Source organism: Jatropha curcas, chromosome 2 (assembly GCF_041381405.1).
Source record: "Jatropha curcas cultivar XTBG-Jc1 chromosome 2, XTBG_Jcur_1.0, whole genome shotgun sequence".
NCBI classification, from domain to species: Eukaryota; Viridiplantae; Streptophyta; class Magnoliopsida; order Malpighiales; family Euphorbiaceae; genus Jatropha; species Jatropha curcas.
In genome coordinates this window covers 5069856-5183940 of record NC_143152.1, presented here as the reverse complement: position 1 = coordinate 5183940, position 114085 = coordinate 5069856, and the positions used below count along the sequence as shown (strand labels likewise).

The following is a 114085-nucleotide window of genomic DNA, read 5'->3' as shown; positions in this document are numbered from 1 at the left end:
ATTAATTCAAATTACTTGGTTAATTCACGAATTTAATTCTAGTAATAAATAAATTGTTAGGAAATTATGGTTTATGGAATTAAAGAAAAATTTATGAATTAATGTTGATATGGATTATAGGATGTTAAGAATCTAAGTTTTGATGGGAAATGAGTGAAATTTGTGTGTATATATATAAGTCTAAGTTATGGAGAACCTATTGCATTTGGTAGGGAGTAGCTATTGCAGGTAATCGTTACCATTTTTATATGAACTAACGAAGGAATGGATATATTGTTAATATTTTTGTGATGTATACCATTGGTTAATGCTCAATAGCTTCAATCTTGTTAGGTAACGATCGATGGTAAACATAATTTACTATAATCTAGAAATTGTATTTTCGTGGCAAGATGAAGGAAATTTAGGAAGCTTTAGTTATATGTTCAAGTTGTGAGTTGGGTTACCTAGTAGAAGTATTTATGAAATTGTAATTTAATTGAAGCATTGATTCTTAGTAGCTAGTTTAGAATTTTAGTAAATGTTTAAAGATGTTGTTTATACCTTAAGCAAGGATGATGAAATAAAGGTTTAATAAGGAGTTTTATAATAGTTAGAAGCTAATTAACTTCTGTTTATATGTATATGTATAAACGATTTCATTTATTTGTCAATTAGCTAAAAAAAAGCTGATTATATTTACGTAAAGCAATGAATGTTCAATAATATTATTGGAACATGTTTGGAGGTTATTATAAGTTGTGAATTAATAATTGAATGTTGACAATATTATTTAGATGGAGGAAGGGAAATTTAACTGTCTGATCGCCCGACGGATGGGCTGTGTGCATTAGTTGATAAATATATATAATATTGTGATATTTGAGCAGGTAGATAGTCCAATTTTCAGGGGAGGTGCTGCCGAAATTTCTATAGAACTTAGACTTGTTTTAATTAACAATATAATTAATAAGTTTATTTAGATTAATTCTATAACTTGTTATGATTATTTTACTATTATTATGATTGTTCATTTAATTATTCAATTATTTATTTATTTCATCATTGTTGTTTATTGTCAATATTATTTATTTATTTATTTATTTGTTTGTTTGCATTTGAGTATGAATGTCTAATCGTGCATTACATTTCGATATGTAGTTGATCAATATGTCTGCATTTAATTGCAATGTTTGATTAACTGTGTTGTGATAATGCTATGCTTTGTTTGTGTGGAGTTGGGATGAAGTGGGTCACCATGGGTTTGTGAGACCGTTACCGTTATATGGATCCATTACCGTTAGCCGGGTAAATGGGAGATCGGCGCCCCCGTGTGCACCTACTGTTACCGTTACCGTTAACCACAGGTTGGCTTCTCGTCGTTGCGCACCGGACAGTCTAGATTTGATCGCAGCCCGCAGGGTGGCCTCCTGTTGTGAGCGCTTGATGATCTAGATTGGATGGAGACCACCGGGTTGCCTCCTGTTGGTATGAAAAAGAAAAGAGAGGATAGAAAAACAATGAGAGGGCTGGTCAAGTGAGGATTAGACCGGTCGGCCAGTATGGGGGATCGGCTCCCTGGTGCACATGTGAGAGGATGAGCCATGTGGGAGGACGGCTCATCGGGGGTTCGGTGACTCCACTGACTAATTTCCACGTGATGTGATTATATGAAGATGTTAATGATTGTGAGTGCTGGTGATTTGCCATTTGTGTGACCGGCTGCGTGAGCATATAGCTAGTCGGATGACTAGATCGATATATTTACACATTTGTGTGACTGCATGTGTTGTGTGATAATTATTTCTGCTTAGAAAACTCACAAGTCTTGCTTGATTTTTTTTCAGGAAGTAAGTTTTTCTTTAATCCGATTTAGGCTATGTTTCTTCGGCGCAGGGCAATAGAGAAATTTTCCTAATCCCATAATTATTTCACTATGTAATTATGTGTATAAAAAGCTATGTATACCAAAGAGTTAGTGACTCCGCAGTTGTAGGATTTACATATATTTAATCGTGAATTAACATAGACAAAATAATTCTGTAAGCCATATTAGAATGTGATGTATTGTAAACTAGGCCCGAACTATAGAATGCTGTAGAAGATAAACTTGGGCCGAGAAATAATAGAATATTGAAATTCATACCGAGATAATAGATTCTAGTGTCTCAGGCTTACTACGGGCCTCGGGGGCCTTAAGCTTACCTGGGCCCTAGTGCCGGTCCGGCCCATGGAGTCGGGTCGTGACAACGCGATACGATAATTTTTTGAAAAATAGGGCATCCACACGCTTAGGATACATTACAGTAAATAAGTATAATACATTAATATTACAAATAAATAAACAATCATTTATAATAAATCATAAACATAAAATAAAAAACACTTAATTTCTTATTTCAATATAATTAGTTAAATTCTCAAAATTATTATCACTATTGAAAAATACATTAATAGTGTATACATTTTTTGATGTAGGTCATATTAGGGGTGTCAAAATAGGTCATAGCACGCGAAATACAAGAGTTAGGGTTGAGATTAAATGAGTTCGTGTCATAAACAAGTTACTTATTTATGACACGCGAACACGAGTTGCCTAATACAGAAAATAAATGGATTAAAGTTGAGGTTAAACGAGTTCATGTTATAAATGAGTCACTCATTTATGACACAAATATAAAAGTGTCATGTCACGAGTTGACATGTAGGTTAAGCGAGTGACTCATTTATTTAAGAGTAAATAGGTAATTTTAGTGTTAGATATAAATACTCCAACTAAAATCTATTTAAATTTTATTGTTATATTACTTTTTTTATATTAGTTATCAATTTTGAAGAATTTATGCATTTTATATGTGAAATTTTATTTTTAAATATGATTGGAGTTAAATAGGTTAAGATTTAAAAATATTATAAACAGATTAAGTGGGTCGTATATAAATCAACATGATCCACTTAATCTGTTTATAATATTAAGCGGGTTACACGGGTTGTATATGGTTCCACAACCCACTTAACCTTTTTATGATATTAGGTGGGTTAAACGTGTCGTGTTCGTATCACCTGCCTAATTAATTTTCATGTCGTATTCGTGTTGATAAATTTAACACTATTTTAACACTAATTTTCATGTCGCATGTTAGGCGAATCCGTATCGAACTTAACATGCCAACTTATTTTGACAGCCCTAGGTCATACCATGTATGGCTTTTGCTATTGCATATTCTGGTAAAAGGCTTCGCAAGATACTTTAGAAGACAAATCTTAGCATTGCAACTTTTTATTTAGCATATGTTGATAAGATACAATTTTGTAATATATTTCACAATCATTTTATTATACAATTTTATTATTTTTGAATGGTGTTATAAAATATTATTTCATCGTTCTAACACTAGTAATATATAAAAGCAGAGAAGTCTATCTTAAATGACAATCAAGTTTGAGTCTCTCAAATTGCCAAGTGTAAGAATAGCAATTATTTATCATTATTGTAAGAAGATAAGTTGTTTTATATTTTCAGATAATCATATAGGAGGAAAAAAAGAAAAGAAAACTAAACTAATATTAACAAACAAAAACTATTTTAATTTGAAAATAAAAAGGAATATAAGGGAAAAGAATTCCGGTAATTTTCTCTTCAAATTAGAAGGAAAATGTAACATAAGTTTTTTCTGAAAAAAAAATTTAGTTCATTCTTATTTTTTTCTTAAATTTGGTTTCGAAAAATGTTAATATTCAACGAATTTGCCAAACCTAATTTTTTTTTCTCTGGTCATGAGTTTTTTAATCCAATAAATTCTCTCTCTGTTTAGAGTTACGCTCTTGACGAAAATTAATCATTGAAAGAATTGATTTATAATCCCAACTCTTTACTCTCTACGTTTTTCTTTCTCTATTAATTTTATTTTTCTTTTACCTCCAAACAAAATAAGTAACATAAGTGTTTTCCGAAAAAAATTTAGTTCCTTCTTATTTTTTCTAATCATTCATTAATAAAAAAAAGACATAAAAACAAATAAAAAACACTTTATTTTTTCTTGGTAATAAAAAAAATCTTAGTTGATTAGCTTGGTATATGGAGTAGTCTCATATACTATGAGTTAGGTTGTACGGACATGGGGCATGAGATATAGGAATTATGCGATATGACAATTTTTTAAAAAGTGGAACATCCACACACTTTAAATAAATATAATACATTAATATTTCAAATAAATAAACAATTATTTATAATAAATCATAAACATAAAATAAGGAAAATACATAATTTCTTACTTCAATATAATTAGTTCAAAATTATTATCACTATGCATTTTTTTATGCAGGTCATACTAGGGGTGTCAAAAGGTCATGACACGCAAATACTATTTGCCTAACAAGCAAAATAAATGGATTAGGATTGAGATTAAACGAGTTCGTACCGTAAACGAGTCACCCATTTATGACATGAATATAAACATGTTGTGTAGCGGATTGACACATAAGTTAAAAAAGTGACCCGTTTATTTAAGAGTAAAGAACTAATTTTAGTGTTAAATATAAAAACTCAACTAAAACTTGTTTAAATTTTATTAGTGTATTACTTTTTTATTTTAATTATGAATCTTGAAGAATTTATGTATTTTATGTATGAAAATTTATTTTTAAATATGATTAGAGTTAAATAGGTTAAAATTTAAAAATATTATAAACAGGATAAATGCGTCGTATACAGGTCAACACGACCCACTTAACCTAAACGTGTTACATGTGTTGTATACGGGTCAACACGACCTACTTAAATTGTTTATGATATTAGACAGAATAAATGTGTCTGTCGTGCTCGTATGATCTGCCTAATTTTTGTGTCGTGTTTGTGTTGACCCTAATCGTATCACGTGTTAGGCGAATCCGTGTCGACCCTAACACGCCAACCCATTTTGATACCCCTAGGCATAGGCCATACGATATCCCTAGGCATCGGTCATACAATGTATGACTTTTGCTATTGTATATTTTGATAAGACTTCACATGATACTTAAGAAAACACATATTAGCATTGCAAATTTTTTAGCATATCTCAACAAAATATAATTTTGCAATTTTATTATGTTTAAAAATATTATAAAAAATTATTTCATCGTTTAACATTACTCACGGGCTTTAACACTACTCACGGTTTTAACACGGATATAACCAAATATCCAACTATTTATAATTTAAAAAAAAAAATTTATTTATTTGTTCAATATAGCTGTGGCATATTATACTCCATTGCATCATCTTTCAAAAAAAAAAAAAAAAAAAAAACTGAACATAATTTTTTTTTACTCTAGTATCGATTTAAAAAAAAAAAAAAAAAAGACTATTCGCGTATTAAAACTATACTGAATTGAAAATTAAAAGTAGCATCTTCTTTTATATCTACTCGCTTATGGACAACGCCAGTGGAAGCATTTTCACGTAAGCAAACAAAAAATGCACGAGCCTGCAAAAAGCTGGCGTGTCCGTCTTAGTTTCTTCAATTTCACCTACCACTGTAAGTTAACTGTAAGTCTGAAACTTCAATTTTATTTATAGAAACAAAATAATGAATAATCCATGGAAGTATATAATTATAAAATGAGGTTAGATTTTTTTTGTTTTGCTGTTTCCATTTTCCAACAAGGCGGTGGACCACTTACAGACTTGTCTAAAGATCGGTATAACAACCAACAAACCAACGTAAACTTCAGTTATTATTCAACCGAATTCTTTTCTTAAGAAAAACTTGGTTATTTTAGGAAAAGGTTTGATTTCTTGAAGTGATTCTTTTCTCTACATATCTATGTTCGTCAAGAATTCGTCAATTTCAAGAAGACTCCATGTTCTTTACCCGTCTGGGCGGTCACGCATCAGGTGCCTTTGTCTGTAGTATAAGTATGGTTTCATCTTGAGATCTGCATTCAAGGTGTTGTGAAAATTTTTAGCGATTTTAATTTAGGTGGTGATGTTTAGAATTCAGAAAAGGCAACTGGGTTCCTGCTGAAGGAGCTTGAATTGAGGTAGGATTTTGACTAATTTCACTGTTTCTGCATCTTGGTACTTGCTATTTTTAGTTTTCTGCTTGTATCTTTAGTTTGGAATTCATTTTTATGTTGCATATGGGAGATGGTGCTGCTTATTTTTTTATGGATTTTGTGTTTGTGGAGAGATCTTATGTTGTTGTTAGGTTGAGTCGCTGCTGAGATTTGTTGTTTGATTGGTAAGGCAGGGTTGGTTAATCTTCATAGGAGCTTTTGATGAAAGAGCTTTGATTATACTTGTATTGGATTTTAAAATAACATTACATCTTTTAGAATTTGTAACTGCTGAATTAGTTTCTTTCCTAATTTAATTGGATAACTTTCTAAAGTTTATCGTTCTCTTAAAATTAAGGGGAGCAACCATTTTGGCTAATAAAACAAAAATCATTATCTTATTATGATTCTATTTCTTTTTATGGCATTTGATGAAACATGATTTTAGTGGATGCATATATTATCCTCACAAGGAATCAAAAGAAACCTAAGGTTTAGTTGGTTAGGCATGATGATGAAGAAAAACAAAATTTTTCCAATTCTAGTTTGCTTATTGATGCTAATGATTTTTTACAGATGGTTTTAGTCCTGCATATTTCTTTTTGAAATTAGTCCTGCATATTTAATTAATGTGTCTTAACATTTTTTTTTTTTTAAATATTGAATTCAGAACATGATTCAAGTCATTATTAACTATTAGGTGAGTTGATTTTTCAACCCTACAATTCTGAAATAGATCTTTTTACTTGCTGGAGATGCAAATATGGGGAAGATCTCTGAATACAGAGAAAGGTTGGACAGGACACTGGCATCCCCTGAACTGACAAATGATGATGCCCTTAAAACCCTTATCAGGAACCAACTCCAATCTTCTGCTAGTGAGAACGAAGGCTAGTATTTCATTGAACTTTATTTTTTGCTGCTTCAAACTTCTCGGATACGCTTATTTTAGAACTCATGTAAGCTACTAATTATGAAGAATAGTTGCATTTATCAAGTACTCTGATTTCTTACCTCTGTGTTGCAGGATGTAGTGAAAATGTAATAGAAAAAAAGACTGCTGAAGTATCTTATTTTCTTGACATGTTAAGGAGTGCTTCTGTTGGTGAGCATGGTGAATGGAAAGTAAGTACTGTTAACAAATTATTCTCTTCCCCCTCTCTCCCCTCTCTTTTTTTCCTTTTCAAATTATATTTCTGTTACTCTCTTTCTAGTGTACCTCTTCTCCCATAGAAAAGTGAGCAAATCACAATTGTTGAGAATAAGCTGATTTCGTCATTTTTTTTTCAAGCATTTTAAACTCTTGAAATTCATTCAAGTACTTCTCATTTGAAGTTTCAGTATCTCTCATACTTTCTGTGCTTAAAAGCTCTCATATTAACAGAAACTAATACACCTTCTTTATTTCCTCTTGTTCTTTTTTCTCTCTCTGTCATGTCTAAATTGATATCTTAAAGCTTTCTTCCATCAGTTAAAAGATGATAATGAAGAGTACCGTGTCATGTATCGCCAAGGACCTCATGGTAGTCCTCTTCACACGTTACTTGTTGAAGGCTATGTAGATGGACCTGTTGATGTTTGTAAGTTTAACTAAAATATACAAAAATTTAAGGCAGTATGATGCTATACATATCAGAAACTTATTTAATAACATATTTTATTCCAGGTTTATGTATCTCTTGGGAGTCATCCCTCTACAGGAAATGGTAAGAACCATATGCATCTTCAAGTATGTTTTAATTTTGTAAAGTTTCATGTCCATGGAGATGATTATTATGAGTTTATGAGATAATAAAATATATATGTTGCTATTTTTTTTTCTGTGGTGAAAATTTTATCACACCATCCGCAAGTTGTTTGAAATAGCATTTTGTTTTTCCTTTTTCTTACTTATTTATTTTGTTGCACAAAACATAGGTTTCCAACCCTGTACTGTGTATATGTTACTCTGATTATTATATTTGGAGTCCGATTCTGCATCTGCGAACAGTAAGAAAATAATACTGCTTGAGAGTTGAGACTATTGTACTAACCATAAGCTGCTATATTTGCATATCTATAGTTGCATGTTGTACTTTTGAGAGGTTTTAGAAATAGTTCTAAAAATGCCTTTGAGATTGGGTGATTATAGAATTATAGCATTTTTTTTTTTTTTTTTTTTTTGCTTAATTCGTTTCATGGTTCAATCCTAAATCCTACAACATTAAAGCAATACATAAGGATACCCACAGCTATATTGGAGCATGAGAGTTGCTGACATGGCATGTTACGTCCATTGATTATCAGTAAGTGCATCAATTAGGAGGCTAAGGACTAGGAGAACAAGAATCTTAATGTTTAATCCCACTCTTAATATAGAAGGCAGTAGAGTGCATGCATACTCAAATCTTTGCTTGATTTCCTTTGTTTCTCTGCCTTTATTGCTTTCTTCCCCTTTAGGGGGGATCATCTACATCACAGACACAAATGTCTAGCATTACGTGCTTGAAATGAAAATTAATGTTTGCAAAAAATTTTTCTTGGCATATTCGTTTTAGTTTGGTGATATCTTGTTGTTTAAGTCTTTCCAGGTGGCCGCAGATCAGTTTTCCACCTTTTAAAATTACTATCTGCAAATGTTTGCAAAAAGTACGGATTGGTGAACAAATATCTTTAGTGAGGTTTGTCCAGCTTAAACTTTAGCATTGTTTTTCAAATCACTTCTTGTATTCTTTCACTTGAATCCCACAGCTTCAAATGTTGATTTTCCCTTAAATTTTGGAAGAAAGGGTGAAGATAACGTGGCCGCTATCAGCTAGGGAGGTTGTTGCACACTATTTCTTATTTGAATACCTCAAAGATGGTTTGGTTGTTGCTCTTGTAAATTCGGTTAGTCCCTTAAAATGGTGAAATTCATTGTTATTTCAGTTCCAATTTCTTTTCTAACTATTTTATTTTGGTATATCCATCTAGTGATAGATCAAAACTAAATTCTGATACTTGATTACAATATTGCTTTCAGATCTCAGATTTGGAGAGCATTGACAAAAATACTCATGGATTTACCAGGGATGGGATCCCTGACATGATGGACGTGGTAAGGATTGGCTTGGTAGGAGGTTTTGCGATACAAAAAGTCACCTCAGAAAGAAGTTACTTCCGGTGAGTGGTAGCTATTGGTCCTTTTGTGTGAGTCCTTTTGATTTTAATGGAAATTCCTCTGAGTTCACTAAATCTTAATCCTAGTGTAGTCATGTCATCAATTGCTATTATCCTTTCTCTTCTTGTTTAGTGCCATATTCTCAGTGAAGTTGTTTTAAACAAAATCTTGTTTTAATTTCTAACTAAGTTATTCATGTATTTACGTTTTCACCCCCTGAATATATAGAAGTTTGTCACTTTTCTTACTGACATATAACTGTTCATGGGCACATGGCAACCATCTGAAGCAACTTTTCCTCAATTTTCTGATGCATGGCTTCCCATCAATGTATTTGTTCCCTTCTCTGTTATTTCATGCATCGTTGATCCCTTCAAAACAAGTACTTGTATTCCTGTACTAATTGAGGACGAAGAATTCCTCAACAAAACAAAGTGCAGCCTTTCTGTGCCTACTACTGGATGAAAATGAACTCTAAATAGTTCAGTTAATTACTTTATATTAGAGAGAGATGCTAGAAAGGGGCTAAGAGGAGCTGCAAAACCTCTTTTCCTTCTAGCTCCAGAAGCATCCCTGCCTTGAGAAACTTATTCTCATTTGATCCAAGAGTTGTTGCTCTCTTTGTAGACAAACCTGAGTAGGACAAAATAACAGGCCAATACTCCTCAGAAGGAGCGGTCGCACAAGCAGTTGATCATAATTGGAAATATCTACCATACCAATTGTTTTCATGTATTGCAAATCTAAATCCAAAAGAAAGTTTGAATTTTGTAATAAAATCTGAGTTGGTTTTCGGATGATGCATAGTTGAATCTAAAGTCTGTCCAATAATGGTTCCATGGTTAATCTAATTGCTTGGATGTGCACAGATTAAGAAAATATTTAATTAGGAATATTTAGATATCCTGCAGGAATCGATGTATATTGTTGTTTTATGTGGAGTGAAAGGTTTTTATTTCATCTTATGTAAAAAATGGTTAACATCTATTTATGCATAGGAAGTATATGGAAATACCTATGCTACCCTTTACACATAAGATTCAATAAATAGCACATAAAACTCTACAAGACAACATACATATATGTCCATCTTAATAGAATATGAATAGCCTGTAGAGTTGTTATCTTGTGGAATGATTATTTACTTGAGCTTCTTTGCATTAAAACTAGCCTACATTATTTCCTATTTGTTAGTTTGGTTTTAAAGTTTCAGCGAAAGCAAGGACGTTAGATGAAGAAAATTAACTAATCAGAAAGAGCATGTAAAAAAGTTGAAAGAAGAAATTCGTCAATTTTTAACTTATGCTATTTCATTTTTTTATAACTTTTGTATAACTATGAATGCTCTCAAATTTTCTAGGACTATTGCAACTATGGATATGAAACTGGACTTTGTCCCTCCATCCCTTATAAACTTTGTCTCCAGGCAGCTTATTGGCAGTGGTTTCAGACTCTATCAAAAGGTTGTATATTTCTCCCTCTCTCTTCCTTTATTAATTACTATTTTTTTTTCAGTGACGTGCATTGCATGTTGCCATTGCTCATTAATAACTCGTTGGTTATATTCTTTTAATAAACACTCAATCAAATTGTAGAAAAATAAAAAATTCAAAAAATATATTTATTATTAATTTTATGGTGGTTTAGGATATCTCTAATATTACTAAGGATATTTTTGAAAATCCATTTATTCCCCTCATTCCCACATTCATATATGTTATAGATATAGATTTGGTTTGAGATAATTTTTGTGTGCAAGATACTATGCAACTAAATGAGTCCAACTCATTTAGTTGTTTAAAGGTTTAAGGCTCTTCTTGGTATCAATAAAATAGCTCCTCTAGAAGCAGTCTTATGTTCAAGCTGCAATGTCAGAAGTGTTACCTTTGATTTCTATATTTTCCCTACATAGATACGACAGGTATGAAACTAAATGAAGTTTAACTCACTAGGTAGATTAGGTTCTGCATCTGATGGTTCATGCATGACGACTCATGATCCTTCCTTGCATTCTCATACATGTGTGATTCCAGTTCATTGTTCAACGTTTTTCACTGACTTCCAATATCTAAACTACTACAGGCCGTGGCTTCTGTGTCCAGCTATGATGAAGATTACAAAAAAGCTTTGGAGGATCCAATGTATGCTCGAATTCGTGAGGCTCTTTATTCTGTTGATGATCCTAATGAGACTATGAAAGGGAAAGAACTCAGGAATGGTGTTTGCCTTCTGCCACAAGATCATTCTACAAAAGATGTGCAGAAAAGCTTGGGCGATATGGAACGGAATATTCACGTAGGTGACTCTGCAAGTGATTCTTTGCTAGATAATGAACAAGTTACAGACAAGGAAGGTTCTTGTGAGATTGAAGAAGAGGAGAGGGAAGAAAATAGACACTTGAGGGATGAAATCAAGGATACAGAACAGGCTGTAGATTGTAATGACCATGTAATTGAAATTTTGCAAAATACTGCAGATTCTAGGGATAGGAAAACATTTGGTGAAATTGTGGAAGAAGAGAGTGATGATAGTGTAGAATTAGAGAATGGAGACAAAAGTATAGATCAACCCTTAACCTATAAAGCTGCACATGATAGTCCTGTGAACTATAAAACAAATGTTCTTCTTAGTCCTCAGGTGGAACGAGCTTTAGCAACTCTTGAGAAGGCTATTTCGTTGGTTCGGGAAAGTGGACTTAATAGTCTAGCTGGGAATTCCTCTGGCTTAACCGGAGTTGATGCTCCAAATCTACAAAAGGGTGCAGAAAAGGATTTGACTTCTGCAGAACATAGTGCATCATCTTCAGATACTGAGTTCTCTGTTGACATAACCGAAAAAGGAAAAATAGTGGAGAGGACTTCACATGAATCCAGGAATAGCTCCAACAATTATGGTGTCAGGTACCTTACGTTAATACATTCCTCTCGTAATCATATTAGTGATGATGACTCTGATTATATGAATTCCGTGTTCTCAAATATTTTAGATCTGAATCATTACAGTTTTCTCCACTTGTATTTTGTTCTCCACTTCAATATGGTTTAACAAAGGTTTCATTCTCGTAACAAATTGTATGTCATCTGTTTTCCAATTAGAAATGAAAAAGGAAAGAAGAGAACTCTTACTCTCCTCTTTCCACTTCCTATATTCGAGTAGTTGCTTCATCTCTCTCTTTCTCTCTCTTTTCATTTCATTTTTTTGGAACATAGGAAATCCCTAAAGGGGATTGGTGCTGCTAGCGTTTGATCCTTTGGCTTCGCACACAATAAGGTAGACTTTCAAGCACTGAGCTATAGGTCCATTGGCAGCACATCGCTTCTTAATTTTCTTTTCCTTTTAGTGGAAAATGGTTGAATTGCTTTTCTGTTGACTGCGCTTGAGAATGTGACCTTGAAGCAGTTACTTTCTTTCACTTTCTGCTTCCTGGAAAGCGAGGGTGGAAGAATGTGTAATTTTTTTCACCATATCTGTTTTGACGTCCTTAGTTGCAAACAGTTTAATTTGATTACTGGTTTGATCTTATTTAGCAGGCGCGAAGGATCAGATTCTTGCAACAGGGAAGTGAACCATAACAAGATAGCACCAGCATCATCAGAACAATATTTTTCAATTCCTAGTGAAAGCAACCAAGTCTTGGGTTCTTCCGAAGATGGGATCGCAGACCTACCAAATATAGACGTAATGTCGCAGGAGAATAAGCAAATGAACATTGAGGTAAATGGCATCCATGAAAATAGATTGCAAGAAAAGAAACAATCGAGTCGGAAGAAAAACAATAAGTTGTGTTGCTTTGGTCTCCAATGCCGGTAAGTGATACCTTGAGAAGGAAGAAATTAAGAATAGCAAAGAGAACTTCAAAACATAATTTGGAGCCTCCATATATAACTCCAGAAGTGGATTTGCGGTATGCTTAAACAGAGATTACTTTGCATATAGATTACTGTTGTGTGTTGTAATATTATATTATATTCTGTATATCTGTGCTTTTAATTAAATCTTAAATTTTGTATTTTTTTCACAAAGATTTCACAGTTGGTTGTATACCTGAGGCTGATATTTTGCCATGTAAAATTTTGAGTCTAACAAAGAACTGTAAATTTTATTTGGCACTGTTTTCTTTCCTCCTTGTATCTCAGGGATTTTGTCTGGTGCTTACTGGTTTGAACTAGTAAGGACTTATAACAATATTCAAATGAACTATAAAACCGTTGAAAAAATTAAGGATGAAGTTACTGTAAGCTCCACCTCATATGACATCAACCATTAGATTTTAAGATTAATATTTCGGGTATCAAGATTTCGGATTTTATGTTAAAGAAATGTCTAAGCTATTATTTTCTTATCAAAGAGTAATTTGACTGGTCTTCTATTCTTTATTCTCGGTAGCGTTTTCTCTTCAATTTAGATTAAATTACTAGAAAATTAATAATTTTGAATAAACTAACGGAGGAAACTGGCTTTATAGTGAAAATGAGAAAAAATGGGCAATTTTCCAAATTCAAATTAAGTTACTCCCACCAGGCCAAACACAATTCTCTTTCCTTCCCTTGACAGTTGCCACTCGCTTTGCGAAAACGCAGCAACAAAATGTTGAAAGCAAAGGAGCTCTGGACACCTCTGTCGACAATTCTTCGACGCAGAGCTCTGCTTTTGACGGCACGTTGTTTCCTATCCGATCATTCTATCTCTACTCCACGAATCTACTCTTCGTACTCCAACGCTAGAAATTCTAGGTGTTTCTTTAGCTCAAGTAAAAACCACTTTCTAGGGAATTCTCTCAAATTTTCCGGGAAAAACTTCTGCTCAGAATCTTCTAAGAAAGTTAATGCTACTTGCTGGAACTGCAATGCCCATCCACAACAGTCTCCGTTTCTGGTTTGCGAGTCGTGTAGAGCTATCCAGCCAGTTGATCAGTCTATCGATTACTTCCAGATTTTTTGGCTGTAAAGATTTTACCCTTTTTTCGTTTTTAATTTCTGGTCAATTAAAAAAAAAAAAAGAGCTTGAAAAGCTTGACGTTGTGAACAGGGAGAAGAAATATGAAATAAAGGATGAGAATTTGGAGGGTAAGTACAAAGATTGGCAGAAAAAATTGCATCCTGATTTAGTTCATTCAAAATCTCAGGTCCAATCCTAATCTGTCTTCGTAAAAAACGAATTTCTTTTACTTTATTTCTTTTCTAAATTTAATTATTTTCTTATATGGTTTCTCTCCAGAAAGAGAGAGAGTTTGCAGCGGAACAGTCTGCTCGGATTATAGATGCGTACAGAACTCTTAGCAATCCCCGGTTACGGGCGATATACATTGTAAAGCATATCTTCTTGCTTCTGTCTATTGATTTTTACAGAAATTATGTTAGTAGGATGCTTCTTGATTTCAAATATTGTTATTTACACTTGACATCTTGACCTTTGTGTGCGCGCAGCGTGTGTGTTTTGTTTTCCCATTTCATTTCCATTTTCTGGTTTTTTGAACAAAATCTTTTCCCAAGCAATTATTCATTCCTAGTCGTGCTAAAGATTCATAATCCTTTAATTTGTTTATTATTATTTTTTTGAATTCTGATTTTTGGACCTTTTTCAATAATGGGGATGCTTTTTCTAGTTTTTCAGTGAACAATTGGATTATCATGGAATGGGCTCAACACCACCTTATGTAATTGCATTTAGTTTATTGAATGATTGCCAAGGGTTATGACCTTCCTAGGTATGTACTTAATTTGGTATAAAATTTAGATGGATGGCAGAAGCCATCAGGCCTAGTAGATGCAGATGGTAAAGAAATGCTATAATGCACAAGACAATGAAATGGACCTCTGTGTTGATAGTTGATGTAGATAGTGATTCACTTTGCTTTATGGAGTATGGACCCTGTCATTCTGTGAATTTCTTGATAGACTTTCTTAATTATGCAATCCGTCAATGCCTACTCTTTTTTTTTGTTCATTCTTTTTTTCTCAGTTACCTTGTTGTATTAGTTATCCTATTTTATAATATTTATACGATTGAGTTTTTTTCTCCCTTTCAGCTAAAGCTTGAAGGGGTCGATGTCAATGAAGAAGAAACCATTACAGAGCCACAGTTGTTAGCTGAGGTATGTTCTAAGAGTTTGGTTAGGCTTACTTCCAAATAAAATATATGCGTCAGAAATTTAGTTTTTATGTAAATCAAAACTTCATTCAATTTCTTGTTTCCATAAATCACTTGAACTATGATGGCGGTTTTATTTCTTGTTTTACATTATTTTTTTTGTGAATACACATTGATAAATTTTGGAATACAGGTGCGTCTTCCAGACTATCAAAATTATCATATGTAATCAAAAATAGTTAAGAAATATTTTGAGGGTTGTGGCTATTGTGGCAGTGGAGATTGCACTTGTAGACTGTAGTGGTATAGTGGTGTGTTTGCTGTGGAGATCAAAGTAGTATAGTAAGATGGCCGATTCTTTGGTGTGATTTCTTTTTCTTCCTTCAAATAGTGCTTCTTATTGTTATGATGCTATAATAAGCATGACCTGTTTTCAGAAACCAAATTGATCTTTTTATAGTCATTTTTTACATTGCAACTTGTTTTTCATTGTGAATTGACTTCCATTGATTTCTAGCATATGCTGTAATATTTTTCCATGATTACCCATTGTTTTTCAAGGAGTTCATAAAGGTTTGTAGATTTTTCTCCCAGTACCTTTTCCTGATCTCAGAAGAAGGAACTGTAATACTTTATATATGCAGATTATGGAAATCAGGGAAGCGGTTGAAGAGGCTCCCAACACTGAGGCTTTAACTGATATTCAATCTCAGGTATGGCTCTTTCTTGGAGCATGTGCTGCGAGAAAATGAATTGGTGAAATTGTGTGTCAGAGGATTGAAAGTTAAAATTATGCAAATTGAAAGAAGAATTTGAGTGGGGTTCTGCAGGATTGTTTCTTGTATATGGTTCACATGCTAGAATGTGGTCTGACTGCTGATTGTTGCTATAATTTCCTGGTGGATAACACAGACCCTTGTTGAGCTTTTATAAACCATCCTCCTCCTCCTCCTCTTCTTTATTATTTTCTAAAGACTGGTATGATTAATGGGTAATCATGGCTATTTTAAAGATTTTAAGACAGTTAAAAATCATCAGGGCCCCAGTTTCTTTGAAATTTGCAAGTGTGCCATGCAGCAATTAAAACATTTTAGTTTAATTTTTGGTTTTGTTTATGCAGATGAGAGAAAAATTGCAATATTGGTCTGATTCCTTTGCAAATGCTTTTCAAAGCCACAAATTTGAAGAGGCTATAACTTGCATTCGGAGAATGACTTACTATGATCGTGTAAATGAAGAAATTGTGAAGAGGCTTTAGGAAGGTAGTCTCCAAGTTGTTTTTTTTTTTTTTTTTCAAGTATTAATAATAGGAAAAATGAGTTATGTTGGAAAATCATTGCAGCACGTATATTCAAGGAAGAACTCTTCTTTTCTTCGAAATGTTGCCACCTTCAATTAAAATGGGTTTTTGTCCTTGGGTTAGGTTATGTCAAGGGGATGGATAAGTCAATTTTCTGGCAGTAACAGCATACTTGAACACTGAACATCTTCACTACAGAATGTATTTTGAATATCTGAAGTTGTACCTCCTCTAATTTCAGAGAATAAGTTGAGAGCTTGAGATAGACTCTATATGTTTATGCTTTCTGTGACATTGAATTCTTTTCTCAAATGAGCTCTGCATTAAATAATGATAAGAAAATTGAACAAAAGAACAAAGGTGAAAATAAGTTTCGTTCTTTCTTTCAGTAGCATAATACACTTCTGCAAGCCAAATTCATCATCTTGAAAAACCAATATCTTTATCAATCTTTACTAACATTTTCAGGCTCACGATGTGCTAGAACTCATTTTGGCAGTTAGCCAAGTTATCACATAGAGGATTCATGGTCAATGAATTACAGGTATTTATACTCCATTTGCAGGCAAAAATTTGTAATTTTTAGTGGACATTTATAAACTAGCTTACCTAGTTACTTGAGATTGTCTTTCATTTCAGCCTTCCAAAATGTATGATTACATTTAAATTAGTGATCTTCCATTTGAACTTTGTGTTGCAATTCTCAGTTTGAGGAATGGCCTTAAATGGGATTGGTGTCAAGAATTTGAAATGTGATTTATTTCCTGTGGGAATATATAGGACTCTGCTTAATCAAAGTCCCTACCCCTTTGTTCTGAAACTCAAAATTTGTAAGAATTGAACTGAATGGCATGAGTTTTGATAGTTGACAATGCCTGAATTCTTTTAAGTTTAAAAAATAAGTCATTTTGAAAATGAAGAAGTCATGCCATTTGAAACTGGTGTTTTGATCATTGACTGCTTGCTTCCTATTTATCTTTTTCAGGTAGAAGGTGGTGTAAAACCCGGTTTGAGACTGCCTGCCACAGTATAGTATTAAACCAGAAATATTTGGAGAAAATACAAGCCAATACTTGAGAGGTGTTTTGCCATCATGTTTGGCTTGCATCACCTGCAGTTCTCAACTTGAAATTTTCAGCTTCAGATTTGTTTTCATTAAATAAAGTAGGATGACACAATACCGGACAATATTGTCCTAACTGAAGCTATATTTGTTAAGTGCTTCGTTGAGTCATTAGAAAATTGTCTTTTTTCCAGTTTATCGCAATTTTTTAAACCCTTTATGAGAATTTTTAGCTTATATTTATATTATGGTTGTGTTAAAGGTAAAATTGCTTTTTAGAGCAAACATGTGATGTTTAATTTGGAGAAAAATATTTTGTATATTCAAGTAATTCAGATGACCTTTTAAAAATGAAATTAACCAAGAGACACTGTCACTTGTTATGATTATGAAAGGAGTGGCATACAAAGGACAAGCATTTACAAGTTCAAATCTGTGAGCAGTTTGATTTGTCCAAAGAGTAGCATACTGTGGTCTGTTGAATAACATCTTTTGTAAAAAAAAAAAAAAAAGGGAATATACGTATATAATAATAATAATAATAATAATAATAATAGTCATATAATTTAATAAAGAAACAAATTACGAGCTTTTTGAATTTTTTCTTTTCATGATTTCAATCAGGAAGTGTTGGTTTTGGTTTTATTCTAGTTTAGAAAAAAAAAAATGAAACACTGGAGCTTTTAATGCCTAGTATCGGTTAAAGTTTGGAACCAGAAGCTCTCATTTATAAACTACTTTGTTAAAACAAAAAATACAATGACAATATGTAATAGTGGTACAGGTTTCTGTTGGTGCTAGTTAAAATCTCTGAAGTTCCTGAGGTGATGAGGCACATAATCAGACTCCCATTTTTGTGTTCAAACTCAAGCTATAAGCTTGTTGGATCTCAATTTTCCACGCAAAAAATTTCCCGCTGTTCAAGCGTCGCTAAATCGTCTAAAGTCTCTCGTTCAAAGAAAACCCAGTTGCAGTCTCAAGCAGAAAATGGTAATGTCAATTCCCTCTTCAAGGAGATTACCGAAATTTTTGGAGCTGGCGATATAATTCCTAATAGAACCCCATCTGGAATCTTAATGTCGAAAGAATGCCATAGGAGGAGTAATGAATTGAATGAAGAATTAAAGTCTTGCACAAAAGGTGTTTGTGGAAATGTCGAGCTGAACAATGTGTTGCAAGGCAAGGAGAGTTTATTGGCTTTGGACGATAACCAGATTAGAAATTCGGATGATATTGATGTTAGTCCTCTAGTTCATGAAATTACCGGGATTGTACGAGAAGAAAATGGCACAGTTTCCATGGAGGAGAGGTTAGAGAGTCTAAAGTTTCGGTTTGAACCAGATATTGTTGAGAAAGTATTGACACGATGCTTTAAAGTGCCACATTTAGCTTTTAGATTTTTCAATTGGGTTAAAATGAAAGATGGTTTTTGTCACACTACTAAGATTTATAATTCCTTGCTGTATATAGCTGGGGAAGCGAAAGAATTTAAGGTAGTGGATGATTTGGTGGAGGAAATGGAGAACTTATGCAAGATGGATATTAGAACTTGGACTATTCTTATCTCACAGTTACGGAAGGTGAAACTTATTGGCAAAGCTTTGTTGTTCTTTGAGAAGATGAAGAAATCTGGGTTTGAACCTGATGAAAAAATTTACAAAATTATGGTTCATCTGCTTTGTGAGGGCGGGAAAGGTGAGATTGCCTTGGAACTCTATAAGGAGATGATTCAAAGGGATATGAAACTTGATTTAAGTTCGTATAAGGTGTTATTAAATAGCATGGCAAAGTTAGGAGATGTTGGTGCTGTTAACTTGATTGCAGATGACATGATTAGGGTTTCCCAAATCTCAGAGCCTGATGTTCTTGTTTGTATGCTGAAGAGCTTTTGTGTGGCTGGGAGAATTAGAGAAGCTTTAGCATTGATTCGTGACCTCAAGAGTAAAGAGATATCAATTGACTATGAATATTTTGAGATCTTAGTGAAAGGACTCTGCAGGGCTGGTAGGATTGCAGATGCTATGGAAATTATTGAAATTATGAAGAAAAGAAATTTTGTTGATGCAAAGGTTTATGGGATTATCATCAATGGGTACCTGAGGAGAAAAGAACTTTCGAAGGCACTTGAGCTATTTCAATGCATGAAAGAATCTGGATGCCAACCAACTACTTCCACCTATACAGAGTTAATGCAACACCTGTTCAACTTGAATCAGTATAAAAAAGGATTGGAGCTGTATAATGAGATGCTGGAAAGAGGAATTAAGACAGATAGTGTAGCAATCATGGCAGTTGTTGCTGGTCATGTTCGTCAAAACCATATATCAGAAGCGTGGGAAGCATTCAATACCATGGAGGCTGAGGGAATCAATCCCACTTGGAAATCTTATTCCATATTTATCAAGGAGCTTTGCAAAGTTTCAAGAACAGATGACATTTTGAAGGTTTTGTACAAAATGCAGGCTTCCAAGATATTCATTAATGATGAAATTTTCAAGTGGGTTATAGCTTGTTTGGAGAAGAAGGGAGAGATGGACAATGTTCAAATAGTGAAGCAGATGCAAAGAATCCATACACTTGACTCTATAGAAGACAAGGTTTCCAGGGAACAGAAGCTGCAGGTGGAACAAAACCATAACCAATCAGAGCCCTTGATAGATCATCAATTGTTGAAGCCACTTCCAAAGGGTTACAATGGGCAAGATTTGCAAGAAATTTGTCGGATATTATCATCCTCAGATGATTGGTGCATGAAGCGAGAAGCTTTGGAGAAATGCACTGTTCAATTCACACCAGAACTAGTTTTGGGGGTGTTGCGTAATTGCAGCATGCACGGCAATGCAGCATTACATTTATTTTCATGGGTAGGAATGCAAACTGGATATCACCACACAACAGAAACATACAACATGGCTATGAAAATTGCGGGACGTGGGAAAGATTTCAAACACATGAGAAGCCTTTTTTATGAAATGAGAAGAAAGGGCTGCCTAATAACACCAGATACATGGTCAATCATGATAATGCAATATGGTCGAACTGGTCTAACAGAAATTGCTCTAAAGATTTTCCATGAGATGAAAAATGATGGTTGCAAACCAACTGGTAGTACCTACAAATATTTGATCATCTGCCTTTGTGGGAGAAAAGGTAGGAAAGTTGATGAAGCCATTAAAATATTCGAGGAGATGATTCGTGCAGAATATATCCCTGACAGGGAAGTGGTGGAAACATATCTGTGTTGTTTATGTGAATCTGGTAAACTGTTAGAAGCAAGAAGGAGCATAGATTCTCTGTGTAAAGTTGGTTTCACAGTTCCCCTTAGTTATTCCTTGCACATTAGGGCTCTTTGTCGAGCAGGAAGGTTGGAAGAAGCTTTATCATTGCTCGATGAGGTTGGGGGAGAACGAGCTACATTGGATCAATATGCCTATGGAACCCTTGTCCATGGACTACTTCGAGAGGGACGACAAGAACAGGCATTGGCCAAGGTGAATTCCATGAAACAGGCAGGCATTCAACCGACCGTCCATGTATACACATCTTTAATAGTTCATTTCTTTAAGGAGAAGCAAATTGAAAAAGCTATGGAAATTTTTCAGGAAATGCAACAGGAGGGCTGTGAACCGACGATTGTTACACATTCGGCATTGATTCGCGGTTATATGAACATGGGGAGAGTTGATGATGCTTGGAATGTCTTTAATTGTCTTAAACTGAAAGGACCTCTACCTGATTTCAAGACCTACTCAATGTTCATTTCATGTCTTTGTAAAGCAGGTAAATCTGAAGAAGCCTTGCGGCTTATATCGGAAATGCTGGATGCTGGGATTATTCCTAGTACTATTAATTTCAGAACTGTCTTTTATGGCTTAAACAGAGAAGGTAAATATGATTTAGCTCGGACTGTATTACAGCAGAAATTGACTTTAAGAAGTAAACGCAAGTTCTTAACATAATTTCTATTTCTTGTTTCTTAATTGCTTGTATGTTCTACTTATTGCAATGAAATAGATGAAATTAAAGAAAATCTACCTTATTTTTTCTTGAGAATTAATCTGAACTAAAAGCCCTTCTAAAATACGTAAGGATTAATATCCTCTCAAGGATTAATACCAAAATTTACTGACCAATCAGTAATCTTAAATCGACTAGTTAGAGTTTATATTTGTCAAATGCTTGCTGTTACTGTCTTAAGTTTAGAGTATTTATATACACCATTTACAAAATAAAATAGATAATTTTACATTATTGAAAAAGAGAAATTTGAATGCTGCATTTAATTTTTATTGGTTGATGGGTCTAAAGTGGAAGATTTATGGTTTGGTGAAATGAAAAGTCTACTTCTATACATTTCTCATTGCTTATTCTATTAAGTATTATCAATTCAAACAAAGGCCATAGTAATGGCTTCTTTAGCATCCATTTTTGACCAAAATATAATGATTTTAAATAGTTAAATTAATGTATTAGAGTTGTATGAACAGATGGATCCATTTATAACATAAATTCATATCACTGTAGGACCATGTAATTTTACAATGAGTATAATTTTCAAAAAAAAAAAAAAAAAAAAATTAAAATAATTGAATTTGGAGGTATTTATATTTTAAAAAGTAATTAAAAACTAAACGTTAAATTTTAAAATGTTTAACATTTCATAAAAGTTCCTTAACCTTTAAACCTATAAAAGATATTATAAAAACTATGTTATCGAACACTAGGGTAAGTTAGCTAAAAAATTATTACCAAATTATGATCTTAATATTTATATTAACCCAATCTTATAATTGTATCGTATCAACCCAACCCAATACAGTCATAACCCACAAACACGTTTTTGACATCTCTGATTTTATGCTCACAGTATGTTTGCATTTTATTTATTTATTTTATTCACTTTTAGTTAATAAAAAGTAAATTCTTACTTGCTTGAATAAGAACATTTATTTATGGGGAAGCCTTCTATTTTTTATGAGAGAATTAGTGGCTAACACTATCAAATATATAATTGAATTTAAATTAAATAATTATAAATAGATTCATGAGTGATATCAAATAACATATTTTGATACAACAATAAACATGATCGTCTATTCACACTTAATTATTTTGATACAACAATAATAATTATAAACTCTTAAAAATATTAACCTATTCATAAAATATTTACCTATTCACACTTTTTTATATATATTTTTTTAAAAATTGTCTTTCGAGAAAAATATTTACATTTATCTACAATCACACAGTTTCTTATCACAACAAAATCTCTATTTTTTATCCATTTAATCTCAAATGAATACCTAATTTTCATTTATATATATTATCCATTTTTAAAAGATAAAAGATTTTCGAATTTCAAATTCTAATCTCATTAGTAATTATTTTGATTATCTCCCAAGTAGTTTTTTTTTTTTCTAAATAATATATTATAAATAAGTTAAGTTTTTTGGTATTAATTTGGTTACGTCCATTTTGCAATTGCACGTAGAGTTAACAGAGCAAAGCTGGCCAATTCGGCAACGACGGCCGAAGTAAATTTGAATTATTTTAATATTTTTTAATAACAATGCGTATTAAAAATAACAAATAAATAAATAAAACGCGTTTTGAAACTTTCCAACGGAAAAACCGGTCTCATCTTCTTCCCACCACCCTCTTTCTTTTTCATATCTCGCTTTCCCTCATTTTCTTTCCATTTCCCTTTCGTTTTCCTTTTCTAATGCCAGGAAAATGAGGGAAAATCTTTTTCTACATTATTAATTTCCTTATACGTCAAAAAACCCAGTTAAACCCGAAAGCAAATCCGAATCTTTATCAACTTTGTTTTCCTATATGGAAAATTCCTGGTAAAGATAAAACAACAATTCTGGATTAACATCTTGACGTTGACTCTGTCTCCTCTTCTTGATTTCTTCTTCTCCGTCTCTTTTCAATTTTTCTTTTTGTTTTTCATTATTCCAAGCTATCACCCTATTTTTTATATACATATCTTTCGTATTAGTTGTTGAATTTTTCAATTTTAAAGATTGTTTATAATACAGGAGTTTCATTGAGTTTTCTTGTAATAAAAATTGATTGAAAAAAAAAATTGTGGTTTTTGGCGAGAGAGAGTTATAAGGCTTTTTATTGATTTTATTATTTTAATCTTTTTGTTTGATATATAGTTAAAGCTGTATTTATTAGATTGGAGGAGTTTGTGATTGGAGATATAGTTAAAAGGGTTTGAATTCGATGTGTTCACTTCAAAATCAACTACCCTTTACCAAGAAAACAAATGGGATTTTCTCAAACCTTTGACAGAGAAAAGAAGCAGAAGAAAAGATTGTAGTTTTAATTCAAATGGGAAATATTTGTGTTGGAGGAACAGCAACAACAAAAGCTTCACCACATCCAGTTTGGTGGCTAAGGCCATCAACAGATTGCACAAATTGCTTCTTCTTTACTAAATATTCCAAGAAAGAAGGAGAAGCGATTAAAGAAGAAGAAGCAATTAAAGAATTGCACCTTACAGATTCAAAAGACCAAGAATCTCCTTTACAAGTTCAAACCAAGCCGCCAGAGCAAGTCAAGATAATTGAAAAAGATGTTATCATTAGCCAACCACCAAAACATGAAGAACAGTCACCATTGCCACCGGAACCGATAGCAAACCCCAAACAAACGACAACGCCAACACAAACACAAGAACCAAAACCTGCAGTTCCTTCAAAACCAAGAAAGCCTCATAATGTAACAAGACTATGCAGCGCAGGGCTAAAAGCAGAATCGGTGTTGAAAACAAAAACAGGCCATTTAAAAGAGTACTATAACTTAGGAAGAAAGCTTGGAAATGGACAATTTGGTACCACATTTCTTTGCATAGAGAAAGGGACAGGAAAAGAGTATGCATGTAAGTCTATTGCAAAAAGAAAATTAGCCACACCAGAAGATGTAGAGGATGTGCGAAGAGAAATTGAAATAATGCACCATTTGTCGGGGCATTCGAATGTTGTTACGATTAAGGGAGCTTATGAAGATGCTGTTGCAGTTCACGTTGTAATGGAATTGTGCGCTGGAGGTGAACTTTTCGAGAGGATAGTCAAGAGAGGACATTATTCTGAAAGACAAGCCGCCCAACTTACAAGGACTATATTTGGAGTTGTAGAAGCTTGTCATTCTTTAGGAGTTATGCATAGAGACCTTAAGCCTGAGAATTTTCTTTTTATTAATGATGAAGAAGATTCGCCTCTCAAAGCAATTGATTTTGGATTATCAGTTTTCTTCAGGCCTGGTAGATTCTTTTGTTGGTGAATTATAATTCTGATAGCATGGGTTTTGAATTCTGGAATTTTTAACTCAAAATAAGTTGTGATTTGCAGGAGAAAGTTTCAGTGACGTTGTTGGAAGCCCATACTATGTTGCGCCTGAAGTTCTAAAAAAGCGTTATGGTCCTGAAGCAGACGTTTGGAGTGCAGGAGTCGTGGTTTACATTCTCTTAAGTGGGGTTCCCCCATTTTGGGCTGGTAAGAGCTTTTGGAAATCCATGGCTCTAAACACTTCTGATTCTATCTATAAATTTCAAGAACTCTTAATCAGAAAATTGCCTAATTAGTCTAGTCCATACATTGTTTCAGAATCTGAGCAGGGCATATTCGATCAAGTACTGAAGGGTGATTTGGATTTCACATCAGAGCCATGGCCTAAAATCTCTGAAAGTGCCAAGGATTTAGTTAGAAGAATGCTTGTGAGAGACCCAAAAAAGCGAATTACAGCCCATGAAGTTCTCTGTAAGTTATTATAATTTACTAAGTCTCAGCTTGGCATTGACCTTTTAAAACTGTGTTAATTAGCAACAATTATTATTAATGTAGGTCACCCTTGGGTTCGAGAAGATGGGGTGGCTCCAGATAAGCCTCTTGATCCTGCAATCTTAAGCAGGTTAAAACATTTTTCTGCAATGTACAAGCTAAAGAAAATGGCCCTTAGGGTAATTTTTCATCTCTTATATTTGAATTTCTATTCACTTATAAAAATAAATAATTCTTCGTCTTAACTTTAGCTCTACTGCTTTTAGATTATTGCAGAGAACCTTTCTGAAGAAGAAATTGCAGGATTAACAGAAATGTTTAAAACGATAGACACAGATGGTAGTGGTCAAATTACTTTTGAAGAACTCAAAGTTGGCCTCAAAAGATTTGGTGCTAATCTCAATGAGTCTGAAATTTATGATCTAATGCAAGCGGTAAGAACCATTTCAACCATCAAATTCATCCTAAAAAATTCCTCAAAACATCTCCATTAATGCTAAAAAAAAAAGTTTCAACTTCTGTTATTTTAGTACATGGGATCTTTTCAGTAAAATTAGCTGTTTTAGTAGCTGTTAACTGTTTTAGTAGCGTTTAAACGTTACAAAAATTAACCTTTAATAAAATGTTACCTTTAGGTCAAAACGGTAAAAGCTACATAAAAAGCTGTTGCCGAATATTATCATAAGATATTTCGAGACGATTAAATAGTTTTGATGCTGATCTTCTTTGTTTTGTTATGAAATTGTAGGCTGATATTGATAATAGTGGAACAATAGACTATGGGGAGTTCTTAGCAGCCACATTGCATCTAAACAAAGCTGAAAGGGAAGATCATTTATTTGCAGCCTTTTCATATTTCGACAAAGATGGAAGTGGTTATATCACTCTTGATGAGCTCCAACAAGCTTGTTTTGAATTTGGCATGGAAAATGTTCACTTAGAAGAAATGATTCGAGAAGTTGATCAAGATAATGTAAGTACTTATTTTCCTTTCTATTTCTTTTTACCATATAAAAAATATACTTAAAAGGGAATGAAACTATCAAGTTTTGAACTTTTAACCGCCAGAATCACTAAACTAGAAGGGGACGAAAATTAGGGACAATAAATATTATTTGTCTCCAAAAATCATAACCTCTTGGAGTTAGGAGACAATCTTCAAAATTGTCCCTTCTTAAGATAATAAGACACGGAGAATAATTTGAGTTTATAAGATTTAGAAGCAGCTATTACAATGGCGAGGACATGTCTTTTTTAATGATTGTGGTTGGTGTTTGTGTTTTGTTTTACAGGATGGTCGGATAGATTACAATGAGTTTGTGAACATGATGCAAAAAGGGAATCCAGAAATGGGTAAAAATGGTGTGGAAGGTAGAAATTATAGCATTGGTTTTAGGGAGGCACTTCAAGTTTGTTGACATAAAATACTAACAGTGAGGGTTTTGTTTTTTGTTATCTTTTTCTTTTTAACTTGATAGACAATTTCATTTAAGGATTATCAAGTTCTTGTAAATTAATAATTATTATAGATATGCATATTAATTTCGTTTAATGTCCAAATTTGTTTTCATAAATTTTTCAGTCGTCAACATTTTATGTATGTCAATTCTCATATCAAAGATGGGATTATCATTAGATGCCGTATAGACAGAATTTTTTATGTAATCGACACTGCTCTGATCAGTTTAATAAATGTTTAAGCCGATACAAATGATCTAGAACGTATATAAATAGTAAAACTAATGTGAAATGTATATATATAAATAGTAAAATTACTAATGAGTTTGGAAAAAACCGTTAATAAATTTGATTGCAAATATGCTATTCATTACTAATAAAAAAATAGTACTATATATTGGAATAATTATCCTAATTTTATCATAACTATTTAAAAGGTATTTTAAATGAGTTTGGAATAAATACAATGATTAAAATTTTTTTAAATGGATCAGATATGAGTATTTAAATCGGTAATAATTCAAAATTCTTCGGACTTACACTGCTTTCGTCCCTATTAATAAAAGAAAATTTTAATAGAAGTTATATAGTAATTAATGGGAAGATGAACAATAGTGGTGGTAGGTGCAGACTTTGTGTTCTCAAGGTTTCCGGTTCATTCGAATCGAGAAATGTTAAAGGAAGAGAAAATAATGGAGATCAAGATGGCTAGAAATTAAAGAACAAAAAGCTTTCATGAAAGGTTGAGCTGCAATTAATAGAAGTGAAGATCGCAATGATGAGCTTAGGTGACGAAAATGATAGAGATTTAAGTTTGAAAGAAGGATTGTAAGTGTATTTCTATCTTTTTCCAAGGTAGTTAACACAATAACGTAAAACTATAGAAAAATATAAAAATCAAGTGGTCTAGTTTTCAAGATTGGTTTCTCCTGAGGTATGGAATGTGGCAATCAGCTGGTGATCTGGCTCTTCTTCTTGTTTATGTGAGAAGTGAGAGGTCTTGAATTTGAGTCCTTTTGACCACAGTTGTTTTCACCAATTTGGTGAGTCAAGAAAAAAGTTATATCTATTGTGTAGCACATAGTGTTATTTTGACCCAAGGAGAGAAACTCCCTATAAATCAAAGTAATTTTGAAAATCATGTGAATTTATAAATACCATTCGCACCAAAAATTAAAAAGTATTTTAAAGAAAAATAAGCCAAAAGAAAATAAATGGTTGAGTTTTTTTTTGTAATTTCATATATTTTCACTAAATAAATTGAATTATAATAAAATTATTACATATGAACATTTTCACCTTTAGCAATTCTCTGTTCCATTTTTTTTTATTCTTGTAACTAAATAAAAGAGTAGAATTAGAATTCGCGTTTTTATGTTGCATTTCATTTTTTATTTTATTCTTTATTCTATTTTATTTTCTATACTAAATATAGCATAGAGAATTCACACCTAAAAGAAATATTTTCATCAACAATTATAAGTATAAAAGATCATTTAATTTAATTATGTTAAATTGCTTAGAAGCGTTGTTATAGCTAGCATAAGGGTGAATTACAACTTCATTCATCAATGAAATTTAGTCTAATTTATAATTTTCTTTTCCCTTAAGTTTGAGAATAAAAATATGAAAATGATAAATTATGGTAGTGGCTGTGGTTGATAGTGGTCATCAAGAATGATCAACGATAGGTGAAGATTAGATTACTAATGATAAGTGGACTAAAAATGTATGTTTATAAATTTGCAATAAGTTTATTAGTGTTAAAAAGTATTTTTCTCTTTTAAAAAGAGAAAATATTTGTTTGGTTCAGATGTTCGTACCAGCTGATAACGTACCAGCTGATAACGGTTAGCTTATAAATGTTCGTCTTTCATAAAATTTTGACAATAATTGTTGTTAAAATATAAAATGACTATTAAAAATATAATTATTTTTTTATATTATGACATATAATGTATATATATTAATTTAAGATGAATATATTATTTTTTATTTTAAATAATTATAAATAAAATGATCATAAAAATATTTATTTAAAAAGAAAAATAATTTTATTAGCAATTAATACGGGGTTAATGAAGTCCAAATATAATATAAATATAAATAAATAAAACTTCAAAACGTAGCTAATGGAACTAGCAGCTGATTGAGACTTAGATCAGCTATCAACGACTAACCCTATAGTGTCCATAGAACTCATTTCTTATGGAGACATCATCTCCTCTTACTAGAATATGATGTTCCCAACCTAACTCACTTAATGCTCGATCCTGCATAGCAACCCTGGAGTGGCAGAGAGCATTATGCTGAGTATCCGCTTAGCATGTCCTTCAACCGTCTTCCATCCAGCATATTAATCACACATTTATTGTCCTTAGACTTACCGCGGTATAGCTCTACAAGTATGGTGCATGTCTCACCACTACACATATATATTAATTAGTGTAAATCCATATGTGCCATAAGGAAACGTTATTTTATCTCCCCCATCACACCCCTTATATCTCCCTTATATGATCATACTAATCCATATCACTTCATACACATCCTTTTTATATTATAATAATATATTTCAATCACTCACATCTTGACATTCTCCTCCCGACAAATCGATATTCTCATCGACATGTGTTGTATTTACTCTGAGCATCCCACTTGCAAATACTTTCGTTTCCAGCTTTTTAGTGAAGAAAGTTCTACGCATATACTTGTTTTACTATCGTGAAAAAAAAGAATGCTCCTCAAGTGAAAAAAATAATTTTTCGTATTTTTGCATTGTTTCTCTTATTCTTTATTGCTCTTTTGGGAGCAACATTTTTTCACTTATCTACTATGTATCGTCATCCATCCAATCACTCGTCTTTCTGCATAAAAGATTATATTTTATACTATTAAGATTCTTTATATTAACATCATTCCTCCCCTTTTAATAATTAGGTTTCCCATATGTACTCTTCCTACTCGGACAATTGACGACCTTGTTGATTAGAGTTGTGTGCTTGGAGTATCATCTGCATTCCTCTTTTGCAATATAGTTATTCCTTCACTAATTGATTTGCTTTTGGGTTACATCCATTATTGTTTTAATCAATTATCATCTACATGAATTAGGTGAATAAAATTCTCTCAAAATAATTTAATTTTCTATTGAATTTTTCTGGGCATTTCAAATATAAAAAAGGAATTTTTTAAATTATTTTTGGAAAACAAAAACAACTTCGAAATGAGATAAGCTGATAAGGATATATTTAATGTATGGCTAAATGGGGGCAACCACAAATAATGAGTAGGAATGTGATAGAGATGCCTCATCTTATGTTTCTTTCTTTCTCTTTCGTCTTTCATTTTTCCTTTTCCATGGATATGTCAAGGATTTTGACAAATAAATCACGCTATACAATTTATGGAATCATAATTTTTTTCGAAGAAAGGTTAAATTACTTTAAACTCCTTAAAATTTAATTCGAATTATTATTTCATTTTTATTATTTATAAAAATTATTATAAACTCCCTGAAATTTATTCCGTTCAATTATTTGAATTGGAAGGGTAAAATTTAATGTGATATTTTTATTCAAATTTGGGTTTAGTTGATCTAAATTAAAAATTGTGATATGAAATTTATCCTTAAGAAATCTTTTGAACTCAATTGCATCTAGGGCCAGCCACGATTCGAGCCAACCAACCAAATAGATTGAACATAATTGATTTGGTTGATTTTTGAATTAATAGGTTCGGTTTCAAATTCAATTTGATTCGGTTCTTAAAAATCTTCAAAAGTGAGGAAAAATCGGAAAAACTAGATTGAATCAATTTAGTCCAATCCAATTCAATTTTACACATTTGCAATTCGTTTTGGTCTATTTTGAAAAAAATTCAATTTATTCGGTTCTGGCCGATTAGGTTTGATTTAAACTTTGAACTGAGGTATGTTTGCTTTAACTATTTGTGCTAGATCACAGTTGATACCTATATAATGAATGTTGATTGTTTAGTATTTAGCGGCAATTACTGTTAAAATATACTCACTCCGTCCCATTTTGTTTGCTTGTTATTCATTTTTTAGATGATCCAAAATATTTACCAGGTTTCTAAATTTAGACTTGTAATAATTGTCCCATAATAACTTTTATAATTGTTGATTGAATGAAAGATTTTTAGCATCTTAATGAGTTATTAAAGGTAAATAAGGGCAAAATAACTTTTGTTGACTAAATTTTTAATATGACTAAATTTTTAATATGCATATTTTGTCAAACCATATAAATAAAATGAGACGGAGGAAATGTAATTAATGGTAAAATTATTTCTTCCACATATATATGAATATATTATTTTTTTATTTTGATATGTTATATGATAAAATATTAATTAAATTTTTATAGTAATATTTCAATAATTATTTATTTATAAAAAATAATCATATAAAATATTAATTTAAAAAATAATTTCTGTAAGTTAATATAATACATCTAACATATAAATACGAATTAGCCGTCACCTAATTAAAAAAAAAACTTCAAAATATACCTAATTGATCAATTGTCAATTGAGAATTAAGGAGGAAAACATTAGAGGAAGTGATAATTTACTTACATCCGGACCCATATGTTTTAAATCTGTCAAATTTGGAGTGAAGATAGTGAAAATTTAACTTTTTTTTTCGGTCTTAACCACGGGTTTACCCAATTTCGGTTCATGAAAGGGTAAAGTGGTTTCAGCAAGTATTTGCCCATGAGAATCGAACCTATAAAATGGTAAAATGCTCCTAATGAGTATTAGCTCTATTTATAAGGATAGAACCCATGAAGGGGTAAAATGCTTAATGAGTATTAACTCCGTCTATGAGGATCGAACTCATAAAGAGGTAAAATATTTTTAATGAGTACTAACTCCATCTATAAGGATCAAATTCTCGATTTCACTTAAAAGAAAAAAGTGTTGTGTCATTCATCCGAACACTCATTAGTTAAATTTCACTTATTTTTATTAAATTACTAAACATCCGAAAAAACAATTTTTAGAATCACATTTTATTTGCTTCACTGTTGACAATTTGCAATAATAATATTTTATCCTTTTCAAATTTTAGTTTATCCAAATACAAAGTAAAGAATCAAAAAAATTTTCTCTTAAAAAAAATAATAATCTCTCATTATTTTCAAAACATCATTATTTTTTCCATTATTATTTTCCTTTCTAAATAAAGTGTAAATGGGGATTGAGGAGTGCCCACCCCTAACTGCGCGACTTTAAAATCAGAAGTTCAGAACTCTCAGTCTCACAAGATCCTGAAATAAGCAAAAACAACAAAATCCAAAAAGATGGGTCCCACAACGTGGAAAATGATTGGGCTTGTAAATCCAACGGCTCGGATTCTCCTTCTAACCACGGAGCGGCCATATCTTCAACGCACGTTCTGACAGCTCAGACCTCGTTGTTGGTACGTGGGTGGTGGTTGGGGCCCTCTAAGGTGAGACCAATCATGTTGCTTGGTTTGTACACGTCAGCAAAGAAGAAACACACCCACTTGTGACTTGTAACATGTCGGGACCCACAAATAGATGATAGTTTCTCACCCCACGTTGTCGAACAGTGCCTCCTGTTGTCTTCAATCATTGGTTAGATTCGTAGTTACCATAATGCCCTTGCTTGTAAAAATTGCCACTAACAAAGGATTATTATAAAAGTTGTCATTAACTAAGGATTATTAATGTTTATTTACTGTATTAACTATTTTTTTAATTTAAATTTGAATTTATTATCAAGCCGTATATATGCATTTACCATTAAGTTATATTTAACGTGCTTACAGTATTAACTATTATTATCTTAGATTCTTGGTTCATGAATTTTATATATATATATTTTTTAAAAGTTTATGAATTTTATATTTAAGAGTTAAAATTCTTTGGAGAAGAAATATTTTTTATTTCTCTCAAAAAAATAAATATATAAATAAATGAGAGAAAGCAAATATTGCTTGATGGGCCTTGGGTGCCCACCTCTAAAACAAAATGGAAGAATCAAGAAAAAAATATATAAAAATGGTGATGTAAGTGAGAAAATTGAATTGTAAAATAATTTTTGAAAAGATGGAATTTTTCTTATATATTTTCATATCTTGGAAGAATTTCTATGAAAAGTTTATACTTTATTTTATGAATGATGATGAAAACAAATGCATTTGATTAACTTATATTACATTTTATTAAATAAAGTTTTATAATCTATAGTAGTGGCAAATAGAAAAATAAAAATTCCATCTTTGAACTTTTTACCCAATAAAAAATAATGATAGAGGATTAACCTAATTAGAAGAATTAAGATTTTTTTTTTTCAAATATAGGAAAATTCCCTTTAGAGCTTAATTTAGTCATATTAGGGAAAATTTTAATTAGGTTTGAATTCATAATTTTAATCTCAAAATTTGAAACCAAATAGCCAATTTAGCAAAAGCAATTAATTGCAAATTTTCTCTCTCTCTCTCTCTCCCTCTCTCTATAGCTAGTGTGAATGGCGAGTGGAATAATTCAATATACAAAAATCTTTTTAGTAATTTATTATTATGAAAATAAATTATTAATATTTGAAGAAAATAGTATTATTTTTTTAAAAAAAGAGAAATAATCTCATATCAGTTATAAATTTTTAAATTTATTTAGAAATCTTAATTTTTTTTATAAAATAAAAAGTAATATCCTTAAACGTTTATTATTATGAAGATTTTAACTCAATTGATAATATTTGAACTAAATTAGGAATCTTTTATTTAAGAATCCTAATTTTCAAAAAGGATAAATAAATATATTAACTCAATTAAAATCTTAATACTTTATGAAATAAAATAATAGAATAATTTTAACTCAACTAGAAATATTGTATTCAATTAGAAATTTTAGTATTAAAATAAATTCAATCATAATAAAGAGTAATTCATATTTAAACTCAATTAGAAATATCAAAATTTTTAATAAAAAGAAAAGAGGTAGTGAAAAATCAAATCATTATGTTTAATTAAGAGGTGGTAATTTTTAAAAATTTAATTAAGAGGTAGCGAAAAGATTTTTTTGCGTTATTTTTTAATTTCATTTTTAATTTAGATATCAAATTGAGTTAATATTAATATCAATATTATATTTTTCAACTTTTTTTCAATAATCAAAGTGTTGAGTAGGCACGAAAAATTATTTTTAAATTTATTTTTTATTCAGACATTAATTGAGTTAACATTAACATTAATAGTATTAATTTTTTTCAATTTTCTAATAATTAGTTAAAAAGTTAATAATATTATTACTTACTATTTCAAATAATAAAACCTTTTAGTTTCTTTTTTCTAATTGAGTAATGTTCTTCAGTTTCTTTCAATAATTAACTAAATATAATTAATATTGTGATTAAATATTATTTCAAATAGTAAAACTTTTCGGCTTATTTTTTAATAATTAATAATATTATTATTTATAATTTTAAAATTATTTTCCTATACTATTAAAAATTTGTAAAGTGAATATGAACAGAACCGAGTTTGCAAGGAAAATTATTTTTTTATTTTTTAAAAATTTTCATCATTCAATTTAGATATTAATTGAGTTAGCATTAATATTAATATCATTGATAATATTTTATATTTTCAAATTTTTGAATAATTAACAAAATAACTAATATTATTCAAATAATAAAACATTTCAGTTCCTTTTTCTAATAATTAATGAAATTAATAATATTATATAGTAATTCATCAATAAAAATTTCAAAGTTTTTTTTTTTTGTATAGTTTTATAAAGTTGTAATGTGGATATGAATATAAAAAAAAGTATTGAAAAATTATATATATACTAAAATGCAACCAAACCTTTCTTTATTTTTTAATTTTACATGTTTAGCCTTGTATAACTGATGCGTTGAACAATCACAACAAGTAGAGCCACGCCACAATTTGTAGCACGATCCATTAGGCAGCTGTCCATTGCTAAGCTCAAACGAGGAGTGTATTTTTTTTTTTTTTTTCAATTTCAAACTTTTCTATTTTATTACAAATTTTCTTTATAAATTTCTATGAAATAAAATTATTATGTAAAATTACTTTTTATAGACTAATTATTGATATAATCTTCATCACCCGTTCTTTATAATTTGATTATTGGCATAATTTATATATTTAAAAGCTTTCCTTTCATGTACAAATAATTTTTTTTTGAAATTCAAATAAAATTAAGGATAATATTTTTTATTTTAACCATTGAAATATTTAATATTTTTGAATTTATTTAAAACTCATCTAAGAAAATATTTTAAAAAATATTCTTGAATATTTTTTTTTAAATGGAATGGAAAGCATATATTCTTAAATATTTTTAATTAGTTCATTCAAAATTACAATCATATTTAGCTCTCCATTTAAGATTTATAGTTTCTCAATTTTATTTCTAGATTAAAGGAAAATACGTTATACGATTTGGATTGGGCCTATTGAAATTAAAATAATTTTATAGGAATTTTTACTTAAAGTTTCATGTTTCTTTATATATATCGATTCAAATTATAAATTATAAATTGAAACAGAGTTTAAAATTAATTTTTATTACATAATTTATCTTTTTTATTAAAAATATTATGTATTTAATATGGTTGCAATAAATGACTTTTCATTGAAACATAGAATATACTTTTAATATGTCTGTAAATATCTTAAGTTATCTATATGAAAAAAAAAAATCTAATTAATGATTGAATGATTATAAAATAAAAATTTAAAAATAAGTTCGCTTGTTTAAAACTAAAATTTATAGGAAACTATTAATTATAAAAATTTTGAAGTCTCTCTCATGATTAATGCATTTCTTTTCTTCTTTGAGTTTTTCAAAATAATTAAGGATATTCTAGTAAATTTATTGCTAGGTTTCTCAAAATTTAATAACAAGGTAATTGAATTTTCTAGAATTGATCGAGTAAGTAATTATTGTGAAACGCTGAAATATATTAAAATTAATACTCTCTCTATTATATTTTATTTGTTTGTTTTTTTTTAAAATTTTCCAAAATATTTATAAGATTTTTAAAAATTTATATAAATAAAATTTTTTTCTCATGATAACATTTGAAGCTGTAAAACATAAATAGGAAATAAAATAAGTATTTTCATGAAATAACAATTTCTAGTTTTGGTTCAAATTTAAAGGAGGAAAAAATTCAATGAATATTAAAATTTATAAATTTTCATTAAATTCTAAAATATTTTTAAAATTGAAAAAAAGATGAATTTTAGTCATTTTATAATTTAGGCAATTATTTTAATTTTGATAATTATCGCAATAAATTTATTTTTCGTTGCAATTATAGCTTTCTTCCTGTGTCCGTTGAGAAATTGTTGATATTACTGTTAGTAGGATCCATATTTTATTGATTTTGCCAAATTTGGCAGGTAGCTAAAATTGCTAATAATTTTTAGTTTTGGTTCAAATTTGAAGGTGAAAAACTATTACATGAATGTTAAAATTTGTGAATTTTCATTGAATTCTAAAATATTTTTAAATTAAGAGTTAAGAGATACAAATTTATAAAGAGTAGAGAATAATAAAATACATTTAAATTCCAGTAGTGGCATTCAAGTAATTGTGAACACATTCCTCAATCTTATGATCCACTTCATCGAAATGCCTGTTCAACTTCATCCCCGTCTCCTCACTGCCATCTTCTCTCTCTCTCTCGTATTTCTCGAACCAGAAACAGTGACAACCTGTCACTGACTTAGCTCACATATATCAATCTTTATGCCTTTATAGACTCAGATTTTGTCACTTCTTCATTACTCTTATTTATATAAATTTCAGTGTATTATCCCATTTGCTCTGTGGTCTCTTTCAACAGTTTAAACCTCACTCCTCTGTTACTCTCCAAGGTATGCTTTTCTTTTCTGATACTAAATCTTGCATTGTATTTATCCAAAGTTGTGTAATCTTGGATTCATGAATCTTTGATTCCTTTTGGTAAGTCTTCTTTACTTGTTTTTGTGTTTTGGTTGGTGGGTTTCTTTGCTGGATTGTATTGGATCTTTCCTTGTTTGAAATTTTGGGGTAGTATTGTTTGGTTGATGAGAAATTGAGGAAAAGTTAAGGAATTTTAGTGCTGTAATCATTTTTAGTTTTGAATTTGATACCTTTTTGCTTGTTTTGTTTCTGTGTCAATTTGGTTTGCCTTCAGTTATGATTTTTTTCAGTTGATTATTTGATCTATTCTCTGTTTGGTTGTTGAGGAAGTCTGGGGAAGTCTTATCTGAATTTCGAAATTTGAAAATACGTTACTTTTCTACTTTGAATTCTGAAGTTTTCAGTTGGGATATTTTGTCATTGCTTTGTGTATCTTCACCTCTCAAATTGGCCTCTTTCCACCCTTTGTTTCTGCGTTCTAGTATGTTAGGCCTTGATTTCTTGATTTACAATAATCTTGACTGAAAATGTTTTGTTTCATTAGTTGAATATTCAATTATACTGGATCTGTATCTCTATTAGTTTGAATTAGTCTTTGATTTTTTTTGTTTTATTCTTTAAAGATTATTTCATGAGATCTCTGTTACAGGTTTAGAATACATTTTGATCTCTGCTTATTTTAGTAGCTAAAAAATTTAAAATATTGCTTGGTAAAAAAGATAGTGTACTATAATTAAGTTTTTGATGAACATTCTCCAACTCATGGCATGTATCGTTTCAAGGAATTCTTTTTAACCTAATCTTTAAACTTTTGGGCTTTTATATGGCTGCATTTGAAAATTTTGCAGTTATTTGTTGTGAGATCTTGCAAAAGGAAAAAACATATGGAGTCTGATAATGCATTTGAAGTGAAAGATGAGAGTGTCACTGAGGAAAGGCATCTTGAAGCATTAGCCATGGAACCAACGAAAGAAGAAAACAATTCACCTAATGGTCAAGGACCTAAAATTGCCAATGAAATTTCTGAAATCGTTGCAAAAGTTGAAGGTCACAATTCTTCTGATGCGGGAATTAATGTCAAAGCCAATTCGTCCACGGTATAATTTACTATGCAATGATGTTGAACCTTTATGTTGAACTAATAATATCTTGGCACTAAACATAAGCCTATTTTTCTATCCTTCTTAAGTATTGGTCTGGCTTTCTGTATGTTCAGGAATCGGCTACTCCTGCTTCAAAAAATAACAGATTGTCTAAGGATAAACCCAATGTGAAAAGCCCTGGTCCATTTTCTCTTAACCAGAAGCCATCACTTTCTCAAAGTCTTTCATTCCCAGCAAAAGGAGTTCGTCCTGATAATATGAGGAAGAGCATTGATGGACACCCAACAAAAACTATGGTCAAACATGCCCAAGAGAATGGTCAAAAAAGTAAAATCACTTCGAATGGATCAATCACTTCAGCTTTTCGCTCAACTCAAACCACTAAACGTGCATCCATTGGAGTGATCTCAAAGGAAACAAATGTTAACGGTGGTAAAGCTTTTCCTAGGAGGACTTCTTTAGATACCATGCCAAACAAACAACAGGCTACAGTAAGATGTTATGCATTTTAATTTTTTTCGCCTTAGCTTTTGCCTTTTTTTTTTTTTTTTTTTGCTGAGGATTTCCTTTATCGGTCTTTGTTTTTTGTCTCCAGCCTGTAAAATCAAGTTCTTTGAGTGAATCCACCAATGGACTTCCCTCTGGAGTTCCTGAGTAAGTCATAGCCTCCATCTACTTTTTCTCTTTCATTGGTAGATCAAACAGTTGTATAATCTTTCAGCAGATATGATCTCTAAGTAACTCATACATTGTGTTTTGAATCAAATTAATATTTATTTGCAAATGAAATTCAATTTCTTTTTGGTAATTGCATTTTAGTACATAGAATTTCCGAACTCTATTCTGAAGAATAAAAAATATAAAATTCCAAATGAATTTTTTGTGGATCCAAACATATTAAGTATGAATTTCTGAACAAGCTCATACCGTTCGTCTAGTTCATGGGTTTTTCTCTCATCTGAAATCAAAAAGATATTTATGCTGCATGGATAAAATGTATCAACTCTTATGCAACTGCAGATTGTTAGCTGATCAAAATTCAGAACCTGTAACAACAACACTGCTGGGCAAAGACGATGATGACCTTCATTCAACTACTTCGTACTACTCTTATCTTAGCGTATCATTTGCTTTATAGATAATTCGTTTTGTCTGCTAATTGCTTATGGTACTAATATTATGTGCTGTTACCAGAAGTGCTACTCATTCGCGGAGAGCTAGTGGTTCTGGGTTTTCCTTCAGGTTGGAGGAACGTGCAGAAAAGCGGAAGGAGGTTATTAATGGATATTTAAATATTTTTTCAGCTATTTAATATTTTTATTCATGTGTAAAAATATCATTGTATTATGGCCTTTGTTCACCAGTTTTTTTCGAAGCTAGAAGAGAAGATCCATGCTAAGGAAATAGAAAAAAGTAACTTGCAGGCAAAGTCAAAGGTATCATTTTCTTTTTTCAACTGAAAGATTTTTCCTTTTAATCCTTCTGTTCTCTACATGAAGGATTTGAAGCTGTATTTTGCATTGTGATTTGTGGTGACATGCAGGAAAATCAGGAAGCGGAAATAAGGCAACTAAGGAAAAGTTTGAAATTTAAAGCTACACCTATGCCAAATTTCTACAAAGAACCTCCTCCAAAGGTTGAACTGAAAAAGGTAACACATCAATGAGTTTTCTGATATTCATGAACACATATGTAGGACTTTCTATTCCACCTTATAAGATTTCAGCATCTTTCTAGTTGCTAAAATATCTTCTACCCTAAAATTTCTTATAAATGCTCATTGATTTTGGGATAAATATCCTCAGTGGACGAAGAAATGGTTAAAATGAAGCTTATTTTCCCTCATAATGAACCACCATTTTTTTCTGCCACCGCTGACATTTTAAGATTTTTGAGTCTATCTGGTGATTCAGGACTTTTAAGGCCATTTAAAATGTTTCTTTTCCTTCTTGGAATTTCTGGCCAGAAAAACATGTAAGGTGTGTGCTATAATGCTGATTTCCTATAACCATATTGTCAAAAAGATTTATACTAGGTGATCATGGCAGTTGTGTCCTCAGTTTCTAGAATGTGCATATGGAATTGAGTTTTCAAATTCAGGCCTCAACTATTAGTGCCTTAGAAGCGGATTTTTCTATAATCTGGTGACAATGCATTCTTATGTTAAATGATTGGTGCATTTCGTAGCTTATTTGGCCTCTACAATTTTCTTTCTTTAGAAAGACTGAAGTAAGGGAAATGTTATTGATAGGAGGGCTGCCACTGACGCAGTAGTTTATAATGATCTGATATCATTCAAACTTGGATGGAAGAAATTGCATTTTTGGTGAAGCTTAAATTCTGAATTCAAAATGTCATAAAGTGCAAGGTTTATAGCAATTTTCCAAACTTGATATTTTGGATTATGACAAATGAACAGAATCCTAGTGCCCTTTGTTGTCTCTGAACTTCTTTCTTTTCACATAAAACACAATGGTTTTGATTATACCTTTGCAGTACCAATTGAGGCCATTGATTTTCAACATTTTATGGACATTGATTATTGTTTGCTTATTGTTGCAGATACCAACCACCCGGCCAATATCACCAAAGCTTGGAAGGAACAAGAGCTCAAATACTTCAATTAACAGTCCTGCAGAGGGTGGTGGATCTTCTCTAAGTCCACGATCTTCACAGGTTCCTCATCCTTTAAACAAAGACTTGAGCAATCCGATCAAGGGAATTCAAAGAAATGGTAACAACGACATTGTTGCTTCAAAAACACCAATCAAGAAATCACAACCTAAGCTTCAGACAAAAAGTGCTACCACAGGAGCTGAAGGAAAGACTATGAAGTCAAAAGGAAAGCCTGTAGAATCTGAGAGCCGAAACCCACAAGCATGTGCCGAAAAGGCTGAAGAGAACCATACGAGTTCTGTGAATGTTCTTACATGTGAGAACGGAAGCGATACAAATACAATGCCTGAAAACAATTCTGCTCAGGATGGTGGACTGATATTAAGTCCACCCAACCCTGAGATTATACTAGCAGAAGTCACAGTTGGAGGGTGAGAAAATGATTCTTGCATCTTAATTGTATCTATAGATTTTGATATTTGATGTTGATGTGAATAGTCTTGTTATATTTTTGAGTATGTAATTTTTTGGGGGGTGCTTGTGAAAGTAATATAAATGAATAGGTTATATCATGTAAGCGTTTATTCTTTTTTGTTAAATTCTATTGTAGTATTTAACAAAACTTGATAGTTTTATCATTCATTTTTGCTTCCATGGATTAGCGTTCAACTTTGGCTTGCACAAGTATAAGATATTAGTTGAATATGAATCTGGCGCTAAGCAAGCATGGTAGCTCATAAACTTGCTTGGATTGCTACTAATTTTGTTGCTACTATAACTTGGAGAGAGCTTCCTAATTTTCTTGATCATTCTTGTTATCTGATCCTTGTCAGAGTTGGATATATGATGTTAATTTTTTTTCTGGAGTTTATAAATGGAAAAGAAAAAAAAAGGAAAACAAGAATATCTCTATGTTGGTATTTTGATGATCCCTACTTTATTGACCGCAATTTCTGTATTTATTATCGCTTTTATTGCTGTATCTCTAGTAGATATTGATGGTATTCGTGAACTTGTTTTTGAATCTGTACTTTATAGAAACAATATTATTTCTCACCTAGGATTTTTAAAATGCATTAATTTTTTTTTCAATTTTACCCATATTTATCAGCTGTTTTGTAGCCAAATTAAAATGGGAAACTTTTAATTTTAAGAAGATAATTTTTACATTCTGCCATATATTTTTAAAAAATTAATATATTCTAATCGTTCTCTTAATTGTTGTGAAAGAATCAAGAATCGTGTTCGGCAGTAGTGTTTTGACCGGAGTCAAAATACTATATCTATCAATTAGACTGTTTGGTAATTAGTATTTATAACAGTTGTTAGAGATTAGGGACCGTTTAATGAAACCTTAAATAGCGTTTTGAATTTTATTTTTGACATTCTTATCCATTTGTTTTTTTTCCCTATACTTAAAGCTTACAATTCTACTTGCTATAACACTCCTTTAAATTTGGTATCTTGTTATTTATTTAATTTTTCTGTCTCAAATGAATATATGTCATTTTAATTATTTAATTATTTAATTTCTACTGTCTTAAAACAAGGATAAGGGCATGTTGTAAAAATTAAATAAATATGGCTCTAGGTGAGGTAAAAAATTTTCTTATCTTTTCATTTTAATTTTATAAAAAATAATCTTTTGTTATAAAAAAATTGAAATAAAAAATATGATAATAATTTAGAAAAGAAAAAAAAACACTTTATATATATATATATATATATATATATATATATATATATATATATATATATATATATATATATATATATATATATATATATATCTAATTAATTAGACCATTTCATCCTATGACCATAATTTAAAATTTTAAATCGACATTCTAATATCCTTTTTTGTCACTTTAGTTTTAACAGCTAATCAAGCATTTATTTTTATCAAACACTTTTGCTTTAAATCACTATCTAAACAGCTAACATCTAACAGTTAATATAACAATTAGTATCGCCGGACAAACTCAAAATGTTACTATTAAAGTGGATAAAAGGGAGTATAATATTTTAATCAAGTCAAAATACTAAATACTATTTATTATCGAAGAAGACCAATGAATGAAACTAACAATGAGTGAACCACAAAGAAGAAAATAAAAGTTTTTACGTTTAGGATGACCAACCAATTAGATTAAATTGGAACTAAACTAAAATTGGCTATTTTTTTTTTCTAGTGTCAAAATTAGCTTGGAATTATTGACTTTGGAATTGGTTCCAAAGGGAAAAAGCCTTTGCCAAGTTTTAAAACTAAATTAAAATTAAAAATTATTTTATTTTATATTATCTTTAATTTAATTGAAGCCCAAATTTTCAAAAATGATTTATTTATAAAGTTATTTTAAATTATTTCCTTTCAAATGCATTCTAAAATTTAGTATTATGTTACTAATAAAATATTAATTGAGGTGGTTAGTAACCTCAATTCCTGTAAGAGTAAAAATATAAATTCGACGGAAGAAGTCCAAACTGGTGCCTCCACGAGCTGATCTAAGGATCGGAATCAGCAGTTGCAAGCCATGGCCTTAGCTAGGATTACATATAAATTTGCACAATGAAATGAATAAATAGAATCATTTAAAAATATCTATTTTATATACTTAATAAATTATTACATAATTATAAATTCGGCCAAACTTTGAGAGTGTAAATTTGTTAGTATTCTGTATGGAAATTTGAACCAAAACCAGAATTAATATCCCTCTTTACAATATGCTGTCTAATGAACCAAACGAAAGCTAGTGGTATTTATTTTGTGGTTTAAGCCTAACCACACGTACGGTCCAAATATGCAAAGTTAATAATACAGACAACCTAGTAAAGTTTCTATTAAATGTAATTTAGTCTGAAAAATATTTTTATTTCTTAAAAATGGAAATTAAAAACATGGAAAAAGCTAAAGTTTTAACTGAAAATCTGTTTGAAATAGCAAGAGCAAAATGATAAGAAAGAGTTTGGCCCTCCAATCCAACAATCCAAGCTCACATGACTCTTACCATATTGTTCTAGTTTATTCATGGGAAAATGTAACCTTAAAGAAACTATGAGCAACCGTTACTCGCAAAAGGTGAAGTTGATGTAATGAGTAGGTAAAAAATTAGCGTACCACAACTAAAACAATTAACAAGTTTCGTTTGCTTTGAAAGCAAGTGAAATGTTGCAAAGCAAAACCTTCTTGAAGCCTAACCTATTGCCATTTTGAGCATATGATTTGGACATCTGAATTACTAATTTATAGTTACATTTCATCCTCTTGGAATGAGATATATGACTACGCATAACATGTAATCCATAGTTGTTGACGTATAAAATGTTAATTACCCTAAATCAGATAACTTAGAGTTGTGTGCGTACACAAATAATCATTTGCATAAATTGATTTTGTAAGTGTTGAAGCAAAATAAACTATCCAAGTTAAAATAAATAAAATCTCATATTAAATTTCGCTGCAGCTGAAGATAAGTCTTATATCTGTAATTTTATTTTATTTGTTTTGTTTTTAGAAAATATTTCTATTACTTAATATTTAACATGTGTATTGCAAGTAAATCATCTGAAAATGGAATAGGAGAATGAAGTCTCAATTCCACATTCCATCATTCACTAGCATAATTAAGAAGGGAGATAGAAAAATTAATTTGCAGAGATTGTAGTTAGAGGATACCAAATTATTTAATATTTATGCTAATATGATTTTGGAAAAATATAGTAATTACAAAAAGTGCACTATTGCCCGAAAGAGAAATAATTACTTTTCTATCTAGGAATCAATAGAATAGATGGATGGACGTGGAATAATCTCCCACCCTAACCTAATCACTTGTTAGCTGTACGCAGCATGTAATTTGGTATCACGGAACCCACCTCTTTGTTTTTTTTTTTTTTTTTTTTTGTCTCTTGTGTTCTTCGTTATTGAAGTTTGTAATTTTATAAATGGTAATTAGAACTTTATAAATTGTAATTAACTCATTATTGCTTCTTATAAACTTGATTATTACAAAGAAAAATAAAGTGATTAATAATGTGCAGTCCAATAGTTGACAATGATAGGTTCTATTTCTCAATCTCCACACTTTCTATTTTACTTTTAATTTATTTTATTACATGGCAACAAAAGCATCAACATGAACGAAAAAAAATTTTTAATCTAATTTTGCTGTCTCAATCTCCAGAATTTTAATTTTATTTTATTATTGAAAAGACAGATACTTAATATGTGTCACAATTCACAAGAAAAAAAAAAAAAAAAAGAAAATCTTTATACGTTCAGATTCACAAGCAAAGGATGCATATGGACAGGCCAAAAAGAACACAACCCGTGACTAGAAAGATCTTAAAAAAATAAAAAAAAAAATTGACAAAGTTTTCCCTGCATACAGTGACAGTGAATCATACATTTAAGGGAAAAAAAAAAAAAAAAGAAAGAAAGAAAGAAAAAAAATTAATTAAAAAATTGATATTTAATTACAGTAATTATAACAAAATAACAACAAACTCTCTCTTTTACTGCAGGGATTCTGATAAAATCATAAAACGCCAATTGATCCCTTCTGTTTGTGATTTTATTACACATATTCTTCCTGCAATCACATTCCATAACAAAATTATTACCTTATGACAGACCAGGTAAAAATTACAAATAAAACTGTAAAAAAAAAGAGTAGAAGAAGAACACTAACCATTTTCTCTATTTTTTTCATGGTTCCATTTTTACTATTATTAAAATTTTTAGCTGTGCAGGTTCATTGACATGTACTGAAATGTGAATCCTGTCCAAAAGCTCCAGCAATTCTACAAGCTACTTCCATTAATTTCCCTGCACATGCAATTACAATTATAATTAACATTATAATATAAGTCAACTAATCACCGTCAATTTAATAAATTTCCCAAGTTAATAAAAAAGTCATTCGCTAACCACACTCTTAATATAAAATTAAGGGTCAGCTAAATAAATAAATAAATAGAAAAGACAGAGCAAATCTCATATAATAATAATAATAATAATAATAATAATAATAATAAAAGCAATTCAGTATGCAATAAGGTGTGGAATTTAATTATTGACCATATCTGTTGGCGTCCTAGTTGTGGTGGGGTAGAAGAATGTGCATCACAGCTAGCAAATTCTTGGATGCTTTTACGTTTTTCATTAAGCTTACAAATCACATGCATAGACGACTTGTCGTTCTTGTTGTCGGCGGAAAAAAGGCCATTGAATTTCTTACAAGTAATTGTGCTGTGAATTTCCTATGCCCTACATTGTTTCCTAACCCTCTTTTCATTCATGTAAAACCTATGTTGCATTTGCACCAATTCACTATTACCCACGCATCAAATTTTGAAATATTACTCCTTAAATGTTTGATGAAAGGCTGATAAAGTTAATAACTACTAAGACAACTAGGGATACGAATATAAATGAGTTGAGCCAAACTCAAAGCTCAACTCAACAGAATTTAGCTCGATTTGAGGCTCAAGTTAAACTCAATAAATTTTGAGACTAGACGAGCCTTTCGAGCCGAATATTAATAGGGTCGAGTCGAACTTTTTGGAACTATTTTTTGAGCCTAGCTGTAATTTATGCCCCTAAAGGCAGTTATTTTACTCAAACAGCTAATTTTACCCGAATAAGTCATTAGTCTATCGATCAGTGCATATATGGAACCTCCCAGTCAATAAATTCACTCTGTTAATTATATTGCCTTCCACTAAGGCTCACCAAATGAAGCCATTAACTTTAGAATTAAGAGATGATTTGCTTTCAATCCTTGATCAAAACCTAACTAATCAAAAGAAGTTCTACATTTTTCATATAACCCTCTCCACTAATTTAGTCAATGATCACATAATCCATCATTTTAATTAGAAATTAGGATCCTCCAATGCTTGACGGGCACGCTAGTTGCAGGGTTCTTGAAGATGCTTAGAGTGAGTGGTAGACAAGCTTATTATCAAAAGCTAAAAAGACTAGAATAACAAAGTGGGCATTTCTCTCTGTCCCACGACCAACACTAAATCATCACCACATAAACTAATCTATTCCTTATCAACAATTAAACTAATGTTAATCCATTATTAACCTAACCTAATCTGCACCGACACATTAAATTACCAACCCCTAATTATTAATTTCATTCTAATTAGTGCAAATTTTATATAATTAATTAATTAACTCAATGGAAGTTAATTTTACCTCTCCTTGGCTTGGCAGAAACGACCTTGACGGCGGCCGTTGGCTTTGTGACTGTCTCTTTCTCCTCTTCCGGGAACAAAACGCCGTCAACTCCCTGGACTGATATCCTTCCATCTGTATAAATGTCTGGATCGAACAAATAGGCAGACGCATCACCGGATCCGAATTTAACCGACCCATCCGCCTCCTGCGCAACCACTTTATGCGGCAATCGCAGCGTGTCGTACTTTATTTTTCCAAATCTCCTCACTGCATTGTACATACTCTCTTCCGTTTGGTATTCCGGTATGATATGGTAATAAATGATTTGCTCCGGTGCGCCGGGTTCGCTCAATTGGTCCGTCGTTAGCTTAGCCATGGCTTCGTCATTCGGTGCTAACACTGTTAGAACATATCCTTCTGAAACTAACCGTCCCATTTCAGTGGCTAGCGACGTTAAGTTCACTAAGATATCTGCCATTTCATTGTAACCGCCGTAATGTAACAGTGTTTGGATGAAGTCCTTCACCTGGCTTTCACCGTCAAATTTATGGTGAGGTCCACCAGGCCCCGGAGCTGGTGCCGGAGCCAAGGAAGGACCAGGTGCCAACGCATCATAAATAGGTAAAACCGGTGGTGCTCCAGCTGGTACCGGTGCTGCCGGTTTCTTTAAACGGTGAGTTCTTGGATCCACCTCCGGTGCGCCTTCAGGTAGAACTGCAGATATAGATCTGAGATTTCTCCTCCGGTTAAAGTCTTCTTGTACTGATTGCGGGATTAGAAGCCTCTCGATTCCATGGATAACGCCGTCGGGTCGGATGACATCATCGGGTCGGATAATTTCAGCAGAGTCAACAGCCTTTTTGCCGGAGCTTTTGCTAATTAAGCGAAGATGATCATTGCAGAGAGTAGAATGCTTGAGTGGCTTAGATTTTTCACTCGGCCATTGACTAGATCCGACCCGTTTAGGAATAATGTGGAACATTAGAAGAGTTTGAAGAGACTTGAGATTCCCGGGTTCAAGCAAGAAGCGCTTGAATTCGGGGTCAAGCTGGCGTTCCAGGGCTTCATTTCTAGGAGCAAAAATGGTAATATTGTGTTTGCCAACAGCTTCTTCAAGAGTTTGAAGAAGAAGAGCCTTCTCAACGAGTTCAGCCAACTCAGTATAATGCGAGTCGAGAAGCGCAACCAGAACGGAGTTAGAGTTGATTCCTGTATTATTAGAAGACGAAGAAGAAGAGAATTTAGAAGACGGGGTATGAGGCAATGCAGAAACAGTAATTAAAGAGAAGAGAAACAGAGAAGAAATGAAGCATAATTTGGAGACACCATAGATGTGAGGATCCATGGTGCTCGAGAAAATGTGAAAAAGATCAGAAGTTGAGAGTGTTGGTTGTGAGTTGTGTGAAGAAGAGAAAGAGAGTGAGTTAATGTGGACAAAAGGGGTGGTGGTGAGTTATGTGCTGGTTTGTGTTTTGGGTTTTGCTTAGAGAAGAGAAAAGTAGGACACAAGGAGGAAGACTTGGGAAGTAATGCAGATTGGAGACACCTATTTAGAACTATTTTTTAATAAAAATAAAAATAAAAATTAAAAAAAAGGGAGAGAGAGTAAAGACTTTGGTTTAATAGTGAGGTTAGGACAGGCTGGAAGTGGGGTTCACACGGAAGACTGAGACATGTAATCTGTTTGCCCGCTGTCATGAGCCGCATGGCTCTTTTAACCTCTTCCTAAAGACCTAAAAACTAAACTCACTGTCTCCTGTTAGTTACTTAGTTCAAGCCAACCCATAACTTTTTGTTTTTCTTACTTTTTCCTCTTTTCTTTTCTTTTCTTTTCTTTTCTTTTCTTTTTTTTTTAATGTGTCTGAAGTTGAAACTACTACATGAATTACTGACTAACATACTGTATGAAAAATTTATTACAATTTTAATAAATAGCGTGTCAGATGTCTGTCTCTCTTATTTAATCAGTTTAACATTTTGATGTATTAAATAGACTATTGGATCATTAATTTTGTGTTAAGTGTTAGAAAGTAAATGTATAATGTTTTTAAGAACTTTTTTAAGGTGAACAATGCATAAACAAAATTATGAATCATTTTTTACTTTCAAAATTCTTATCAAAATAGTTATATATATATATATATATATATACAGAAAGTTTGGATTCTCTCTGTAATGAGCTTTTTATTTTTCAACTTCTCACTTTTTTCCACGAGACTTTCTAACACAATCGTATGTGTATAATTCGTTTGTTTTATATATTTTTATCATATTTCAAGTTAGAAACTAACTTTTTTTATCATAAATTCAATATTTATGATACATAATTTTGAAAAGTAAATAATTTGATTTGTTGTATATAATATATTAAGATATCATTTAAAACGGAGAAAGGACATGACTTATTTCTTGAAGGCTAGATATAAAATAAAACTATTATAATTAATATATATGATTATCTTTTGTTAATAATAAAAATTGAAATGTGAATTTAAAAAAATATAGATCTTCAAAGTGGTTGACTAAATAAATTCGCTGGATATCAAGTAACGAACATAAATAATTTTAATAGAGAAATATGTCGCACTATCAAACATTAAAAAATAAATATCATCATCTATTTAAAAAATTCTCTACAAATTACACACATCTAAATAAAACAAAACAAATACTCCATATAAAATGAAAAAAATCACAAACTTCACACAAAATGGAGATAAATCACCAAAAAATAACCTAGATTTATGCTAAACAGACATAGCATAGGTCTGTAATTATTTAACAAAAAATATAAAAATTTGTAAAAAAAAAAAAAAAAAGAAAAATAGGAGGGATGGACTACCACAATAACAAGCATGCTTGATTTTTGTATTTTGATGGACAAAAGGACATAAAATTTGTTTACTCGTGATTTAAGAAAATTTGGCTACCAAGATTACATAAACAGTTTTTCTTTTTTGTCAGGACAAAGTAAAAAAGATGAATATAATTGAAATAAAAATTTTAAATAAATTTATTTATTATCCAAAAATATTTTTAAAAATAAAATGGAATTTAATTATTTTAATTTAGTTTAGCTTAATTTTGTACCTAAAATATTTTAATTTAGTTTAGAAACTCCCTAAACCGTAGTTTATAGTTTGACTTCAAGTTTTGTGTAAATCAAACCGTGTGCACTGCTATTTATTATACCTATATAATATTCCGATGTAAAAAATAGAAGTATTAAAATATTAATAAAATTATTATCTCCGTTCTATAATATTTGTAATATTTGAGAAAAATAACGTTTTTCAAAATATTTGTCACATTTGTGGTTTTAAAGAGTAATGAATATATTTTTTTCATATTTATTCTTTATATACGATCAATAATTATTACTTCAATGTAATGGTTTTTTTTAGAGAATTAATATTAAATTAGAGAGTTATATAGTTAATTTACTTGATAATTTATTGCAATTTAGACAAATTTAATGATTTTTTTAAAAAATATGAAATTTCAAATGTGACAAGTATTATGGAACAGATGTAATATAAGTTAGGAACTTTATAATTAATTTTAAAAATATGGGTTATTCATGTGTTAATTTGACTATTACAGACTTATTTAAAGTTTTTCTATTTTAAACCTTTTTGTATAAAATCATATTTCATTTTTTCTTAGACAGTGAAAAAAAATACTATTTTAAACGAAATCACCAAAATATTAACAGAATAAAAAATTAAATATTATATAATTAATTTTTAAAAATAGAGGTTGTCATTTATTAATTTAACTATAATTTATTATGAATTTATATTTTTTTTTTCCCAAATAGTAATAATAACAGAAGAAGGTGAATGGCGGGGCACGAAGCAGAAGCTGGAAGGAAGAATCACGTGCGTACTGTGGGCGTGGGTTTAAGTTAAAGAGGTAAGGTGGTGCGTGTCGGTGTCCCTGACAATGAATAAATGCCATTGTTTCTACGCTAAGGATTTCCTTTTTATTTTCACTAATTTCCTTTTTCTACTGACCTTTCCTTCTACGCGCGCGTTTTGGTCCGTGAGTGAGTCGCGTAGTTTTTGGTCATTTTCACCCAAAATAATATTCAAACGGCGACGTCTTGCCTGCCGGTAGATTGTTGGTCGCTATCAGCTGACTTCACCCCATGGCTAGAGTATTATTCTTTTTCCTTTTTAAATAAAAAATTAATTTTGTTTTGAAGAGTTGTTGCTAAATTAAATTAATTAAAAGTCAATTTGTTTTGTTTCGTTTTGCTGATTCTCTTTTCCTTTGAGAGGTCTACTTCATCAATATGAAATTTGTTACCGTAATTTTGCAAACGTCTAGGGTAATCATTTCTTCAATTTTAATCAAAAATTTTTATTTTAATTTATTTGAAAATTTATTTGGTTTTTATTTGTAAATTTTTTTCAATTTTCAATTATTTATAAATATAATTTGTATTTTTCTCCAATTCAAAAAATGAGACCTCTTATTTTTAAAATAATTTCATTATTATTAAATTCGATTTATTCATGTAAAACTTATATTTCATTCACAATCATTTTTTGCGTATTTAAATTTCAGATTAAAGTTAAAAATATATATTTAAAAAATGAATTACTTATTATATTCTCATCATATTTTATATTATTGTATAAATTGATTTGATTTATTTTATGTAATTATGTACTGCGGTTTATGAGTTTTATATTACGGTTTTGATGATGCTAAATGGAAAAGAGATAGAATTGAAATCGTATATTATAGAGAAGTTATCACAAAATATCTATTGCTTTTAAATATTATTATGAATTTAGCTATGAACAGAACATAGAATAAATATTTATATAACAATAAAATTAGTTTCAAATTAAGATATAATTATTGCTGTATTTATTATTAGAGATGTAATTTAGTTAATCTAAAGGCAATTATCAAATCAAAATTCTTTAATTTCAAGTCCCTTTTTATTTTAATACAATCCCAAGATTTAACTCCCTTTAACACAAGATATCATTTGCATTAAATTACAAGTCACATATCATAAATTGCTTGGAAAAAAAAAATTCCCAAAAATGAAAATTACATGAAGATGAAATTTCATCTAATGAGTATTATTCTTGGAAAAAGTTGGAATTACATGAACATCAATCAATATCATATAATAAAAGAAGGAAAATATTACTTTTTTTTTTTTTTTTCTTTCTTTTAAGAAGAAGAACCAAACATTACTCAACAAATAGGAAATAGCTCAAAGGGGCCCTTCTTCTCATCGGATTCTATTTCTATGTGCTAAACAAACACAACCACATGTTGTTTCCAAAGTCATAAAATAGATTGATATTAAATGGTTTGGAGCATCTTTTGCCTATAATCATAATAATAAAGGTCACCAAATAAAAAATTGCCATTGGATTAACTAAATCAACGGTCAATGTAATTCAATGAAGTTTGATTTATTTGTAATTACTCTGACTTAAGAAAAGTGATTAGAAAATTATACAAGATTGATCCTATTAAACTTTTGAGTTTGAAAAGTACTTACTTTATATTTATCTAATAAATAATATTTATTATGAAATGTAATTTTATTATTTCAACTATATACAACATTAAATGATAAAACTCTTGCTTATTAGCCTAAAATATTGAGATAATACAATTGTATACGAAAAACAAAAAGGATTGCTTTTAATTAATTAATTAATTAATTTTTAAACTTTTATTAAAAAAAGATATTAGTTAGCAATTAGAACAATTATTGATTAGCATTATATTGACCAAAATATTAGTCCACCGACAGCTTTGTTTACCACGTTTCACACGCTTGTTCTAAACTGTTTTTTGTAGGGCGCATGGATTCTGACCATTAAGGCTTTGTTTGGATGAAAGGGAAAAAGAAAATTAAAAATAGTTAAAAATTAATTAAAATTTTTCAATCACATTAAAATTAAAATATTTTTTAAAAAGAAAATATAAAGATCACAATTTAGAGTTTTAAAAAAATAGTTATTGGCAATATGAAAAATAAAAATTTTTAATCTTTTCCATTCATCTAATTTTATGGGTTGAGGCTTTTTAAACCTCTCAAATAACTATAAAAATAGGTTCTCTTTCCCTAAAATATCTTACCAAATAACTCAATAATCTAATATTACTTTATTTTTGTCCTTAAAACCCTTCCAAAACTCTCCATCCAAACAAACCCTAAAGAAGGAACTTTTTTTAAAAAAAAAGAATTATTGGAATTGAAATTATTACATCAAGTGTGAGTGTGAAAATTTAAATTAATATAAGAAAAAAGAGTCCCTTCTAAAAAATATATATATATCAAATTAATTGTTTAATGGAGAAAATTTCTAAATGAATGCAAAAATTTCTTCTATATTGAAATCTTAGTTAGAGTAAATTGTTTGTGATTCCTAATTAATATCATAAGGAAAGAAATACTATTTTATAGACATAAATGGTTATGAAATATATTAAAATTTTAATTTAATTAAATATAAAAAATATAAGTGAATTTAAAATTAATATCATTTAAAATATAAAAAATGCATGTATCATATCTGCCAACACATATTTAAAGAATATGAGATTGGAAGATATGAGATTTGTTGACAGACAGTATCTTTAGCCATTAAATTGTTAGTGAATCAATTATTAAAGTATATATTTTCAAATAGAAACATTTTTCGTTTGTTGCCGAAATTATTATTATTATTATTATTATTATATATATGTAGAAAGAAATGAAAAGGATAAAAAAAGTGGGGAATATGAATTATTGTCCTCTTTAGTTTTAAAGGGTCCATGCTTGAAAGGCTTAAAACCAAACTCAGGTCCAAGAAAAAATTCATCCAAATACTGGGTTTAAGGGTTGATGATGGTGGGCTTTATAATCGCTCCACTTGAAGCTTGCAGCTCCAAAAGAAATCCTCCAAGAAAATACTTACTCCGTCCATTTTGTTTATATTGTTTGACAAAACATGCATATTAAGAATTTAGTCAACAAAAGTTATTTTATGTTTTTTACCCTTAACTCATTCAAAATATAAAAGTCCATCCTTTAATAAAGGATCATAAATGTTATCGTTGAAAAATAATTTTTTGTATATCTAAATTTAGAAATCTTGTAAATATTTTAAGACATTTAAACAAGGAATAAAAAGCAAACAAAATGAGTATATTTTTTATCTTTTTTAGAAGCTAGATACGATCCCCATTGCTGTTTCTCAGAAGCTAAAGTAGGCTCATCAACCAAGATATGGATGCTGTGCCGTCTGCATTTTAACAACGTCAATGGGTTCAAAGAATGGTTAAAGCAGAAAACGATGGAGCTGAAGTCACCTAAAGTTGAGATTAATCGATGATAGCTTCGTTATTATAGCATGCAAGAAACGCTTGCTTTTTCCAAAATAAACAATTGTTAGTTCCTCAAATTGTTCATCAAGTTTTAAGCTTGCCTGATTTCCAGAATAACAATATCATCTATAAGGGCGCCATTAAGGATGAACTCAAGAGAACAGCGTTCGTCTCTGAGGGCGCCATTAATGATGAACTCGAGAACAGCATTGGACTCCACCTGCAGAAGGTATTCTCAATATCAACACAGACCAAAGTTGGGGCTGGGTTAGACATGGTTATTCGTAATTCAAATGGAAAGGTGATGGCTGCAGGTGTGCGGAAAGTTCTGCTCATGGTTACTCTACAGGAAGCAAAAAACTTGCATCTTATAAAAATTCCAGTTGCATGTTCATTATTTTACAAGAAGAACTGTCTGCTGAGTATTCAAAGAGCAACGCCTACAGAAACCAGCTTTGAACCTGACATGCACGAAGTGTTGGCAGCCATTACTGTATTCTTGAAGCTCTTGCCAAAAGCAACTAGGTGCATTTCTCATCCCACCTATTTTTAATTTCTAATTTAAATATTTGGTTTCAAAAGTGGTTTTGAAACCAAAACTCAGGACTAAACCGTCTGTTTTTTATGTGCAAGTTTTTCAAAATATCCCTGTGACTCGACTTGACTCTTTCAACCGATTCAGCCATTTCAATGTTGTTTCTCAACCGATTTGACACTACTTTACCAGTACCCTCAATCCTAAACAAGTTAATAATTGTAAGAGAGAAATATATAGATATATTACAATACATAGCATTTCAAGATCAGATATATTGCTACTCATATCGTGCCACAACCAAGCCATCCAGACATAGTTCAAATACATGTTCTGTGCAGATGCCCCTTTTTCTTCTTCTTGTTTAAATGATTTTTTTTTTTTCAAGGAAAGAAATTTTTGTGTGAAACAAATTTACATACAAATATCGATTCATAAATCTGTCCAGATGGAAGCTCTTTCTCAAGATTCATCTTCCCTCTTTTATTCAGGTTCAAGCAAAAGCTCACCTCCTGGCTTGTAATACAAAGCATCTTCTCCTCATCATGTCATATTTGGAGAAATGGAGTTTACAACCTGAAAATACAAACCTAAATTTATATTAGATGTTAATGTCCTTTAAAGCATCAGTGAAAACATAGTCTAACGTTAATGTTGCATCCCAAAACATCATGCAACCAGATATATTAGCACATAATTAAAAAAATGAAAAGCAGTCTTAGAAATGTAGAAAACATCAAAATTGCTATTCATTTTGGGCACTCAGGTGTTTGTATCCATGTCCTCAATAAGACATCACTATAGTGGCATTGTCTATATGCATTCAATTATAAAATTGCAGCTATGAAAAAAAAAAATAAAAGAAAGATAAAAGCTCGAAGTAATGTTTTCAGTGGTGAAATATGGTAGCACCAATATTCCATTTGTGACTAACTGTTCAAAAAAACAAGATCTTCACCTACATCATTACGCACCTTCAAAGATGAAATGCTGAGGATAGACACCATGAAAGTCTTTAAAACTTAAGTAGAAGCTGAGCTTGTAGCACAAGAAGCCGATGTACTGCTTCCATGTAAAGGGCTCTCTCTGCGACTGTTGGCATTGCTCTGGTTGCTCCTCTCAGCAACTGAATAATCAGTTGAATAATTTGATACAGGATCTTGATTATCTCTACTATTATCTCTGGTTTCCAGGCGCTCCATCATTCGAGATACAGTTGCAAAACCAGCATTAACTTCTCTTCGGACTTCAGAACGAAGATCAGACATTGAACTGTTACGGGAGAACAGCCTCTCCTTCAACCCTCTTGTACTCCTAGAAAATGATTCTCTATATCTGGATACAATTGTTAAAGAAGAAACTAAAAATAATGAAAAAGAAAATTATACAGCGCAGCAAATACAGGAAAAAAGAGGTTGTTTTTGGAAACTGTACCTCATTGACACTGCATTAAGTCTAGATTTTAGAGACTCTGAAAATGACTGAAATTCTGATGGTCCCGCTCTGTCTTGATTTGGCAATGAAGAAGCATTACTTCTATAAACAACAAATAATAAAATATTAATGTATGTATATAAGCATGCTATGCACCAAAGTAAAAAGAGCAAATCTTACTAACAATAAAGGAAACCACAAATACCGATCATTAAAGGAAATTCCTCGATGATTGGCAGGCATGACAGTAGATCCAGATGCAGAGGAACTTTCAGCCGTTAAAACAGAAGGAAATTGTAGAGTTTGTTGTCCAATTTCATCCCCAGGAAATGTAAGTGGAGCTGATGAACTAGCTACATCAACTGTACCTGGTTCACTTCCCACTCCTACCTGAGACAGGGAGGAGGAAACATGGCCAGAAGAAGGCGCATTAGGATGAGCAGAAAATACCAAAAACTGCGGCCGACTGTTGGAAGATTGCCTATTTCTATGGCCTGCCCTCCTACCAAAGTGGTGGGACCTTCCCATGGCAGCAGCAGCAGCCAAGTGCTGGATTATACGCTCTTCAAGATCAGAATCACTTGCACCAACTGGTAACTGCATTACAATGCAAAACATTACGTCGCCCTAAGTTAGTGACTGCTGCTTGAAATGTTCAATAGCCAACTAGCAATACACAGAAAGCATACATGTTGCAGTTCAAAATCCCCAAGCATAGGATGACGGAATATAGTGGCATTTCTTGATGGAGCAGCTCTGAAGTTTCTCTCCCGCTCAACAGCCTCAAGCAATTCTTGACTGCACAGCTTGTGAATTAGATTATTCAGAAATGTAAAAGAAATAAGATTAAAAATTTAACAAGCAACATTAACAAGCAAAAGACCAACCTTGTGGGATCCTTCAGACCAATGGCCTGCAAACACATGGGACATTTAGAGCTTCTCTGGCACCTGCAAATCCAAATCTAGTGTAAAATGTGAAGGTTTTTATTTCTATTCCCATTTCATGTCACCGCTAAATCTCAACGATCCACATCAAACATTGATAACTAATAACTTAAGCAAGTTTAGAATAATTACTGTTATCATGGTTTCAAGATTCATTGACCAGGATAATTACAAAATACAACGCATTTTTAGCAAAGGATAAAGAGGATAAAAATCCTTATAAATTTACAAACTACAGTCATTATCTATTGAGCAAAACAGATATACTGATTCAGACACGGGCATCAAAAAGATTAGTGTAACTAAGACCATCCAGTTTGAGATTAAGGGTTACTTCAATTAAGTCCCAGGAAAACAATCTCCACAGTGCCAATAATGCTAAAAAAACAGGTCTATCACAGACAAGACTTGAGATTTTTATTGTTTATAGATGACAGACAAGAGAGCATTATTAACGAAGGAATCTTCAGAAAGAAGCTTAGGTTACAACTGTTGGGGTTCAATTATTAATACAAAATTTTCACAAAATAGATATGGCACTGATCGAAGGGGAAAAAAAATAGGAAACAATGCATACAAAACCAATAGAAGAGAATGAAAGAATAGCAGCATGACCAGAAAAACTGTTATTGCAGAAAACACACAAAAAACCATGCACCATCAATTATATTGCACCAGGAGCAAATTATACCACGTGGAGATAATAGATATCAAAAATAACTCATTATTATTCAGGTTAAATAATTTTTCTTTATTGTTTCAATTATCAAATTTCTTTCCCAAATCAAGAATGGTTCCTGTGTCCTCTCTCTTAATAAAAACCCACAGACTTACATGTACTCAATCCTAAGTTCCTAGAATGATATCCATTTCCTAAAGACGCATGAAAACAAAAGCACAAAATCATTTTTTACGTTCAATTTAATCTCAATGTACGTGCAGTTAACACATCAACCACAGAATGAAACTAAAAAAGAAAATACAACAAGCAAGCACACAAACAACATTAACAAACATAACAGAGGCCAAGAATGAACCATTCAATGATAATTGTCAAAAAGGATAAAGGAAGAGAATTGATACTATAATATGTCATACCATTCAAGGATGCATTGGAGATGAAACTCATGCTTGCAATTAGTAAGCTGTGGAGCAAGAGAGAGAGAGAGAGAGAGAGAGAAAAAAATCAACCATGAAACACATACCAAATATCTAGTTGTATATAAGGATGAGAAAAGGAAAGGACTATAACAGAGGGATAGAATAAACCATTACCGTTGAAGGATCGCTCTCGCAAAATTCCTCGAGGCAAATGCTGCATGCATCATCGAAAGACTCCTGAATTCCTCCTTCCACAAAAGCAGCGGCAGATGTCATATGAGTTTCAGTTTTCTTGGCCTCCTCCATCTCCGGAACCTTTGAAACACCAAAAATCCATATAAAATTCAAAATGAACTAACCTCTAATAAAACGTATCGCTCAACTGAAGGAACTAACATTTTTGGCTTATAATGCTCACAAAACGCAGCATTTTCAAGCCAAAGAATAAAAACATGCAGCAGGAAATTTTATTCTTAAATTGATAAGAAAATTGAAGATATGTTACATATCCAATGACAAGGAAAACTAGCAAAATTAATTAAATCCGTAAATGATTAAATTCTCTCCAAAATTACTAAAGCCAAGCTCCAATGAATAAAGAAATCTAAACCTCAACTGTTATCCAATATTCAGCTCCACCTAGAGCTAAAAGCATAATTACACCTTTTCAAACTCCAATAAGCATCAATGAACAAAACATCAACATTAAAAATTCAGGTAATAAAGGCAAATTACTTCCTTTACAAAGTCGTAAGAGAACCGCATACGAAATAGTTGGATTCCATTAGAAAAGCAAACCAAAAAACATGCACTTTGCTTCACATACAGGCATAAAATGTTTTGCTGGAAAAAAAAAATATTTTTAGCTGGAATTATGGAAAAACAAATTACATCCAGATCAGAAATTTATCAATATGATTAAAAATGCATATGTCCATCAAAGACATAAAATTTGCAGTATATGAAAAGAGAGAGATAGAACAAATTAATTGGGTTTACCTCCGTTGAGAAATTGGAAAAGCTCCAGATAATGGAGTCAAGAAAGAAAGAAACTCAAGCACTGCCCATCAAATGTTGGAAAGATCAAATCTGTAACCCTTTGAAGGGAAAATGGTACTAGAGATCCATGGAAACCCTAGAATTCAGGGAAGCTTAAAATGATGATAAAGAGAAATGAGAGAGGGAGATAGAGAGAGACAAGACGTGGCAACCTTTCCCTTTAATTATGGTTTTATTTATGGGTGGGCTTTGTTTGTTTGTTTGTTTGCTGGTTGCTTCCCTTTTTTTTATTTTTTTTTATTTTATTATTTCCTGATAGGTTTTGGGTAGTACAATAATCCACCACCGCTACAGTGGCATCAACCATCAGCCATCAGTTGTTTGCCGTTCTTTTACCCACTTTAAATAATTGTATTGTTTATGGATCTTATCTTATCTCATTTCTTTTTGAAGAATATTCTGTTATCAATTAGACCCCACAATTTCTTTTGTTTATGTTTTAATCAACAAGGAATCAGACTGCATTCTGTTTGGTATTCTCCCTTATGTAACGAATAGATTTTTAATTTATTAAATTTCTTAATAAATTAAAAAGAAAATATAAAATTACAATTAGACTCTATTTTTAGACCAATTTTATATATACAATAATCTCATTATTCAAAAAGTTTTATTTGAATATTACTCTCACTTCAATATTTTTAATACATTTTTAAGTGAGGATGCCAGGAATTAAAATTAAAGGGGGCTAAAAAAATTTTAAAGAGTTAAGGGGGATGAAATTGAAAAATTTTATTATTTTAGAGGATAGATAAAAAATTTTAATATTTTATAGGTGATTTTTAAAAAAAAATTTAGGGAGGCTCTAGACCCCCTAGTTCCATCAATGCTTTTAAAATAGTATTTAGTATTTTGATAATAAAAAAAAAAAAAAAACTACATTTGCTAACGTTTCAACATGTTTTCACTTTTTTCCTTGCATTCTATAATCTTGTGAGGGTGAGCTAACTCTAAGAACTCGTCCTCAGTTCAAATTATAACTACCAACTCGTCTGCATGAGGTTGAAATCACTAGTAATTGTCTGTCAGCCATACGACGGTGAATTCATTCCTAAGTCTTGTACACATCGCTCATCACAATATGGGAGCTTTCGTGTCCGAAGTTGTTACCTTAACCGCAACGAGAGAGATGCTGAAGGCAATATTAGTGACTAGAGTGAAGTCGGAACAAGATAGCCATACCGAAAGGTGCAACTGGATCACCTTCTTTTCAGAGAAAAACAATGCTTATTGAATTTTTCGGTTTAACACTGCTTCACACCTAAAAATAAAGAAAAGAGCAATATATGAGTTAAATTTATTGATGAAAAAATCTTCTTTCTGGATGCTAAAGTTAAACAAAGCTTATGATCTTATTATCCTAAATCGGAACAAAGTGATAGGATCAGCTTTTTACGTCCCATGTCAAATTTTCCCCTTAAATTCTAACATTACCCAGCTATGTCCCTTCAGATTAAATCACAATCTCAAAAGTAAGTCCAACCAATCCTTCATGGAGTACCAACTACCAAGTATTAAAAGCATAATTTTTTAATAAATCAATAACCAATAATATATAGATAAAAAATAGATAGTTTTATTTTCTATTTATAATGTGGAACACACAATTAACATATTGATCTCTATATAAGAAGATAATTTTTTTATTTTTCATTTAGCAGTGAAATTAATATGTAGCATGAGCCAGTTATTTAATATTTTTATTATTTTTTTAATTAGTTAAATATAAACCACTCATGCTAAACTAGAAGATTTGCAAATATTTATAATCTTTTCTTAAGAGGCAATATGGGGCGCAAATGCTAATTAATTAATTAATTAATCTTATCAATATCTTATTCAATTATTGGTACAAGTTGTCTATTATGCATTTTCAATTAGATTTTTTTTAAAAAAAAAATGCAATTCATTAATAATAATATCAAGAATCACAAATAAATATATAAACCAGACATATAACTTTACTAGCTAGTAAAATTTGATGATCTTCTAACTAAACAAAAGAATTTATATTCTTTTGAATAATAAAACTAAAATTAAAAAAAAATATAATATTAGATCTTTCCACTTTGAGTTGATTTTAACAAAAGGTATAAATCTCCATAGCAGCAACTAGTCTGTTAATTGATTTGGACATCAAAATAATAACTCTTCTGGATCTTCTATAACTCGATTGTTTTGCCAATAATTTACAATATATGACGAATATAGATGAGTTCTCATCGCTATGCATAAATAGTATCATTGGAGAAACATGCCGCACTATCAGGCTCCATCGATCAAAGATCTATATCTGTAAATCAAAATCTAAAGTCTCCAACTAAATAAAATCAAATATCATAGTCTTGTTTTGTAATAAACCCTCACAAGAAGGACTACCATCACAAAGAAGGAACAAAAAAATTCAAAATATGGAGACAATCAATCATAACAAAACAAAAAGACAGATTTGTTATTGAAAATAAATTTGAGTTTATTAAAGAAAAAAAATTAAAATGAAATTTGAAATTTCAGCGGCAGCTCCAAACTAAAATTAAATTTAAAAGTAGGAGGTAGGGCTACTGCTAATAACAGTGGCAGTTTCAAACTAAAATTATAATTAAAAAACTATTTTCAATTAAAATATTAATTTGGACATTAAAATCATTTTTAATCTAACCACAAGAAAAGTGTAAGATTACTAATTAATATTCTTCTGGTAGTGGAAGGTATATCTTTTTCCATATTTGCCAAAAGTATATAATATACAAACAAATAATTGATTTTCTAGAAGATTTTATAAGATTGTTAACCAGCTATCTGGTGTGTATATATATACCCATTTTTTTATAATTTTTAAGAAATACGTATACTTCTTAAACATGATTAAAAATAAGTCTCATTAGTATAATAATTAAAGTTTAGACATTTGTCGTAAAAAAAATATAAGTATTTTTTAAGAATAATATGCAGGTAAAAATCCCTTAAGAATGGTGATTTTAAATTTTAAAATGCTAATTTAAAAAGTAAATTTATTTGAAATGTAGTTCAATTTCACTGATTTAATTGTTTGTGGATATTATTTTTATTATTATGGTTAATTAAATTAGAAAAAAAAAATATACGGTTAGTCAACAAAAATTGGAGATTGATGAGACGGGTCCACTGCCCTTTTCTAGATAATTGCCACGAATGACATGAGTACATGAGATGTCCGAGCGAACTTAGCAGTCCCTTAAAACTTGGAATTCTTATCGTATTTGTTTGATCTCAAGAGGACCATTGGCAGCCGAAGGATTACAATGACATGACAATATTTCCAAATATTAAAAACCAAAAAAGAACATCACACATGCATACATTGGGCCTATAACTCTATATACTTTCTTTTTACCAGCAAATTTTTTTTTATTTTATTTATATATATACATATATATTGTTCAAGAAAATTTTAATATATCTAACCACGAAAGTCAGTCGATAAGCTCCCTCTCACATCCAAATTTAGCATAAAAATGTCAAGATCTTTTAAATGAAAAGATATAATAAACCCAATAAATGAGTTACACAAACATCCTAAACAAAGTTCCATATAGGATTACACTAATATTGCACTAAAATAAATCAAATTTAAATAATTTACATTTATAGCAAAGCTAAACATGAAATGCAAGTGGTTATTGAGGTGAGAAATAGCAGTGAGACAACATAAAACTTTAAAGAAATTTGCGAAAAGCTTGTTGAAAACTCTAATGGTCATCGTTAGATCCAAGCCAAAATTTAATTTGCTGCCATAATCCCATTCTTTGCCAAAAAATCTGCAAACCGATTACATGCTCTATTAATGTATATGAACTCCACTTGATTCATTTGAGACATTACGAAATCAAATTTTTTGAATCTTTTCCACTAAAGTTAAGAACGTTTTTGTTTTGAAGAATCTAACAAAGAATATTTCCAAAGTCAATCAGGTATATTTAGTAAATCTAATTATGATAATTGGCACAAATAAAAATATCAACAAAATGATAATAAAAAAATGAAAGTTTTTTAAATGATAATTATCTGAAAACAAGAGAAATGAATATAAAATCCATATCCACAAGTATTTTCCAATTATTAGGAAAAGTGTTATATCAATCTATTATTATATGTGGCGACAATTGGATGGTCAAAAGGAAACCAAAAAAATCCAAGAGATTTCCTTCTAAATACGGTTGGTTAGTTTGGTGTAGGTCAGCTATCCTCCTGCCATCCTGTGTCCATTTGATGCGGGGAGAGCAAAAATTGTAGGTGTCATTTGTTGGGATACAGCCCTTTATTGTTCTGATTTAAACATTTGCAGCTGCCACGAAATTACCCAATCTCAAATAGGTCCTAGATCCTCCAAATCAATTAATATTATATCTATTTACTCACTTTTCTTTTCTATTCATTTGGAGACTCGGCAATAGTTATGATTTAGAATATTCAAATTCGAGAACTTTCACTCATTATATACGTGAAAAGACTGACCAGACTACACTTTATTGATTATTCACTTTACTTTATCAATTATATTTATATTGAAAATCTAATTTTTAAAAATAATTATAAAAAAAAGTGATGATATTTTTTTATAAATTTTGTTATCATGGAATTTTTTTTCACTTTTAAAGATCAAATAATTAAAAAAATATATAAATCCATAATTATAAAATTAAAATAGCTAACAAATCCTTATATTATATATGCTTTTTGGTACAACTAAAACACATTATTAAAAAAGAAAAATGATGACAGTTTAACCAAACTTTTTAGTAGAATAAAATGTTGGGCAACCCAATAAGGCAATAACACCAAATGCCCAAACCCATTCCCAAACAATAATCCATCTTATCTGAACTCTTATGGTGGGCTTCCTTTGGGCTTTGTGTTTTATGGGTTGAAAGTCCATTTATTAGGCCTCATAGTCCATCCAATAATGACCTTTTTTTTTTTTTTTTTTTTTTTTTTTCTCATAGCATTTCTTTTAAACAATTTCACAACTTTTGGGATTTGGAAGAATTTCTTTTACACAATTGCACTTCAACGGTCAAAACCAAAAGGAAAAAGGGAGGGATTACATAAGGGAAAGCTGCTTATTGGGCCACAATGGATTCTAAGAAAAATATATTTTCTTTTTCTTCTTTTAAATGATTTGTGGGTTGAAAAAGGTTTACAAAGACTTCTTGGCACGAATGATGAATCTCAATTTTATATCACTCACCATTGGTCCACCAATTTAATTTTTAGTGAATTGCAATTCATTTAAACATTGATTAATCATAAGCATTCATGCTCTTTGCAATTCAATAATTAATAATTCTATAATAAGTTTTTTAGAAATTAATAAAAGAGTCTTTGGTTTATTTTCTCCTAATAATCCAAACAATAAGTTTGTTGTATCAATAAAAATCTCCTCAGATTTTTTTTAATTAATAACCTCAGCTAAATTTTTAGGTTTAAATTTTTTTAATGTTCTTTATTTTCATTTTCACTTTAAAAAATTTCTAATAGTATAAGAAAAACTAATTTGAAATTTTTATTAATTATAATATTATTAGTTTTATTAATTTTAGAAAAAATTGAAAAATTTATTGTTAGGAATAATGTTAATAATATTATTAATTATCTAGTTAATTATAAAACTGAAGAACATCAAATATCATTAAATTATAAATAGAAACTGAAACGTTTTATTGGTTGAAATAATATTAATGATATTACTGATTACTTAGTTAATTATTCAAAAAATTGAAGAATATTTGTATTAATATAAATGTCGATTCATTTATTATCTAAATTAAAAAATCACAAATAAATATTTTCCTCGCCAACTCAGAATCCTCAAAATTATTCTTTTGTTGCCTATAATATGTTGATATTATGACATCTAAGCGAATATATAAAAAAATTGAAAACATTTAATATTATTAAATTATAAAAGAGAAACTGAAAAGTTTTATTATTTAAAATAATATTAATGATTTTATTAATCATTTAATTAATTACTAAAAAATTGAAGAAATATTTAATAATATGAATGATATTAAAATCAAATTAACTCAATTAATGTTTCGATTAAAAAATAACGTAAAACTATTTTTATCATCAATTCAGCACCTTAAAAGTTATTTCTTTCCCAACCTCAGCATTTTAAATATTTTGATATTGCGACGGGTAAGTAAATATCCTTATGCTTTTATATATTTATATATATATTAGAAATTTTATGAAGTATAATATTATTAATATTATTAATTATTAAAAAAAGAAACTGAAAAAGTTTTATTATTTAAAATAATATTATTAGTATTATTAATTATATAATTAATGATTGAAAAAAACTGAAGAATAAGATGAAATACATGAGTTGCGAGTTTGGTTGTTGGTAAAAGCAGGAAAATTAGGTTAAATTAGATGGTACATTGATGTTTAAGTTTAATCAATTCGAACATATAGGGTTTGTGTTCTAAACGGGGAATCTCATAAATGAAGATGTTTCTTCTAGAATTTAAATGAAGGAGTGCCATATAGTAATGAACTGTGGTGGGACTAATTTCGCTATATAGTAATGAATACTAAGCAACTAAAGTATAACATGTTCACAAGATAAATGTGCAAATATCAAATATTGAGACAGATGTGTGGTTACCCAAATAGGATAAAATTAGAATCGATCATATTAGAGAAAAGCAAGAAGTGAAAGTTGGAAATAAAACGAGACAAAAACATTTGAAATGATATGGTCATGTATTACTTAGACTTCCATACACCCGATTCGCAAATCTGATACTTTATTATTGATCATATTCGCCACTGCCATCATGTATTACATAGATCAAGAATTAATTTATATATTCTGCATATTACATTGTTTTAAAATTCCTTTTCAAAAATTTTTTTACAAAAAGTATTTTAAAATTTTTTTCTGGCTTATACTTTGTTTTGCATTGATATCAATATGATCATATTGAACTTTGAAACAAATGATTGATATAGCTAATCCTAATTATTTTGGGATTAAGGCTTAGGTTGTTGTTTGTTGTATTCTACGTGGACACTAGGCAGGCCATATGAGAATTTCCCAATACAACAAATTAACATTAAAAAAAAAGAGATATTTCAAAAAGAAATCGGATTTCTATAAACTTTATATGCAAATCCAGCTGCATGAAACATGAAAAACTACAGGAAGAAGAAAGCTACAGTTGCTACATAATTACACAAACAATACCCCAATTCAAAGGAGAAGAACTGGGTAGTACTTTACTAAGCTTGGAATATAGAAAGGACAAGTGTAATTTTGGATGTGGTGTAACATAATACAAGAGTGAAGGGGAAAAAAAAAAAAAAGAGTAAAGGGTCCCAATCACACGGGCAAGAAAAAGGACAGCTTACACGCCCTGCTCAACACAGCCTGCATTTTGAAATCTGAAGCACCTGAGAAGACCTCCCAATATTATCATTGTTTGGGACAGTGACATGTTCAAAATTACAAACTAAAAGTCTTTCCCGAGTACACTTCCCTGATCCTTCTGCCACCACTCATATGATTTCTGTAAATTTTTTTTCTATCCCTATCAACTTTGTAATACCTAAATAAAAAGGGTTGGATTTTTATAGCTTAATAGTGATTAATGTTTACATAAAAAAAAAAAAACAGTGATTAATGTTTCCTAATTAAGCTATTGTTATTAGTAAAAATAAGAAATTAAAATTTTGTAAAAATTAAGTAGAGCAACCCATTTTTCCTTTTATAATTGCCTTAAATCCGGTCTACGGAATTCTAACCATTTACTGGAAGAAAAAAAAAACAACGCGGAAAAAATTTTTAAAAAATCTCTATTGATCCATAAGGCAATGCTTTGATTAAAGGGTTCATACGATGCTCTTTGAATTATAGTAATTTTAGTTTTAGAAAGAACTTACCTACACCTTGTGTATGGTCTCACCTTTATATCAAATCAATTACAAATAGTATTTTGATCTGAATGAGTGTATCTTTTACTGTACATTAAGAAAAAAATGATAAAATTGTAACATTTTTTTATAACTTAATAGTGATTAATGTTTATTTCAAAAAAAAAATGATTAACATTTCCCATCTAAGCTATTGTTATGGGTAAAAATAAGAAATTCAAATGTCTGTAAAAACCAAGTAAAGCAATCCGATTTATGTAAACCGTACGGATCCATTAACAGATCAAATTAATGAAAGGAATTTTTTTTTTAAATGAGCATATTTTTAACCTAGAAAAAGGAAATGTTAAATTTAAATTTTTTTTTTTAGAATTGGAGAAGAATATTTAAATCTGAATCTATTATTAATGCATTTATTACTATGCTATGTCTTATTGTGCAAATAAAAAATAATTTTAAAAAAATCTCTGTTATGATCATAAGGTAATATTTTGGGTAAACGGTTCATTAGATGCTCTTTTGAATGCATGTATTTCTTGTTCTACATATCTGAAAGTAATAAAGAGAAATTATATATCATCATAAAATCTTTAATTTTCTGTGTAATTAATTTTCCATTCATAAATAATATCTCAATATATATATATATATATATATATTTGATTTCGTTACTACAAGAGAAGTCTGATAAAATCAGACTAATAGTAGTAATTAACAAAGGAAACCCAATCTTTACAATATTTCCCTTAAATCTAATCACCGGCAGCCATTTTCATGCCTGGAACTGGAAGTCTCTTTCTCTTCTCCAATAGCATCATCATGATCATCAACTGGTAATTAATACCATTAATAATTCAACAAAATTAAAAAGCAAAAATAACACCATACCCATCAAAAACAATTACCCTCTTTTTTCCCTTTCTTTCTTCCCCTTTTCTTCATCTATACATACAAACATAAACCCCCAAATCTATTTCCCAATCAGTTTAATCAAAGGAGGGAATTTGATTTTCCAAGAAAACAAACAAACAAACCAAAGAAAAATTCAATTAAAAGAAAGTTTTTAAATTTCATTTTTATAAAAACAAAATATTTACCAGTTGTTGGAATTAACAAGATTTGGAGGCTCTATAGACTCCTAAAGTTGTTTAGTGTTGACAACTTGAGGTGAATCTATACTGACATTACTTCTCCTTGTAGGTGGCTCTTTCTGAGAAGGACTTCTCCAAAACCCAGTACCATAAAATGTTTCCCACATCTCTTGCTCCAGCTTCATCATTGCTTCCTCTTCCTCCTCGTCCGACGACTCATCGTCGTCGGACTTCAAAATATGAAGAGAATCATGAAATCCGTTAGCGGGATGAATCTGTAACTCCGTATCATCACAACCGCAGTAGCACCGCTTTACCCGTGCCGGTAAAAGCCCTTTTTTAATCAATTGCTTTCTCCTCTTCTTCCTTAAAGCACGGCGGCAAAGTCCAGCCGGCACTTTATAAATAGTCAGATATAAAAGGTTTGCTAATCCGCATGGACAGCAACAGCAAACGGCGGCGCACTCTGCCGTCGTCCCTCCTGCGAACTCCGCAAACCGGTCCCCGTAGTATGGGTTAGAGGAAATAGAGTGGCTCTTTCGTCGCAGAAGCGGACGTCGATTGTTTGACCCCGGTGAAGACGGCGAGGGCGATGGGAATGGGATTAACGGCGAGGGAGGATGGATGAACATTTGACGAGATACGTAAGGTTGCGCCCCTTCAGGAGTGGCGGCAACGGCGGTGCCATTTTTGTCGATTTCAAAGAACATGGCGGTGGAGTTAATAAATGGTGGATCAGCAGGAAGAAAAGTCGGGTTAGTTTCGATTTTGATTAAACTTGTTGATCTTTTTAGATTCATTTGGTGATTAAAGAAAAGAACACAAAATCCAATTAATCAAAGATTGGAGAAGTAAAATAAAATATTAAATAAGAATAAATAAAAAGACCACCACGAACCTCTGTTTGTAGCGGAGGCAGCGGTGGATGAATAGCCGTGTTGGAAGAACACGGCAGATTTCCAGCCTTGTGAGAAGCTGACAGCTTATATAAGGAAGGAAGAAAGGTGTTTGTGGAAAGTCCCAAACGATTTTAGCGCTTGTTTCCTGTTGGTTTTGACTGATTCGTTTGCTTTATTTGGTAATAAGTGGTATGAAATTCAAGAAACAGCATTAATTTAGAGAGACTTTGATGCGTGGATGTAAGGTGGAGAGAGCAGAGGATGTTACAATTCATATATCTATTTTTTGGTGAAATGTCTGGGAAGGAGAGTTCATAAATAAATAAATAAATAAATAAATAAATAAAATGAAGAAAATATGTTTTTTTTTTTTAAAAAAAAACATATTTAGGGAAAGGAAAACTACAGTGCATAAGGGTAATTTTTTCTTTTTTCTTTTCTTTTTTTTTATTTGGGAGATTTCTGTTTTAAATAAATGCAGCTGAAAATTAAAATTTGTTTACCAAATTAGTTCAATCAATTTATTGCAAAGACGTGCATGCACAATCTCAAACTTTCATGCATGGTTAGCTCCACTTGTATCAGTATGCTTCCTTTCAGGATTAGAATATGATAAAAGAAATTATATATTATACTCTCTCGGGCCAAAAAGTTTCACATAGATTAACAAAGCAGTAATCACTATCCCGAATAGTACTCATCCGATTGTTGTTTTATCGAGTCAAGCTTTTTCTTTCTATATTTATTATTTATATATGACTAATAATTATTATTTTAATTTAATAATTTTTTAAAAAATTAATATTAAATTAAAAGTAATATAATCAATTTACTTAATAATTTATTATATTTTAGATAAATTTAATAATTTTTTTAAAAAACGTGAAATTTCAAATATGATAAATATTATGAAATAGAGAGGAATAATAAGATTTTCTATCCTAATTTTAGTGAAAGTTTAGAAATTCTAAAATATCTTTAGTCATTGCGTAATTGATAATAGTTTGTGTTTATTAAATACCTTGAGTTTTTAAAAAATTAATAAATCAAAAATTTTTAAATATTGTATTAATTATTATTTTAATATTATTATTCTAATTAAATTTCAATAATTGATTATTTACTATACTAACTGTTTCAAAAAAACAGATTACTATTTTAATTTTAAAATAAACTTCAAAATGCCAAAAATATAAAAATATTATTTCACAATTAATTCAGAACATAATTAATTTATTAATTCATCTAGTAAATTTTAATAAATATTTATTAGTTCATTTAACCTAATCTATTTAATTTATTTATTTTAACTTATCAAAAAATATGTATTTAATTTATATATTTTAAAATTGTAAATAAATAATAATATATTAAAATTACTCAATACAAGTATATGTGTGTTTATTATTATGTTATTCCTTTTTTAATTGTGTAAAACTGAATAGAACGCTAAAATCCAATTCATCAATAGTTGATTGTTTTTAATCAAATGCTTTTATGCTTTTTTTTTTTTTTTTTTAAGAAATCGATGCTAACTAAGTCTAAACTTGTCATTTTAAAAAAAAAAATTGAAGTCTAATTTTATAATAATAATAATTTTTTTATTTTATCGTCTATAATTATTTTATTAAATATGTTTGGTTTTTAATATTTTCCTATCATATTAAAATTAGTTTAAGAGAAATATTATCCGCTTATAATATGGATATTATTTAAATAGAGATAAATTTTAATTTAAAATTATTATACATGAAATCATGTCTTAACATTATATAAATATATAGATAATACAAGAGAAAAATTATAATCATACTTAATACTGTACAAGAATAAATTAATGAATATAAATAACGGGGTATGCCGAATAATAATAATAATGTGCAACCCATGTTATAAAAACACTAGCCTCTATAAAATAGTATTTAGCATTTGTTGTTGCCGAACATTGTCTAAATTAAATTTTTTTTAAAAAAAAAAGAATATTCACTTTGTTTATATATATGGCAGGCCAATTGACGAAAATAATGAGCGTGACCCTCCCCTTTTAATAATATTTATCAAATTGATAATAACTTTTATGCTCGAGGACTCGAATTCTAAATTTCTCACTCGCTACATTTTTTATGAAAGATAAAAAGACCGATCAACTATGTCTGATTGGCTAAAAAAATATTCACTTTGACACCACTTACAAAAAATGTTTTAGCAATTTTGTGAAATTGTGTTGATTTTTTTTTATTTTTTACATAAATAATTTTATATTATATTCAAATACTATTTTGTTTAACTTTTTTGAAAAGCAGTTGCTATGTAAACAGAATTCATGTGTGTTTTGACAGTTGATGGGTCATTATTTTCAAAATTCAATTATTTGTTATCTAACAAATCTTTGCCTGGAAATTACAACCAAGAAAATGAATTATGAAAAATAGTAAATTAAAAAAAATAATTTGGAGTTATTTCGACTAGAATTGATTGCGTGCAGGACTTCTGATATTCATATTTGCCTTACAAAATTAAATATATATTATTTCACGGATCAAATGACAGTTGGAATTATGTTTGGATCAAATTTTGTTTAGGATTCCTTACATTTTTATTAAGATTCGTTACATCACAGCTGGGTGGTGTTAACGTACTCCGCTAAAACTCATTAATTGATCCTGATTTATCCAGTAGAAGTCTTAATTAACTTAATTTAAGACAACAACTTTAACGATCTAGGTATCGGATCTTATTTTTAATGCTGAGCTGGCTTGAGTTGACTGGTACCTTTGACTACGATGGTGGGGCTGAACTCTCGAAATTTCTTACAAGTAGTGTTCCATATATTAAATTAATAAAAAAATTATTTTTTAAATATTTTTTTTTTGCCCTTTTCAGTTCATAGTTAGACGTAACGGAATTTTAACTAAAATATTATTTATAATTAGTTGTGTGTGAACCACCATCATCCATATTTATTTATTTTGAATTTCAAACTTTTATTTTGTTTAGTTGAACAAGATTTGTTTATATTCGTGTATGTATAATTCTATTTATATATTAAATTAATAAAAAATAATTTTTTAAAATATTAATATTATTTTTTATCATTGAATAGTGATTTTATTAAAAAATTATTTTTATTGATTCGATGTTAAGTGGGTGGCCCATTAAGGTAAGTCATTTTCTATTTATTTACTCGACAATTATTTCAATCCTGGCCTGGGCGCGTTAGGTATACGTATACGAAACTAGATCCTTCTAGATAAGCGCTGGATGAGAGTTACGTGGGCCCTATCTGAGGTGTTAAAATTAGACGTATGGCCTATGAGTTTGATGTGACGTGTATGGCTGCATTCAGTTGCCATGGACTTTCACTGTGCTACCACGTGTCTGGACACTGTGCAATACTATTTTTTGGTTTCCCCAAAAATTTTCATATAACTTAATAAAATAAACAATTTTTGGTCTGGGCATTGTCATTTTCACGGATCTTTTGGGCTGTCTTCGCTACGAGACAACCCATTCAAGGCTTAGACCTAATAAAAAGTTGACTGAGCTGGGCTCAAGCCGAATCGAATAAATTCGAGCTGAGCTGAATTCAAGGTTAATCAACGAGTCAAAATCAATTATATCTACATTAAAACAATATCATAATTTCATAAATTTAATTCGAGCTCGAGCTGGACTTTTATACGATTATCAAATTGGGATCGCTTCGAGCTCGAGTTTTGCTAAGTTTAAATGAGCCGAGCTCTACTTGATATATTTGTAATCCTAGTCTTCATCGTATAATTTTAGTGGCTCACATTAGAATTCATTTTGAGCCTAGCTCTATAATCAATTAATTGTAAAATGTATTTCGCTGTTTATGGATTGGATTGCTTTTAATGGACTCTTATATTATTGTAACTGATGTTGATAATATAAATTATTAATATTCTTAGTATATATTATCTAATGGTAAAAAAATTCTATACAAATTTAAAAAATTATAGCTAATATAATTAAATCATAATTTTTAAAAAAATGTTCCAAATTATTGGTCATTATAAGTTTTTTAAAATTTACCTTTATCTGTATTAAATAAAATAATTATTTTATTTAACATTTAAAGATTTAAAGTTTTTGCATGGTGATTAAAAAAAATAATTAAATCACCTAAATTTAATAAAATACACCTCAATTTGTAAATTACCTTTATCTTACTTAATTACTCAAATCTTAATAATTTTCTCCTCATTAATTTGTCACTAAAGCTAAGAGAGGGAAAATTACAAAGATAGTTAGTGTTTAGTAGAGATAAAGGTAAACTTTGAAAATTTAATTATATTTAATAATACCTTGTGAGGTACAAAATTGTGAGTATGGATGAATGTGAATGGCAAATCAATTGGAAGCTGAATAACAGACCAAAGCATCACAAAGGAAGGTACCTGTAAACACTTTGATGCTTAAGTTAGCGAAGGCTACAGAGAATAAATAAGTTTAGATAGGATTGATAAATGCATGTCCGATGCAGGACATGGGAATCCTTTATATAGAAGTCTAAAGAATTTTTTATAGGTTACTAATTAGAAATATTAGCAGTGACTGTTTAACTTTCTAACGTAGTTTCTTGTTGATCGCGGAAGAGGACTTACCTAGTAGCAATTTAGATGTTGAACCTCTATCATTTCGTGGCTTAAGATTTCTATTATAAATTTTTTTTTTCAAAATGACAACTAATTTTAGGCAAATCAAGTTTAAAAAATCGAGAAAGATACATTATTAAATATGGATAGAATAAAAACATAAAGATTACCCTTTTCTAAAATGGAAAATAGAAAGAAAAGTGAGACTATTTTTATGGAAAGAAAGAGTAAGTATTATTCCTTTTAATCCTATTAAAAATGAGACAATTTCAAATTGCACAAAGATTAAAAAGTTCATAGAGTAGTCACAATTCTAGAAAAAAAAAATCATAATTGACTATATTACCCCTCTATAAATTATTTAAATAATTAAAATTTATTTACTTTTACGTAACTTTAAATGTTAGAGTTTTAATGTTTTATAAAAAACCTCATTCAATCTCTAAAAGGTATTATAAAAGCTATATTACTGAACTATACAATTAATGGAGATAGAATTTTGATTTAGTCAAAACACAAATGCAAGAATTGACTCAATAAGTTAGGCAAGGGTAAACAACTCGACCTTTGTTGCTTGACTAAAAATTAGCTCAAAAAGTTGATTATTTAAATAACTATGATAAAAAAAATTCTTTCATGGAAATGATAAATAAAGGAATAAATATTATTTACTCCATGAGATTTGATCTTAATTATTACTCCCTTCCGTTAAATTTGATGGTTTTTTTCTATTTAAATGATATTTTAAAATTTTCGAAGTAGTATTAATTTTTTTTATTTTAATTTTACCTTCATTTAGATATTTACTTTAACTTTCTTAATTAAATGAGCATTAATTAAAGGGTAATTTAATATATTATCCTTTTTTTTTTAGAATTGATGTTATTCAATCTTTTTTAATTTTTATGAAAAGTTAAAAACCGTCAAATTTAATGGAAGAAGGAAATATTTTGTTTACTTCTAAATTTCTTTTTTTTTTTTTTTTGGTTAAGTGTTGATGTAAGTAATTTGAGTGCTTAAATATTAATACTATATTAAATGTGAAGAATTAAATAATCAAATATATTTAAAATATTCAATAGCAATTATGACACTTTTAAATGGAATGAGTGAATAGTTTAATATAACTAAACCTTAGTGACGAATTAATATATTACCAAAAAGGAAGAATGAAGCGGTAATTATGATTAAACCTCAAGGGCTAAAGTATATTTATCCCATAAATAAATAAATAAAATCATTTATATGCAAATAAAACTTAATGTTCACACATTAAATACTCAAGTTATAAATTACTCCAAAACAAAAAAAAAAAAAAAGCTCCAAGTAGAATGAAAGTTTACTTGCATGTGCATAGTATTTCATATTCAAAATAGAGTTTTCTAATTATACTAATTTTGTATAATATGTACAAGACAACTATGTTATTGTATATTCTCAATAGAAAATAATTGGTGATTATGAATATTTGAAGGAAATTAATTAAGGATCGTCAAGGCTCAAAAACTTGTATATTGTCAATAGTGGAAGGCAAGAAACATTACATGTGTTGGTGAGAGTAGCATTATCTTGGGTCTAAGAAAGAGATGTGACAATGGCAAAAATAACCTATGACAAGAAATATGGAGTTGGCCCCTCGCAGCCACATGGGAATGTTTTTGAGGATTTTGCCTTAGCAATAGGATTGTACACTACTAGCTGTTTGTCTTGGGTTTTGTGTACAAGGACCATGATTGATTTAATTTGTCGAGTGAAGTAATATTCAGTTTCCTTGTTGTAAGGAAATATGTAAAATAGAATTTGTATTTTGAAAAATTTAATTTAGTAGTATTGAAATTTTTCTAGTGTGGAAAAAGATAGAGTTTTATTGTTTTTTATAGTAAAATATTCTTTAATTGATTATAAAAAGTGATTCAACTGATAAAACATGTTTGAGTTCAACAGGTGAGTTCAATAAGATTAGAAATGTAATTTGAAAAAAACTAATTATGGAAATGTGCAACCAAAAATATAAAATGAAATTAATTTTATACTAACTATGACTTGTCGCAATTACACTTTAATTTACATTTTTTGACATGATTCCTATAAAATCAACATCGAAAGTAATTACATTTCCAATACCATCAAACTTAGGGTTTAGGTATTTGTGGTTGAGAATAGATTTTGACAACTCAATATGGTTTACGCTGCTTGACTTTGCAGCAACATGGATGATCTTCGAAAAGCATTGATTTGGAGGAGATGTATGAGGATACATTATATATACAGGTACAAATTATTTTTCCTTATAATTAAAAGTTTAATGTTTCTAAAAAGCAATTCAAAGTTATTTCTTAATGTATCATATTGATACGACAGAATGCATATTTAAAATCATTCGAATTGAAAATTTAATCTCGGATTTTCAATATAATGCTTAAATTGATATGATATTCTTTGTAACTATTGAAAAATAAATGTAGGTACTTGTAAAAATAAGTGAATGTCAATTAATTTAACATTTCTTTTTTTTTTTTTTCTTTTGAACAATTATGGTGTGAAATGCCTAAACTCACAATGAGGTAATTTTCAAGAAAAGGATAATTTTGGATAAAGCCAAAGCCATTGATAACTCGAAGCTAAATCCTTTCCCTAAAAATGCCCAAGTTTAAATGCAAACAGTCAAAGAACACTGCAACAAAAATCATTAATTGACTTACCAAAAGTCCAACAGGCAGCATTTGAGAGTACAGGACCAGACCAGAACTAATTCAAAATTCTGGATTATAAGTAGAAGATTAAATTTACTGGGTTTTTGTCTTGAAGCCAAATGTTACATGTGGGCTTATAAGAGTTTGGACTTCTTAACTTGCATATCGATCAAATGTTTTGTGTTGCCAGATGTTTTTTTTTTTTTTTTCCATGGCTATATTAATAATTATTGCCCTAATTGCACAAAATTTTGTGAAAATATAAGTAATTAGCGGTCTCTCTCCAGGACTTGTACTTATTCTGCTAGCAACTAATAATTAAATATTTATCTCATAGCATACAATATCAATAGCTATATAAGGTAAAAATTTATTCTTATTACTGTTGGAAAGAGTTTATTTGAATACCATACATGATCCAAACATAGAGACACAGTGTGTAAACTAAAAAAAATGTTAAGAATCTATAATAATCTATGAATTTACACGATGTGTGTAATTTGTGTTTTTGATTTTTTTGTGATTTATTTATTTTGGTAATCAAAAGGAGATTTAGTATATTTATATAAACTATTTAATATACATTTCACAAAATTTGGTCAATGGAAACATAAACAATGAAACCTCCCAACACAAAAACTAAATTACATAAATTTCTAGATTCTCTTGCAATCCCCATTTCAAATGTACATGTATTTGGAATGAGAGAACCTATGGAATTTCAAAATATATACACAATAGAAAAAAAAAAAAAAGAGTTCAAAAATTTACAAGTGGAACACAATTGACCCCACATCAAAATTAGGGTTTATGATAATATTACATGTTATACCCTTTAAGGGATTTGTACTCAATTATCCCTTTATACAAAATTTGCCTATTTAGAGGCATAGCCTCAAGCAATTTTGCACCACAATAACCTTGCTTATTATTATTATTATTATTATTAATCTTCAACAAGTGTTTGTTGCGATATTCTTTGTTATTTCTTGATGGCTCTATCACATCTTCTGCAAATCTCACCCTCTTCTTATTATTCCCTGGGCATGATCTCTTTGACCCTATAATTAAACACAAAGAAACCCAATTTTAATAAACAAATTAATCAAAAACGACAGAGAAAAATAAAAGAAAAGGGAAAAAAAAAAAAGAATTAAAACATACCGAATAATTCAAATTCAATCTGCTTCATGAAATCGGAGACGAGACGCTTATGCAGTTGACGAGCAATGAGAACTACACTGCCTGAAACTGCAAAAGCAGCCATGAAACCAACTCCCATTGAATTATTAGAACTAGTCATTTTCTTGATGTTACAATAAAGAAAAGAGAAGAGGGCATTTATATATATAAGTAGTTGTTGCAGGTTTTAAATGTGAAGAAGGAACAAGAGTTTGGTAATGGACGGTCTATACAAGAATATGTCTGTAATAATAATAGTTAATTGGAAAAAAAAAAAATCCAATATAGGAATTGACTATAAAATGTTCATGGATGGCCTTAAACTCGTTGATTTTTCGATTTTTTTTTCTTATTTATAGACATCCAATTATAAAATTGCGGCTCTAACTTATCCTATTTATATTTAATGTTATATATATATTTTTTTTGCATCATTTAATTTTAGATAATAAATTAAAAACTGGCAACTGGCTTTATATGTATTGCAACTAACCATTGGCCAGATCCCTCCTCCACCAGTTGCGAACTTGGTATAGTATTTAGGATTTGGCTTATGCTTTGAATTTTTCTCCCTTGTACGTAACAGCAACATAGAGTTCTTTATCATAAATAGACGGATTAGGGTTGGGAAAATGATGGAGCGAACCGCACTGGATTTGCTTACAAAAGATTGATTTTTTAGTTTAATTCAATTCAAATCGATGGATGTTTCTTTAGTTTGCTCAGTTTTATAAAAATTAATTGATTAGTTTTAAAACAGAATCGATTAAATAAAGAACTGTAAAAACTAATCGGATTGATCCAGTTTATTCAATTCGATTTGATTTGATTATGATATTTTATTTTTATTTGATTTTACTCCAAAAGGTTAGGTTCTTCAAGTTGTTTTTTTTTTTTTTTTTACCTCAATTTCAAACCAAACCAAGTTTGAAATCCTAACTAACACATTATTATTCAAAGAATTTTTTTTGACTATTATTTTGGTATTAGACATTTAATACGTATACTGTTAGGCAGAGCCAGACGGTTGGTACCAAATATACAATCCATTAAAACTGTCGCCGTAAAACTAACCGCTCGCACTTCTAGAAGAGGCACTTCAAGTCTTCAACCACCTCTATAGCAGAACAGACCGGCTAATGCTGACATGCATACTTGAAAACTTCAATTTGACAATTTTAGCCTCATTCTTTATTAGAAATGGCCAGTAGTGGTTCGCAACTATCTTCAATATCAAGCTGCCACGTATATACAGCATTACGAGAGATCGTCCCACTTTCATTAGGAATTATGTTGCGTGTTTTGCGAAATCGGACGGTGGAAATCCGCACTATCTATCTATCGATCGATACTATTCACGAAGGGCATGATTATTATTGTAAGAGTCAAAAATGTCCTCCTGGTGACAATCACACTAAAACATTATTAATTTAATTTAAAATTATGGATATTATGATTAATCTAGATTCTAGATTCATCAGATTTCATTTCATCTGCATAATTTAAGTTGTTTCAAGTAAACAAATCATCTATGGTATTTTCAATTATAAAATTCCAGTCGGACATTCATTTCTTGCCATTTTCTTTTTTGAAATAGCGTTTCTTATGCATTTAAAACTGGCCAAATATATAAATTATTTTTATATTTTTTTAAAAGATTTATAAGACTTTTTTTAGAAATATAATTCATTAATAATAAAATCAATTATTGCAAAATTCAATTAGACCAGACATAAAATTTATTATCATAATTAATAGAAAGTTCGCTAATCCTTTAATAACAAAAAAATTATCTATATTTTTTTGAATAATAAAACTAAAAGTAAAAGAAATAATATTTAATTTTTCCGTTTGAAGAAGACCTTGACTGGTATAAATCTTCATAATAACAACTAGTCTTTTAATTGATTTGGACTACAAAATAACTTCTCCAGATCTTATATGCTTGGATTTTTTTCCAAAAAATTATTTCATATGATATACACGGATGAGTTCATACAATTATGCGTTAATAGCATCAATTGAGGAACATGACACACTATCATGCTCCATTGTTCAAAGATACACATCAATAAAATAAGATCTAAATTCTCTAACCAAATAAAATCAAATATCATATCTTTTAATAACAAAACTTCATAAAAAATGAACTAAACCCTCACGAAAGAAAGGATAAAAGAATTTTAAATATGGAGACAAAGTAATAATAATAATAATAATAAAAATATATCTATTAAAAGAAAATAGATTTGAGTTTTTTTTATAGAGCAAAAAGAAAAAAAAAAAGAAAAATAGGGGCTTACTGCTAAATAACAGCAGTAGCCCCAAAGAAAAACTAGAGTTAGAAAGATGAGAGAGAAAAGAGGGTGAGAGAAACCCTAAAACAATCTTATAACACTTTAAATTTTATCAAAATGTATTATTCTTTTACAGTTACGGTATTTGCACTAGCAACAATAATTTTTCAGTTTTTTTATGTTTCAAAGATTGATTTCATTCGTTATTAGCATAACTTTTAAAATAATAATTTTCACATTTTTCAACTATTTAATAAGTATTTAATTACTCTAATTTTACAAGTCAAAACATTTGATAGAATAACTTTATAAATTATTATTTAATAGATACAATTTTAAATGTTGAAGTATTTAATGCATCAAAATAATGACTAAGGTATCACAAGTTTTTTCGCAAAATGCATAACGACGAATTTACGCTATGTTTGGTTTGATATTGTGACATCCTACCGAGTCGAGTCTTAGCATAGAGTCGAGTTGAGTCGAGTTGAACCAAACCCGGTTGGGGTAGAATGGGATTATAAGTGGACTTACTTGAGTGAGAGAAAAAGATCAAGGTATAAAGAGTAGGACTTATTTGCAAAAAAATAATAAAGTTGAGGTATTAAAATGTAACATGTAGAAACTGTAGGTCTTATTTGGTAGTTGTACCATACAATTAAAGAGATAGTTGGGAAGTATACGAGACTTCCATTTCAATTTGCTTTCTTCATTTTCTTCATCTTCATCTTCAACGTCTTCTTTATCTGCATCTTCTTCATCTCCTTCGTTTCCCTTCCTTTCTCCATCCATTTTCCTGGTAGTTAAGCATTAAGGCAACCTCTATTTTCTCCAAGTAAGTAGAATTCTTGAAGCTTTATGTCATTCAACCTCTAATTGAGTTATATTGTAGATAAGTTATAAGAATTCTGATGTGTATAGGAGAAGGGAGTTCAAAGATTGTAGAAAAAAGAAGCTAAAGAAGAACTCAAGCTTTTTGGAGTACAGGTTTGATATCTCTTGTCATTTTCCATTTTCTTTGCATGAGAATTTGTGTGGTGTGTTGCTGGTGAGACAATATATTGCTTCATGTTGAGTGGGAGGACTGGTAATGGTGAGAAAACAGGGGAGGAAGTGAATAAATGAAGTAAATATTGAGTTTATGTTGAAATAGGGCTTGCTGGAAATTTTACCAGTAACTTCATCTTGATTTTGACCCCATTTAATGATGGAATTAGGAAGTGTCATAGAAGAGTTATTTGTTCCTCTATGTGTTAGCTTTACATGGGTTTTTGAATCATCCAAATCGAAGTTATATATTGAGAGATATGACCAAAAGAGTACAGACAGTGCAGGCTGGAAGCGCGCACGCGAATTGCATGATGAGTTCGCGTTGCACTTCTCGCGCTCGCGAATTTGGATTACGCGCTTGCGACTTTCACCTGAAACTCTCTGACTCTTATTTGGCACATCTCGCGCTCGCGACTTTCAAGTGCGCGCTCGCGACTTGTGCTCGCAAACTCTCTGACTCTCATTTGGCACTTCTCGCGCTCGCGACTTTCAAGTGCGCGCTCGCGTACTTGGCCCTTGGCCTGTAAGCGCTCGCGACCTTCATCGCGCGCTCGCAAATTTGGCCTGGGAACTCACTGTCTCTCATTTTGCACTCTACGCGCCCGCGACTTTCAAGTGCGCGCTCGCGACTTGTGCCAGAAACTCACTGACCTTCATTTGGTGCTTTACGCGCTCGCGACCTTGCAAGGCGCGCTCGCGACTTATGTTTTCATGCACTTTTGGACTTCATTTTCAATGCAATTGTATTCCTTTGCTTCACTTATATGCCTCCAATCATTTTAACACCAAAATACAACATGAGAACATGTATCAAAACAACATTCAAGCATGCAAATGATGTGAAATCAAATAAACATTATGATTTATGAAGTTATGAGCTATTATTATGATGTTGTGTTATATTATTTGACATACCAACATTATGCTCCATTGAGGTTAGGTAGAAACCATGTAGATAAGGCTATGTCACGACATAGGATAGCAGATCTGCACCCCATACAATTTGATACTCCGGCTACAGGCCGTTGAGTGGATATGATTATATATGGGCCATAGCAGCCAAGCATACAGTATTCATCCAGTTTCATACAGTTTTTCTTATCACTTCGGTTTCACTATAACCTTATGGAGCCATTCAGATATCTTGACATAACATTTCATGAATCATACAGTATTACAAACAGTACACAAGATAATCAAGGTATAAGGAAAGGATCATGCTATATGTGCTTATATGTTTAATTATCCATATGCATTTACATGCTTATTTCTATCTATGTATGTGCTTAATTGTTTCTTTATTTGTTGAGATATCCACTGAGCTTTATTTGCTCAGCGAGTTACCTGTTTAACTCGCAGGTTTTGAGTTTGGACCGTAGAGAGTCAGCTTACAACTGCTGCAGTTCATCTGTAGAAGACTCAGTCTTCAGGGTAGCTACCATTTTAATGTGTATCTTTTGTCTACCCTTTTTATGGCATGTACAGGGCACACAGTTGGGCCCATTTCATTTTGTAAACTAGTACCATGTTTTGTAATATAAATTACATTATTTTTGTAAATATACATTATGATTTCAGCATGTCAGGCCATACAGTCAACCAGTTTGTAGCGTCTCGGTTCGGTTCATTCGGGTTTACGGGTGGACCGGGAAGGGATGTTACAGATATAATGCAATGTAGTGTAATCAAATATGTAATGCAATAAAAAATTCAATATAATGAAATGTAATTAGAATTCCATTACTATGTTTGGTAAAGTAATTGAGAAAATATATGAAATGTAATCCTCGTTCCTTTTTTATTTTTATTTTGTAAATATGTAATGTAATTAGTACACCATCACCAGCACTCCACCTTTACCACCACTACAACTACCACTTTACCACCGCATTATTATTAATAAAAAAATAATTTGAATCAAAAGTGATTCATTACATCAAGCTATTAAAAAACTATTTAGACCTATAAACTATTTGGTTTAGAAAATAAAAAAAAAATCGAGAAAATGTAATACAACACAATAAAAGTTAAAAGTTAAAGTCATTGAAAATTAATTTTTTATATATACTTTCATTGAATAAATTAAATTATAATATAAAATTATGTTATTTGAATTTTTTTTAGTGATTTTTCATTTCATTCTTTCTATTCATATAATAATACAAAAAAAAAAAAAAATAATGATGTGATAATGGCGGTGGTGGTGGATACGATGGTTGTTGGCGGTAGTAGAGCAGTGGTGATAGTGGCAGTGGCGGCAGAGTGGTGATGGTGGAATGGTGGTAACATATTGGTGATTGCGGTGGTGATTACGATAATGGTAGGGATGGTGATGGATTGGTGGTTGCGGTTGTGATTACGGTGGTAGTGGGGTTGGTGATTGCGGTGGTGGCGGTGGCGGTGGAGTAGTGGTTGTAGTTGAGAATATGTATGGGCTTTACATAGATTTTTTTTATGTAATGAATTTACATCAAATTTAAGTAAAAAAATATTATACGTGTATCTCAATTACATTATAAAATTAAAAGAAAAAAAAAATCTAATTAAATAATATAATCAGTCATATAATGTAATTTTCATTCCATTATATGGTTGATTACATCATACCAAACATAATCTTATTTATTAATTTGACCATTTAAAAATTGATGGAGTGCTATGTATGAGGAGCTCAGGAAACTCATGAAAAAGAGGCAATTACTAATCTTAAGACGAAATTAATTTGCCTTAAATTATAAAAACCTAAACATATCAACTTAATACATATTCACTCTATTATTACCTTTTTACATTGGATACTGCATATAAAATGGGTTAACTTGCATGTGACAAATATTAAGTTTCAAACCAGAATCAAATTGAAAATGAACCACTTAAAATCAGTACCAACCGTGGATGATGATTTGTAATTTCAAACCATAACCAAAATCATATCTTTGCGTTTTCGATTCTAGTTTCCTATTTTTTCGAAGTAAAATCTAAAGGTTTTAGTTTCAAGCCAGGTCTCAAAATATGAATATATATGTATATATATATTATTAAAGATACTTTCAATTTTATTTACTTTTATCATACTTTTTAAAATATATTTTAGAACATTTTTATTAAGTTAGTTCATTCTTTTTCAATATTACTATTTACTATTATTATTATTATTTAATAATGTTGCAAAACTAAAAAAAAAAAAAAAATTTGTTTAAACTTAATTGTAAACTTGAATGGAACTTGAACTATTGGTTTCAAAACAATCTTTAAGGATCCCCTAAATACGGTTCATTTGGGTTCTAACCCTTTATAGGACTTGAATTGATGATTTTGAATCAAAACTAAAAGTTCTGGAACCAAGATTTTAAGTAAAGGCATCGTTTCAAAAATTTAAACCCTCTACTTCTTGATTGACAAACCCTCCTCTCTCTCAACTCCACTTTGTACGGACAAATTCTATCTTATCTCTAGATAACTCCTGCCATTGCCACCATCAAACTCAGGCAATAAACTCTTATACCACCATTTCTTTATAAGTGATCAATTTGAAGATTTTAGAGAACTGTTTTTTTGAAGCTTTTAGATATTTTATTTTTGCTTTTAAAACTGGAAAATGATCTTTTAACAATGCTCTATCAAATTTCTATATCAAATAAATTTTCTTCATTAATTTCGGTAATTAAGCACACCTAAGTTGGTTGTTTGATCTGCATAGGATCAATAAAAAATTTATAATTAAACACAATAATTAATTAAAATAGTGTTGAAACTCAAATTAAACACTAAACCCAACTCCAATCGCAGCAAACCTTAATTTTAACTTTTTTATTAAATTGATGCTTAACAAACAACCTCCTCCGTCAACATTTTATTAAGCATTATTTTTTTTATTCTTTTAACAAATTCATGAAAACAATGAAAATTATAACAATTAGTATTTAAAAAATTGAAAATAAATATTTTGAGCAAAGGATCTGAGTTAAAGAAAAGGACCAAAAAGACCTTCGTCAGAAATGAATAATTTTGGCCATATAATAGTACAATTTAGCTCAGGCATGACTACCTTTGACAAGCATATGGCAAAACCAAATTCATAATGGATGCCCATACCACTATTATTGAAAGCCCTCATCCAAAATTATTGGCTTGAACCAAACCAACCCATAGGTTATTGGACATTTTTCAAATCCACCCCTAAACTTTAATCCCAAACTAATTCTTAGTTCAACTCATCAATCATCATAATTAAGTTCTTGCTACTGAAAAAGTATTAATCCCAATATCATATTACAAGTTCCAATCTGAAATAATTTACCCAATTAAATAAAAATTACAACAAAATAATCTTCACCAAATAAAAATAAATACATACTTAATACATAAATATTAGATAATTCTCATTTAATAGCCATTACCAATACAGTAGATAGTACATAATCATCAATTCATTACAGATTTTCACAGTATACAGAACCCAGAAAACATAATATTTAGAAAACAAATCAAACACAGCCAACCAGGGAATAACAAAAACATGATCCCTCTTTCTCTCTATCCAAATCCAACCCAGATGTAATCGAAAATTCACAATCGATTACATCGATCCCAATATGTGTAAAGTAAAACAATTTTTTTTATATAAAATTAAAAATAAAGAAAATAAGACTAACCCATTTGATTAACAAGTTACATGATTCCTACATATCAGGAAGAAGTGTAGTAGAAGACTGGGTGAAGGAATAGGTGCAGAAGCTTGAAGCAGGCGCATGAGAAAGAAAGGAACACCACACCGTACACGAGCCTCAGACCCATTTGATGTGATGATCTGCAATTTCAGAGTGAGAGAGAGGAGCGCTATATAAAGGAAGAAAAGGATAAAAAGAGGGAGCGAGAAGGGTATATCAGTTTGTTTGGATTTGGAATTTGGAAATGCTGGATAAGGTTTTCCGTTTTCCCTTTTCCTTTTTTCGAATTTCAGAGTTTTGGGTTTTCGTTCACACGTGTCTTCAAACAAAGTGCTTTCAGTTTTAACTTGCCACGTGGGAAATCCGGGTAGGAATGTCACGTGGGAAGACTTATTTGGGTGCACCTGTATGGTTTTCTACTTATTTATAATTTAAAATATTAATTAAATTTTAAATTTAAATAATAAATTAGGCTTCACATTGATTTATACTCTTACAGCATACGGACCGTTTAAGATTTTTACATATAAATTAATAAAATAACATAAATTAATAAAATAATTAATTCTCTTAAAATATAAAAAAATTAAAAATACATTTTTTATCTCACACCATTACGTTGTATTTAATATAAATAAAAGTAAATTTAAAAAAAATCAAAATGATTTATATTTTAAGATAAAGCAATCATTTTCAAACAATTTATATTTTGAAATATAGGAGTAGTTTCTAATATTGAGTGGGGCTGTATCAAGCTTAACCCTATGTTTGGATGGGTAGAAACTATGAGAGAAAAAAAATTAAAAAGAAAATAATAAGGTGTTGTTTGTTTTATTAAATTTTTTGTTTTTCATTTTTTTTAAATAAATAAAACTTGTTTGTTTAAACTTGTTTAATTTTTTTCTTTAATTTTTAGAAAACTATTTTTTAAAATAAAAAACAAATTTTATGAAACTATAAATAATGGTTTCTGTAAATGTGCTTTCTATTTTTATTTTACATTCCTTCTTTTTTTAATTTTTTATAAGACTTATTTTCATAAAGTTATATTATTATTATTATTTTCTCTATCCAAATATCATTTATTTATACAAAATATATAGGCGTTAATTTTATTATCTCTATTAAAATTCTACGTTTTTTTTTCATCTCTTCTCTATTTAGTATTATTTTTATATTTATTATTATTTTCTCTATCCATATAAATCTAATGTCATTTAGTATTATTTATTTATTATAATACTCTGATATTATGTTTTTATTTAATTGATTGTATACATAATAATCAATATTTAATTTAACTTTGAATTTAAAAATTAAAGTGTGAAATATTTTTAATTATTTTATCTTAGATTTTATTTTATTTTTTAGATTTTTAATTATTAACTAACATCTTTAATGGCTTAATAAGAGAGAGATTTGATAATTGAAAGAATTTTTCACATCATGAACTAAAATGAAAGGAGGAAATAATTTTAGGGAAAAAAAAACTATTTTGAGAAATAAGTAACAAAAAATTGAAAACAGTTTTATGTTTCTAATAAATAAAAAACTAAAAACAAACAATTGTAATAAACGAGCTTAAAATTGTACCTCTTTTAGTTTCCTTCACTTATTTGGAAATGAAAACATAATGAAGGAAAAAAAAAATATGAAGGGAAAATAATTACGTGACTCACATGTTATTTTCTTTTCAATTTGAGAGAAAAGTCAGAGAAAAATAATTAAAAATTATAATTTTCCCTCTATTTATTGTACTTTTTTTTAAAAAAATGAAAGTTAATCTTGTAATTTTATTATTCAAAAAACTATTTTCCTTCTTATTTTTCTCTCAAATATCCAAACATCAAGAGAAAAATCCATTTTATATTTTTCCCTTTTATTTTCCTTCCAGATTTTCTTTCCTTTATAATTTGCTATCCAAACACACTCTACATGAATCCTGAAATAATTTAAAATGAATTTGAAAAATTGAATTGTTATTTAAAATCACAGCATTGCCTGCATAAAATATAAACAGAAAATCATATCTGATAAAAAGAATTAGGCTTTGTGTGCGAATAAAGCAAAGCAACTCATTTCATTTTCTTTTTTCTGTAGGCAATAATCATGAGGCTGATTGAGACTTGAGTTTGAAGTTTGTATACATTTGTTGCTTTTAATCATTTATTTTTTATTTTTTTCTTTCTTTTCTGGGTTTTTAGCATTGAGATAAGAGATTTTAATTTATGAGATTCTAACATTGACAAAGGCTTTTTATTTATTTATTTTTTTTAAAGAAAGAAAAAGAGTAACGTTAAAGTATTGTCAGAGTATGATATTTTAATTATCATGCAACTAAATTTAGAAAATAATTATTCATTCAATTCTTAATTGTTAAGGAAGAATTGAAAAAAGAAAATCATAATACCAATAATATATTTACAAGAGTATGGGATTGAATTTAAAACTGCAGGTTCTGAAAATACCATATTCGTTTCTACTTTCCTACCATAGAGGAAAAGGGAGAAATTTGGTTTTATGTAGTAATAACTTGAAATACGATGTGCTTGGGGATTTTCAACTTTTTGGGTTCCTAGCTCAGAGGTCACCGGTTCCAAATCTGTTGAGCCATTTTTTATAGTTTAATTTTTTTTTTCAAGTTTTTTTTACATGAATTTTGCCTAATTAATCAAAGAAAATGTTGAAACTTAAAAAGCAAAAGGATGGGAAATTTTTTTTATATGTATCCTCAAAGAACTTGGAATTTTGGCAATGAGTTTTGCCTAATTAATCAAAGAAAATGTTGAAACGTATAAAAAGCAAAAGCACGGGAAAGTTTTAGATCAAAGTTAGTTGTGATGTTTCATACTTGAAATCTTTTTTATTTGAAAATTAACCTACCACAAGCATGAAAAAAACAATTTAGAGATTATCTATTTATTCTTTTGTCTTTGAGACAGAAGAAAGGAAAATGAAAGGCTTTAATATCTGTTTTATATTGAGTACTTCAAAATTTCAAAGGGCAAAAATAATACAAATTAAATTTCAAGAAAAGGAAAAGAAAAAGAAATTGATAGAGACAAACCAAAGAATTCAAATTTCAAAGGAAAACAAAATTTTGATTGTATTCTGCCACAACTTTTTAAGTAAATGCTACTTTTTGCAGTGTTTTATGAAAAATTAACCCAATAACATTTAGCTTTGACATTTTATAAAAAAGTTATTTAAACATCTAATTGCTAAATGCCAGTAAAACACTTAACAGCTACTAAAACACTTAATTAGCTAAATTTCAAAACATAAAAGGGTACTCTATTATTACTCTATAGCCCAACCAAAAGAAATAAAAAGCTCCGAACATGAAGGTTGGAAATTGGGAAAGATTCGCCTGACTGATGATTGCATTTTTTATTTTTGTTTTTTTGAAAATGTTTATATGAGTGCAATACTGTGAACACCGAGACAGCAACATCAAAAATCAAAAATTCTCATCGAAGATCCATGTATGAGTAGAGATTTTCTATTTGATATAATAAGCAATCTTAACAAAGTTGATGTTCATACATCAACCACTGAATTACAAAACTGGAATGTATAATCAGTTGATTGCTTTTATTTTAACTGAAGAATTTTACAGGCATCTGTCACTTTGAAGCATTAGGGGGAAGCTGCAACCAAATCTAGAAGACCCAAGCTGATTGATCTTCCACTGTTGATCCTTCCAACCATGTTTGATGAAGGTGCATAAAAGTTGCTTCCACAGATTTCTAAAAAGGAAAAATGGATCAAGTGAGAGATGTAATTTTTCAGTATAAATCAACTCGTTAATCTTGAATTTCACCTTTATATTTATTATAGCAGTGTTCACACAACCCTCCCGCTTATCACCTGTAAGAGTTCAAAATAAAGCATTTGATATAGGAAAACATAATCAGCAATTGAGAACATTATCATCACCATTTATTGTTATTTAAAAGTCTCACCAGATGATTCCCACTGATTGAACTTTACTAGCCATGCATCTGAACCAATTTTTGTAGGTATGACCTGATCAACCCAAATCCGAAATGGCTTTCCCTTTTTCTCGCTGTAGTGACTTCTCAGTCCATTTACAGCATCATGAAGAGTTAGCTCAGCACCAGAAGGATGGATAAGGATACCAGATGGATCCTGCCACCAAATAGGGAATTTGACCAAATTAGTACAAAGGCATGAAGGTCCAAAATGATCTAGAAAGTACTGAAAGAACTTAGCCTCATTGGATATATTTCCAACAGATTCTACTTGGCCCTCTTTTGTTCTGCTTAATATTAGATAACATTACACATAAGATGGAAAAACATATAAAGGGAGATGTGAGAGAATATTGCATGCTAATAGCATAGAATGAAAGGAAAAGATAGGGAACATACACAATCAGCTTTCACGCTTGCCAAGTACATCTCACAATTCTCAATTTCTGCGCGCCTCCATTTCTCGAGGAACAAGAAAAATTTCACTACTGCATTGCCAGGACTAAGGTTGTCCAACTCATTCTGTGAAACATCTGTTACATCTCTTGGAGAAGTATTTGGACCAAGGCTAAAATGTCCAATGGCTTGTATGATACCTGCTGCACACCTTTCACTTGCATGAATTATTTTAGAATTATTTTTAGCATTTTCAGTGTACCACAGCAACAATTCCTCTTGTGCATTGCTAACCTGCACAACCGACATAATCTCTCTTTAAAAGAAGTATTACAAACTGAACCACTCACAAAGATAACCCCAATTCCCAATGTAGAGATATGATTGAACAAATAGTTATGTAGCAGGCAAAGTTTCTACCATGACTCCATATACATCTGGAATGCTGAATAGTTCGGCATCATTTCCAGAGTCACCACAAACAAGAGTTTTGTTAGGTAGTTTTCCCTCAGTCTTAAACTTCTTGTGCAAATAAGCAAGAGCCTGTCCTTTGCCAGCGCCTCGTGGTAGTATGTCCAAATCCATTCCTCCACTATAAATTATTTTAACATCCAACTGGCAAAGAAAAAAGGAGAAAAAAAAAATGAGAACTGAAAGTTAAATTAATAGACACGACAGTAGTTGAGTACTAGAAAGAGAAGGAAAATGGAGAAGGAAGAGAATAAGAGGAAGAAGATTCCCATACTGCTATAGTTTAGAAATAGCATGCTTCCAGTTAGACAAAGATATAAAAAGGTCAGAGATAGCATCTTTCCTGGTCGAAACATGAATCTTACCCCTCGTTTTTGGAATATCTCTGAAAGAGCCTTAATTACCGTCTGAGCCTTATCTTTGTCAACATAAAAGCTAACCTTGTGCGGCCGTAGCTCCGTTTCTGACTGCATTAGCCCATCAATTTCACTTATAGAGTGATTGCAAATACCAAAAATACTTTACAATGAGCCATTGAAGCAAATGCATCAATACTAAATGCCCATTGACAAAGCAAAGACGTCAATAAAAAGACAAAATATCATTATCTTTTTAATGTATACCTGAAGATTAAGTTCAGGAAACTTGCTTGCTTCCTCAGTGACTATGTTCTTATCCCATTTCTGATTCAGAATTTCAACCCAACCATTATCTGGCACCATCTTGTTCCCATATGTGATCTCAGTTCCAACAGACATTATAGTTATATCTGGAGTCAACATGGGCTTCTCTTTCCTCAGCTGCTTGTAAAGTGTGGGCGATCTTCCGGTAGAGAAAACGAGCAGAGAATCATGACGATAATGGGCTTCCCATAACGCATTAAACCTAAGCAGTGACATATTCTCAGGATCATGATGATCAACCTGCAAGAAAAGAAAATGATCCAATAAAACTGCTGCAGGAAGGATATGAAAGGAAACAAGCAGAAACCAAAGAATTATAAAACCAACCATTGTATGATCAAGATCAGAAACTATCATGAGGCGAGCAGGAGCCTTAAGCCGATCCATTACTGCCACCACCGAACCTCAGACCCTCTATCAAAAGACCAACATAAAAAATATTGAAAAACATAGATAAATGTCATAAATATCAATCCTAAAAGTAATAGAAACAAACCAATTCTTGATTTGGTGATTGCATAAAGAAACTAGTTCCTAATATGGATTACTAATAACAGCTGTTGAATTTATGAGAATTTGTACTAACTATTATCTTGGATTATCCATAAAATTCTGTCAAGAAATAAAAGAAAAGGTCTCACTAAAGAAAAGAACAGAGCCTCAAAAGTTCAAGTAAAAACAGAAAACGAAATTACAATAAAAGAAGGAAATAAAACAATCAAATCATCACAAAAATCATCCAAAAAAAAAAAGAAACAACAGTTGGAGAATCCATTAACTAAATGAAATCCTAACAACTGCTTGACCAAAAATGAAAGAGTAATAGAGCTCAAAACATTTGAAATAAAATCACAAGGCAAGAATTTCCAAATTCAATTCAGATTCAAGAGCTCAAACAAAAATACTATTTTATCAATCGCAAAAAATTTCAATAATAAATGCAATATTATCATTTCTGAAATTATAGAGTATGATGAAAAAATCTTACTCCAGATTTCAGATTTCAAAAGTTGAATTCCATTTTCCTTTTCCCACACTTTCTAAGCAACCAAACAGATGTAGAAGCAAAATTGCAAAATCATAGAAAAACAAGAGAGGAAACAGCAGAAAACAAAATGCGAATAGAGACAAATACCTAATCAGAACGAGTGAGACTGAAATTGCCTTGCAGCCTTTCAATCTTAGTGGGAGATAGATAAAATGGGCAGAGAATTGGATCCAAATTCGTTGGCGCTTTTTTTTGTGAAACGTAAAAAAGAAAATAAAATAATCGAGTGATATAACGCCCTCTTATGTAAGGGAAAGCAGAGGACATAAAAACTGTTTTGTGGACACTTGTATGCAAAGACAAGGCCACGTGGTTGATTCTGATGGTGATGATAACGCTGTTGATGGTTTGATGAACGGTAAGAGATCAGAAAATAAGATAAAATAAAATATTATAAAGGAGGAGCATATTCTTGGGCAGGTACTAAATACGGTTAATCTTAAAAAGAATATATATTAATCCTTTTCATTTATAAATGAAAAGATAAAAAATTGTGTTACCCTTTTCGTTTTTTTTGGATAATATTAATTTTGGTTTCCATATTTATCATTTTTTTCTATTTTACTGTTTAAATAGAAAATTTTATTCAAACTTGCAAATTTTTTTTTATTTTGGTATCTCCTAATGACATGGACTATCGAAAAATCTAATGGGACTATTTGGGAACCCACAAACGCCTAAGTGTTCACTTAGGTGGACTGACTAATTTTACATGTAGGACGCCAATGTGGCAAAAGGGAGAAAATGTCTCATTTGCCTCTCTTTTTAATATCGTTCAAACACAATCCAACATCCGCTTCTTATCTCTTTTAGGTTGCAAGATTATCACCCACAAGTGTCATCTTTCGAGTCCCTCTCTTTCTTTCTCTCTCAATTCTCTAGTAATGGTTTATGTTCGCTTTTTTATTCACCTCTATCTTTCTCTCTCTCTTGGTGAGAGTCGCATGGTCTTGTACTTGGTAGGTTGTGCCGTTGAGGTAAATGTGCCCTCTACTTCACTGAAGATTTAATGGTTGAAAAGAAGGGTCTGTATCTCCTCCTCCTCTTGTAGTGCTTCATTTGCCCTCATTTTCATGTTGTCTCGCATTTGAATCTTTTCACTTCTTTTATTAGAACATAAGTTTTGGGTTTCTTTTTACCCTTCTCACTTTCTTTATATGAAGTGATTCCATGAGAGTTTTTCATTTGGATTTTTGATTTCGGATATGGGTTTTTAGAATAATTTGAGAAGAGAGAGAAAGAAGGGGAATGTTGGATTGTGTTTGGGCGATATTAAAGAGGGACAAGTGTGACATTTTATCCCTTTTGCCACGTTTGCGTCATACATGTAAAATTAGTCATTCCACATAAGTGTATGCGTAGGCATTTGTGCGTCTTAATCAGTCCTATTAGATTTTTCAGTAGTCCATGTCATCACGAGACACCAGAATGAAAAAATTATAAGTTTGGACACTCAATTGTCACAATTTTCCATCCAGGTATCAAAATAGAAAAAAAAAAATGATAAGTACAGACATCAAAATTAACATTATCCCTTGTTTTTTTTCCTTCTTTTAATTCATATATGGAGTCTAACGGTTAACAATAGTACCAAGGAAAAGACAATCATAATAGCCTCCATTTTAGTTTATAAATTGGTGAAAACCCTTAAGTTCAGAAGGATTCAAATGCTGAAACCTACTCATCACACCATATTAGTAAAAAGATCAACAAAATCAAATATGATTCATCTTATCCTTTAACAGGGAGAAATATAGTGATTGAACCGTAAATGTCAATTTGGTTCTACTTAGTTTAAAATAACAAGGAATCATGCAAACAAGTTCAATTAGCATAACTCAACTCGTATAGTTTACTTGCCTTAGCATAACTCAACTCGTATAGTTTACTTGCCTTAATTTATGGATATAGATATGAGTAAAGTTATTTATAAATTCAAATTCAATTCAATTTTAATTGAGCTCAAATCAAAGTGATGATCATTTTAAATATTATAATATTTGGCTCTGATGTCTTGAATTTAATATGTTTTTGAATTTTAAAAAAATATTAGATATATTTTAAATTATTTAATAGAATAATTTACTAATTCAAATTTCAACTTGATTTAGTGGGTTGATGATTTAGCAAATTAGTAAATAAAAATGAAATTTTGTTTTCGATATACTATTGTTTCACCTTCTTCATACTATGGACCTGAGCTATTGCCTTATAATAAATAAGTGGAAATTTTGCTCTTTCATGAGTTTAACTTTAAACTTAAAAATCAGTTTTTTGGAATTGATCGTTTATGTAATCCAGAAAGAATAATACATAGATTACTAATTATTGTAACAGGACTTCGTGGGATGAAACGAGATGATACAGATCTTCTTTTTTCTTAATTAGAGATCTCAATTTAAATTCTAAATACATAATTTTTTTTACCTGGTCAATAGATTTCAGATACTGAACAGTAAAAAAAAAAAAAAAGGAGAAAATAATAAATTGTAATGTGTGGTATAGTATTCGAATCTGCCAAGCCCAAATCCATACCAAGTGGCAAGTGATCACAACACATGCATTTGATGGTCACCTTCCTTTTCGCGCGAGAGCCGAACTCTCACCCTCCAATAAAACCCACAACACGAATTCGCCAGTTAAATTCTAGTTGATAAATGGTATATAAGGTACACCTCCAATTTCCGAAAGCCGTTTTAATAATCTAATTGCCGTTGCAGATTTGTCTCTGTCTTCCCTCCATTGTGTAAGAATCATGACCTGGAATCTCCACCCACCCTACACTACCCAATTCCAATGCCATATTCGGCTATAACACCTACCTCTTCTTTTCACCATTAACAAAATACGTCTCTATTGATTGCTTTAAGACCTAGAGACCAAAGTTTCAATATTTACCATATTTGCTTTCTGGGTATTCCTAGAAACTCTGATTGATTGCAGTAGCTACTCGCTGCAACCTTACTGACATGAGTTTAGGATCCAATACTACTCTACAATTGAGTGGTTTCAGACCCGGAATTGCAGAAACCAGAAAATTGTCTCGTAATCCTTCAAGAATTTGGAGTTTTAATGGCAAGAAGAAGCATGGTAAAGTCAAGTCAGAATCTTTCCAGTTGAATAAGGATTTTCTTTCCAGGGCATTGAGTGTGGACAAAGAAGTGGATATAGAAGGGATTAATGGAGGAGTTACTAAAGAGAGACACTACGATGCCATTGTGATTGGGTCTGGGATTGGTGGGTTGGTTGCCGCTACACAGCTGGCTGTGAAGGGAGCTAGGGTTTTGGTTTTGGAGAAGTATACGATTCCTGGTGGTAGCTCTGGGTATTACCAGAGGGATGGTTATACTTTTGATGTTGGGTCTTCTGTGATGTTTGGTTTCAGTGACAAGGTCAGTTGCTACTTTGCATCTCTTTGCTTTTTTGTAGTTATGCTCTAATTATTAGCTATTAAGTTGAAATTATTATATTGGAATGTGAGAATTGTGGTGTAGATTGTATGTTGAATTCTAAGAGTGTCATTTGGAAAATAAGAGAAGTAATATAGGCTTACATATAAACTGAAATGTACAACTGGGGGTGAAAATGTAGTCGTGAAGCATTTAAGAAAACAAGTGTGGATTACATGTAAATCATAGAGTAGGATTCAATTGGTGGCAAGTAAATTCTTATTTTCGTTTCAATAAACGGAGAGGTCCATGATACCTTTATTTATCTTTTAGTTACTAAATACTTTGTTGAATTATCATTCTTGTCAGAGTTTTCATAGATTACATGTGCCTTAAATTTGGCAGGGCAATCTAAATTTGATAACTCAAGCATTGGCTGCAGTTGGTTGTAAAATGGAGGTCATTCCTGATCCAACTACTGTTCATTTTCATCTACCCAATAATCTTTCTGTTCGAGTTCACAGGGAGTACAGTGACTTCATCTCAGAACTTACTACTAAATTTCCTCATGAGAAGGAAGGGATCCTTAAATTCTATGGTGAATGTTGGAAGGTCTGTTTTGGTTGAGATGACTGCAACTCTGATTGGCATTCCTCTAGCTCTAGTCCATAACTCACTTTGTCTTTTTTGTATCCTTTGGGTAGATATTCAGTGCCTTAAACTCATTGGAATTGAAGTCATTGGAGGAGCCAATTTACCTGTTTGGACAGTTCTTTCAGAAGCCACTCGAATGCTTGACATTGGGTATTAGTTTCTTTCTTTCTTTTGTTCTGAATCAATTTACTTGACTGTGAATTTGTGGCGAAGAAAATTTTCCTTCTCTTCGTTTATCATAATTCAATAGCATTATGCTAACAGTTACAGGATCTAGACTCATGTTTATCTTTTACAAAGATGATCTTTTTGGGCCATCATTTGCTAAGGAAAATCTGCGGTATGTATAGGAGTCATTATAATGGTTGAATTATTATTTAAACAAGAGGGAAATATACCATTCAGCTCTATTGAATTCATAAACAAACAATGAAAGTTTTATTGATGCACAAACCCTATTGATAATGCAACTTAAAAGTGCTTTTCTCCGCTGCTTAGGGATGTAACATTAATATGCAGAACTGCATATGTCTCTTCTGGAATAACCACGTGAACCACCAAATAGTTGGTCCTGGAAGAACTGTGGAGCATTCATCTGACGTTACAATGTTTGTGCGGATTGGAAAATTTTATGATGTATACAAAATAAGACCTGTAATGAGTGATTATGATAATCTGCTAGGCTAGTTATGAACCAGGACTATATAGTTTGCAATTTACAATACTTTGGTTGTTAGCTCCTTTTTGTTGTACCTGCTTTTATATCCTGATGTTAGCGAAAAGAGTGAATAAAATATTATTTTTGCACACCTCTCTTATTGTCATTCTGATCACCTATAAAATTGTGCTTTTCTTTATCTTCTCTGACATGAGATGTTTCTATAATTTCACTTTTCATGATGCTCTTCTTTCTACAGCTTATTACCTGCCTCAAAATGCTGGAGACATAGCTAGGAAGTACATAAAGGATCCTGAATTATTGTCATTTATTGATGCCGAGGTTCGATAAATGTAATTATGTGATAATATTGGCATTTGATTTGGTGGTGTTTGAGGATTGGCAAAGGACCTGTTCTGCAATCTCACAAAAAAGAGTTCCTTTTATTTTTCTGCAGTGTTTTATTGTGAGCACGGTTAACGCATTGCAAACACCAATGATTAATGCGAGCATGGTAACCTGTTTAGATAAATTTTCACTTCCTCTTGAATTCGTTTATCCCTTTTTTACAGTAATTTTTTGCATCAGGTTCTATGTGATAGGCATTTCGGAGGGATTAACTACCCTGTTGGTGGTGTTGGTGGAATTGCAAAGTCGTTGGCGAGTGGCCTGATTGGTCAGGGAAGTGACATTCTATACAGGGCAAATGTCACTAACATCATACTAGATGATGGAAAGGCTGTGAGTTTGACTTTCTTGGGTGTGCTAGAAATCTAACCTTGGTGGTTATACAGTATAGATGCTCTTTTCTAAGTTTTGATTGAAATTGGTAATTGGTAGGTGGGAGTAAGACTGTCAGATAAAAGAGAGTTCTTTGCCAAAACCATAATATCAAATGCTACTAGATGGGATACCTTTGGTTAGTTTTGGAAAGAAGCTTCTTGACATTGAATTGTCTTGATCATGGCCTTTCGTTTCTTTGACCAATGCTGGTTTCTTTAGTTCTTATGAAGAAGTCATTGTGCCACAGGGAAGTTATTAAAAGGAGAAAAGCTTCCGAAAGAAGAAGAAAATTTCCAAAAGGTTTATGTTAAGGCTCCTTCTTTTCTTTCCATTCACATGGGTGTCAAAGCTGAGGTTCTGGTACCAAAGACAGATTGCCACCATTTTGTGCTTGAGGTACTGCTGTTTTCTGCTAGCTTCATTTGCTTATATTGTCAGATAATTTTAGATCAATTAATAATGCATTCTTCAAGAATTATTAACAGCCAATTTGTTATGATTTCTTTCCTTTATGATTTAGGATGACTGGGCAAGATTAGAGGAGCCTTATGGAAGTATATTTTTAAGCATTCCCACTGTTCTTGATTCATCACTAGCTCCTGCTGGCCACCATATTCTTCATATATTTACAACTTCTTCCATAGAAGACTGGGAGGCAACTTTAATACTATCTACTTCCATGTCAAAATTTTCATTCAAGATGATCCCACCACCCCCTGTTTCTCTCCTCTCTCTGTTACTGAGTTGCTGGATTTTACTGTTTAGGGACTCTCACCAAAGGACTATGAGGCGAAGAAGGAGCTTGTGGCAGATGAGATTATAAGTAGATTGGAGAAGAAACTGTTTCCAGGACTCAGATCATCTATTTCTTTTATGGAGGTAAATATTACACTTTTGTTTTTTTTGTTTTTTTTTTTTTTTTTTTTTGAACTGATATATTACACTTCTGTTAGTAATCTAAATTCATTGAACGATATAGCCTTATCTTATACAGAACTTATATTCAGAAAAATGAATTTGTAGAACTAGCTTAAAATAGTTGGATGAATGCTTTTCTAAGTTGATGAGTCCTCAGGAAGGGAATGAGGGTGACTCAAAAAATTGGGTTTTACTGTAGCCTCATATTCAAAAATATCACTCTAATTTTCCTGTTCAAAAATTTTTTCTTCCTATCCCTTTCTTTTTCTTTGTTCTTCCAATACTGACTTGCCAGTTGTTCCATAGCTCATTCGAATTTACTTGTTTCAAAGTGTTGGCGAATGCAAGAATATGCTTTAGATATGTGGATCTCCTTAGATTTTAAAATCTGAATTGCTGCATTTAAATTAAAAATTCTAATCATCATGATAGGTGGGGTCACCTAAGACACACAGGCGATACTTAGCTCGTGATGAAGGTACCTATGGACCGATGCCACGTAATATTCCTAAAGGCTTACTGGGAATGCCGTTCAATACAACAGTAAGTATATGTGATTTTATGCTTGGATTCTATGGTATCTCTGAAGCCTATCAGTACGCCAGGTCATATGATAATGAAACTTGCAGGGGATAGATGGTCTTTACTGTGTTGGGGATAGCTGTTTTCCTGGACAGGGTGTAATAGCTGTAGCCTTTTCAGGAGTAATGTGTGCTCATCGAGTAGCTGCTGATATTGGTAAGCTGTAGACAATTTTTCTATCTTAAACTAAGGTTTCTTGTTGCCTGGAATAATTCTGCTGTCATCTAGTTAGGTTATGATTGTTTCATAGTATAATCCCCAGTTGGGTATAAATGAATTCCACAAAATTTTATGTTGTGTTTGTATTTATATATTTGAATGTTTCAATTTGGATTTGGATAAAATTAATTGTTTGGGTTTGAGAAATATTTATGAAATTGGTTTTAAATGGACACCATAACAAATTTTTAAGCCTTAAAACATTATGGATTTCAAAAAACTATAGAACATATATCATTTCATATATACTTATACTTTAAAATGCTTAATTTTAAATCAAATTTAAGAATCCAAATATAACATTTATGGAATTCATTTGGAATTTCATGGTTTCATGTTTGATATGAAAGAAAATGTTTGCTTTACTCCCTTTAATTCAATTGTACTGAATTCAATATGATTAAATCAAGTTTAGTTATATGAATTCTATAATTCAAATTCATTTCTATCAAATAGGGTATATTGCTTTTTAGTTGACATCATTTTGTGTGATTACTAGAAATCGAAAAGAAAAAAAGAATGGCTATATTTCCCCCCATTTGGTTCATTTTCTTATATCATAGGACTGGAGAAAAATTCCCCTGTGTTGGATGCTGCTCTCCTTCGACTTCTTGGCTGGTTGAGGACATTGGCATGAATTTTCTGATGGGAAAAGAGAGAAAAGGGGGAAAATAAAGAATAGACAACTCAGCAAGTGAAATATTTACCTGGAAAACATTGGAAGGTGGCTGAGCAGCAATGACTACAACAGCTTGAATCTAAAAGAAAATTTTCTGGGCTGTTGAAGGCAGGTATCCTGATGTTGTGACTTCTAATAAATTTTCACGCTTAATTTGAATACCTTAGGCTACAAAAACATGAACAGAGCTGTAGAGCAATCTTTCTTTTTTCTCTTATAATAACTGTTTATTTTTATTTCCCTCGTTTGGTTTTCCTCCCCTCTATGTTTTATTGTATCTAAGTGATGACCTTGCAAATTTTCTTAAAAGAAAGTCACTAAACTTGAACAAGATTTTTGTCCTTCTAACATTTGAAAGCTACATTCTTAAACTCAACTAATGTGAGTTAGGCTGGAAAAATTGTTAGCTTTAGATGCGCTAATACCATTTATTAGAAAATAGATACCACTTGTTAGAAAATAGATAGAAACTGTGATACCCTGACATTAGATAGAAAATGTGATATCACTCTTATAGAAATAGTTGAAAGAAGGAAAACATAAAGACACTTAAACTTGTATATTAAACTATAACTTGCCTTTGTACAAAAGGTCATAATTTTATAACTAGATAATCACACATTTATATAATAAGATATGAGAAACTGAAAGTTAATAACAAACTCTAACCTTCCATCTATCTAAATATATAACTTGCAAAAACACATACACATTTAATACCTAAAAACTCCAAATTTAATGACACTTTAATATTTCAATTTATTATTTCTAACAGTCCCCCTTAAATTGAAATATAATGGTTTCTTTGTTCTGTAACAAGGCACCTTTAAAGCTATTTTCTTCTTGTTTTAGAACATTAGCCCTCTTGATCTTCATGAAAGAAACTTCTTGAAAAAATAATTTTGCAGTTTAATGACTTGTTGGTCCCTAGACAAATATTTTTATGCAGTTTAATGACATGCTGGTCCCTTGAATTTTTCAGTTCTTTGGACATGTCAATCCGTCCGAAGAAGTGTTTTATAGTTTGTGGACGTATACGTCCTTTAGTTTCAGTTTTTTTTATACTATGTTAGATTTTGAATGGGCTTTGTATTGATCATGGACTTGACTTGAGTTTGGACCTTCATTGTGGAGTGTTGGGCTTCACCATTGAGCTTGAAATGGGTGGTCTTATTAAAATGGCCTGAGCCATTTTTAACTTCACCACCATTTAACTTATATACGTTCTTTGGTTCTTCTTTTTCCAATGTGGGACCATTGTTCCTTACCATCTTCCAACAATCCCCCTCAAGTGCAACTGAGTTTGGGCTTCTTTTTGCTGATAGCCAATTGTCACTTGGACTCCTGAGACTAATCCAGACTTTGCTCATTTTGGCTCGGTGGTTTCCTTCAATCTTCTCAGCCTGGACTTGTGTTCTTTTTGAGCCTTAGAGGCCTTAGGTCTGCTTCTTGCTTCTTTACTTTTGCCTGAGCTTGTACTCCTTGAACCTTAGAGGTCACAGGTCTCCAATTTTTATTTCAAGCTTCTTCATGGACCGGGCTTTTCAATCTAGCTAGCACGGGTCTTTTTCATCTTTTTTTTTTTTCCAAGATATTTTCCAGGACCTCTCTTGGCCTGTTAGGGCACTCGGAAGTTTTGCACCAACCTAGCTCTAATACCACTTGTTAGCTTTAGATACTCTAATACTTGTTAGAAAATAGATAGGAACTGTTATACCATTGACATTAGATAGAAAATTTGATATCGCTATTGTAAAAACAGTTGAAAGAAAGAAAACATAAAAACACTTAAACTTGTATATTAAACTATGGCTTCCCTTTGTATAAAGGGTCACAATTTTACAATTAGATAATCTCACATTTATATAATAAGATATGAGAAACTGAAAGTTAATAACAAACTCTAACCTTCTATCTGCTTAAATATATAACTTATAAAAACACCTACAAATTTAATACTTAAAACCCCAAATTTATTGACATTTTAATATTTCAATTTATTATTTCTAGCAAAAATATTACATCATTGCAAATAAATAATTTCAAAGACTAGCTTTTGAAAATGAAATTCTGCTGATGTAAGGTAACAGTAATGACATTTCTAAAAATTCTCCACAGCAAAATCCTCTTACCGACATTCTTAAGGTAGCTTGTAATTCTCCTGTTGATGCAATTATGATGCAAAAAAGCAGAAATCTGATGGTTCTGGATTATGGAATCCGTGTCTGCTTCTCATAAAACACAATTCTAGAATGTGAGGTTGCTTTGATGATTAGTCCGATTCAGAATAGTAGGGAGGTTTTCCAGATTCATGTTCGTCTGAAGTTTTTCACCTATCAGGCACTACAATTTAGCTTCATATTCCTCAGTGAAATGTATGCCAAGAGGCGATAGCCAAAGACCATTGCTACTAATGCACCTACTTCAGTCAGTCCACTGTCTATTCTCATTCCCTTTATAGGAGAGGACGCGTGCTCATATTGCACTTTGAGAAGAAGTTTGTAAGTGTGGTAGTTGAAAGACATGTAGCGAATCCAAGCCACAAATATCGGAACTTTCTGTGCAATAAAAACAAAAGAAGAAAAGTGAATATCATGGTTCACTATAAACCATCTCAAATGGGATGTGTCTGATAACATGTCAGATGGACGATAATCTAGGCAAGAATTTCTGAATCAGAATATATAAGTTAAAATTTACCTTCACAAAGTATCCTCCAGCCAACATGAAGGTCATCACGGTTACTGAAGCCAATGTTGTAGCCTTCTTTAAGTCCATCAGTGTAGCCCCAATAGCTAGTCCAAGACCCTGCCGTTCAACCCATCATTGGTTAAATACATTAGATTTGGACACTAGAGCTTCTTTCTTGATTAGTTTTATTATTATATAGACTTCTTATTCTAGAAAGGCTTACCTGAGCAGCAACAATGCAGAGAAAAACTGTGAGCAGGCTAAGGAAAAAAGGAGCAGCGCTCATTCTCAAGCCTGCCATGAAATAGACGACGAGAAGGAAAAGTACAGGTAGTATCAGATCAAGTGGAAGATCACTTGTAGTTCTTGCTAAGAAATATGCACTGAGTCTATACATGTCCGCTGCACGTTCCTTATTAAGCATTGCTCTTTCTTGAGGAAATGTAAAAATTGCAGTGAAGACAGGAAAGAATCCCCAGAAAACAGCAATAAAGAAAAGCAGCCCTGCCTGCAATGCAAGAAAGGTTAAGCTTTTCTTTTTCTTTCTTTTTTTTTTTTTTTTCTTTTCTAAGTTTAAGGATTAGACTTTGGTATAATTAGTTACCTGATCTTGCAGGCCCTTAGGGCTGCTACTATCAGATTGCCACCATAGTAAACCTAAGATTATTGCAGTTGACAGAACTTGGGTTATCCTCAACCAGCTAAAATAGTCATGTCTCCTTTCTTTGATTCCTCTGCAGAATAATATAGTATATTGTTCCCACCAGCTTGCTCCCCATTGTCGTTTCGGAGAAGAAACTTTCAGCTTCACTTCCTCATCTAGAGGTATAGGAGCCATAAGCTTCTTCTTCTCATTTTCTGCAACCCGTGTTTCATAGGCCTCCACGAGATACTGCAACAATGCAAAAATTATCATTAGATTTATTTGGAAACTAGCAGTTAGCATTGAAGTTCCTAACTGTTGATTTGAAATACTGAAAATTGAAATTTCTAACTGTCTACATTTAGGCTTTTAACCATCGGCTGCCAGCTGTTAACATTTAACCACTGACTGGTAATTGCTGAACGAAGCATGCCTGGATAATTAAACTCGCATACCTTCTGGAGCCAGTGTGTGAATATATGTAGGAATTGGATTAATTACCTCATGTACAACTGCAGGGGATGGCTTCCCATTTCTGGTTTCATTATCAGAGTTTCCCATTTGCACTTTATCATCTAATTCTGATGGTACAGAAACATCATTTATGTTTCCATTTGCTAAGTCTAGCAAGAACTCTGCTGGATTCATGGCAATTAGAGGGTTGCAACCTATTGATGAGAAATAAGTCATTGCTTCTGATGCCTTTCCAAAATAAAGCAAGTTTCCTTTTCCTAAAAGAATCAACTTGTCAAACTTGTGGAATAGTCTACTTGATGGCTGATGGATTGTTGTCACCACAGTTTTCCCAGCCTGCCATTAAATTATTATGTACAACCGCTTAGTGACAGAATAATTTACAACACTAGCAATTTGAGTGCTTTTTACATTTATGCGGGATTCATCTTAATTTCAAAGCACAGTGTGCACAAAATTATCTATGCATTATTCATTTTATGTCATATTTTCGTAACTCTGTGCAAAATTTAGTTATATAGTTACCTCGGCAATATCTTGTAGCATTTGAACTATTCTTAAAGCAGTTGTAGAATCCAAGCCAGAGGTAGGTTCATCAAGAAATAAAAGAGAAGGGTTGATTATAATCTCATTTCCAATACAAACTCTTTTCCTTTCTCCACCTGAAACGCCTCGAACGAAGGAGCCTCCAATCATAGTGTCTTGACACCTGCATTTGCATATCAAGATTATAATTTCACACTGTTACTTCCTTTAGATTATAAAGAATATATAAATGTATCTATACCTTTCTAAGCCTAGTTCATAGATGACATCTATGGCCCTTTTCTCCTTCTGCTCTTTTGTCAATTTCTTGGGCAATCTAAGCAGAGCTGCATATGTTAAAGTTTCTTTCACTGTAAGGTGAGGAAACAGAACATCATCTTGAGTCACAAATCCTATCCTGCATTAATACATTTTTATTGATTAAAGAACTCAGATCTTGATGTTATGAATTTGAACCTCAACAAGAGTAATTTATAGTAATAAGAGCAATGCATATATTTGATGCTTACCTACTTTTAAGAAACTTGGAGTAACGCTGGTCATTGTAAGTGACTGAACCACCAACGTTGGCCGGAATTAACCTTCCGGCGAGCAAATTCAAGAGTGAAGTCTTTCCACTTCCTGAAGGTCCCATAAGTGCCAAGACTTGGCCTGGATCCACTGAACCAGTTATTCCATTCAATATATCTTTCTCTACTGATGAAGTCATTCCCTTAATTGTCACCTTGTAAGTAACATCTGTGAACTGCATATCAGTTCAAAACAAGAAAAAACAAACATCTTTTAATTAATCAGTTCACTACTAAATCAATTAATTTATGACAATTAAGCATTTATCTATTCAAAAAATATTATTCGTACCCTTCTTTCCATATATTACTCAATTCTCGAGCTCGAGTCAGTCTAAACTAGACTAGAAGAAATAAGTCTTTGTTTTATGTTTGTGTTATTATGGACCGGCATTTTAATCCCAAAAAAAAAAAAAAAAAAAAAAAAAAAAAAAAAAAAAAAAAAAAAAAAATGAATATATGAAAACAAACATTATATTATATAATTTTTCTTTTTGGAAAGAAGGGAAAGTCTTGTACAATTCTGATATAGATCGTGACATCTCTGTTTCTGTACAAGACTGAACCTGACCATGCTATGCATTCAAGCCATTTTCTATGGGTCGACGTTGATAATCCATACATAATACTCTCCTTTAATGGCCTGTCCAAATAAAATCTGCATAATCAAATCAATATTTCATGCCACCATTAACAACCATCCAAGCTTTTCAACAACACACCACTCCATGCATATTGGCCCAAAGAATTAATGAAGACGACCAAGAATCGATATCAGTAATACCTTGAGATAGATTGGCAAGGTGGGTTCGGTTTGAAACTTCGGTTTTCGATTTCCAGCTTCAATATCTTCTGCTGCAAGAACCATAGAGTATGTATGCATGGATAAATAGTTCTCTGTCAACTAAATAACTAATGAATAACTACCAAAGAATGAGAAGCTCTGGTTCTTATAGTTCTTGCTAGCTAATCATGAAGTTGATCATGTTTTTCAAATCTTTGACACTAGAAAGAAAAGAAAAGAAAAGAAAAGAAGAGCAATAACAATCTTTTTCAATGTCACATTTGATTTAGGTGATTGGAGTTTGACTAAGACGAATGGAATTAATTAACTTTTTTTTAAAAAAAATTAAAAATAAGCACTACCGTTAGAGGCAATAAGTCAAGCTAATCATAAGAAATTTCAATCCAATCTCCATTATTTGCCATCCACGTTAAAGGTAGCTTTACCTGTATTTGGGACCATTGTTGTATATATATGTGACTTGTCTCTTTTTAGTCTAATCAAACTTGTCTACACATATGCCCTTAACTTCCCAGTTTTAATTTGTTTAATTAGGAGCATGATACAAAGGGTCGCTAGCACCTTCTAGAAATTTTACTCTCTAAATCTAAATATAGTCGAGACATATGTTTGTAATTTATTTTCGAAAAATTACTTATCTGAAAAATATTTTTTAAAGTCTTTTTTAAAATTAATTGAAAAAATATATTTAATCAAAGGAAAAATTAAGTCATTTTAACAGAACATATTTTTTAAATTTTGATAAATTTATTATAATTTTTTAAAAAATAAATTTATTAATTTATCAATTAACAATATTCATTATTACCGATGACTATTAACCAACACCGGTGACCAGTCACTATCGACCACTGTTACATTTCACTAGCGACTATTAAAAATTATCATTTTTATGTATGTGGAGATTAGTTAAGGGTTACAGCTTGATTTAGTGAAAGGTTGAAATTAAAGGGGGCTGAATTTCCTAGTTTGGACGAAAAGAGGGCCCCACTCCTGAGTGGCTTTGCAACTGGGGGATGTCAATTTTTCAGGGGCAAAATGGGAATTATATATATTTGTTCATCACTTTCTCTTTAAAGTCATAAACTGGCTGTTTCTGTTCATTTCTTATTAAATGTTTGCTTAACTTTTGCTACTGACGTTGCTTATACACTATGCACTATAAACAGTGGCGGCCGACCAAGAAATTTTTTTATGGAGTCATTTATTTAATTTAATTTTTAGCTGTATCAATTAGATTAAAAATATTAAAAATTTTCACTTAATATATATATTTTATCAATTTAATCTTAGTTTATAAATATTTTTTAAAAGTTAAAGGGCGTGAATTCAACTCAGTGAATATAATGTGGCACACCACCAATCATTTCCTCACACTACACTATCCTACTTCTATTAATAAGTCTTCTAAGCACTCAACTTACTTTATACTCATTAACTAGTTTAATAACATTATCCTTAACTAGTTTCTCATAAACTTTAATTAGATATATTTAAGAAATTACGGTTTAGTCTTTTATGTAAATGATAAAAATTATTATTATTATTAGTAGGCATGGCTACCGGTTCGATTCGAATCAGAATCGAACCGAAACTGAACCGTACTGTAGACGAGCCGGAACCGGCGGTTCAAAAATTTTAAACCGGAATCGGCGGTTCAACGACGGGTTAAGGTTCATGCGAATGTTAAAATATGAACCGGAACCGATGGTTAATCGACAGTTTCGGTCCAGTTTAAACCAAAAATTTTCTATTTTTATTTTCAAAAATGATAATCACTTAACTTATTTTATGTATCTCTAAAAGTCTCAATAATATTATACTACATGATATACTTTACTTAAGAATTTTTTTTTTAAAATACAATTTACTTTAAAAGTTAAAAATCTAAAAAGTAAATTGGTAAAAAAAAAAGAGAGAAATATTTAGTCTAAACTTATATCATTTTTAACTTTTTTTTTACCCTTTTAAATTGTTTGCTAAATTTAAAATTACATTCTTTTAAAACATTTTTAACCAAACGGAACTGGAACCCGACCAGAATTGACGATTCAAGTCGGTTCAAGTTCAATATTTTAAAAAATTTAAACCGTCGGTTCCGGCTCGGAACCGGACATGCCTGATTATTATAGATGAAAGATATTAATTCTCATAAGTTATATATCGATATAGTAATTATTATGAGAAGGAAAAATGTTTCGCGCAGTAAATAATTGATTATAATTTTTAAAAAAAATTATCAATTTTAGTACCTTTTTTTCTTTCTTTCCAAATGGAAAGATATTTTTTACTCTTATTTGTTGTGTTATTAGATTTTCAAAATCTCTATATCCCGTGAAAAAAGAAACAATTATCTTATTTACTTTTATTATGTTATATATTCACAAGTCATTGTACTTCAGAATTAATCAAAAAACAAAAAGTATCCAATTATATCTTAAATAATTTTTTTTTCTTTTTGGGAAAAGAGTTGTCATTTTGAATTCATAATCTTATGTGGAATTAATTTTACATATATTAAAATATGTTTCACACTGCATTATTCAAATGACTTTAATGGAAAAAAAAAAAAAGAAAAAGGAAAATCTATATCATTTGAAAAAGAAGCTAAAAACAACAACTTTAGAAGATATTCTGAGATTTTATGATAAAACATTTCAAATATACAAAGTTTCAAAAATAAATCTCAATTAATTTCAACTAAAAAATATATTGAAAATAATAATGTTTTTCAAGAATAATTAGTTAACTTTTGATAATTTTTTAATTAATCATTTCTTTTCTTTTAATCATTTTTTCCCAAATTGTTAGACTTAAATTAAATGGAAATACCTACACCACCCATACATTTAGTGGACCACTATTTATACATATGCATGAAAAAAAAAAAAAGACAAAAAAAAAACTTACGTATGTCATCATCGCTAAATGGCTTGGAGTCGGCTATCTCATCCTGCGGAACAGCGAAGCCAGTGAAAGAGAAAGACAAGCCTAAGCTGGCACTGGAAGCTCGGCTCAGAGCCGCACCGCTGCTGACATCATCCAAGTCAAACTTCAATTGAGCACTCCTTGACTTCCTAATGTGTGTGTTTTTATTGCTACCGCCAACACTGCTACTCCGCCCAGGCGACGCCATCATAAGCCTTTTGCTGGATTTCCTCGACAGGGTTCCACTGCTCTCCGACGTTGCTCCTCCGATCACCGCCTCGCTTTTTGGTGGAGATTTGAATGCCGCCGCCACTGTCTCCACCAATTGGTCGGATTTCGTTCTTACTAAACTAGAAACAGTTGTTTTCTCCATGCTATAATGGCTCTCAAGTTCCTATACAAAACATTAAAAACTATTTTAAGAAAATAAAAAAAAAAAGAAAAAAAAGTTATAACGCTATGTACATGTGTGACACACACAGCAATATATACTTGTAGATACCGTTTACCGATTATTATATATGAAACTTAAACGAAGGTTTAGGTTCAAATCTCTCTCGCAGAATACATGAAAAAGAAAGCAAGAAAGCACCAAGAACTTCAAATTAACAAGAAAAACAAGATCTTGAAATGAAAAATAGAGAGAGGAATTAACAACAAGAATCTATGAATAATTAAAAAAAAAAATGAGACAATGCAAACAAGAGAGCAACCTTGTGAAGAGAAAAAAAGAAATGAGAGGAGAAAAAGAGACTACGACAAGAATGAAAATGAAAATTTTATCAAGAAACATGTAAGATAAGAGGATGATGAGATTAGTTCATACCTTTTTTTATCTTTTTCTTCTTTTTCTTCTTTTTTTTTTTTTTTTTTTAATTTTCTGTTGCTAATAATAACTAAAAAGTGAAGAGAAGGATCCTGAGAAAGAAAGAAAGAAAGATAAAAGTAGTGTCTCAACTGCAAAAACTTCGATACGGTGCAACCACTACTTATAAGGTGGAATTAATTAAGAGGGAAGAACTAAATTTGTTATCCCCAAAATACCCTTCACCTTGTTAAAAATTTACAATAAATCCCATACACTGATAATAACTAGACTTATAACAGCACTATTGATGGCTCTAATATGAACATCACATTCATCTAGTCCTATACCATCCTTACCGTACACGTGTGCGGACAGTACTTTATATGATACTCTGTGTGGAATAATATTTGCCTTACGTACTTCAGATTAGTGTACTAATTAAAACTGGTTAAAGAAACTTATTTAAAACAAAAAAAAAAAAAACAAGAGTCAATGAGTGTACTTTGAATATTAAATGTAATTTAACCTTATTAGGGTTTTTGAATCAAGTATGCTTAATAGGACATAAAGCTTTAAAGTCATATTCTGCGACAATCAGACAACACCACCAGCATAAGGCAAGGCTTCACTTCATTCTCACATTACCTATTCAGAAGGGAAGTTAAAGTTTTTTGGAATTTTCTTGGAAATCATGTGGAAAAAGCTTTTATTTTTTTCATTTTTTTAAATTAATTCCCTCTCCATTCTAATGTATATTGTAATTATGCTTAGTTATATTAAAACAATATAATTTTTCAAGTAATTAACTGAAAAATTAAACTTTTCTAATTGAAATAATGGAATTTTATTCAGGCATTTGCAAAATTTTATGTATATATATATATATATATATATATTAGAGAGGGAATTTGAATCTGAACCTATTGTCAGGTAATATGTGTATTTACTATTATATTATATCTTGGCATGCAGAAGGGTATATTAATTATTTACGTATAATTGTATAAGTCAATAAGTGTACGTATGTATACTTTGTCACAGTATAATTGGTTGAGGGTTGTGATGTTAATTTGTCACAGGTAGAAAATCATGCATGCAATGCAATTATAGACTTAATCGGGTCCTCCCTTGTTGCCTGTCTTCTTGATATGTCTCATCATTATCATCTTCTGTTTCTGCCTTCTTTAATTATTTCATTTCAATCAACTGGTTTTTGAGTTTCATATAATTTTTATCAACTCCATGCCGTAGAAGAAAATCACCAACATCTTCTCTATAAAATTTGATAATTAATACTTTTAGATATGATATATAGTTTGAAGAGATTTACTTTCAACTGCGATCGCGTTTAATTCAATTGATTCATACAGCTGACAATTGAGCTTTTTTAAATTTATTGGTAATTGATTTATATTTATATTATATTTATTTAGAATCTTATATTGACTAAATATTAAATCCATAAATGGGATATAACGGTGGCATACTAGTTAGCTAATTGATTAATGCTAACATTTTAGCATTGATTGGCCTAATCCAAGCAAGTTCACCTCGCATATTTTCACCTCATGAGTAACTTTTTAACTTCTAATATGATATCAGAATAGGTCCTACATAGTTCAGTTATTTCTCAGTTCATCAGTGTTGTCGTTGCGTTTTAATTCGAGCTCTCGTCTGGATGTCTAATCCCAATGAAGTCCATTTAACTTTAAGGGCAAAAAAAAAAAAAAACCATCTCAATTTCAAATGTCAAGATGTCAACTGGAAGTTCAGTACCAATTGCACTAGAGGGGAAGTATTAAAAATCTCATATTGACTAAATATCAAATTAATAAAGATAAGTAGACTAGGGAAGTGGATTTTTCAAGAAATGTATAAAATCATTTTCCTTGATTTGAATATGTAACGAAATAATTTATCTATAAAATATTTGGGAAGTTGTACTTATTTTATAAGTGCAGTTAATTTATTAGTTCATCATTTAATTATATACTTTTATTTATAATTTAGTTACCAAAAATTATGTTATAGTACTAATTATATTATGTACACTATTATTTTTTTCTTACTTGAGAGCAATTTATTTAATTTTATTTATTTACATATCAAATATATCCAGAGCATTCTTTTAAGAAAGTAACCTTGAAAGCACATATAAAAAAGATAGTTTTATTTGAATTTGAATTTTCCTTCTTCTTTTAAATAATACTCTTTTTTTTTAATTGTTAATATTCATTTTTAATCCTATTAATTGGGAAGCAAATATTAATTTTTCTTGTTGTATTCTATGTTTTCGGATATAAATTCAGGATATATTCACACACCAGGCCAAGCACATGGCATGCAATTATAGGCAGCCGACAATTATATTGTCCATACTCTCATAACGTTTTGCTTGATAACTAGCTTGTCTTTAACCTAAAATCCATATAATTATAAATATATATAAAATAAGGATAATTTAATACGATTTTGCGTTTATAATATTGCTTTTCTAGTCTAAAGGAAAAGTATATGCATTTTACTTCATCATTTCAGACATTAATTTTTATATAATATTGAAAAATTCTGTCGATTTTTTTTTTTTTTTGTTAATTCATTAAGTGTTTGTTTAAAAAAATTCATGGGTAAATTTTATTGGAAAATAATTTTAATTATTATTAATATTCTTTGGGCAATACCTAGTCCACCGTGGAACATTTTGACAAATGGCCAAATAGGAGTTTTAATACCAACAATTAATAAAGTTAAATTAATATAAATATAATTCTGAATTATTTAAATATAAATTTTTAGTTAGTATATACTGTCATGCTAAATTTATAGATTGATTTTATTGGATCTGGTTATTAATTTTTCTATTTAAATATAAATTCTTTAATTAGTATATTTAAATATAAAATTTTATATGCAATCATGTTATTGCAAAATGCTAGTAAAGTTTTTTATTTTAAGTAATATATTATTTTATATATTATTTATTTTTTAAATATGATAAGAATATAATAAACTTATAATAAGAATATAATTAATTATATCAACAAGATCAAGTGATTACATACATACTATTAATAATTTACATTCGTCATATTATTTTATTACTAAAATTTCTTAGTTTATATGTTTGATTAGCAAAAATACATAAATAATATCTCCGTCCCAAAATGTTTGTCCTATTGATTTTTGCATAAAGTATAAGAAACACATAAATTTTATAGTGTCACATCATTCAAAATATCCATACTTTTTTTAAAATTGTCCTCATTTAAAACAAAAAAAATTATTCATATAATTTAAAATCATTTATAATGAGGGATATAAAGGAAAAGTAAATATTTCTGAAGTCAAACGGACAAATATTTTGGAATATTCAAAAATGAAAACATGGATAAACATTATTTGACGGAGGGAGTATTCATTTACAATAATATAGTCTATTAAGGGTAAGTTGATAAAATGTTATTTTATATGCTATAAATTATATTTTTATATTATAGTTATTAAATTATTATATATTTGGAATACTAATTGAGAAGCTTTGTTCCGTTCTAATTAGGAATTAGAATCCGGTCTAAAATATAAATTTGACTCTGAACTTTGACCGATTGTCCTTTTGAACTTTGCGAGGGTTCAATCATGACCTTGTATTTTCATATTTCAATAATAATTATATCTCTTACCAAAACGGAATATCTTTATAGGGGCTCAATCATTACCTTACGTTTCCGCATTTTATTTTAACGAGCGGTATAATTATTATTGAAATGTGAAAGTGTAAGATTATGATGGGAATTATTATATACAACTTATTATTTTAGAATTATACTGTGAAAAGTTTTGTTCTATCAAATTATTATATACATATATACGCGCGCGCGCGTTTAATTTTAATTATTTTTTTGCTATCAAGAATTCTTTTATTTTTGCTATCAATAATTTTTTATTTTACTATCAAAAATATGTTCTTATTGCCTAATGATTATTTTATGTATGTAATTGCATATGCTACTTAATTACTTTTTTAAAATGATATAATAGGAGATGACAATGAATACCGAAGACCAATATGATGATACTCACAGAAAGAATAAAATGTTAAAGTGTTAGTCACAAGAATGAATTTTTAAAGGAAAATAATATTAGCTGATTTTAAGATGAATATGATATTTTGTTATCTATTTATTTTTTCTATTTTATTTTAGAAAAAAAGTTATTACCTTATATTTCTATAAGATTCAAATTCTAAATTCAAGAAAATAAATAGTTGAATATACCAAATTAGCTAATGGATTTAATTATTTGAAATATTAAATATTCAAAATATTAATAAAATTTTTTTTGCTAAGAATAGGGGAAAATATTCATAATATCAATCGATGATTTTATTATAATATATCAGTTTACATTTATTTTGACTTGACACATTCTAGCTACTGCTAGCAATGGTTTCAACCGGAATTTCATCAAAATCCTATAAATTATATACTAAATTAAGAAAAATATTGTAACAATGATGAATTTGGTTGTTAATTTCACATTTAGTTAACTATTGGCCAAATCCAACCTTAAACAATAATTCTAT

At 30.5% G+C, this 114085-nt stretch overlaps 12 protein-coding genes and 2 long non-coding RNA genes across 31 annotated transcripts; 8 read left to right on the top strand and 6 right to left on the bottom strand.

Annotated features, from left to right (window-relative positions):
• The first annotated feature begins 5450 nt into the window (after positions 1-5450).
• On the top strand, positions 5451-13295 carry LOC105635783 (polyketide cyclase/dehydrase/lipid transport superfamily protein). Of its 13 annotated transcripts, none has more exons than XM_089718133.1 (12): positions 5451-5501; positions 5595-6006; positions 6758-6911; positions 7049-7146; positions 7493-7601; positions 7688-7727; positions 8583-8681; positions 8790-8889; positions 9023-9162; positions 10521-10623; positions 11243-12060; positions 12688-13295. In XM_089718133.1, exons 3-12 carry the CDS (start codon positions 6785-6787, stop codon positions 12968-12970), a joined length of 1917 nt encoding a protein of 638 aa, XP_089574259.1. In that variant the 5' UTR covers positions 5451-5501; positions 5595-6006; positions 6758-6784; the 3' UTR covers positions 12971-13295. The 13 variants fall into 13 exon arrangements, with proteins under 13 accessions (XP_089574259.1, XP_089574262.1, XP_089574260.1 ...); XM_089718136.1 differs by having other exon boundaries at positions 5484-5501; positions 5802-6006; XM_089718134.1 differs by having other exon boundaries at positions 5485-5501; positions 5631-6006.
• A 277-nt stretch (positions 13296-13572) lies between these two features.
• LOC105635782 (DNAJ heat shock N-terminal domain-containing protein) lies at positions 13573-17881 on the top strand. Of its 3 annotated transcripts, XR_001046933.4 has the most exons (8): positions 13585-14103; positions 14189-14285; positions 14378-14467; positions 15189-15254; positions 15895-15963; positions 16371-16512; positions 17019-17094; positions 17536-17881. XR_001046933.4 is itself a non-coding variant. In XM_020680021.3 (7 exons), exons 1-6 carry the CDS (start codon positions 13748-13750, stop codon positions 16506-16508), a joined length of 816 nt encoding a protein of 271 aa, XP_020535680.1. In that variant the 5' UTR covers positions 13573-13747; the 3' UTR covers positions 16509-16512; positions 16593-16822. The 3 variants fall into 3 exon arrangements, 2 of the variants coding, with proteins under 2 accessions (XP_020535680.1, XP_012074271.1); XM_020680021.3 differs by lacking the exons at positions 17019-17094; positions 17536-17881 and adding an exon at positions 16593-16822 and having other exon boundaries at positions 13573-14103; XM_012218881.4 differs by lacking the exons at positions 17019-17094; positions 17536-17881 and adding an exon at positions 16674-16822 and having other exon boundaries at positions 13574-14103.
• Positions 17882-18223: 342 nt separating this feature from the next.
• On the top strand, positions 18224-21643 carry LOC105635781 (Pentatricopeptide repeat (PPR) superfamily protein). Of its 2 annotated transcripts, XM_020680017.3 has the most exons (2): positions 18224-21122; positions 21216-21643. In XM_020680017.3, exons 1-2 carry the CDS (start codon positions 18441-18443, stop codon positions 21570-21572), a joined length of 3039 nt encoding a protein of 1012 aa, XP_020535676.1. In that variant the 5' UTR covers positions 18224-18440; the 3' UTR covers positions 21573-21643. The 2 variants fall into 2 exon arrangements, with proteins under 2 accessions (XP_020535676.1, XP_012074270.1); XM_012218880.4 differs by having other exon boundaries at positions 18226-21643.
• Positions 21644-23273: 1630 nt separating this feature from the next.
• LOC105635891 (calcium-dependent protein kinase 26) lies at positions 23274-26966 on the top strand. The gene is made up of 7 exons (XM_012219025.4): positions 23274-24889; positions 24978-25121; positions 25233-25385; positions 25470-25585; positions 25673-25840; positions 26155-26379; positions 26699-26966. Exons 1-7 carry the CDS (start codon positions 23959-23961, stop codon positions 26822-26824), a joined length of 1863 nt encoding a protein of 620 aa, XP_012074415.1. The 5' UTR covers positions 23274-23958; the 3' UTR covers positions 26825-26966.
• A 9547-nt stretch (positions 26967-36513) lies between these two features.
• Positions 36514-41172, top strand: LOC105635780 (TPX2 (targeting protein for Xklp2) protein family). The gene is made up of 9 exons (XM_012218878.4): positions 36514-36771; positions 37648-37896; positions 38016-38393; positions 38498-38556; positions 38923-39003; positions 39097-39175; positions 39267-39338; positions 39446-39553; positions 40465-41172. Exons 2-9 carry the CDS (start codon positions 37684-37686, stop codon positions 40951-40953), a joined length of 1479 nt encoding a protein of 492 aa, XP_012074268.1. The 5' UTR covers positions 36514-36771; positions 37648-37683; the 3' UTR covers positions 40954-41172.
• Positions 41173-44772: 3600 nt separating this feature from the next.
• FLA17 (FASCICLIN-like arabinogalactan protein 17 precursor) lies at positions 44773-48240 on the bottom strand. Of its 2 annotated transcripts, XR_002284543.3 has the most exons (3): positions 46730-48240; positions 45213-45349; positions 44773-45113 (listed from the first exon to the last, which is right to left on the bottom strand). XR_002284543.3 is itself a non-coding variant. In XM_020679999.3 (2 exons), exons 1-2 carry the CDS (start codon positions 48054-48056, stop codon positions 45276-45278), a joined length of 1401 nt encoding a protein of 466 aa, XP_020535658.1. In that variant the 5' UTR covers positions 48057-48240; the 3' UTR covers positions 45212-45275. The 2 variants fall into 2 exon arrangements, 1 of the variants encoding a protein (XP_020535658.1); XM_020679999.3 differs by lacking the exon at positions 44773-45113 and having other exon boundaries at positions 45212-45349.
• A 6578-nt stretch (positions 48241-54818) lies between these two features.
• On the bottom strand, positions 54819-59301 carry LOC105635778 (E3 ubiquitin-protein ligase RHF2A). 2 transcript variants are annotated; one of them, XM_037640394.2, is made up of 9 exons: positions 59081-59301; positions 58256-58396; positions 58079-58125; positions 56921-56983; positions 56723-56831; positions 56239-56630; positions 56034-56135; positions 55574-55934; positions 54819-55189 (listed from the first exon to the last, which is right to left on the bottom strand). In XM_037640394.2, exons 2-8 carry the CDS (start codon positions 58385-58387, stop codon positions 55622-55624), a joined length of 1158 nt encoding a protein of 385 aa, XP_037496322.1. In that variant the 5' UTR covers positions 58388-58396; positions 59081-59301; the 3' UTR covers positions 54819-55189; positions 55574-55621. The 2 variants fall into 2 exon arrangements, with proteins under 2 accessions (XP_037496322.1, XP_012074265.1); XM_012218875.4 differs by having other exon boundaries at positions 54819-55175; positions 59081-59300.
• Positions 59302-67645: 8344 nt separating this feature from the next.
• LOC105635777 (uncharacterized) lies at positions 67646-69345 on the bottom strand. The gene is made up of 2 exons (XM_012218874.4): positions 68161-69345; positions 67646-67893 (listed from the first exon to the last, which is right to left on the bottom strand). Exon 1 carries the CDS (start codon positions 68952-68954, stop codon positions 68202-68204), a length of 753 nt encoding a protein of 250 aa, XP_012074264.1. The 5' UTR covers positions 68955-69345; the 3' UTR covers positions 67646-67893; positions 68161-68201.
• A 7664-nt stretch (positions 69346-77009) lies between these two features.
• Positions 77010-77843, bottom strand: LOC105635775 (uncharacterized). Its single transcript, XM_012218873.4, has 2 exons — positions 77530-77843; positions 77010-77426 (listed from the first exon to the last, which is right to left on the bottom strand). The coding sequence occupies exons 1-2, from the start codon at positions 77666-77668 to the stop codon at positions 77185-77187; spliced, it is 381 nt and encodes a 126-aa protein (XP_012074263.2). The 5' UTR covers positions 77669-77843; the 3' UTR covers positions 77010-77184.
• A 2701-nt stretch (positions 77844-80544) lies between these two features.
• Positions 80545-82568, top strand: LOC149498114 (uncharacterized). Its single transcript, XR_016319777.1, has 3 exons — positions 80545-80679; positions 80766-80831; positions 82254-82568. It is a non-coding gene; the product is annotated as an uncharacterized LOC149498114 (long non-coding RNA).
• Positions 82569-89050: 6482 nt separating this feature from the next.
• LOC105635774 (Sucrose-6F-phosphate phosphohydrolase family protein) lies at positions 89051-92386 on the bottom strand. The gene is made up of 9 exons (XM_012218871.4): positions 92245-92386; positions 91437-91523; positions 91050-91349; positions 90792-90893; positions 90376-90570; positions 89959-90249; positions 89530-89716; positions 89388-89434; positions 89051-89313 (listed from the first exon to the last, which is right to left on the bottom strand). The coding sequence occupies exons 2-9, from the start codon at positions 91494-91496 to the stop codon at positions 89227-89229; spliced, it is 1269 nt and encodes a 422-aa protein (XP_012074261.1). The 5' UTR covers positions 91497-91523; positions 92245-92386; the 3' UTR covers positions 89051-89226.
• Positions 92387-94705: 2319 nt separating this feature from the next.
• CRTISO (carotenoid isomerase) lies at positions 94706-100279 on the top strand. Its single transcript, XM_012218870.4, has 13 exons — positions 94706-95549; positions 95952-96158; positions 96251-96350; positions 97118-97200; positions 97316-97372; positions 97447-97599; positions 97699-97777; positions 97889-98037; positions 98162-98296; positions 98407-98520; positions 98992-99102; positions 99189-99297; positions 99924-100279. Exons 1-13 carry the CDS (start codon positions 95127-95129, stop codon positions 99995-99997), a joined length of 1794 nt encoding a protein of 597 aa, XP_012074260.1. The 5' UTR covers positions 94706-95126; the 3' UTR covers positions 99998-100279.
• On the top strand, positions 96357-97011 carry LOC119371028 (uncharacterized). The gene is made up of 2 exons (XR_005178585.2): positions 96357-96540; positions 96699-97011. It is a non-coding gene; the product is annotated as an uncharacterized LOC119371028 (long non-coding RNA).
• A 1539-nt stretch (positions 100280-101818) lies between the features above and the next one.
• ABCG22 (ABC-2 type transporter family protein) lies at positions 101819-109680 on the bottom strand. Its single transcript, XM_089717241.1, has 11 exons — positions 109522-109680; positions 108678-109089; positions 105747-105817; positions 104903-105138; positions 104635-104790; positions 104373-104556; positions 103875-104183; positions 103335-103622; positions 102954-103238; positions 102740-102847; positions 101819-102597 (listed from the first exon to the last, which is right to left on the bottom strand). The coding sequence occupies exons 2-11, from the start codon at positions 109066-109068 to the stop codon at positions 102376-102378; spliced, it is 2250 nt and encodes a 749-aa protein (XP_089573367.1). The 5' UTR covers positions 109069-109089; positions 109522-109680; the 3' UTR covers positions 101819-102375.
• Between the last annotated feature and the right edge of the window lie 4405 nt (positions 109681-114085).

What these genes read in the sequence shown, in the direction of transcription:
- LOC105635783 (XM_089718133.1), top strand. Translation starts at nt 6,785, where the DNA reads ATGGGGAAGATCTCTGAATACAGAGAAAGGTTGGACAGGACACTGGCA. An exon ending in TTCTGCTAGTGAGAACGAAG is followed by an intron (nt 6,912 to 7,048) that starts GCTAGTATTTCA and finishes TCTGTGTTGCAG; the next exon opens with GATGTAGTGAAAATGTAATA. An exon ending in GTGAGCATGGTGAATGGAAA is followed by an intron (nt 7,147 to 7,492) that starts GTAAGTACTGTT and finishes TTCTTCCATCAG; the next exon opens with TTAAAAGATGATAATGAAGA.
- LOC105635782 (XM_020680021.3), top strand. Translation starts at nt 13,748, where the DNA reads ATGTTGAAAGCAAAGGAGCTCTGGACACCTCTGTCGACAATTCTTCGA. An exon ending in GGTTACGGGCGATATACATT is followed by an intron (nt 14,468 to 15,188) that starts GTAAAGCATATC and finishes TCTCCCTTTCAG; the next exon opens with CTAAAGCTTGAAGGGGTCGA. An exon ending in AGCCACAGTTGTTAGCTGAG is followed by an intron (nt 15,255 to 15,894) that starts GTATGTTCTAAG and finishes TTATATATGCAG; the next exon opens with ATTATGGAAATCAGGGAAGC.
- LOC105635781 (XM_012218880.4), top strand. Translation starts at nt 18,441, where the DNA reads ATGAGGCACATAATCAGACTCCCATTTTTGTGTTCAAACTCAAGCTAT.
- LOC105635891 (XM_012219025.4), top strand. Translation starts at nt 23,959, where the DNA reads ATGGGAAATATTTGTGTTGGAGGAACAGCAACAACAAAAGCTTCACCA. An exon ending in TAAAGAAAATGGCCCTTAGG is followed by an intron (nt 25,586 to 25,672) that starts GTAATTTTTCAT and finishes TACTGCTTTTAG; the next exon opens with ATTATTGCAGAGAACCTTTC. An exon ending in TTTATGATCTAATGCAAGCG is followed by an intron (nt 25,841 to 26,154) that starts GTAAGAACCATT and finishes ATGAAATTGTAG; the next exon opens with GCTGATATTGATAATAGTGG.
- LOC105635780 (XM_012218878.4), top strand. Translation starts at nt 37,684, where the DNA reads ATGGAGTCTGATAATGCATTTGAAGTGAAAGATGAGAGTGTCACTGAG. An exon ending in TCAAAGCCAATTCGTCCACG is followed by an intron (nt 37,897 to 38,015) that starts GTATAATTTACT and finishes CTGTATGTTCAG; the next exon opens with GAATCGGCTACTCCTGCTTC. An exon ending in CTTCCCTCTGGAGTTCCTGA is followed by an intron (nt 38,557 to 38,922) that starts GTAAGTCATAGC and finishes ATGCAACTGCAG; the next exon opens with ATTGTTAGCTGATCAAAATT.
- FLA17 (XM_020679999.3), bottom strand. Translation starts at nt 48,056, where the DNA reads ATGGATCCTCACATCTATGGTGTCTCCAAATTATGCTTCATTTCTTCT. An exon ending in TTCTGCCAAGCCAAGGAGAG is followed by an intron (nt 45,350 to 46,729) that starts GTAAAATTAACT and finishes TTGCATGTGCAG; the next exon opens with GGAAATTAATGGAAGTAGCT.
- LOC105635778 (XM_037640394.2), bottom strand. Translation starts at nt 58,387, where the DNA reads ATGGAGGAGGCCAAGAAAACTGAAACTCATATGACATCTGCCGCTGCT. An exon ending in CTCCAATGCATCCTTGAATG is followed by an intron (nt 56,984 to 58,078) that starts GTATGACATATT and finishes TTGGATTTGCAG; the next exon opens with GTGCCAGAGAAGCTCTAAAT. An exon ending in CTTAATGCAGTGTCAATGAG is followed by an intron (nt 55,935 to 56,033) that starts GTACAGTTTCCA and finishes AATTGTATCCAG; the next exon opens with ATATAGAGAATCATTTTCTA.
- LOC105635777 (XM_012218874.4), bottom strand. Translation starts at nt 68,954, where the DNA reads ATGAATCTAAAAAGATCAACAAGTTTAATCAAAATCGAAACTAACCCG.
- LOC105635775 (XM_012218873.4), bottom strand. Translation starts at nt 77,668, where the DNA reads ATGACTAGTTCTAATAATTCAATGGGAGTTGGTTTCATGGCTGCTTTT. An exon ending in GATTGAATTTGAATTATTCG is followed by an intron (nt 77,427 to 77,529) that starts GTATGTTTTAAT and finishes GTTTAATTATAG; the next exon opens with GGTCAAAGAGATCATGCCCA.
- LOC105635774 (XM_012218871.4), bottom strand. Translation starts at nt 91,496, where the DNA reads ATGGATCGGCTTAAGGCTCCTGCTCGCCTCATGATAGTTTCTGATCTT. An exon ending in CAAGCGTGAAAGCTGATTGT is followed by an intron (nt 89,717 to 89,958) that starts GTATGTTCCCTA and finishes ATTTGGTGGCAG; the next exon opens with GATCCATCTGGTATCCTTAT. An exon ending in CAATCAGTGGGAATCATCTG is followed by an intron (nt 89,435 to 89,529) that starts GTGAGACTTTTA and finishes GAACTCTTACAG; the next exon opens with GTGATAAGCGGGAGGGTTGT.
- CRTISO (XM_012218870.4), top strand. Translation starts at nt 95,127, where the DNA reads ATGAGTTTAGGATCCAATACTACTCTACAATTGAGTGGTTTCAGACCC. An exon ending in CAATGATTAATGCGAGCATG is followed by an intron (nt 97,373 to 97,446) that starts GTAACCTGTTTA and finishes TTTTTGCATCAG; the next exon opens with GTTCTATGTGATAGGCATTT. An exon ending in TACTAGATGATGGAAAGGCT is followed by an intron (nt 97,600 to 97,698) that starts GTGAGTTTGACT and finishes GGTAATTGGTAG; the next exon opens with GTGGGAGTAAGACTGTCAGA.
- ABCG22 (XM_089717241.1), bottom strand. Translation starts at nt 109,068, where the DNA reads ATGGAGAAAACAACTGTTTCTAGTTTAGTAAGAACGAAATCCGACCAA. An exon ending in ATTTAGCGATGATGACATAC is followed by an intron (nt 105,818 to 108,677) that starts GTAAGTTTTTTT and finishes TGGTTCTTGCAG; the next exon opens with CAGAAGATATTGAAGCTGGA. An exon ending in CTGGAGGATACTTTGTGAAG is followed by an intron (nt 102,598 to 102,739) that starts GTAAATTTTAAC and finishes TTTATTGCACAG; the next exon opens with AAAGTTCCGATATTTGTGGC.